The 144,179-nt window shown below is 44.4% G+C and overlaps 1 protein-coding gene across 1 annotated transcript; it reads left to right on the top strand.

Annotated features, from left to right (window-relative positions):
* The first annotated feature begins 74,524 nt into the window (after positions 1-74,524).
* Positions 74,525-135,730, top strand: LOC117362334 (retinal guanylyl cyclase 2-like). Its single transcript, XM_033948565.1, has 18 exons — positions 74,525-75,269; positions 90,195-90,496; positions 92,287-92,641; positions 93,722-93,806; positions 96,198-96,294; positions 98,240-98,362; positions 100,468-100,548; positions 105,055-105,231; positions 109,183-109,339; positions 113,117-113,266; positions 117,573-117,721; positions 120,882-121,045; positions 123,853-124,045; positions 126,741-126,915; positions 129,142-129,240; positions 129,724-129,818; positions 134,188-134,273; positions 135,646-135,730. The coding sequence occupies exons 1-18, from the start codon at positions 74,525-74,527 to the stop codon at positions 135,728-135,730; spliced, it is 3,318 nt and encodes a 1,105-aa protein (XP_033804456.1).
* The last annotated feature ends 8,449 nt before the right edge of the window (positions 135,731-144,179 follow it).

Below are 144,179 nucleotides of genomic sequence, written 5' to 3'. Positions count from 1 at the left end.
AGGAGGTAAAAGTAAGGGAGAAGGGCTGCTAGCACCCGTTAATGTAATGGGCTAAACAACTAGTATATATCTATATATATAAAATTGGAGGTATGTATGTGTGTGTGTGTATGTGCCGCGATCACGCAAAAACGGCTTGACCGATTTGAACGAAACTTGGTATGCAGATCCCTCACTACCTGGGTTGATATGTTCTGGGGGTCTCGTGGCCCACCTGCACACGTGGGCGGAGCTACAAACAGAACATCAGATTTCACCCATTCATGTCAATGGAAAAAATGTAAAAAGCTGCCATTCTCTCAGTAATTCAAAAATGGCTTGACCGGTTTGAACGAAACTTGGTATGCAGATCCCTCACTACCTGGGGTGATATGTTCTGGGGGTCTCGCGGCCCTCCTGCACATGTGGGCGGAGCTACAAACAGAAAATCAGATTTCACCCATTCATGTCAATGGAAAAAATGTAAAAAGCTGCCATTCTCTCAGTAATTCAAAAATGGCTTGACCGGTTTGAACGAAACTTGGTATGCAGATCCCTCACTACCTGGGGTGATATGTTCTGGGGGTCTCGCGGCCCACCTGCACACGTGGGCGGAGCTACAAACAGAAAATCAGATTTCACCCATTCATGTCAATGGAAAAATTGTACACAGCTGCCATTCTCACAGTACTTCAAAAACGGCTTGACCGATTTGATCGAAACTTGGTATGCAGATCCCTCACTACCTGGAGTGATATGTTCTGGGGGTCTCTTCACCCAAGAATTTATATGTTCTTGCTCCTGGAGGTGAAATTAAAAATGTTGTTTATAATCAAGTTTTGTGTTTGTTGTATTATATTCATTTTGTCAAATATTTCGCATTATAATTTGATTATTGTACTTTTTATAAAGCTGTAAAAATATAATTTCATTCACCACTATAAAGTATCTTTATTTGAATCCATTTACTGTGTTATTGCTATAATTAAATACCCGTGCAACGCCGGGTCATCAGCTAGTATATATATATATAAACCGTTATTATCTTTTTCTAAAAATTTTGGAGTTTCACCCCCTCTCCCATTGTTGTCTGTAAGTCTGTCTACTTTTGTTAACATCTGTGTGAAAATGTTCCTGGTACCCCTTTCTAGATTTGTAATTCGCTTTGGAAACTATGAGCACTTTTTACGAAGCCGCAGCAACGGTTTAACGCGCGTAATAGCGCGCGCTAAACCGCCGGCCGCGCTAGCCGCTACCGCCTCCTCTTGAGCAGGCGGTAGTTTTTAGGCCAGCGTGGGGGTTAATGCATGTTGAAAAGTCGCAACGCGTTAACCCTGCTACCGTGGCTTGATAAAAGGAGCCCTATGTTATAAGCATTTGCATCAAATTTTAATAAACATGAAACTATGTCGGACCCATGCACAACTTAGGGCACAGGCATTGGGCTTGTTCATTGGCATAAATGTTAGTTGCGTTAAGGGGCGCTATAGGTGATTTTATAAACATAGAAACATAGAACATGACGGCAGAAAAGGGCCATGGCCCATCTAGTCTGCCCACCCTAATGGCCCACCCCCTAACTACCTCCATGAAGAGATCCCACATGCCAAATAGAAACATAGAACATGATGGCAGAAAAGGGCCACGGCCCATCCAGTCTGCCCACCCTAATGGCCCACCCCCTAGCTACCTCCATGAAGAGATCCCACATGCCAAATAGAAACATAGAACATGACGGCAGAAAAGGGCCACGGCCCATCCAGTATTTTATAGACCTCTATCATATCACCCCTGAGCCATCGCTTCTCCAAGTTTCATGTTCAAATTAGTTTCCAGTCTTGCCCAAGATATTGGTTAGCTGGAATTTCCTCCAGAAGCCATTGCGAAAGTTTAAAATTTGTTTCACATGTTTGGAAGTGACTTTAGTTACTAGATGCAGAAAAATAAAAATAAAAAAAAACCCCAGACCCCTAGACAGCTGAAAGATGCAATCTGGGGTTGAGTGATATCCAGTGGAATAAAAACAAACTTTTACTGCTTCAACTTCAGCTAAAATTTACTCATTCCTGCCGCTATGAAGAGACCCTGGTTGTAGCACAAGGATTTTTATGTCATGTTACCAAAAGCCTTCATTTTACTCAAGAACATATCATCTGTTCTGTAAGGCTGTGTCACAATCCTTGCCTGAACGGCTTTTTAGATTAAAAAAAGGACAAAAGCAACAAGTTAGGACAAGATTTTGTTGGTTTCAATTGATTGCAGATGTTGAACATTACCTCAGTACTCGCGGGAGGTACAAGGAAAGCATATGATACTTCCCAAGAGATCAGCTCTTGTGCCAAACAAAGGGCTGGAAGAGTTAGCTTGACTCAGCTTTGTTTCATTGCAAACATATGGTAAAAACGGTCAAAATACACGTGTCTTCTTTGATTCTGTCATCAGTTAGACTTTATGTGGCAACATTTTGTCGTGTTGGTCCAGGTTATTATATTAGCGCATCTGGATTATGTAAACTCTTTTTATATCAGTTTAAGTAAGTGCAATCTAATATTTGGTAAGAGCAGACATGATCATGTCACTGCATTGGCTTCTGGTCTATTGGAGGGTTCAATTTAAGTGTGCCAGTGTTGTGTTTAAAATTTTATATGGGATTTTTTTCCCCATGGCTTACTTTTTCTTTCAATTCCCAGCAACCCCATTCTTTTAGAGCAGGGGTTCTCAACTCTGTCCTAGGGGACCCCCCAGCCAGTCGGGTTTTCAAGATATCCCTAATGAATATGCATGAGAGAGATTTGCATATAATGGAGGAGACAGGCATGCAAATATGTCTTATGCATATTCATTAGGGATATCTTGAAAACCCGACTGGCTGGGGGGTCCCCTAGGACAGAGTTGAGAACCCCTGCTCTAGAGGAATACATAAATTAATATTCCCTTCCATTAGGGGTGTTAAAACCTTGGGTAGGCTTTCTTATTCTGTGGCATTTGCCTTGGTAAAAATCTGGAACGATCTTCCTTCAGAAATTAGACTTCTTCCGTCCTTGACATTTTTCTGGAAAACTTGGAAGACTTATCTGTTCCAGAAATTCTTAACTGATAAATAAGGGACTGTCAAAAAACAAAAGGAATTGACCCCAAAATATCCACAAAGAAGAAAATCCAGAGAAAACAAAAAAAACTCTGTGGAGTGACGATGTTCCTAAATGGATTTTATTTGAAAATGTCAAAGTTCCAAACGTACACTGAAATCATCCACATAGAATAATTTCATCCTGTATCCCTAGTCCGCTAGGGATACAGGACCCCCACATAAAAGCCTTAAAGGACCTAGTCCGCTAGGGATACAGGACCCCCACATAAAAGCCTTAAAGGACCTAGTCCGCTAGGGTTACAGGATCCCCACATAAAAGCCTTAAAGGACCTAGTCCGCTAGGGATACAGGACCCACCACATAAAAGCCTTAAAGGACCTAGTCCGCTAGGGTTACAGGACCCACCACATAAAAGCCTTAAAGGACCTAGTCCGCTAGGGTTACAGGATCCCCACATAAAAGCCTTAAAGGACCTAGTCCGCTAGGGATACAGGACCCACCACATAAAAGCCTTAAAGGACCTAGTCCGCTAGGGTTACAGGACCCACCACATAAAAGCCTTAAAGGACCTAGTCCGCTAGGGTTACAGGATCCCCACATAAAAGCCTTAAAGGACCTAGTCCGCTAGGGATACAGGACCCGCACATAAAAGCCTTAAAGGACCTAGTCCGCTAGGGATATAGGACCCCCACATAAAAGCCTTAAAGGACCTAGTCCGCTAGGGTTACAGGACCCACCACATAAAAGCCTTAAAGGACCTAGTCCGCTAGGGATACAGGACCCCCACATAAAAGCCTTAAAGGACCTAGTCCGCTAGGGTTACAGGACCTCCACATAAAAGCCTTAAAGGACTTAGTCCGCTAGGGTTACAGGACCCCCACATAAAAGCCTTAAAGGACCTAGTCCGCTAGGGTTACAGGATCCCCATATAAAAGCCTTAAAGGACTTAGTCCGCTAGGGTTACAGGACCCCCACATAAAAGCCTTAAAGGACTTAGTCCGCTAGGGTTACAGGACCCCCACATAAAAGCCTTAAAGGACCTAGTCCGCTAGGGATACAGGACCCCCCACATAAAAGCCTTAAAGGACTTAGTCCGCTAGGGTTACAGGACCCCCACATAAAAGCCTTAAAGGACTTAGTCCGCTAGGGTTACAAGACCCCCACATAAAAGCCTTAAAGGACCTAGTTTAGGGGGAAACACAGTATTTGGGTTTTCTTCCATTATTCATTTTCCAGGGCCCCAGGGGCCAAATAAAATCTGTGTCAATTGACCCCTGTGTGGATTATAACTTGGCATTTGAAAGATCACTGAGCTCCCAGTTGAATGCTCGATTGAATATTATATTCCAGAATAATGGAGCAATTAAAGCAGGTGCTCTACAATTTTGTTTAGCTGATTTAAGGGAAGAAAAGTACCCATATAATGTTACAGAGGATTTACATAGCAAGCTTGCTAGTTAGCTTTAAAGTAATATAGTGGTTATGAGATTACATGTCAGGATTAGTAGCTCATGGAAACAAGCTTTGCATGTAGTTCTCACACATATTGTGTTAGCAACTCAGTTTTAGTAATGCACATGGTGGATTGCTTGCATTCGGCTATTAATGTTTAACTTCAAATACTCGTATAAGCCCACCCTGTGTCTTTCCTAATAAAAGAAGAGGGGACAGGGGCTCGCTGGGGTGCAGGTCTATTGTTGAGTGGGAGTGAGGCTTCTCGGCCTTAACGGTTGGGGTCTTAAAGGCTCCTCTTCGCACAATCAGGCACCATTCTGGCTATTATCTTTGCTTAAATTTCTTTTTAATTTATTTGGTTTCGTTTTTCAGCGGTGATCATCTCACGCAACTCAGCAGCCGCGTGCATTTGCTCTCCGACTAAAGTTTTGTGAAGTTTAAGAATAGAAATCTAATCCGCGTCAAAATCTGCGTGGTCTTGAGCGGAGGTAAACAGTCTGGTGCCATTCATTAATAGAGAAATTCTCTCAGCCGATAGCCCGGACTTTGACTCCCACCCAATCGAAGTCATAATCTGATGCAAGTCTGAGGAGTGGCCTACGGACTACTGCAGTGGGCTTGAAACCAAGTGGCCCAGATTCAAATCTTATTTTATTTTATTGTGAGCCCTCCAGAAATAGAAAAACGCATATTGTGCCTAAATATACCTATATAAGCCACCTGCAAGCTTGAAGGCTATTTAAGTGGTTATTTTTTTTTATTCCTAGAGGCTTACAATTACAAAAGTGTTCAAGAGTGATTTGAATTAGAGAATGACATGGGGACAAATTTTTCCCCGTCCCTGCAGGAACTCCTTTTCCTATCCCGACGAGTTCATTTCCTGTCCCTGCCCCATTCCTGCAAGCTCCGTCCTCATCTGCACAAGCCTCAGACACTTTCAAATCCTAAGTAGCAACATTCCAGAGCTCAGATTGTGATGTCATAATGCCTCATTCCACCAATGCCTCAGCTCCATCCTCACCTGCACAAGCCTCAAACACTTTCAAATCCTAAGTAGCAACATTCTAGAGCTCAGATTGTGATGTCATAATGCCTCATTCCACCAATGCCTAAGCTCCGTCCTCATCTGCACAAGCCTCAGACACTTTCAAATCCTAAGTTAAAGCAGAGCTTACAGGAATGGGTCAGGGACAGTGAGAAAACCCGCGGGGACAGGACAAGGAAATTGAGTTTCTGTGGGGACAGGGAAAAATTTATCCCTGTGTCATTCTCTAATTTGAACTTGGATCCCTTGGTTTAAAGTCCACTAACCACTAGGAACCCTCTCTGTCCTGCAGGATCCTCTGTATGGCCATTTTCTAAGAATGCTGCCGGACAGATGTCTCTGTTCATATATGTTGGATGTTCCAGTTTGCAAAATGACTGTTGATGCTGGACGCCCTCAGCACACGGACATCAATCTCACGTGTTTTCTGAACAAAAAAATCCAGATGTTATTTCCTATAGGAATATACATATGAGATGGGAATCCGTTGTGGATGTCCTTTTGAAAATGCCCCTCTAACTGTAATAGCCCGTGTAGGCCAGAAGAACTAAGAAATTGATTCTGGGGTGTTGGGAGGAGACAAGATGGCGTCTGGAGCAGGATGCTAAGAGGAGCACTCCCATCTCTAAGGTTTAATTTTTCGTTAAAAATCTTTTTTGGAAACTTATCTCCATGCCGAAGAGAAGGGGGAAACAGAGGGGTGTCCCTCCACCTACCTCTGGATCCTCGACGCCGAGACAGACTGTAATCACTGACTTTACAGTCCAACCTTCCATGTCGGGCGTTTCTGCTGTTGCTGTGAGCCGGGAAGCTCACAGCCTGGACAGCGAGATGTCTCTCTCGCTGAGCCCGCGAGGACCGCACACCCCTCCCAAACCTGGGGAAACGTCGGCGGAGCAGAGCATGCAGGAGGGCTCCCCCGGTGCAAGGAGAGAGGCATGTTCGTTTGCCGCGATTAACCCGGAAGTGGTTACAACTACACTGACCTCAGTGTCGGAGGTGCAGCGTTCAGGGAGTGAGGAGCCTCTGGCAGCGAACGGTGGTGAGGTTTTAGGAGCCCAGAGTCTTTCTCTTGGGGCAGAAACTACAGAAAATCTGGCTGCTATCACCTCCCTCAAGCCGTTGGTGAGACCACAGGCAGTAACACTGGATTCCATCTGGACTGCAATAGAGAATCTACACCTGGTATGCACTAAGTTTGTTTCTATTACCTTGAATTCTACCACTAGGATAAGTTCTTTAGAGACTTCTATTCAACAACATCAAGTGGATCTTAAAAATTTAGAAAAAGTAACAACCGAGAGTAAGAATTTGCTTACTAAACAAATGTCAGACAAAATGATGATCTTGAGGAAGATTGAAAACTTAGAAAACCAACAAAAAAATTTGAATTTGAGAATCCTTAACTTTCCGGTTGCTAAGTTTATGCCGCCTCAAGAACTGTTTAAGAATTTCATGTTGACTGTATTAAATATCCCAGAAGCAAGTCTTCCTCCGACACAAAGAATTTATTATTTAAAACAAATGCAAAAGGAAAAAGTAGTGGAAACTGAAAAAACACAATTGGATGTTTCAGCCATTTTGCAATCATCTGATATTGAAATTCAGGGGCGGGCAACATTATTAGTCTCTTTGGTATTTCTACAAGATAAAGAAATGTTGTTGAAATTGTATTTTAATTTGAAACAGGTCACCTATTTAGGTGAAAGGATATATATATTTCCGGATGTCTCTAAATGGACACAATCTAGGAGGAAAGAATTTTTGACTTATCGATCAAAGGTGATTGCTTTGGGGGCAGTGTTCCAGTTAAGATTTCCCTGTAAATGCTTTATCTCCTATCAAGGGAGTAGATATATTTTCTTTGAACCTGCCCAATTAGGTTTTTTCCTGGAGGGTAAAGGAATCTCTAAACAGTCCGAATGAAACAGGTTATTAATGCGGTATTAATTAATGGATAGGATAACATCTTACCTGCTCTATTTCCTAATTTGTGATTTTCTTGGGTATATGTTCCCCTTTCCCGAGGGGCTTTATTTAATTTTGTCTCTTCTCCTCTAATTGTGGACTGTATTTGATGACTGTTTTCATTGTTCATTTTTTGTTTCTTAGTTTTTTAACTAAGTAAGATATATAATTTTTGTATTTCCTTTAACATCTTTGTAAAATGGGATGTAATAATAAAATGATAAATAAATAATAAAAAAAGAAAATAAATTGATTCTGGAAGAGATCAAACTGGCTTTGTCACTCGAAGCCTCAATGATGAAGATACGACTGTGTTATTTTGGTCACACCGTCAGGAGAGAGAGTGATCACTGGAGAAGGACCTCATATTTGGGTAGATCGAAGGAACCAGGCAAAGAAGGTGACCTGCAATCAGATGGCTGGACATGTTGGAAACCATGGACAATGTTTATTAAAAGCTCCCATACCTCTACCAATGACTGGGGAGTCAATCCAGATTGGTTTACATGAGCTTCTGTAATGATGATACAATCCTTGAGCTTCTGTAGTGTTGTTATAAACATTTACATATCTTTTACATTTAGCCTTTTTGGCGTGCACTTCTCCTGAGCTAAGTTGTCTTGTGCGCAATTGTCTTGCCATCGTCTTTTTCACTGTGTACAGAATGTACACACCACATCTATACCCTATATATACACTTGAGTAAACTATATTCACTCTATATACCTCATCTTATGCTGGAGGACCTTACCGGACTAGCACAAATACATTTCTTTTTAGATCTGTAATTCATCAAGTCGCTAGGACTCGAATACAAGTTGATGACATCCAAGAACAGAAATGGGCTACTACTCTCAATTACAGCAAGTAGCCGAGGGTTCTAGGTCTCCCCTCTGTCCAAATGAAATTAGAGAAACAAAAAGTCAGGTTTCCTCCTACCTCTAAAATAAATGATAAAGTGAGAGCTATCTCCTTACAAAGCTCTCCTTCTTCTGTCCACTGCAGAGGACATAGAGGTCTCTTCCTTTTGACTCACAATTTCTACTCTAGCACACAGCAGTTATTCTTTGTTCTCTACCTGGTTTTGGTAGTTTCGTTCAGGGAAGAAACCGAGATGAGAGGGAGAAGTTCTCTACCCCACTAAATTCTCTGTAGAGCTCTCTAGAAAATTCTGCGGAGCTCTCTAGAAAGTTCAAATCATTCCAGGACCAATTCATTTCTCGTTTGTGATTGCTAAACAAATTTAACCCAACAGGAGACCTTTTTACCGGAGGGGAGGGTGGGGAAGTTGTCAAATAGCCCATTTATCCAGATTATTCTGGAGAGAATAGTGTTGGGGTGACCATGATTGAAGGAGGGGAGCAGGGAGGAACCTAAACTTGATTTATGGTGGGGAAGTGCAGGACTGGAGGTTTCCCTAGGGCACAGGTGTCAAACTCATGGCCCACGGGCCTAATCCGGCCCGCCTGCTCGTTTTATGCGGCTCACGGTCCGATGCCCCCAGTGTTATCTTGTGGCCGGCTCCCTCCTCCTCACAGCCGCAGTGTTCGCGAAGAAGGCTTCCGGTTCAGGCACAGGACGCACAAGGAGCCGCTACACGGGGGCGCGGTCTGTGGCAGAGATTGGGTGGGGTCTGGCCCACAACTTAGCCCCTTTATGTGATCGAGTTTGACACCCCTGCCCTAGGGCATCAGCCCTGCTCCTTCCTCTACAAAAACATGTTATTTGTACAAGACATACTTTATTTGGAAAGATCTTTGAATTTTAGATATTATTTAGAGCGGAGAAGGTTAGAAATAGCAGCCTTGAGATACAGATACGATTGATGCATGCTCTCTGTCTCTTAATTTCTTCTATTCTATGTTATCTTACCCCCTCTTTTACTAAGGTGTGCTAATTGAATTAGCGCACGCTAAACGCTAATGCGTGCATGTTAGTCTGTGGAGAGATTGGAGAAGCTGGGCCTCCTCTCCCTTGAAAAGCGGAGACTGCGAGGGGACACGTTAGAAACATTCAAAATACTGAAGGGAATAGACATAGTAGAGAAAGACAGACTGTTCACCATGTCTGAGGTAGGGAGAATGAGAGGGCACTCTCTAAAGTTAAAAGGGGATAGATTCTGTACAAACCTAAGGAAGTTCTTCTTCACCCAGAGAGTGGTAGAAAACTGGAACGCTCTTCCGGAGTCTGTCATAGTGGAAAACACCCTCCACGGACTCAAGACAAAGTAGATAAGACAGGTTGTTCACCCTCTCCAAGGTAGAGAGAACGAGAGGGTACTCTCTAAAATTGAAAGGGGATAGATTCCGTACGAACATAAGAAAGTTCTTCTTCACCCAGAGAGTGGTAGAAAACTGGAACGCTCTTCCAGAGTCTGTCATAGGGGAAAACACCCTCCAGGGACTCAAGACAAAGTAGATAAGACAGGTTGTTCACCCTCTCCAAGGTAGAGAGAACGAGAGGGCACTCTCTAAAATTGAAAGAGGATAGATTCCGTACGAACATAAGAAAGTTCTTCTTCACCCAGAGAGTGGTAGAAAACTGGAACGCTCTTCCGGAGGCTGTCGTAGGGGAAAACACCCTCCAGGGTTTCAAGACAAAGTTGGACAAGTTCATGCTAAACTGGTGAGACTGGACTCATTTGGAGCACTGGTCTTGACCTAGGGGCCGCCGCCTAAGCGGACTGCTGGGCAGGATGGACCACTGGTCTGACCCAGCAGCGGCAATTCATACGTTCATCGGTTAGCGCACCTTAGTAAAAGGATTCCTTTATTTGTATTCCACAGTGTTGTGGAATACCCCACCACCTGAAGTAAAGAAGGCATCAACTGTACAAAATTGTAAGAAATTATTGAAGACAAGAGTTATTTTGACGCTATCTTTCTTCATGAGTTTCGTATCAAGACAAGTGTGAGTAGCATGCAGTTAATTTTTAGATATGCTGTATAGTGTTGTTTGTATTTTAATTATGAGTGTAATTTATGTAACTCGCACAGAACTCGAGTTTGGCGTGAGTAACAAACGTTGAAATAAATTTCTTAATTTTTTGCTGGGTGATGGGAGATTTGTTGCGAGTCTATACGTTCAGACCCTCCAATCATTTTTAAAAGTTGACCCCCTACACTACAATGCCAGGCAAATATCCCCCGTTGTCTTTTTGGTTACCAAGGCCATCTGTACTGTAGTTTGTCTCTGTTACTCAATAATTCATTTTCTATATTTACATGAAACGGAGAAAAAAAAATACTGCATTAAATAATTTAGCACAATGCTATCTAAGCTTCACTTTGTATTCCATTAATATTAAGCACTTGGATTTACACAGAAGGGTGAAACAAAAGACATTTGTCCAAAGACTGGCAATTATTCAGAACTGTGAACAATGTGCTTTGCCATATGGTAATGCCAAATGTTATACAATATCACGCCTTTTACATGAACAGGTCAGACTGTACATGCTGGCCAGTCTATATCTAGTCATTGCTATTTTAAGTTAGATCCCATGGCCTAAGTCACAAGCATTGAATGTCCGGGCATGACCGGACACGTGCTGTACGCATACATACAGTATGTAGGACCCAGCCAATATTCATGATCTCCAATCGTGTCCACTTATGTCGGTAGAAGGAAGGGAATCAAGATGAAACTTTTTCACTAGAGATGGGTTAGCTAGAAAGACAGAGATCGCTGGGAGCAATACTGAATGAGATGTAGTCGGAAAACTATCCCTCTGTTTGACTAAGGTGCGCTAAATCGATTAGCTCATGCTAATTGGTTAGCGCACCTTAGTAAAACAGGGCCTACGGTTATTCTACCTATGTTCTCATAGGCTCCCGTGGCTGGCTTCACAATTGTTGCTGTCGTCCGGGTCTCGCCACGTCTGGGTAGGTAGAACCGATGTTTCAGCCATCATGCTGTGGCTTTCTTCAGGGCTCCCCTGGGAGAACGGTATAGAAAATTTGAATACATAAATAAATAAAACGTTGGTTCTACCTACCAAACGCGGTGAGATCCGGACAACAGCAACAATCATTGCTCTACCTAGTTTCAGTCCATGGAGAGATTGAGCCGTTGTAAAAATTGGTGAGCCTTGGAGAGCAAGGGAAAGCAGAGGACCGTACAGCTGGCTAATTCCGATCATCTTGATAATTCAGAGTGTGAATATAGGCAGCTAATCTTGACTGGCTTTTTTTAAGGAAATAAAATCTGTAGCCTAGGTGGCTTATTCCATAATGATCAATCAGGACTGCTTATTGTCTTCAAAAGAGAAGCTGGAAAATGTTCTAATAGAGTCCCCCCAATGCAGTTTAGTTTGACACATATAGGGAATTCGCACAAGTCTCATCTTGAATCTTTTTTACATAAGAACATAAGAATAGCCGCTGCTGGGTCAGACCAGTGGCCCATCATGCCCAGCAGATCGCTCACTTGGCGGCCCTCTGGTCAAAGACCAGCGCCCTAACTGAGACTAGCCTTACCTGCGTATGCTCTTGTTCACCAGGAACTTGTCTAACTTTGTCTTGAATCCCTGGAGGGTGTTTTCCCCTATAACAGACTCCGGAAGAGCGTTCCAGTTTTCTACCACTCTCTGGATGAAGAAGAACTTCCTTACATTCGTACAGAATCTATCCCCTTTCAACTTTAGAGAGTGCCCTCTCGTTCTCCCTATCTTGGAGAGGGTGAACAACCTGTCCTTATCTACTAAGTCTATTCCCTTCAGTACCTTGAATGTTTCGATCATGTCCCCTCTCAATCTCCTCTGTTCGAGGGAGAAGAGGCCCAGTTTCTCTAATCTTTCGCTGTACGGCAACTCCTCCAGCCCCTTAACCATTTTAGTCGCTCTTCTCTGGACCCTTTCGAGTAGTACCGTGTCCTTCTTCATGTACGGCGACCAGTGCTGGACGCAGTACTCCAGGTGAGGGCGCACCATGGCCCTGTACAGTGGCATGATAACTTTCTCCAATCTGTTCGTGATCCCCTTCTTTATCATTCCTAGCATTCTGTTCGCCCTTTTCGCAGCCACCGCACATTGCGTGGACGGCTTCATCAACTTGTCGATCAGAACTCCCAAGTCTCTTTCCTAGGAGGTCTCTCCAAGTACCGCCCCGGACATCCTGTATTCATGCATGAGATTTTTGTTACCTACATGCATCACTTTGTACTTATCCACGTTGAACTTCATCTGCTATGTCGATGCCCATTCCTTGAGCCTGATTATGTCACGTTGCAGATCTTCGCAATCCCCTTGCGTCTTCACTACTCTGAATAGCTTCGTATCGTCCTCAAATTTAATCACCTCGCTCGTCGCACCCATGACCAGATCATGAGGGAGAGGGTGAGGAACCAGTAGATTTGAAAATTTTTTCAGCTTTCTCCTTGATCTGGTCCAGAATATGAAATCTGTCATTCAGAGTTACGTCAACATTTTTACTGCTTTAGACTTGACTTACTCTACTTCAGTCATGGCAGTGGTGCAGTAGATGTCGGCTAGTGACCTTGCATGAGGACTTCTCCTGAAACCCTCTCTAATTATGAGCCATAACTTTTGTTCAAAGAAGATACCGTTGGTTTGATTGAGATGTTGGTTTTGAACTAGTTTTGAAGCTTGCTTTCCATTTCTTAAAACATGCAACCTTGAAGTTGTTTCTCCAGCTGTTCTGCTGGTTGATGTTTTGTCTCATCAGGAATCAGGATCTCTAAGATTTCATTTCTTGGAGATTTTATATCTCTTTCCCAAAGGATTGGTGTATCAGTTCATCTGGCAATTTCTCCTATATCGTAAAAGTCAAACGGAGTATCTAGAAGATTTATTTTTTCTAAATCTTGCTGGAATGGGGTGTTTTGTTTTGGTTTTTTCTTGCTGGATAAGAGTATTTGAAGTCACAATTCGGGGAGGTGGGGGGGGGTTTCCCTTTTCTGTGAGTTTGATTATTTGTAGGAATACTTTCCATCTTGAATAAATGTAGCCTCTGCATAGGTTCACTTAAATACACAGAACAAAAGGGACAGAAATAGGTTGCGGTTGATACCTAAGTTATTACACGTCGCTAGACATGATCGGGTTGGGCTGGGCCAATGTTTGAGTGGCAGAGCTATAGGTCTTCTACTCCCCAGCGAGGCTTTGTCATCATGCAATGGTGACAAGTCAAAGGTAATTTTATAAAATTGTACATAGATAATGTGTTTTATTAAACTGTGACAGTTTCTGAAAGGACACTAGTTATCATTTAGTTCAAAGTTCATGTCAGATAAGCCACCTTTTGTGGATGAGAAATTTACGATGGCCTGCATCGACTCTGAATACGATTTCTCAGCCCAACCAACCAACTTCCTAAATTCTAAGGCAGGGGTAGGGAACTCCGGTCCTCTCGAGCCGTATTCCAGTCGGGTTTTCAGGATTTCCCCAATGAATATGCACGACATCTATTTGCATGCACTGCTTTCAATGCATATTCATTGGGGAAATCCTGAAAACCCGACTGGCTCGAGCGGACCGGAGTTCCCTACCCCTGTAATCTAAGGGCTCCTTTTACAAAGTTGCGCTAGCGTTTTTAGCAAGCGCACCGGATTAGTGCGCGCTATAGCGCAAGCTAGCTGAAAAATTACTGCCTGCTGCAATTTAGCACGCGCTATTCCGCGCATTAAGGCCCTAACGCACCTTTGTAAAAGGAGCCCCAAGTATTCTTTTGCCACTATACCTGAAAAGAGTGTTATCTTTTTCGTTAAGTGACAATTTGCAGAAACAAAATTCTATGTTTCGACATTGTTTCAGAGAAAACGAAGACTCTGGAGATGGTGATGTTCAAGATGCAAGCTTTATTTAAAAATGTGCAATTTGATAATCCAAATAAAATATATCTAGGCCCTAAACCATTGAAAGTTGTGGACCAACACGGTCCATGTTTCGACACAGCTGTCTTCCTCAGGGGTCCTATAAATGACAATTTAATGAGTGTAATCTCGCAATATTTAATGTACGCATTGCATTCCTATATTTGCAAGTGTAGTGGATATAGTGAATTTATAAAGTGACCAGTGCAAAATGATAAATAATAAAATATAATTATATAAATGTGATATACGTTTATAATACTGACAGAATATGAATAGATATAAGTGTGAGCAGGTGCTATGTGACAAGTGAGAGTGAGTGATTGATATGCCAACCAAAATGCTAAACTGTAACCAAATGAGAAACTTTACAATGCCAAAATGTGACCATTGTTTCAGATCATTGATTGAACCATGTCCACGTCATTCCTTCTTGGCTGGGCTGAGAACTTTTCAGCACCCCCTGGTGGCAACATTCCAGAGCTGAGATTGTGATGTCACAATGCTTCATTCCACCAATAAGAGCCAACCTCATCAGTGATGTCACAATGGCTTGATTGCCCTTTACTTGGCTCACTTGTATTACATACTGTGACCGGGCGCGGCCAAGCTGGGCTCAGCAAGTGGCCTTACCCAGTGCACGTGAACCTCAGCCGAGCAGTTATGTGAGGTTCTAATGGTAGCTTGGTATTGGAATAAAGGAAAAAACCAACCAGTTCAGAGTCAGAGGTGCAATTTCTCAAGAATACTTTATTGAGCAAAAAATCAAAACAAAACCTTCAATAGGCTCCTTCGGGTTTGTATCACCTGGTATCCTGGCAGCATTTAGAACACAAACAATAGTCAGGTCCCATCTTACTGTCTCCAAAAGAGAAAAACAAAAAACCTGGTTCTTAATGTAAAGTTTTCTTCAAACACCAAAACTTTCCAGCCTTGTTTTAAGGTAGTACACATTCCACATTTTCTTCCCAGCTGCCATAACAGGAAAAGATCAGCTTGTTTCCATACTTTCAATAATGGGCTGCTCTGTTTCCTCTAACTCCATATCATCAGCTAACTCCATGTCCTGCCCAAACACAGTTTCGCCACTCTCTGTGACTTCTATATCAACCACCTCTGCCTGGTCTGGTAGACTGTGGCTTCTTAACTCCTTGGGCTGGCAATCTGTGACTTGCACCCAGCTGACAAGCTCTGGCTAGCTGGGTTGAGAGCCAGTGTGTACTCTGACGCTGGTGCTCCCACTGCTTCTGGAGCTGGCTCCCCTGCTTTGAGAAAGTTACTCCCATTTCTTTCACTGCAGGAAGCTGATTAATCCTTCCTGCAGGTGTGTTGGTGTAGCCTGCTCTCCCAGAGCTCCTCACCTGGCCTAATTTGGAACTGATTGGAAGTGGTTTGTATTCCAGCCCTACTCTTTCCTGCCCCTGGCTCTAGGCCTGCTGGGAAATGTAGTCTTTCCCCTTGTTTCTTTATACCTGGCTTAGGTAAAGCTAAACCAGATTTGCCCGCTTTAGGCAGGGCTTTAGGAGGTTTCAGTGTTGGAAGGCTTGGCTTATAAGTGTTCCTAGAGGGCTGCTTTGGGACTCTCCCTAGCCGGTTTAGGAATACTTGCACGGGTTTTAACCCTATTTCTCTTCTCTGGCAAGGCTTCCTCAGTAGGAACAGGGGCAACCCTGTGATAATACGAAGGGGTGCTCAAAAGTTCTCAGCCCAACCGCAACTGAAAGGAATGTTATCTTATTTAGATAAGTGCCAATTTGCAGAAACGAAATTCTATATTTTGACATTGTTTCAAATCATTGATTGAACCAAATCCACCTCATTCTCCTCTTGGCTGGGCTGAAAACTTTTCAACACCCCCTCGTAACCATGATCATATTCTGCTGAACGGACTGTTTAGACTGGTTAAGGGTCAGGCATCTATTGCGGATAGAAACTTCAGTGCGTGGCTTGTACGCAGACTTGATTTTGCCTGCTCTCATGAATCTTACATCGGTCTGTTTTGGCTCACACATAAGGTTCTTGTCAAGTCTCTGAAAAGCAAACTTTTTTGATGTTGTATATTTTAAAATGTAAACTGTTACCATAAGGTTGTCAAAACAAACTTTTTCACGATTTCTTCAGGGGTTCTCTCTCATTCGCGGAGAGAAAGGGTGCAGGTGGGATTTGCTTAAGCCAGGGGTGTCCAATGTCGGTCCTCGAGGGCCGCAGTCCAGTCGGGTTTTCAGGATTTCCCCAATGAATATGCATGAGATCTATTTGCATGCACTGCTTTCAATGCATATTCATTGGGGAAATCCTGAAAACCCGACTGGATTGTGGCCCTCGAGGACCGACATTGGACACTCCTGGCTTAAGCCTATAAGAAGGGGTAGGGAACTCCGGTCCTCAAGAGCCGTATTCCAGTTGGGTTTTCAGGATTTCCCCACTGAATATGCCTGAGATCTATTTGCATGCACTGCTTTCAATGCATATTCATTGGGGCAATCCTGAAAACCCGACTGGAATACGGCTCTCGAGGACCGGAGTTCCCTACCCCTGCTATAAGAGATTGCATTGAGAATTTTTCTGCTGTGGCCCCTAGAACAGGGGTCTCAAAGTCCTTCCTTGAGGGCTGCAATCCAATCAGGTTTTCAGGATTTCCCCACTGAATATACATGATATCTATTTGTATGCACTGCTTTCATGCATATTCATTGGGGAAATCCTGAAAACCCGACTGGAATACAGCTCTCGAGGACCGGATTTCCCTACCCCTGCTATAAGAGATTGCATTGAGAATTTTTCTGCTGTGGCCCCTAGAACTACATAAATGGACACCACCAATTCATTTCACATAGGGCTACTTTATTTGATATATACTTTTTAGATGTTTCAATTTCATTATAGGACACGTGACCATCGGTTGATTTTGACATCTCCATTGCCTCTTTCCGTTGTCTGTTCTTAAATCAACTTGAACAGGATCTGGTCTGATTGCCTAGAGCAGGGGTAGGCAATTCCGGTCCTCGAGAGCCAGAGCCGGAGCTGGGTCAGGTTTTCAGGATATCCACAATAAATATGCATGAGATAGATTTGCATCTCAAGGAGGCAGTGCATGCAAATCCGTCTCATACATATTCATGGTGGAGATTCTGAAAACCCGACCTGGCTCCGGCTCTCGAGGACCGGAATTGCCTACCCCTGGCCTAGGGTTGAAAAATCTCTTTAATGCTGTGGCAAGGCCCCCGAGCTTTTGCTAAAAAATAAAATGATAATAAACTTATTTAGTGACATTAGATTTTTCTCATTCAGAGATCAACATAAAGTAATCCCTCCTTTTGCAAAACCGCGCCAGCCGGTACGCTGAATGCTCTGCGCTGTTCCGGCGCTCATAGGATATGACCATTGTAGCAGCGCAGAGTATTCAGCGTGCTTGGCTGGTGCTAGAAACCTCCTGCGTGGTTTTGTTAAACGGGGGGGTGGAGGGGGAGGGAAATAAGTTTTTCTGCTATCCAAAATTTCAAGAAAAAGTATAGACCTCTTTAAAATAAAGGGCTCCTTTTATTAAGGCATGCTAACCGATTTAGCACATGCATACTGATTGAGCGTATGCTAATTGAATTAGCACGCTAAATGCTGGCGCGCCCATAGACTAACAAGCACGTCAAGGACTTAGCAGCCCCTCCCCCTTTGCTTTTTCATATAGCCTAGTATATATTGACATTCAGAGTTGCTGGGGGCCAGTTATCTGGCAAAGTGTTGGTTGCACCGCCAAACTGATGTGCAGAAGGGATGAGCTTTGGAGTCTTTAAGCCAGTGGTCTCAAACTTGCGGCCCGGGGGCCACATGCGGCCCGCCAGGTACTATTTTGAGGCCCTCGGCATGTTTATCATAATCACAAAAGTAAAATAAAACAGTTTCTTGATCTTATGTCTCTTTAGCTATAAATCACAATATTATTATTAAAACTTAGCCAATAGGAAAGATTTATAAACTATAAAGAGTTTTACCTCATGCAAAATGGTCATTTCTTTAATAAGACATTAACTATTTTTTTTCTGTGGCCCTCCGAGTACCGACAAATCCCAAATGTGGCCCTGCAAAGGGTTTGAGTTTGAGACCACTGCTTTAAACGATACGGACGAGTTGAATTCCCTCGCTCACTACCCATAAAACACATCTGGCTTTCCTCAGCAACCTCGCCCCGTTGCTGTTGTCATGTGTTTCGTTTCTCAGTCTGGGGGGGTTGTGCCAAGAAATCCCTCCTATTCTGAGTCAGGAAAGCAACAGCTGTTTCCAGGAGTTTTGTCTTCGTGTCTAGCTCAGTGAATCTCCCACCGAATCATGACCAAACTATCTGGCAGCCGGAAAGACAAAGAACGGTCAACGTCTGGGCTGGTTTTCTGTCCATCTCCACCCTCCAGCTTCTGTCGCCGACAATAATAATAATCATAACAGTTTATATACCGCAGGACCGTGAAGTTCTATGCGGTTTACAAGGGTTAAAAATGCTAGAAATTAAGTAAAACTAACAAAGTGAAAGCTAGTGATTTACAGCTCTAGAGATCACTTATTGTGGAATAAGATTATTCAAATCAGCTACAAATTGGGTTGGGAACTGGCTTGGAGGTAGGCTTCAGAGGGTAGTGGTGAATGGCACCCCCTCCGAAATGTCAGAGGTGATAAGTGGAGTGCCACAGGGCTCCGTCCTGGGCCCGATCTTGTTCAACATCTACATAAGAGACTTGACAGAAGGGCTCCGAGGAAGAATAACATTATTCGCCGATGATGCCAAACTAAGCAATGTAGTGAACAAAAGCACAACAGACAAAAATTCAATGGCAGACGATATGATGCATGACCTACTTCTACTGGAGCATTGGTCTAGGTCCTGGCAACTCAATTTCAATGCCAAAAAATGCAAAGTCATGCACCTGGGAAGCCGAAATCCAGGCAGGATTTACACCCTAAATGGCGAGATCTTGACAAAAACTGAAGCAGAAAGAGACTTAGGGGTGATTGTCAGGGAAGACATGAAGTCTGCCAATCAAGTGGAGCAAGCTTCATCCAAAGCAAGGCAAATCATAGGTTGCATACGCAGGAGTTTCGTCAGCCGTAAACCTGAAGTCATCATGCCACTGTATAGATCCATGGTGAGACCGCACTTGGAGTACTGTGTGCAATTTTGGAGGCCGCATTACCGCAAGGATGTGCTGAGACTGGAGTCGGTCCAGAGAATGGCCACCAGGATGGTCTCGGGACTCAAGGAGCTCCCATACGAGGAGCGGTTAGGGAAGTTGCAGCTCTACTCACTCGAGGAACGTAGAGAGAGGGGAGATATGATCGAGACATTCAAGTACCTCACGGGTCGCATCGAGGTGGAAGAGGATATCTTCTTTTTCAAGGGTCCCGCGGCAACAAGGGGGCATCAGTGGAGAATAAGGGGCGGGAAACTGCACGGCGACACTAGGAAGTTCTTCTTCACCGAAAGGGTGGTTGATCGCTGGAATAGTCTTCCACTTCAGGTTATTGAGGCCAGCAGAGTGCCAGATTTTAAGGCCAGATGGGACAGACATGTGGGATCTATCCGCAAAGATAGATAGGGAGGGACATTGGAATGGGCAGACTTGATGGGCCGTGGCCCTTATCTGCCGTCTATTTCTATGTTTCTATGTTTCTAAGTACTTCAGGAACAGATGTGCAGCAGCAGCATGCCTTCCCCTGTCTTGTCCCCTCTTCTCGCCCCTGCACCTCCCTTTAAAGCTCCCATACTGCCCAGGGCAGGGCATCTTTCTATTAGTGAGCTGTGGCCTTGAAGACAGCAATAAGAATGGGCCACAGAGTCTTCAGCTCATGCTCTCTTCCAGGGTCTAACGTGTCCCAACATGTCCCGCCCCCCCTGATGTACATTTCCTGTTGCCCAGAGGGCAAGACTCATTAGATCCTCAGAGAGTACGTGGGCTGCAGGTTCTGTGGTAAGAATGACACGTGGACACGGGACACATGGGCTGTGGTAAGAATGACACGGGGACAAATTTGTCATTCTTACCACAGAACCTGCAGCCCATGTACTCTCTGAGGATCTAATGAGTTTTTCCCTCTCGGCAACAGGAAATGTACATCAGAGGGGGCGGGACACGTTAGAGCCTGGAAGAGAGCATGAGCTGAAGACTCTGTGGCCCATTCTTATTGCTGTCTTCAAGGCCACAGTTCACTAATAGAAAGACGCCCTGCACTGGGCAGTATGGGAGCTTTAAAGGGAGGTGCAGGACCACAGTGGGAGGGGGGGAGGGGCGAGAAGAGGGGACAAGACAGGGGTAGGCATGCTGCTGCTGCACTTCTGTTCCTGAAGTACTTAGGTAGCTGATTTGAACAATCTTATTCCACAATAACTGATCTCTAGAGTACAGAGCTGCACGGGAACAGGGACGACGGGAATCCCGCGGGACCCGCGGGCATCCCGCGGGTTCCCCCTTCAGGTCACGGGGATCCCATGGGGACGCACCCTAGGGTCGCGGGAATCCTGTGGGGACGCCCCCTAGGGTCGCGGGGATCCCGTGGGGACGCCTCCGAGGGTCGCGGGGTTCCTGCGGGGCTGGATGTACTCAGTCGCGTGGCTCTTCTCCCTACCTGCTATGCTTGCAGCACAGAGCCGAACGGAAGTCTTCCCGACGTCAGCGCTGATGTCAGGAAGACTTCCGTTCGGCTCTGTGCTGCAGGCAGGGCAGGTAAGGAGAAGGAGAGTAGCCTCGCGGTTCGAGTGGCTACCAACAGAGGGGGGCAGTCCACCCCTGGTGCAGCACAGCCGGCCAGGTCCCCTTACTTTTGTGGCGCTTCCCCGACCGACAACAGCCCCGGTCTGACAATCCTCCCTGCCCTGTAGCCGTGAATCTAAATTACCTTCTTACAGCAGCTGTAAGAAGGTAATTTAGATCCGCGGCTACAGGGCAGGGAGGTTTGTCGGACCGGGGCTGTTGTCGGTCGGTCGGTCGGGGAAGCGCCACAAAAGTAAGGGGACCTGGCCGGCTGTGTTGCACCCGGAGCGGGAGAGAAGGAGGGGGGAGAAGGACACTGAAAGCACTGGAGAAGACAAAGGGGTGGAGAAGGACGCTGAAAGGCCATGGGAAGGGCGGGGGGGGGGGAAGGACTCTGAAAGCACTTGTGGAAGACAGAGGGTGGAGAAGGATGCTGAAAGCACATGGGGAAGACAAAGGGGTGGAGAAGGACGCTGAAAGGACATGGGGAAGATGGGGGGTGGAGAAGGATGCTGAAAGGCCATGGGGAAGACAGAGAGGGAGAAGGACGCTGAAAGGACATGGGGAAGCAGAGGGGGGAGAAGGACACTGAAAGCACATGTGGAAGACAGAGGGGAGAAGGACGCTGACAGGACATGGGGAAGATGGGGGGGAGAAGGACGCTGAAAGGAAATGGGGAAGAGAGAGTAGGGAGAAGACGCTGGCAGGGAAGAAGACAGATGCCTGACTATGGGGGGAGCGGAGGGAAGAAGATGGGTGCCAGACCAATTTGGAAGGGGGAAGAAAGGGAGAGGCACAGTAACAGAGCAAATGGAAGATGCAGAAGGAAGAGAGACAGTGGATGGAAGGAATTGAATGAGAACATGAGGAAAGCAGAAACCAGGCAACAAAGGTAGGAAAAGAATTCTATTTCTTTTTTTTTTGCTTCAGGATAAAGTAGTATATTAGTTGTGTCGATAAAAATTTATAAACATTAGAGGCTCTGGTAGAAACCCTTTTACAAAGTATGTATTCTTCCCAATTAATATTTCCAAATTAATAAAGTCTTTTTGCTTATTTGTAAATGGGTTTCTACCAGAGCCTTTAATTTAGTAGCATAATTAAATGAAATAGCTATTTCTGAAGTTTATAGGGACAGGTGGGGACGGAGGGGATTCCTCGCGGGGACGGGTGGGGACGGAGGGGATTCCTCGCGGGGACGGGTGGGGACGGAGGGGATTCCTCACGGGGACGGGTGGGGACGGAGGGATTCCTCACGGGGACGGGTGGGGACGGGTGGGACTTTGGCGGGGACGGGTGGGATTTCTGTCCCCGCACAACTCTCTACTCTAGAGCTCTTAATCACTAGCTTTTACTTTGTTAGTTTTACTTAATTTCTAGCGTTTTTAACCCTTGTAAACCGCATAGAACTTCACGGTCCTGCGGTATATAAACTGTTATGATTATTATTATTGTCGGCGACAGAAGCTGGAGGGTGGAGATGGACAGAAAACCAGCCCAGACGTTGACCGTTCTTTGTCTTTCCGGCTGCCAGATAGTTTGGTCATGATTCGGTGGGAGATTCACTGAGCTAGACACGAAGACAAAACTCCTGGAAACAGCTGTTGCTTTCCTGACTCAGAATAGGAGGGATTTCTTGGCACAACCCCCCCAGACTGAGAAACGAAACACATGACAACAGCAACGGGGCGAGGTTGCTGAGGAAAGCCAGATGCGTTTTATGGGTAGTGAGCGAGGGAATTCAACTCGTCCGTATCGCTTAAAGCAGTGGTCTCAAACTCAAACCTTTTGCAGGGCCACATTTGGGATTTGTCGGTACTCGGAGGGCCGCAGAAAAAAACAGTTAATGTCTTATTAAAGAAATGACCATTTTGCATGAGGTAAAACTCTTTATAGTTTATAAATCTTTCCTTTTGGCTAAGTTTTAATAATAATATTGTGATTTATAGCTAAAGAGACATAAGATCAAGAAACTGTTTTATTTTACTTTTGTGATTATGATAAACATGCCGAGGGCCTCAAAATAGTACCTGGCGGGCCGCATGTGGCCCCCGGGCCGCAAGTTTGAGACCACTGGCTTAAAGACTCCAAAGCTCATCCCTTCTGCACATCAGTTTGGCGGTGCAACCAACACTTTGCCAGATAACTGGCCTCCAGCAACTCTGACACCCCCCCCCCCTCTTTCACTAAGGTGCGCTATGCTTTTTAACGCGTGATAAATATTAGCGTGTACTAATCACGCGCTAAACACTAACGCATACATGTTATCCTATGGACGCGTTAGCGGTTGGAGCACGCATTGATTTAGCACGCGCTATACGCACGCTAAAACGCTTAGCGCACCTTAGTAAAAGAGCGCATGAATGTCCATAGATACTAGTCTATATGAAGAGGCAAAGGGGGGGGGAGGGGGAGGCTGCTAAGGCCTTGGCTGTGTCAAGCAAACAAGCTACGGGACTGAAAAAATGTATTTATTCTACATATTCACCACTGAGCTCCGCACACTTGTAAACTATAAACAAGGTGTGAAATGCATTTGGATGAGAGGGTGGGGTGCATGTTTATGTGTGATTGCGATGCATAGGGTACGGTTCATATGTTTTTAATGTGTATGCGGGGCACAAGTGTGGAAAGGGGGTGAGCACATGCCTGTATGCGTATGAGGGAGGGAGTAAATGTAGATGACCAGAGAATTGGAGAGAGGATGTGCGCTAGGTGAGGTGTATTTAGATTTTAGCAAAGCCTTTGACAGTGTTCCACACAGACGTCTAATAAATAAACTGAGTGCTCTCAGGATGGGTCCCAAAGTGACGGGCTGGGTCAGGAACTGGTTGGGGGGAAGGCGGCAGAGGGAAGTGATCAATGGAGATCGCTCTGAGGAAAGGGAGGTTACCAGTGGTGTGCCTCAAGCTTCTGTTCTTGGGCCTGTTCTTTTTAACATTTTTATAGAGCTCAGATTGTGATGTCATAATGCCTCATTCCACCAATGCCTAAGCTCCGCCCTCATCTGCACAAGCCTCAAACACTTTAAAATCATAAGTAACAACATTCTAGAGCTCAGATTGTGATGTCATAATGCCTCATTCCACCAATGCCTAAGCTCTGTCCTCATCTGCACAAGCCTCAAACACTTTAAAATCATAAGTAGCGACATTCTAGAGCTCCAGTTGTGATGTCATAATGCCTCATTCCACCAATGCCTAAGCTCCGTCCTCATCTATACAAGCCTCAAACACTTTAAACTCATAAGTAGCAACATTCTAGAGCTGAGATTGTGATGTCATAATGCCTCATTCCACCAATGCCTAAGCTCCGTCCTCATCTACACAAGCCTCAAACACTTTGAAATCATAAGTAACAACATTCTAGAGCTCAGATTGTGATGTCATAATGCCTCATTCCACCAATGCCTAAGCTCTGTCCTCATCTGCACAAGCCTCAAACACTTTAAAATCATAAGTAGCGACATTCTAGAGCTCCAGTTGTGATGTCATAATGCCTCATTCCACCAATGCCTAAGCTCCGTCCTCATCTACACAAGCCTCAAACGCTTTGAAATCTTCAGTGTTTGAGTCTTGTGCAGTTAAGGCAGAGCTTACAGGAATGGGACGGGGACAGGGACAGGGAGAGCGACAAAACTTGTGGGGATGGGAAAGGGAAATTGAGTTCCTGTAGGGATGGGGGGGATGGGGAAGAACCTGCCAGTTTCTTCCATTCAGTAAAGCCACCATTAAAAGTATTCAAAAGCATCATTCAGCCAAACTCTTTGCTACAGGAGGGAGATCTGGAGTCGGTATGGGATGTGGGAGAGCCGAACGTGAAAAATGTGCAAGGCTGTGAAGACTTTTTCAAAGTGCTCTAATTTTCCTTTTGAAAAGCCTTTACGATGTGATTTTTCAACCAGGCATTTAAATTATTCATTTTTACACTGTCTAGATTGTATATTCATGTTACAGATTAATCAGATGGATTCAATTTTAATCATGTTTTACTCTCTGGCTGCTGATGGCTTTTATCTGTCACGTTTTTAATAACTGTTTCTAATTAGTATTTATTTATTTTGCTCTTGCTTGTTGATCGTGCTTTTGTTCTCAATTGTTATAATTCTCCCTGGGTTCTTAATGAGAAAGTTATGTGAGAAATTGTTTACGCATTTTTTAGCGCCCATTGGCAAAACAGGCCAGAAAAGAAAGCCAAGAGCAGAATCGTCTACCCAGGCCCAAAATTGCAGTGTGGAGCAGAGCACGGCAAAGCCTCCAGGGGGAGCACTTTCAAGACCAAATTGGAGAGTTGCGCTGGGACAGAAATCCCACCCATCCCACCCAGTTAAGTTAAGTTTTCTGTATAATGTGGGGGCTACACCCCCCACACCCTCCCAACACGGCAGTGCAAACACCATTAAGTAAAGTGGGGGATTCCCCCCATACCCCCCGTCGGAGCCCTTTAAAATAAGCTTTTACGGCGGCACGCTGGAGTCTTGCGCTCAGTTGTCTGCTCGCAAATGTCAGCGCGCCTACGTCCCACAAGCTTTTGTCTCGTCACCGATAAAAGGGGTCCTTAAATAGTTAAAAAAATGTTTTTTCCCCATATTTGTAAATGTACACTTTCTGCCACAGTTTTACACTTAACGGTTACAATCAGGGGCAGTGAAAGATAACGTGGTCGATAGCAGAGCAACGGCTGGCTCAGTCCCGGTTTGATCGCATCCTTCAGAGCCCTCATTCCAAACCACATGCTCGTGTGACCAACTGTCAACTCCTCCCCCCCCCCCCCCCCCGTTCTACTTTAAAAGCTGCTATGCCTCCTTTTAAAAGCTTAGTTTTATCCCAGTTAAGGTGGGGCCTATCAAATTTCAAGTTTAATAAGGATTTGATTGATCGTTTAATCAGAATTCGAAGCGATGTACATATCAATAAAATTACAAAATTTAGGAGACAACAAAATAAGTGACAAAAAACTAAGTCTTGCAATACATATCATAAACTAACATTACAAACATACTAAAACACAAGGAAATGCAAGTTATTTGATAGTAAATAAGACATTGAAAGGAAAAAAAAACAAAAGGAAGGGGAAGATCAATGTACTTCCGAGAAGCTATAAAATACAGCTGAAATAATGCCATTAGTCGAGCTTACTAATTATCGAATGCGTCCTTAAAAAGAAAGCTTCTTAATTTGCTCTTAAATCTATCCAAGTTGCGTTCTTCCCTTAAGTAAATAGGGAGCGAATTCCGTGTTTGAGGGGCTGTGACAGAAAAAATGAATTGTCACCGAGTATTAATAATAGGATTCCTTCCCCAGATTCGTATCCACTTCCTAACTAATCTACCGTAAGTCTCTCATCCCTGCACCGTCTCCATTGAGACTCCGGAGCAAATTCTGCTTCTTGGATCCTGTGCGCGGAATGGAGCTTCTTTCTGAAAATGCTATTCTGGAGGAAATGGATTTCGGCTTTCTTCCTTAGTAACATAGTAGATGACAGCAGATAAAGACCCGAATGGTCCATCCAGTCTGCCCAACCTGATTCAATTTAAATGTTTTAATTTTTTTTCTTAGCTATTTCTGGGCAAGAATCCAAAGCTCTACCCGGTACTGTGCTTGGGTTCCAATTGCCGAAATCTCCATTAAAACCTACTCCAGCCCTTCTACACCCTCCCAGCCATTGAAGCCCTCCCCAGCCCATCTTCCACCAAATGGCCATATACAGACACAGACCGTGCAAGTCTGCCCAGTACTGGCCTTAGTTCAATATTTAATATTATTTTCTGATTCTAAATCTTCTGTGTTCATCCCACTTTTTGAACTCAGTCACAGTTTTACTCTCCACCACCTCTCTCGGGAGCGCATTCCAGGCATCCACCACCCTCTCCGTAAAGTAGAATTTCCTAACATTGCCCCTGAATCTACCACCCCTCAACCTCAAATTATGTCCTCTGGTTTTACCATTTTTCTTTCTCTGGAAAAGATTTTGTTCTACGTTAATACCCTTTAAGTATTTGAACGTCTGAATCATATCTCCCCTGTCTCTCCTTTCCTCTAGGGTATACATATTCAGGGCTTCCAGTCTCTCCTCATACGTCTTCTGGCGCAAGCCTCCTATCATTTTCGTCGCCCTCCTCTGGACCGCCTCAAGTCTTCTTACGTCTTTCGCCAGATACGGTCTCCAAAACTGAACACAATACTCCAAGTGGGGCCTCACCAATGACCTGTACAGGGGCATCAACACCTTCTTCCTTCTACTGACTATGCCTCTCTTTATACAGCCCAGCATCCTTCTGGCAGCAGCCACTGCCTTGCCACACTGTTTTTTCGCCTTTAGATCTTCGGACACTATCACCCCAAGGTCCCTCTCCCCGTCCGTGCATATCAGCTTCTCTCCTCCCAGCATATACGGTTCCTTCCTATTATTAATCCCCAAATGCATTACTCTGCATTTCTTTGCATTGAATTTTAGTTGCCAGGCATTAGACCATTCCTCTAACTTTTGCAGATCCTTTTTCATCTTTTCCACTCCCTCTTTGGTGTCTACTCTGTTACAAATCTTGGTATCATCTGCAAAAAGGCACACTTTTCCTTCTAACCCTTCAGCAACATCACTCACAAACATATTGAACAGGATCGGCCCTAGCACCGAACCCTGAGGGACTCCACTACTCACCTTTCCTTCCTCCGAGCGACTTCCATTAACCACCACCCTCTGGCGTCTGTCCGACAGACAATTTCTAACCCATTTCACCACTTTGGGTCCTAACTTCAGCCTTCAAGTTTGTTCAACAGCCTCCTATGAGGAACTGTATCAAAGGCTTTGCTGAAATCCAAGTAAATTACATCTAGCATATGTCCTCGATCCAGCTTTCTGGTCACCCAATCAAAAAATTCAATCAGGTTCATTTGGCACGATTTACCTTTTGTAAAGCCATGTTGCCTCGGATCCTGTAACCCATTAGATTCAAGGAAGTACACTATCCTTTCTTTCAGAAACACTTCCATTATTTTTCCAACAACTGAAGTGAGGCTCACCGGCCTGTAGTTTCCTGCTTCATCCCTGTGACCACTTTTATGAATAGGGACCACATCCGCTCTCCTCCAATCCCCAGGAACCACTCCCGTCTCCAGAGATTTGTTGAACAAGTCTTTAATAGGAGTCTCCAGAACCTCTCTGAGCTCCCTTAGTATCCTGGGATGGATCCCGTCTGGTCCCATCGCTTTGTCCACCTAAACTTGGCTTCAAGGACCTCTCACACATTTTCTTATACCATTGGAAAATCTGGACCTCTAGACCTGCCCCCCAGGGCCCGTTCTTAACCCGGGGACTGCCTGTACATAGCTAAGCCAGGTACACCAACTGCCATGATCTGGGCTGTTTAATTGCTGGTAAAGGTACTTGGTCTCCTTACCTAGGTGACTACCTTCTTTGTATGTGACCTTTTGCCCTTGGACTAGTTGAAAAGAAAAATGGTTTTCCACAGAGGAAGTTTAATGGAGTCTGACTGAGCCTGCTGGCTGATGGCTTGGGGAAACTAATTGATTGAGCAATTAAACGGAGAGACAGTGGAAAATTGGCGCAAATAAAGTCATTAATCTGTGCTCCCTCTCTTTTTAGGAGAAGAAAGAGGGAGGTCAGTGAATGGCACCTTTCTCTAATGCCTTTCTTATTGTTCCCCTCAGATGAGGATACCACTGCTGCCCATCTGTGGCCTGAGTGACGATGGTGACCCATGCCAGGCCGCGGCTTTCATCTCTCGCTCTCATGTCCTTCACCACATCTATGGAATAATTTGCCTATTGATCTGAGAAAAGAAGAATCATAGATACATTTTAAAAGACATCTAAAGGCATATTTTTATTCCAATTGGCCTTTCCAAATTGAAGAAACGAGTTTGGGATTACAATCTGTATTCATGTAGTTATTGACTTTTGGTTAAGAATATTTTTAGTTTGCATTAATTGAATTTTTATTACTGATATCTTAATTGGCACAGGATTTTATGAATTATGAATTAGTTAATTTTTATTATTGATATTTTGATTGTCATAGGATTTTATGAATTTTAGAAAAAAATACCCCAAATAAAAACAACACTTTTTTCTTTTAATTCTGTCCTTTTCTATTCTTGATTGGAGTTCTTTTCTTAATTGATGTGAAATATATATTGTAAACCAGTGGTCTCAAACTCGCGGCCCGGGGGCCACATGCGGCCCTCCAGACATTATTTTGAGGCCCTCAGTATGTTTATCCTAATCACAAAAGTAAAATAAAACAGTTTCTTGATCATCTGTCTCTTTAGCTATGAATGACAATATTATTATTAAGACTTAGCCAAAAGGAAAGATTTTACCTCATGCAAAATTGTCATTTCTTTAATAAGACATTAACTATTTTATTCTGCGGCCTTCCAAGGACCTACAAATCCAAAATGTGGCCCTGCAAAGGGTTTGAGCTGGAGACCACTGGCTTAACTGTAACCATGACATCCTGTTTGTCTTTGGGAAGTAGAGCTGAGATTGTGATGTCATAATGTCTCATTCCACCAATAAGAGCCAACCCCATCAGTGATGTCACAATGGCTCGATTGTCCTGTTCTCCCCTCTGCCCTCCAACCCAGCCAGAAGATTAACTGTTCCCCTTAACTCAGTGGTCTCAAACTTGCGGCCCGCCAGGTACTGTTTTGAGGCCCTCGTTATGTTTATCATAATCACAAAAGTAAAATAAAACAGTTTCTCGATCATATGTCTCTTTAGCTATAACTGACAATATTATTATTAAGACTTAGCCAAAAGTAAAGATTTATAAAGTATAAAGAGTTTTACCTCATGCAAAATTGTCATTTCTTTAATAAGACATTAACTATTTTTCCTGAGGCCCTCCAAGTCCCTACAAATCGCAAATGTGGCCCTGCAAAGGGTTGGAGTTGGAGACGACTGGCTTAACTGTAACCATGACATCCTGTTTGTCTTTGGGAAGCAGAGCTGAGATTGTGATGTCATAATGCCTCATTCCACCAATAAGAGCCAGCCTCATCAGTGATGTCACAATGGCTCGATTGTCCTTTTCTCCCCTCTGCCCTCCAACACAGCCAGCAGGTTAACTGTTCTCATTAACTCAGTGGTCTCAAAATGCGGCCCTGAAAAGGGTTTGAGTTTGAGACCACTGTTGTAAACTGTTCGGATCCTTTGTTGGCTGGTATGCGGTATATAAAGTTTTTAATAAACACCCCCCCTCTTTTACAAAGGCACGCTAAGCTTTTTAGTGCACGCTAAACACTAATGCATGCATGTTATCCTATGGATGTGTTAGCGGTTAGCGCATGCATTGATTTAGTGCATGCTAAATCCACGCTAAAACGGTTAGCGTGCCTTTGTAAAGGAGGGCAAGAACCATCTCCACGGGATGGCTCCTTTTTGCACTTTCCGTCTGGTGTCTAACATAAGGCAGTGTGCCAGGTAGCTTCCAGCAAGGCATATCCAAGAGTTTTTTCCCCCTTCCTCGTAACACGAGCATCCACGCTCCCCCTCCCAACAGAGCACAAACTCATTAATAAAACAGGGCGTCAAGCTTTATTAAATGATATGATATATTATATAAATAGGGTTAACAGATTTTCCAAATGGAAAATCTGGACTTCCCTAAACCCGCCCCCCAGGCCCACCCAGTTCCAACCATCCCCGCCCCATTACGCCCTAATCCTGCCCCCAATCCCACCCTAGCCTCGCCCCCTACTGCCTGCTCTCGTTGGGCAGAAGGGCATCTGACGCACTGACATCATGTGTGCGTGATGTCATCAGGTGGCATCCGCACATTTGTGGATGCCTTCTTGCCCGATGGCGATTTATTGGAAGCTTTTCCAAAACCCAGACAAAGTTTTGAAAAGCCGTCCGGACTCCCGAACATGTCCTCAAAAGGGACATCCTGACGTCTGAGTAACCCTAGCCCCACCCCCAGTTCTGCCCTGTTCCGCCTCAGTCCTGTCCCCACACAAGCCTCATCTATCTTTCTTCAAGCTCGGGGCCGTGTCTGGAGGACTTCTGAGCATGTGTGGATGTGACTTGATGATGTCATATGCCTGTGCACAAGTGCGTGATGTCATCCACTCATGCTCTGAGGCATTCCGGATGCGGCCCCGAGCTCAGCGCTCTTCAAAAACCTAGGCAAACAGCTGTTTTTTTAAAAAATCCATCCAGTCACCCGGACAGTCTTCCAAAAAAAAGAACATGTCCGGGTTTTTCCCTGTCGTCTGATAACCCTATTCATGGTTAAATACGAACAGTGAACATTCTATCCAGGTTATATCCTATGGTTCTATTGTGAATATCTTTATGGCAACTGCTTTCAATATCATAAGACGGGTATATAAAGCATACACATGACCCAGAAAACAGACGTGCCTCTGCTAGTCTCAGTCTTTGTATGAATAATTATTTGGCTGTGCTGTTCTTTCAGTGTATTTTTTTAAAAATTATTGTTTAATTGTATGGCAGTGTGCTAGTGCCCTCTGCTGGACAGTAATGTAATATATTGCAATGGGGTACGGAAAAGAGTGAGCATTCAAAAAAAAAAAAAAAATCCATTGACATCCTCATTACACCTAGCTGGGCGCAAAAGACTGATTTCGAATAGACCAGGGGTAGGCAATTCCGGTCCTCGAGAGCCGGAGCCAGGTCAGGTTTTCAGGATATCCACAATAAATATGCATGAGATAGATTTGCATCTCAAGGAGGCAGTGCATGCAAATCCGTCTCATACATATTCATTGTGGAGATCCTGAAAACCTGACCTGGTTCTGGCTCTCGAGGACCGGAATTGCCTACCTCTGGTTCTAGGGTTGTTATGGGAGCATAGGCTTTATACCAGGGGTGGGCAACTCCGGTCTTCAAGGGCTGGAATCCAGTCGGGTTTTCAGGATTTCCCCACTGAATATGCATTGAAAGCAGTGCATGCAAATAGATCTCATGCATATTCAGTGGGGAAATCCTGAAAACCCGACTGGATTCCGGCCCTCGAAGACCTTTCCCCTCACCAGTTCCTTCCCTGATGCTCTCTGTTTTCTTGGAAATCTAATCTGAATGCCTTCAGTTTCCCATATTGTTTTCTGCCATGGCTCTCTTTGTTAACATGGTTTTAGACTAGGAGTTCTCACGCCAGTGCTCAGGACACACCCAGCCAGTAAAGTTTTCAGGATTCACCCCCCCCCCCCCCAATAAATATGCAAGAGATAAATTTGCATCCACTACCTCCATTGCATGCAAATCAGTGGCATAGTAGTGGGGGGAGGGAGGCAGTCTGCTTCGGGCACCTTCTTAGTGAGGGTGCAGGCATACGTCCTCCTCTCCACCCCTCCCCCTGCTCCTTCCCTAGCCCCTCCTGCCACACGCGTGCCGCTTCCCTTCCCCTGTACCCCTGTAACATTCCTGCCACGAGCAGCAACCCCCAACCTGCGTCAGCTGTTCCTCTGATGTCACTTCCTGGACCCACACCAAGGAAGTGACATCAGAAGACGAGCCGACAGCAGGATGGGGGTTTGCTGCTTGCGCCAGACGCGTTACAAAGGTACAGGGGAAGGGGAGCGGCACGCGTGTGGCAGGAGGGGGCTGGGAAGCAGCTTGTGGAAGTAGGGGGAGGGGGGTTGGGGAGGGGTGCCACTGCCCTGGATGCCTCTCCCCCCCTCGCTATGCCACTGATGCAAATCTATCTCATGCTTAGTGGATAACCTGAAAATCTGACAGAGTGGGTGTGTCCTGAGGGCTGGCATGAGGACCCCAGTTTTAGACTGATGGGGGGCAATTTTCAAGGTGTTTTTTTTATTAGCTCCTGGTTTTGCACTGTGTCTGAGAGAGAATTTGCACTTGTATGACTTTTGTAAATTTTCTGACAAGAGAGAGCCAGATGGACATCCTCACTTGTATGGGTTAATTTGTGTGTAGGTGTGGGGATGGGGTGCAATGGCCTGGAACACACTTCTGACACTTCCTTTTGAATTCCAGAGGTAGAACAGCAGAGAAGCAGGACCAGATGAATGTGTACATTTTAGATATACACTTCTCCCTCTGTATTCGCTGTGAGAGGGGATTAACAGACCCGCGAATACAGAAAAACCGTGAATAACTTTTTCATATATTATTCACTGTTTTCTATAAAAACAAAAACCCATTGTGAATATGATGAAACCGCGAATAACGTGGTGGGAGACCTGGCCTGTTCCTGAAGGAGAGGAAAAACACGGTGAAGAACATGCCGGGAATCGGGCGATTTTCTCCGCAAACGCTTGGAATCGGCGATTTCTCTATGTGAGCTGATGTAATTTGGGGGGGAGGAGCCGGCAAGTTAAAAACTGCGAATAATCGAAACCGCGATTGCTGAAACCGCGAATACGGAGGGAGAAGCGTAATAGATGAAAGCTTGGCTCTTCAACTAGGTCTTTAATGGAGGAAGTATCTTAACGTGCTAGACAACACACACACACAAGTGACACCAACACCGGCTGCACACACTACAGCAGCCCATATTGAGAATTCTCAAGCACCATTCCGACCTCCTATGCAATTCTGTAAATTAGTCCTCCGGCTCCTGTGTCTTATCTATCTAGAGTTACCAGATTTTATGATGGTAAAATCCGGACATGTGTCGCAGACCCCTCAGGCCCATCTACTTCCACTCAGCCCCATCCTCTTCTGCCCGAGTCATGCCCCGTCCCGCCCCAGCTCCCTCCCCCACCCAAACCTCTTCTCCCCACGCTCAGAGCCACGTTTGGAGGGCCTCTGAGCATGCGAAGGCATGATGCGCTGACAATGCGCTGATATGCTTCGGTCAAATACGCCCGCCTTGATTGTATCACAATGGCTCCGCCTTGATCCGCACGAGCCCTTGTCAAAGAGGGGCCGGAGTGAAGTTGTTGCAGTGCTGTGCATTCGTGAAAGAATAGATTCAATCTCTTAACAGTCTGTTGAAACATTGTCTCCGCGTGATCCACCCCATGTAGAACTAGATCTTTATATGTGATTCGATTTGGATGGAGGGGACCCAGAGGAAGCCATTGGGATTTGTTAGAAATTATGGAGCAATCCCCTTGATATTGATGATAGAATAAATTATACTTTCTGGTGGGTGAATGTGTGTACTATATACAAATATGAACGAATTAATGCAGAGTGTAGGGGACTTAGTGGAATATTCAACTAAATTTGGTGCCCATTGACTACATTTGTACAAATATAATACTGTATTTTGTCTTACTTTTTTCTTGGTTTATTTATCTTTACACATCCAGGGAGGGTGGGGGGTTGGGAGGAAATATTGATGATGATATTTTAGGTAACTTGGTTTCATTTTATATTATTTACTTGGTTCTTATGTTATTACTATCTGCAAAATAATGTAATTATTGAATGATAGTTCTGTTATCTATATAGATATTAGTGTTATGACTGAATGCAATAATATACTGTTCTTTTATTTATATAACACTGTTCTTGTTTAAAAATCAATAAAGAATTATAAAAAAAAAAAAAAAAGAAATTATGGAGCAATCCCCTTGATATTGAAGGTCCGAGAAGTAGATCTCGAGATGCAATTTACGTAAAAGTCACTGCTAGTCTCGTTTCAAAAGCAACGTATTTTACTGTTGAATGGAGCAGTAATGCTTAGACTCTGTTTTACAAAGGAGCGTTAGCCGTTTTAACGCGCGATTAATGCTAACGCGTCCATAGACTAACGTTCACGCGTTAGCATTTAGCACACACGTAGATTTAGCGCACCCTAAAATGTGTAACGCGCCTTTGTGAAAGGAGCTCTTAGTTTCTCTTTGCAGGGTCTTTTCCATCCCCGACCTTGACGAAAGTTTTGAAACGCGTCAGCGTGGGGGAGGGGGGGGGTTGCTGCACATCAAGCTACGTCTTTAGCGAGATTATAACATTCGAAATATGAGTTGCGTAAATAAAGAAAATAAACAAAAGAATGGCTTAAACAAAAGAGGCATAAAAGTAAAAACAGAAGTAAAATAGGAATAAATTATCGGCATCGATGACGGCTGTGGCCAGATTGAGTTCTGCTACTCTTTCGGCGATCTGATGAGCCTAGGAATGTATAGAGGGCGTATTTCATGCCTGGGTTCTGCTATTATAAAGCATCATCGTAGCATTCTAGATCAGTGTTCAACCACCGGTCCATGGACCAGTGCCGGTCCACAGAAATTTCCTGCCGGTCCACAGGGCCAGCACGTGCATCAGGCCCAAAACAGTGTTCTTCAACCGCCGGTCCACGGTGCGAACGATGCGGCGTTATCTTCGAGCCAGCTCCCTCTTCCTCACTGATTCAGTGCACATAGCCACGGGCAGTGGTTCCAACGCGCGTCCTGCGCCTGAACCGGAAGCCTTCTTTCTGACGTTGCAACGTCAGAGGGAAGGCTTCCAGATGAGGCATGGGACGTGCAAGGTGCAATTAGTACTATTATGGGGGCGGAGTCTGGGATAGAGATTGGGTAGAGATGGGCGGGGTCTGGCCTACGACTTAGCCCCGTGTTCTTCAACCGCCGGTCCACAGTGCGATCGATGCGGCGTTATCTTCGAGCCAGCTCCCTCTTCCTAACTGATTTAGTGCACAAAGCCAAGGGCTGTGGCTCCTACGGGCGTCCTGCACCTGAACCGGAAGCCTTCTCTTTGACGTTGCAACGTCAGCGGGAAGGCTTCCAGATGAGGCACAGGACGTGCAAGGTGCAATTAGTACTTTTATGGGGGCATGGTCTGGGGTGGAGATTGGGTAGAGATGGGTGGGGTCTGGTCCACAACTTAGCCCAGTGTTCTTCAACCGCTGGTCTACGGACCAATGCCGGTCCACAGAATAATTCTTTTATTTCTGCCGGTCCATAGGTGTAAAAAGGTTGAAAAACACTGGTCTAGATAATCTCGTTCTTCATTACACTAGTACTAGTACAGGGTAGCTAAGGCCCTGTTTTACTAAGGCACGCTAATCGATTTAGTCTATGGATGCATTAGCGTTTAGCACGCGCTAATCGGTTAGCGCACCTTAGTAAAAGAGGGTGTCAGTGTGACGAGTTTGACGTTGTAATGTAGCATTCTATGCCATACTTAAATGTTTAGTGCTTTGGGTCCTCCTAAGGTTGTCGCTATACTTACCTTCAACCACTAGGAGGAGCCAGAGCACAACTAACAGAGAAATGAAAACTAGAAGTTTGTTTTGCTCTCTGCATAGCTCAGAGTGGGAAGGGATAGGCCAGTTGACTTGCTGCCCCTCTTTGGCCATGGCACGATAACCAGGAGTGGTTAAGGCTCATGATGTGAATCCGAATGACACGGGGACAAATTTTTCCCCGTCCCTGCAGGAACTCATTTTCCCATCCTGTCTCCATGAGTTCTTTTTCTGCCCCTGCCCCGTACCTGCAAGCTCCAACCTCATCTGCACAGGCCTCAAACACTTTAAAATCCTAAGTAGCAGCATTCTAGAGCTGAGAGTGTGATGTCATAATGCCTCATTCCACCAATGCCTAAACTCCGTCCTCATCTGCACAAGACTCAAACTCTTTAAAATCCTAAGTAGCAACATTCTAGAGCTGAGAGTGTGATGTCATAATGTCTCATTCCACCAATGCCTAAGCTCAGTCCTCATCTGCACAAGCCTCAAACACTTTAAAATCATAAGTGTTCGAGGCTCGTGCAGTTAAGACAGAGCTTACAGGAATGGGGCAGGGGCAGGGACATAACTTGCGGGGACGAGATGGGGGAATTGAGTTTCTGTGGGGACGGGGGAAAATTTTGGCCCTGTGTCATTCTCTAATGTGAACCCTCAAGGCTGACCTTCAGTTCACTCTTCCTCTCTTATGGCAAAAGTTGACACAGCATCAGTGTTCTGGTTTTCGGGGGTTATTGTGTGTGTGTGTATGTTGGGGGAGTCCTTCATCTGAATTGAAACCCTTTTAAAACATAGAATGATCAAGTTTCTGGAATCCTGTGGATTACAGGACCAGAGGCAACATGAATTCACTAGAGGTAGGTCTTGTCAGACAAATCTGATCAATTCTTTGACTGGGTGACCAGAGAATTGGATAGAGGATGTGCACTAGATGTCGTGGATTTGGATTTTAGCAAAGCCTTTGACAGTGTTCCACATAGATGTCTAATAAATAAACTGAGTGCCCTCGGGATGGGTCCCAAAGTGACGGGCTGGGTCAAGAACTGGTTGATGGTAGTGATCAATGGAGATCGCTCTGAGGAAAGGGAGGTTACCAGTGGTGTGCCTCAAGGTTCTGTACTTGGGCCTGTTCTTTTTAACATTTTTATAAACGATATTGTCGGGTAAGATTTGCCTCTTTGCGGATGATACCAAAATCGGCAATAGAGTAGATACGCCGAATGGTGCGAATAACATGAAGAAAGACCTGGCGAAGCTTGAAGAATGGTCTGAAATTTGGCTACTAAAATTTAATGCTAAGAAATGCAAGGTCATGCATTTGGGGTGCAAAAACCCAAGGGAACAGTATAGTTCAGGGGGTGAAGAACTCATGTGCACGACAGAAGAACGGGACTTGGGTGGGATTGTATGTGATGATCTCAAGGTGGCCAAACAGGTTGAAAAGGTGACGGCGAAAGCTAGAAGGATGCTAGGTTGCATAGGGAGAGGTATGGCCAGTAGGAAAAGGGAGGTATTGATGCCCCTGATAAGACTTTGGTGAGACCTCATTTTGAATATTGTGTACAATTCTGGAGCCTGTAAGATATAAAAAGGATGGAGGTTTATGTTACTGCTTGCATTTGGCTTATTCTTGCTGAACGCCACCTTGCGTGAATTTCTTCAAAAAGGCAGTAAATACAATTTCTGATAGGAAAGAAAAACATTTTAGGGGGAGATATGAAAGGAGGGGGGGGGGGTAGAGTCCTGCCTGGAAGGTAATACTTATGGCGTCGTTAACAATCAAAGGCATCCTTGAAAAGAAATGTATTCAGGTTTGATTTAAATTTAGAAAGGGAGGAAGGAGTCTTTGCGGAGATGGGATGGCATATTATTCCAAAACATTGGAGCAGTGACACTGAAAATTGATTTCCTAATCGAATCATACACTATGCGACGGGTTGAAGGGATTTCTTTTCTTTTTTTTTTTTGTTCAAAAAGTTTTATTGAGTTTAATGTACAAAGCACAAAGACAAAATGATAATAAGGCAAAATGAATTTTGGTTACTGGAGCGCAGGGCTCGAGATGGAGTACGATATCTATTGATGAATCCCGGGGGTTTGTGTCATTTTAGGCCTTCTTTTACCAAGGTGCGCTAAGCATTCTGATGCGCGTTTAGCGCACGCTAAATCAACACTAACCGCTAACGCATCCCTAGGATAACATGCACGCGTTAGCATTTTGCGTGCCCTAATATTTACCGCGCACCTTCGTAAAAGAGGGGGTTAGCTTTAAATGTGAGCAGTAGAATTTTGTAAGTCAGGCGATATGAAATGTATTGCCTGGCTTGCGCTCAGCTTTTCCTGCCCATCCGATATCCTTCTGTCTTCCGTCTCTTCAGTGTGATCCGAGGTCCATTGCCCTCAGGCAGCGCTGGCCTTAATCTTACCAACCCTAATGCTGGATTCCATCTGTGTGAATCCCCCCCAGCTCTCCCTCACGTCTCTTTGTGGTGTCCCTAGCCAGAACAAATTCTCCAATGGTGCGCTGTTTTCATTCATTAAAATGTGTATGCTGTGTTTTCTGCATGCTAAAGCATTATTGTGGACAATTACCGCAGATTAGATCTCAGCAGAGCCGGCGTTGTCCCCATTGGCTTTAAAACTGGGAAAACAACCTCCGCCAGAGAGCTGCCGCTTGCTGACGATACGGAATTTCATGCTCGGCAGGTGAGAGAACAAGACAGCGGTGTAATCGTGGTGAGCTGCTTATCTTATCAGCTTAGAGAATGTAGGTCACACCACAGGGACTTTTACTCAAGCTTTAAGGAGAGAGACAGAGGAGAGAGTATTTGCCCTCTTAAATGGGCCACCGGGAGAGTTTGCCTGATAACACATGGCAGAGCAACTCTGGGTTACATCCAGGTGCTCATCTTGAACGTATGTATTATTCATAAAGGCGGTTGATAAATCCCAATAAATAAATAAAATATCCAATGCAAAAATGTGAAGAAGGGGAAATATGCTAGAGGTCTATAAAATACTGAGTGGCGTGGAAAGGGTAGATGTAAACTGCTTGTTTACTCTTTCCAAAATTACTAGGACTAGGGGGGCAAGCGATGACGTTACTAAGTGGTAGATTCAAAACAAACTGGAGTAAATATTTCTCCATTCAACGTGCAATGAATGAAACTCTGGAATTCATTGCTGGAAAAAGTGGTGAAAGCAGTTAGCTTGGCAGGGTTTAAAAAAGGTTTGGACAATTTCCTAAACGTCCATAAGCCATTAGTAAGATGAACTTGGGGAAATCCACTGCTTATTCCTACCATAAGCAGCATAAAATCTGTTTTACTCAGGGTCTTGCCTGGTCCTTGTGACCTGGGTTGGCCAATCCGGACGTCTGCTAACCCTACTCCTGATCCCGTTTTCCACTTCTCAGGCCACCAGAAGTTCTGGATGTTGTAGAGCAGAGGTTTTCAAACCTGACCTGAGGGACCACCAACCAGCTGGATTTTCAGGATATTCTTGATGAACATGCATGAGACAGATTTGCATAACTACTACCTGTATTCCATGCAGGGCTGGTGTTTAAAGGGGCCGAGGGCAGAAATTTGGAATGGACGCCAAAACCTATCTAAAGGACTTCAAGCAGGCATGGGGCCATCTGTGGTGAGGAGGCCCGGGTCAATTTCACTCTTTATACCCCCTTGAGGCTGGCTTTGATTATATGTAAATCTCTTCCATGCATATTCATTAGAGATGTCCCGAAAACTCCACTGGCTGGTGATCTTCCCCAGGACAAATTTCTGAACCACTGCTGCAGCGGAAACACTCAGGCCCGGACAATGGCATAATAAGGGGGAGGGGTGGTCCTCCCAGGGCACGGTCTTGCCCTGGGAGCCAGAACCCCTCCTCCTCTCTGCCCCCTTCCCACTCCTCCCCTCTGCCATGCGCGCACCCCTTCCCTTCCCCTGTATCTGTTTAAATTTGGCACGAGCAGCCACCATCTTGCTGCCTGTGTTGGCTTTGGCGCTCTCTCTGATGTCAGAGAGAGCGCCGAAGCTGATGTGGGCAGCATGTTGCTGGCTGCTTGTGCCAAAGTTAAAAAGGTACGGGGAAGGGATGTGTGAATGTGGCAGGAGGGATGGGGAAGAGGGCGGGAGAGCGGCGCCACCGCCCCTGGCGCTGCTCTCCCTCACTAAGCCACTGGGCCCGGATTTCTGTAAAGAGTATCTAAATCATATTCTCTCAGGATTTCCGCAGCTGGCATTGTGGTGGTTGCAGGTTTCCGGGTCTCGCTGCATCTTGTCAGGTAGAAACCGACGTTTCAGCCAACATACTGTGGCTTTCTTCAGAGTATGCTCTGAAGTCTGCAGTATGACTTTGGAAATAGTGGGTTCACTGACCTAATTGGGAACGGGGCAGTCCACCAATCTGAATTTTGGCGGGAAAGTCAGTTGGTCAGACTTTTGAATTTTGTTGTGAAAGTCAGTTGGTCTCATTTTCCATAGAATGGAAAAGTCGCTGGTGTGTTTAAAGATGTGCTCCCCGTGGAGCTGGGTTAGATGTTCTCTCAGGGTTTCCGCAGTTGGTATTGTGCTCCACAGGGAGAACATCTTTAAACCTACCAGAGACCTTTTCCATTCTATGGACTTTCACAAGAAAACTCGAATTTCTGACCAACTGACTTTCCCGCCAAAATTCAAATCGGTGGACTGGCCTGTTCTCAATCAGGTCAGTGAACCCACTATTTACAAAGACAAACTGCAGACCTCACAGCGTACCCAGAAGAAAGCCACAGCATGGTGGCTGAAATGTTGGTTTCTACCTGAGAAGATGCAGCGAGACTTGGAAACCTGTTACAAGCACAATGCCAGCTGCGGAAACCCTGAGAGAACATCTAACCCAGCTCCACGGGGAGCACATCTTTAAACACACTAATGAATTTCCATTCTATGGAAAATGAGACCAACTGACTTTCACAACAAAATTCAAAAGTCTGACCAACTGACTTTCCCGCCAAAATTCAAATTGGTGGACTGCCCTGTTCCCAATTAGGTCAGTGAACCCACTATTTACAAAGACAAACTGCAAACCTCATAGCATACCCTGAAGAAAGCCACAGCATGGTGGCTGAAACGTCGGTTTCTACCAGACAAAGACACAGCAAGACCCAGAAACCTGTAACAAGCAGTGCCTAAATCAGTTGGCGCCTAGAAAAATGGCGCCAACCGCATGTGAATCAGGCTTAGGTGCCATTTACAGAATCACGCTTAGTGGCGCCCGTGTCACAATTCACCCATAAAAATGCCCACTTAGTTGTTATCCACCGCTAAGCGCCGTATGATAGGTGCTTACCTTTTATAGAATCTTTTTTTCAGTTATGGAGGCTATTAAAGGGATTTTGTCAATTTTAGGCATCGCCTTGAATACATGATTAGGCAATTAATCAAATTTTAAATAAACTTGAAACTTGAAACACCTACAAGGCGACTAACTTTCGGCGCCCTTCAGATCTTGCCCTCTGTGCTCCCTCCCATTGTCCCCAATGACCATCCCAGCCTTTTTACACTGATGTCCAAGTTGTCTATATCTGTTAATCAAAGCTAGTTACTCTGTGGCATGTTAGACTGATCAATTTAAATATGGATCAAGGTATTTTACAACAACAACAAAAAACCCCAGACATAATTGGAAAGTATAATTTTACAAATGAACAATTAAAACATTCTTTTTCCTGACATGGCTAAACGGAGAAGCAGAATGAATAAGGATTAGGCATTGCTTCCCCCTCTCCCCATCCTGGAATAGCTGTGAATGTGGACTCATGACATTATAACTTCTCAGGGCTGATTCTGATATAATTGGAAGCCCAAAAGATCAGGTGTGTTTTATCTGCACAGAAATATGTCAGCCGCCACATCGGTTTCTCGTGCATTCATTCCAAATCAAACACCCATAGCCTGTGCCAATAAAGCTCCATCTGCTCAGTAAAATGTCACTAGTGACAGCTCCAAAAGCCATTTCCACAGACTCAGTGGACAGTACCGCATGTACCGTCGAGCGTGGCCAAAGCCTACAGTTCTGTCACAAAATGAACTGCTGCTCTAGGACTGGGGTGAACAGGCAGGGGAACTCAGGACACAGCTGTCAAGGTCATGCATTTGGGCTGATAAAACACGAGGGAATGGTTCAGTTTAGGGGGGGTCAAGAACTTTTGTGCATGAAGGAGGAGCGGGACATGGGTGTGACTGTATGTGATGAGCTTAAGGTGGCCAAACAGGTTGAAAAAGTGACGGCGAAAGCTAGAAGAATGCATGGATGAGTATGGAGATGAATGACCAATAGGAAAAAAGGAGATATTGATGGCCTTGTATAAACATAGAACATAGAAACATGATGGCAGATAAAGGCCAAATGGCCCATCGGCATCATCCACTATCTCCTCCTCTCCCTATTGGCTAAGGCTCTTAACATTTGCATCTCTTCTTCCTATTGGCTAAGGTTCTTTACACCTGCATTGTGAGGTCATAGAGCTTTATAGCTATAGAAACATAGAAACATGATGGCAGATAAAGGCCAAATGGCCCATCTGCATCATCCACTATCTCCTCCTCTCCCTATTGGCTAAGGCTCTTAACATTTGCATCTCCTCTTCCTATTGGCTAAGGCTCTTTACACCTGCATTGTGAGGTCATAGAGCTTTATAGCTATAGAAACATAGAAACATGATGGCAGATAAAGGCCAAATGGGCCCATCCAGTCTCCCATCTGCAGCATCCACTGTTTCCTTCTCTCCCTATTGGCTACGGCTCTTAACATTTGCATCTCCTCTTCCTATAGGCTAAGGCTCTGTGCACCTGCATTGTGAGGTCATAGAACTGCCCATCCGCAGTAACTACTATCTCTTTCTCTCTCTGAGAGATCCCATGTGCCTATCCCAGGCCCTCTTGAATCCAGACACAGTCTCTGTTTCCACCACCTCTTCCGGGAGACTGTTCCACGCATCTACCACCCTTTCTGTAAAAAAGTATTTCCTTAGATCACTCCTGAGCCTGTCACCTCTTAACTTCATTCTATGCCCTCTCATTCCAGAGCTTCCTTTCACATGAAAGAGACTCGACTCATACGTATTTACGCCACGTAGGTATTTAAAACGTCTCTATCGTAGTGATAATTAAACCAAAAATTCAAAAAATGTCACTCACCAGCAGTGGGGTACCGCACTAAGATCTAACATTAAGATTTAAAACAGGTGGCAAAAAAGCCTCAAAAACTTATATCACGCAGCAATCTTTGATGATTTTCAGCTGGCGTTCTTATTGTCATTGGCAAAAAACTCACACCCATAAGATAATGTTGAAAGATCTAAAGGGGGAAAACACCACTAATTTTTTAAGCTTTCAAATCATTTTAATACTTTGAATCGTTTTTATAAATAGTTTATAAGTTATCAAGCTACAAACTATAAAAAACTATTTTTGGTTTAAATGTCTCTGTCATATCTCCCCTCTCCCGCCTTTCCTCCAAAGTGTCCAGATTGAGATCTTGAAATCTGTCCCCTTACGCCTTAAGACGAAGACCACACACCATTTTAGTAGCCTTCCTCTGGACCGACTTCATCCTTTTTATATCTTTTCGAAGGTGCAGCCTCCAGAATTGTACACAATATTCTAAATGAGGTCTCACCAGAGTCTTATACAGGGGCATCAGTACTTCCTTTTTCCTACTGGCCATACCTCTCCCTATGCAACTTAGCATCCTTCTAGCTTTCGCTGTCACCTTTTCAACCTGTTTGGCCACCTTAAGATCATCACATACAATCCCTCCCAAGTCCCCCTCTTCCTTCGTGCACATAAATTCTTCACCCCCTAAACTGTAGCGTTCCCTCGGGTTTTTTTCAGCCCGAATGCATGACGTTGCATTTCTTAGCATTAAATTTTAGCAACCAAATTTCAGACCGTTCTTCAAGCTTCGCCAGGTCTTTCTTCATGTTATTCACACCATCCTGGGCGTCTGCTCTATTGCAGATTTTGGTATGGTCCGCAAGGAGGCAAAAAGGCAACTAAGTCCTTCTCCACCCCTAAACACACCTACTTTGGAGTTAGGTGACGCTAGGCGCCATGCGATAGAGGCCTGTCTTTTGTAGAATCACACCTATCAATTCTGAGCTTGTTAAAGTCAATTGACTAATTAAGGTACGCCTATTTATTTAAGCAGGGACAGAGGAAGGGGAGGCAGAAGTGCCATCTTGGTGGGGGTGCCAGTTCCCGTCTTCTTCTCTGGTCCCCCACTCCTTCTCGCCCCTGCCCCCTGCTGCGGATGTGCGCCTCTTCCCTCATGCCTCTTTAATTTTCCCGGCGCGAGAAGTATCACGAACTTGCTGCCCGCGTCGGTGCTGGCTCTCTCTGATATCACTTACGGCTTCCGCGCCTAGGAGGGAGAGCCAACGCGACGCATGCACATGAAAAATTAAAGAGGTTCGGGGGAAGGGAAGAATGCGCACGTGTGACATGGGGGGTTGGGAAGAAGCGGTGGGGGAGAGCAGAGAAGAGGGCAGGGGATGGGCACTACCACCCCAGGTGACACGCACCTTTGCTACGCCATGGTTTTTAGGCGCCCTTTATAGAATTTTTTCCCCAAGAGCCCAAGTCTGTCCGCTAGAAAGTCAGGATAGAATAATTTAGGTCAGTGAGATAACAGTCTGGGCATGGATCCCAGAACACAATTTGCAAAATTGACTTGTTTTTTAAAAAAGGTACACAAACTCCCGGGGACCTCGCTGTGCCCCGCTCTGCCGTGCAGAGCTGGCCTCGTGCGGGCACAATTTGCACTCATATCCTGCTTCTAATAATTTCCAGCAGAGTTTGGAACATCGTTGGTTATACTGGTCGTGCTGCCTGACACACTTGTACACGTAGTGCTGCCTCTGGGCGTAGCGGTCCCGTGCTACAAACCGCTGCCAATAAAGCAGTGAGTCTGCAATTCCATTTTGGAGGCAAAAATAACAGGGGATTAAGAAGAATTACTTTTAATCCCCCGTGCGAAGCCTTGGCTGAAACAAACACTCTTTAGAAATCTGACCATGTCTCTGTGCTGGGGTAAAACCCCACGGGAAATTGTTTCTTACATGTAGGGTTACCAGAAAAAGGAGGTATTGATGCCTCTGTAGAAGACTCTGGTGTGACCTCATTTAGAATATTGTGTACAATTCTGGAGGCTGCACCTTCGAAAAGATATAAAAAGGATGGAGTCGGTCCAGAAGAAATGGTGTGTGGTCTTCGTGATAAGGCGTATGGGGGACAGACCTAAAGATCTCAATCTGTATACTTTGGAGGAAATGCGGGAAAAGGGAGATATAATTGAGACGTTTAAATACCTACGTAATGTAAATGCACATGAGTCGAGTCTCTCTCATTTGAAAGGAAACTCTGTAATGAGAGGACATAGGATGAAGTTAAGAGGTGATAGGCTCCGGAGTAATCTGAGGAAATACTTTTTTACAGAAAGGGTGGTAGATGTGTGGAATAATCTCCCAGAAGAGCTGGTGGAGACAGACACTGTTTCTGGATTCAAGAGGGCCTGGGATAGGCATGTGGGATCTCTCGGAGAGAGGAAGATATAATGGTTACTGCAGATGGGTAGCTCTATGACCTCACAATGCAGGTGCACAGAGCCTTAGCCTATAGGAAGAGGAGATGCAAATGTTAAGAACCTTAGCCTATAGGGAGAGGAGGAGATAATGGTTGCTGCGGATGGGCAGCTCTATGACCTCACAATGCAGGTGCACAGAGCCTTAGCCTATAGGAAGAGGAGATGCAAATGTTAAGAACCTTAGTCAATAGGGAGAGGAGGAGATAATGGTTACTGCGGATGGGCAGACTGGATGGGCCTTTTGGCCTTTATCTGCCATCATATTTATATGTTTCTGTATGGCTCCAGAAAAAGAAGGATGGATTGAAACATCCAGGTTTTACTTCCAATGAAAGCATTGGAAGTAAGGAATACAGATAGAGATATCTGGGTTTTACTTCCATCGAAAGCAATGGAAGTAAAACCCATATGGCTCAATCCTTTTCCTGGAGCCATATGGTAACCCTACTTGCATGTGTATTGACTTTGTAAAATGGGTAATAAGGGTAGATTTTTGTCCCACCCAAGATCCCCCCCTCCCAAATGATGAAACATATACTCAGCAAGCCATAAGTTAAGCAATTGACATTGTACCCTTGATGTTGACGGTCAAAGTTTTTTTTTTCTCCATTTAGATTCATTGTATTTGAGCCTAAACTTAGGACCATAATTTTTTTTTTATTAGGTATTTATATACTGCTTATCTAAGTAGTTTATAATCTATACTCATACATTTTCCCTATTTGACCAGTGGGCTCACAATCTATCTAATGTACCTGAGGCAATGGAGAGATTAAGTGACTTGCCCAGGGTCACAAGGAGCAGCGTGGGATTTGAACCCACAACCTCAGGGTGCTGAGGCTGTAACTTTAACCACTGCACCACTCTAGAAATCAAAATGTAGTAAAAGTGAGCCAAGTAAAGGACAATGAAGCCATTGTGACATCACTGATGAGGTTGGCTCTTATTGGTGGAATGAGGCATTATGACATCACAATCCCAGCTCTGGTTATCAGAGGCTGAAATCTTTCACACTATGGTTTACATGAATTTATTTAGGTACTCAAGCATTTTTCCCTGTCTGTCCTGGTGGGCTCAAAATCTATCTAATGTACCTGGAGCAAATGGTGGATTAGGTGACCTGCCCAGGGTCACAGGGGCCATCATGGGATTGAACCCATAACCTCAAGATGCTGAGGCAGTGGCTTTAACCACACTTTAGGCACACCCTCTTTGTACCAGAGTTTTTTACCTAAACAACAGCACCTAAGCCCAAAAGAGGTGCTTACATCTAAAACGCACTCACGGTCTACCCCTTAACCATGCCTACTTTGAGGTAGGCGCCTTGGAATAGGCTCCTACCAAATTAGATATGTCCAATCCAATTAAATGCAATTATGAGGTGTTATATGTCAATTAGTGCCAATTAAGTCTATTAAGCAATTAATTTAGGTGCGCCGATATAGGTACCTAACTTTAGGCAGACTTAGGGTTAGATTCACAAAGCAAAGCGATCGTGTACCGATCGGTTTGCGACCCCTTAGCGACCCCGGCCCGATTCACTTCCTGTCTTCCGACATCCTCCGATCCACGCATGCAAATGAGGGCAAGGCTATGCAAACGTAGGCAGGGACGCGATTCACTAAACTTTTTTCCTATCCGACTGTGCTCGCAAAAAGCGACTGCTCAGGACCAGTCGCTGAAGCCCTTTGCGACTGCCCTTCCTTCTGCAGCCCTGCTCTCTGCCCTGTCAGCCCCGATCTCTTGCTGCCCCGAATGCCTCCTGCAGCCCCGAACGCGCCTGCCTGCCTGCCCCAACTCTCCCACCCTTCCCCGCACTGCAAGCCCGTGGTTTTAACCCGCGGGTTAAAACCACAGGCTCCCAAAAGTTCCTCGATCGCCCCCCCCCTCCAAAAAAAAATCTATTGCCGACCCTGAGGTCCAGCGATAGCATTTTTGTAGGCTTTATTGCGGCCCTGGCTGCGTTACGAAGAAGAAAACCAAAAAGCAACTCCGATGGCACGGAGGTTCCTGCGCATGCTCAGACCATCTACAGATGGTCTGCGCATGCGCGGGGATCGCTATAGCGTGATCCGTGCCTGCAGATGAGGGGCGTTCCTCCGACCGCCCTCATCTGCATGTTACAGTTTACTGAATTAGTCGGACCGGCCTGGATCGGGCCCAATCTGGCAGGTTAGTGAATCCTGCCCTTAGGGTCTTACTGCCTCCTATTTAGGAGGCGATAAGCGGTCCCGTGTTGACTCTGTTATCAGCAAGTGTAAGATAAGTGCAACATGTTAACCGTTAAACACCATCTATATCCCCTCTCCACCCTTGACAGAACAGTGTAAAAAAATTATGCGATGTGTGGTTTAAGGTGCAGTTGCAAGCAAACGATCCGCAAACCCCTTAACATGGTCTCTGTGTTAACAGTGGCATCCCTGGCGTGCCTGGCACCCAGGGGCACACCTTGTGACCCTGGGCAAGTCACTACATTAGACAGATTGTGATCCCACCGGGACAGATAGGGAAAAATGTTTGAGTAGCTGATTGTTGTTGTTTTTTTTCTTTTTTTTAAATCTTTATTGATTTTCAAACTGCGACAGTGCAATACAATTAATTGAACATAAAATACTGCATAAAACGCACTATTAATTACACAAGTAATACATAAAACAATCATTTTCTCCCATCCTTTGAATGTGGTGTGTAACTACAAAAAAGCACTATATACGTCCCTATCCCTTATCCTCTATCCTCTTCTTCTTCCAGGCAGTGGTGGTGGTGGGGGGGGAGGGGAGAGCAAGCAGTTGGCATGGGGCTGCGGTCTGCGCACGTGTGGCTGTTGACTCTGCTTGTCCTCTGCCCTGGAAGAAGAGCTTGATTTAAATCTCTGTACCCTTGAGGAGAGACAGGATGGGGAGATGGCTAGAGATATTGAAACACCTCAAACGTGGTCAGGGACCTCTGTGAATGGTAAGGAGGTTCCACCATGAGTGTCTTTGGGGTGAGCGTGAAAGAAAGAGGCTCGGGAGTAATGACGTGAAATATTTATTTACAGAAAGGGTAATAGGCATGTGAAACATGTCACAGCCCCATCTCTTTGGAACTCATTACCCTCCCCCCCCCCCCGGAGCTACGGGATGAATCCACGCTGGATCGTTTCAAAGGAAAACTAAAAACGTTTCCTTTAAAAGATGCATTCAACCTCTAATGCACTTACCTTATGAAACATTATCTTCATTTCTGCTTTGGTTATCAGATGAGATCCCCCTTCTTTTTGTATTTCCCCTCTATGGCTCTCTTTCCTATTTGAAAATGCACTTCTTTACCTTAATCCTGTCGTTCCAGTAGTTCCTGTAAGTTTTAATGTATGTTACCCTATTTTACTATTTTTATGACGTACAAACCACTTAGAAGACTGATAGGCGGTATATGAAATTTTTATTAAACTTGAAACTTGAAACGACCTGCCAATGGAGGTGCTGAACCCAAGGACAGTATCTGAATTTGAGAAAGCAAGAGACAAGCACAGAGGATCGCAAAGGACGAGGAAAGGATTATAAAGCTGAGCAGTTGGTGTGTGTGGGCAGACTGGTTAGGCCAGTGGTCTCCAACGCAAACCCTTTGTAGGGCCACACTTGGGATTTGTAGGTATTTGGAGGACCTCAGAAAAAATAGTTAATGTCATTAAAGAAACTAGTATTTAAGCCCGTTACATTAACGGGTGCTAGAATAGATGTGTGTGTCTGTTTTTCTTTCTTTCTCTCTGCTTGGCCGCTGTCTGTCTGTCTGTCTTTCTTTCTGTCTCTCTCTTTCCTCGGCTGTCCACCACCACCCCTTGTGTCCAGCAGCACCCATTCCTTGCTCCCCCTGTCCAGTAGCAGACCTTCTCCCTTCCTTTTACTCCCCCCCTGTCTAACAGCACCTCTTCCCTGCTCCCCCTGTCTAGCAATAGGCCTTCTCCCTTCCTTTTACTCCCCCCGTCTAACATCACCTCTTCCCTGCTCCCCCTGTCTAGCAATAGGCCTTCTCCCTTCCTTTTACTCCCCCCCCCTGTCTAACAGCACCTCTTCCTTGCTCCCCCTGTCCAGCAGTAGACCTCCCTTCCTGTTATCTTCCCCCGAGGAACATCTGGGCCTGTTACACTGTGTCACAATGCTCTACAGAGGCTACCACAGCCTGGACTTGGACCCCGCCTCAGTGTCCCCAGCCTGGCTCCCCCCCCTATAGCGCTTCCCGGGAGGAGTGGGGTCACACCAACTATAGCGCGGGAGCGGCCGCTCTCAACCCATCTCCCAGGCCCACCGAGTACCCGGGCCCACCGAGTACCCGACCCTTTACCTGCGCTTCCTGGTCTGCCCCGAATAAAGAGAGAGAGAGAACAATCTGCAATCAAAAAAGCCTACTGAGGATCGCGGCCGGCTGTAGCGAACCTCGCAAGCGCTATGCTCCTCGGTAGCACATTCCCTCTGACACGATCCGGTGCGTCAGAGGGAACATGCTACTGAGGTGCAGAGCGGCCAGCGAGGTTCGCTACAGCCGGCCGCGATCCTCAGTAGACTTTTGCAGACAGAAGAGCCCTTCGGTGGACTGGATGGAGGACTGGCGCTCGATGCCTGGAGGAGCTGGACAGCAGGGAGCTCCGTGCTAGCTGCCAGGAGCACGCATGCTCACTCCTGCGGCCACAGACCTACAGATCATGGAAGTATGCAGTTGAGTGCGCATGCGCGGCTAGGGTTTTATTATATAGATAACAATTTTGCATGAGGTAAAACTCTTTATAGTTTATAAATCTTTCTTTTTGGCTAAGTCTTAATAATAATATTGTCATTTATAGCTAAAGAGACATAAGATCAAGAAACTCTTTTGTTTTACTTTTATGATTATGATAAACATACCGAGGGCCTCAAAATAGTACCTGGTGGACCGCATGTGGCCCCCGGGCTGCAGGTCTGGCCGTATGGTCATTATTTGTCATCATTTTCTCTGCTTTGAGTCCTTCCCCTATGCATCCGGAGAAGCAGGAAAATAAGCCAGGAATTAAATGCAAAAAATTGCAAAGTCTGCTTGGCAGCCACCAGCGTTAATCATGGGATAAGCAGGCTAACATGCTTTGGAAATTAAAAAAAAAAAAAAAATCACACAATTCTGAACAAGGTTTACTGGATCGTTTCCAACTTTGTTGGACTCCAAGCCATAGAAAGCAGCTCTGTGGGGGCCAGTGGGTGCTGAGCCCCTCCAGGACTGAGCAGACCCTTTCATGGTGCCAAAAGAGAGGTAATTATATTATGTTTGGCACCCCGCAATCGTTTTGAAATGTTGATGTCTATGCTTCCCGCCATGTGTTCTTAAAGGTGACGTGTTTTCCTAAAATAGCGTTTGATTAATTTTAAGGGCTCTGGGTTTCACTAATACGGCATCTCGTTATCTTTATTCAGCTACAGCAGTCAATCGTATCTTTCTGACACATGTCCCAGATTTGAAGAATATAGCTTTTAAAAGTCCTGCAATTTCACAAAGAGAGTGAACGGGGGAAAAAATCACAGAAAAAAGTGTAAACTCCAAAGCATGGGCTGAATTTAAGGGTGACAATAGTTCCATAGAAGATTCAAGTTTCAAGTTTATTAAAATTTTTGATTAATCGCTTAATCTTGCTTCAAAGCGATGTACATACATAAAAGAAAATATTTAAATTACAACTTTAAGATAAAATTGCATTTTTAAAATTAACAATAAAACAATAATTAATATATAACCATTAAATAAAAAAATTAATAATTTGTTTTTATTTGCATGATTTAAAAAAACAACAACAACAAACAAACAGATTTCTTGTCGTCCCCAAGTGGACTGACAACCAGAAAAACCAAAATTCAGATCCGTGCAAATCACCCTCTTCCATCCTCTATAATAAAACCCTAAGCGCGCAGCGCACTTAGGAGGCCGTGATCCCTGCTGCCGTGATGTGTGCCTCTGTGCCGTATTTGATTTGAGGTGCATGGGGCGACTTGTGGCGCGTGGGGCAGAGGAAGGAGCATGCGACTGTTTCGTTTGGCGGTTTCCGCATGCGCAGTAGAGCGTGCGGCAGTTTCCCCATCAGTAGGAGCCCGTGGCGGTTTAAACAATGCCTTTCTTCCACGACGCTGCGACCCCGAAATCACTGCAGACCACCACGAAAACAGGGTAAAAGGTAAAATGAAGGGAGAAGGGCTACTGCTGGACAGGGGGAGCAGGGAAGGGGTGCTGCTGGACATGGGGGAGGTAAAAGGAAGGGAGATGGGCTACTGCTGGACAGGGGGAGCAGGGAAGAGGTGCTGCTGAACAGGGGGGAGGTAAAAGGAAGGGAGAAGGGCTGCTGCTGGATAGGGGGAGCAGTGAAGGGGTGCTGCTGGATGGGGAGATAAAAGGAAGGTAGAAGGGCTACTGCTGGGCAAGGGGGAGGTAAAAGGAAGGGAGAAGGGCTACTGCTGGACAGGGGGAGCATGGAAGGGGTGCTGCTGGACACAGGGGAGGAAAAAGGAAGGGAGTAGGGCTATTGCTGGACAGGGGGAGCAGGGAAGGGGTGCTGCTGAACAGGGGGGAGGTAAAAGGAAGGGAGAAGGGCTACTGCTGGACAGGGGGAGCATGGAAGGGGTGCTGCTGGACACAGGGGAGGAAAAAGGAAGGGAGTAGGGCTACTGCTGGACAGGGGGAGCAGGGAAGGGGTGCTGCTGAACAGGGGGGAGGTAAAAGGAAGGGAGAAGGGCTGCTGATGGATAGGGGGGAGCAGTGAAGGGGTGCTGCTGGATAGGGAGGTAAAAGGAAGCTAGAAGGGCTATTGCTGGACAGGGGGGAGGTAAAAGGAAGGGAGAAGGGCTACTGCTTGCCAGGGGAAGCATGGAAGGGATGCTGCTGGACACAGGGGAGGTAAAAGGAAGGGAGAAGGGCTACAGCTGGACAGGGGGAGCAGGCAAGGGGTGGTGGTGGACAGCCGAGGAAAGAGAGAGGCAGAAAGAAAGAAAGACAGACAGACAGCGGCCAAGAAGAGAGAGAGAAAAAAAGAAAGAAAGAAAGACACACACATCTAATCTAGCACCCATTAATGTAACGGGCTTAAAGACTATTCAGGTATAAATTTAGACCACAAGCCTTCTGGAGACGTGGAAATACCTTCTATACTGGAAAGTAACTCACCTTGAGCGACCATAAAAAAAAGGCACATGCTAGACTGAAGTGAACGATAATAATCTGTGACTGGGGGAAGCCCAATCCGCTTCAAAATAGAGCAAGCACGCTGATTAAGCACGTTAGATAGATTGTGAGCCCACCGGGACAGATAGGGAAAATGCTTGAGTACCTGATTGTAAAAAAACCGCTTAGATAACCTTGATAGGCGGTATATAAATTCCTAATAAACTTTAAACTTTAATAAACTTTTTTATTAACAAGCTTCCGGTAAATGGACACCATCTAGGAGGAAAGAATTCTTGCAATTTCGTTCTAAAGTGATTTTTGGGGGGGCAGTTTTTCAGTTAAGGTTTCCTTGCAAATGTTTTGTTTCCTATCAAGGGAAGAAATATATATTTTTTGAACCTGCCCAACTAGGTTTTTTTTTTAGCGAGTAAGGGGATCTCAACGCAGCCAGAATGAATCAAGTTGTCTAGTGTGGTGTTTAGACAAATAGTAGGTTAACATCTAAATAACTGCGCTTTTGCTTTTCTTTTTTTTACTTTTTCTATCGTTCTTATATCCCCTTTCCCCAGGGTTTTTTTTTCTGTTTGTGTCTTGCTTCCCTCCCTTAATAGAGGACTATATAAAATATATATTGCTTTGTACATTTTTTTTTGTTTAGTCAATATTGACTAAGTTATATATATCCAATATTTCTTGTACCATTTATGTATATTAGTTGTATGGAAATGATAAATAAATTTTTTTTTTTAAAAAAACAAGCTTCCGGTAGCTTTTGATTTTTTTACTTCCTTTTCCCCCAAAACTAAGGGCTCCTTTTACTAAGCCGCGTTAGGGCTCTAATTCGCGGAATAGTGCGTGCTACATTGCCGTCCACGCTAGACCTTATCGCCAGCATTGAGCTGGCGTTAGTTCTAGAAGCGTAGTGCGCGGTAATTTCCTGCGTGCGTTAAAAACGCTAGCACACCTTAGTAAAAGGAGCCCTAAAATCTGGATGCCATTCTCTAGATGAGAACTGTCGACATTGGTGTGCTGGCATGGCCAGAGTGTAAGCAAAAGATTCTGGGATATTATATTAAAACAATCTGACCCTGGGAATGTTAGTGAAAATAGACTAAATTTGCTATGAGATGCTCATGTCTCGGTTTGGGAACTTTTCTTTGGGTATTCACCTACTGCTGATCATGTCTATCATTATCTTTCATTATTGTACAACTTTTGCTGTGCATTATTTTGATTTTCCTATGCTACAAAATGAAACACTTGTACATCCCTTTAGTTTCAAACTTTTTATCAATTTTCCAACAACAAATGATAACGGTCAAACAAGATAAGAAATGCAAGTGCAAAAATTCACATCCATTCCCCCACCACCTCCACAACCCCTCACCCCCCCCTTCCCCCCTTCCCCACCCACAATGATAAAGGAAGTCACCCAAGGAGAAATTCCAGAAATACAAAAATAACCAGAGAATATTCAAAATTAGACTGCAGTACATTCAGATAAGGAGTCCATACGTGGAGAAAGAGGCCTCTAAGAATGTCTCAAATCGGATCCCAAAGTCCCAAGAAAGAGAACCCACTGGGAGGGACCCCATATAGTGTTGAAGTTGCTGATAGGCAAAAGATGCCCCCCAAACTGGTCTGCCCCTAGCAAGCAGATCTTCATAAGAAAGTAAAGCACCCTCTTCCTGCAAAACATGGCATAGTTGAAAAATACCCTTACTGCGCCACTATGGTCGCTCAAGGTGAGTTACTTTCCAGTCTAGAAGGTATTTCCACGTCTCCAGAAGGCTTGTGGTCTAAATGTACACATGTACATCTCTTTACAACACACATCCCATAAAATACCATCAACATTTTAAGATAGTTGCACATGATTTTCTAGTATCTTACACTTAACTAGTTTGGCTAATTGGTACACCAGAGTCAGCTATATGGTTTCTTTCCACATCCTCATAACCCTGCTCATAGCATCCTGGTATCTTTAAGCCTTATCCTCCTGAGAAAACTTCCTGAATCCCTTATGTACTATTCATTCTCTCTATGATGGGCACTGAGGTGGTATATTAGGATTTCCCGCCCAATACTTGCTGCCCTACTTGAGACACAAGGTTTGGACTCATAATGGGAATTGCTTATTTTCATAGCCATGGAGACAGACTACAGGACAGGGGATATAGCAGGATATGGTCATAAGAGTTAAAAAACAGGCATCATAGAATGGCAAACTGGCCACTGCTGTGTCTAAAGCAGGGGCAAGAGTGAATGCCATATGGACAGGTACACAAGCGTGCCTCCATTCATTTATAACAAAAAAACATGTGGGAAATTTCAGCATTACATTACTGTGTGCTGGCATGTTCAGAGTGTAAGCAAAGGATTCTGGGATATTATATTACAACAATCTGACCCTGGGAATGTTAGTGAAGATAGTAACATATGGGCAGGGACCCTTCAGTCTAACAAAACATCTTTTGCTTAGAATGCCACTGCAAGCGGTCTAAATGACCCCTAAGAGGCCAGTACTTAAGATTAACAAAAGACCTCTTGCCTAATACTTGGGAGTATCCTGCAAAGCCCTGGACTTTTAAAAGATATGATAAAGTCAGGTGTTCCTTGTCAATTGAGGTCCATTATTTCAAAGAAATACCAAATTGTGACACAGAGAGATACTGGAAAATGTGTTAAGACCAGTACTTAAGGCCAACAAAAGTCTTTTGGGCTTGGAGCTTGGACAAACAAAAGGAATACAGCCGGATACTGGAAGATACTATTTTTAGAACAAACTCAAATCTGTAAAAGTCAGGCTTCATACCCCCCATCTCCACTTCTCTTTTTTCTTGCTCCTTCTTTGCCTCTTCACACCTATACACCCATCATTCAGACAGACACAAACAATTCATTCAGGCAGGACACAAGCTCTTTCTGCTGTGCCCTCTCATACACTCACACACAGTCATATACCCCCTCCTCAGCCATTTTCTGGAGGACAGCCACATTTTCCTTATGCACCTACGGAAGCAGCTCTAAATCCAATTTGTGCTCTATGTTGGTAAAAACCTATTTCTGAATAATATACTTTTTCTGCACCACCTTTCGGCACTTCTCAACCATCTACAGAGATCTACAGCTTGTTAGCTGTATATTAACCCCCCACTTTTACAAAGGTGCGCTATGCTTTTTAGCGCGCGCTAATCACATGCTACACGCTAACGCGTGCATGTTATCCTATGGACGCGTTAGCAGTGAGCGCACACATTGATGTAGTGCATGCTAAAACGCTTAGCGCGCTTTTGTGAAAGAGGGCCTAAGACATCAAGGAAGGTCAAGAATAGTGCACACAATGAAATGTAGCCAGTGCAAAGGACAAACTCCACACGTGCTGATTAATGGCGCCAGTATCTGAAAATGTATGTTAAGGCATGTACTGTTTATTTGTTTATTTCGGATATATTGCCTGTCTCAGACAGGCACAAAGCGGATAACAGTATTAAACCATGTAAGAGATTACGACAGTGTTTTCTAACCCACCCAGCCCTGTAAGCTCACCTGACCAGCTTGATGAGCCTGGTTTGCACTCCTGGGTCTCCAGCGTATGTCGGCATATCCTGTGCATTCTCATTTTGGGTCTTCTGAAAGCCAGACACCAAGACAGGATTGGGCCCCCACGGACTCTAAGCCTTTCCTGCGTTTCATGCTTGACGAGCCAACATCATTTGACTGGAAGAACCTTTAATTAGTTTGCCCTTTTTTTTCCTGTCTGATTTTAATCTCCTCATTTAGCTCACGCCAATTAAGTTTAATCAGTTCAGAATTCTCCAGGGATGGCGTAGACTTAGGCTCTGATTTCATAAGGCAATATCTGACCACAAAGAACTGAAAAGGACTTTTGACCTTAAAGCTGTAGTGTGGATTTTATCTATTTTTGTAAGGAGGTGATGCATTAGTATAAGTGACTGATGCATCGGATTACAAATTAAAAAAAGTCTTGGGAGTAGAATTAAAGATGTCTTTCTGCTACTGATTCGCACGGTGACCTTGTAGAAATCACTTTAAGTCCAAATGAAATTGAGGCACACATCAACGCTGTTGACACTTCTCTTTAGAGAGCTCCATAAAATGTGCTAGAACAAGTCATTGAGTATTGTGAAGACTAGTGAGAGAGATCTCGTACCATCATCTGATTAGCTCTTTGTCCCAGGACTGTTGTTCACCATGAGAAGGAGAATGCTTAAGCCTGGAAGGTCAATCCCAGTGACATCACTTACCAATGCTGGTTGATGTGAATAAAACTCTAGCCATTCTCCATCTCATAGTCAACAACAGTCCTGGGACAAAGAGCTAATCAGTGCATGGTCACAGGCATGTGCCTGAAGGGGATGTCCAAAGGAGGCCCTTTTTCCAAAGTTGAAACAACCTATGCGTGGACACCGTTTTGCATCTCTGGAAGAGCTCTCTTCCACCGGTACCCAAGCCAATCGGCAACTGAACAAAAACGGTGTCTTGGATAGAATAAGGAAGCTTCCCAGACATCGGGACTCGGTCATTGCAAAGCAGGGAGACTATATTGAAGGACTGTAAAGAAATACTTGAAAAACAATAAAACATGTAAATTTTTAAAAAATGGTGTGCATTGATTATGAAATGACCCTCGTAGACTGTGCTTTAAAAACTTTTAGTAATGTTTCTTAAACTAATATGTTTCTTTAACTTGGTCCCTTTGAGGACTCTCCGGCCGTGCCACCGATGTGAATAGTAATGATGAAAGCGTCAGCGGATCGGCACTGGTGGTTGTGTACAAGGGAGCGAAAAACACCGCGGCCATATTGAATTACATTCAATAGTTAGGTATTACGGTGTAAAGCTTAATAAGGTAAGAGTGAGTTGGTTTTTAATATATGCCATAAGGTGGTTTTTTTTTTTAGCACCAAAAGTATGGGGAGTGATTAAAAATATGAACTATAGCAAATTAAATGATTTCAAAATAAATTAGAAACAGTTTGGTTTTTTTTTAATAGGGATGATAAGCCTTGAAAAAACCTTTTCTGGGTGAAGCATGTTGGCTCCTATATCCCTGAAAGGAAGACCACAATTAAAAGCTAAGTACTTTTAAGAATCTAATACGCTAAAAGGGGTGTTATAAAGCATAATAAAGTAAGAACATAAGAATTGAAACATAGAAACATAGAAAATGACGGCAGAAAAGGGCCACGGCCCACCTAGTCTGCCCACTCTGATGACTCACCCCTAACTTCCTCCATGAAGTGATCCCATATGTCTATCCCATTTTTTCTTAAAATCTGGCATGCTGCTGGCCTCAATTACCTGTAGTGGAAGATTATTCCAGCGATCAACCACCCTTTTGGTGAAGAAATATTTTCTGGTGTCACTGTGAAATTCCCCCCCCCCCCCCCCCTGGTTTCAATGGACGCCCTCTTGTTGCCGTGGGCCCTTTAAGAAAAAAGATATCTTCTTCCACCTCGATACGGCCCGTGACATATTTGAACGTCTCGATCATGTCTCCCCTCTCTCTGCGCTCCTCGAGCGAGTACAGCTGCAACTTACCCAGTCGTTCCTCATACGGGAGACCCTTGAATCCTGAGACCATCCTGGTGGCCATTCGCTGGACCGACTCAACTCTCAGCGCATCTTTTTGGGTAATGCGGCTCCAGAATTGTACAGGGGTCCATCGTGCCTAGCAGTCCGCTCACGCGGCGGCCCTCTGGTCAAAGACCAACGCCTTAACTGAGACTAGCCCTACCTGAGCACGTTCTTGTTCAGAATTAAAATTTACTATAAAAGTTAAATATCGGCTCTAGTGCGGAGACAGGTACATAACACCTAGAGGAGTGAAAACGTTTGAGCCCAGGTGGTACTTCTGAGGAGCTGGGGTTTTGCATTGGATTAGGAGGAGTTTGAGATCTGTACTAACTTTTGGTACATATCCTGGTGAAACATAGCGCTCCTTTTACGAAGGTGCGCTAGGAATTTTAGCTCGCGCTTAGCGCGCACTACAATACCACACACGCTAAACGCTAACGCCTCCATAGAGCTTGCGCTAGTATTTTTCGTCTAGCACGTGGTAAGCGCGCGCTAAAAACGTTAGCGCACCTTAGTAAAAGGAGCCCATAGGCCCTCTTTTAGAAAGGTGCGCTAAGCGTTTTAGCACGCGTTTAGCACGTGCTACATCAATGCATGCGTTAGCCGCTAATGCATCCACGTGTTAGCGTTTAGCGCATGATTAGCGCACCTGATTAAAAGTTAAATTTAGAGCGCTCCATAGGGAGGTGTGGGGGGGGGGTAACCTCCCCATTTACTTAGAAGTGTTGGCGCTGCCGTTGGGGTGTTAGGGAAAAATGACACTTTCCTCTGTAATGGGGGGCGAGGGGTTCCCCCCACCCCCAATGGTACTGCCAACACTTCTAAGTAAAATGGGGAGGTTCCCCCACACCCCCTTGGAGCGCTTTAAATTTAACTTTTAATCCGGTGCGCTGATGTCCTGCGCGCACTTGTCTGAGCTCCTATGTCCGCACGCGATTGTCTGGCGCGCCTTAGTCCCATCATCAATTTGTAGGACAGATTGGATGGACCGTTCTGGTCTTTATCTAGTGTCGTTTACTATGTTACTATGTAAGTAGCAGATCCAAAATGTTGTGAATGGCCGATTTTTCAAGTCGTGGGTCCATAAGCCGTCTGCAAAAGTTACATGTTCGAACTTCTGTACCTTTTTTAAAATTATTTTTTTCACATTTTCTGCACCTTTTTATTCCTTGTATTCCAAATTGCTCTAACAGAACTCATTAAACCTAATTTTTTTTTGTTTCTGGTGACTTTAGTCACCTTTTCTCAGAGATGATCACATCTGGTTTTGTGAATCTCTTCACGACCTACGCTCCTCCTTTTGTGCCTTAGGCTAAGTTAAGTATATCCCTCAGTCCCCCATTCGTTTCCTTATAATGATCAGTCGTAACATAGGGGGGAAAAAAGGGAGCTTTTGTCTCTGTTTCTCTCTCTCTCTCCTTTAGGTGTTCTGCAGTATAACAAATAAAGGCAAAATGTGAAATGTGGAAACCAGACACGGTGGCAAAAAGGTTATCAATAGCTGGCTACAGATTTTGGTGAAGACTTTTCTGCCAAAATAAATTGTAGTAGGCGGGTGGCAGAATACCGGCCATTCTGCTCTCAAAGAAAGATTGTAGTCACCGAGCATCGGGTTTGGGGCTCAGAGAATATTCTTCGAAATGGACGAGAATGCGAGGCTTTGCTGGGAAAGCGTCCTAGAGAAAATGACAGGAGGGCTGTACAGGCGATGCTGGCTCCGATCGAATTTATTCAGACAAAGTGCGCTCGTCACTTAATAGCCAGGCTGCTTCAGTCGTGTGGCCACAGAATACATCCTTCCAGCTCGTTGGCGCGGCATACTTAGAAGGCCATGGCGTATTTCCACTGGGGATAATCTATCTGGCCTCCATAGACTGTTCTTTTCTCGCTTTTGAGATGGACCGAGCTTAATTGACATGTTCAGCCAAGCGGCTGACTTTGGCTTAAAGAATATTCGGAGGCTGCTCTAATGCAAGAGACCCTTGCCTGGAGGGAGGTTTTTGTGATATCCTTCACATGGTGGGAACTTTCACATATAATTGGCAAGGGGTTTTTTTGTGGGTTTAACAGTCACTCATTATTCCGGCCCTTTTTTTTTTTTTTTTGCTGTGGTCTCCTTAATGCCTGGCAGATAGTGGAGGCAAAATAATGAATCTTTCATGTCAATCACAAAACCATGCCTAACTAAACCATGCCTAACTAAACCATGCCTAACCTTGCCTAACTAAATCTTAGGTGAGTAGGCAAAGGTTTTAAAAGCCTACATTATAGACACCTAAGTACTTTATAGAATCGTGCCTAGTGGTGCCTAAGTCCTTCCCCGCCCCTAAACACGCCTACTATGGAGTTAGTCGCCATACGCTAGGTGCCTATCTTATGTAGAATCACGCCTAAGAAGAGAGGCGCCTGTCACCTAATTAATATTTATTTTTTTTTCAATTATAAGCTGCTCCTTGTCACCCTGGGCAAGTCGCTTACGGGAAAATTCTATAAGACGCGCCCATAAGTGAGGCGCCGCATTAGGCACTGTTCAGCGCGATTCAAGTAAAATCGGGTGCTGTTTAGCGAATCACGCTGAGCGGCACCTATTTCGAAGGCGCCCCACAAATAGGCCAGCTCTAGGCACAGCTAAAAGTCAGGCGCCTACGTGAGCGCTTAAGCACGCTTAACAGCAGCGATTCTTCACCAAGACGCCTAACACGTAGCCACGCCCACGCCTAACGTGCATAGCGCCTAATTTTTTGAAGGCCGCCTTATTGCAGAATCGCTTTATTTTGATAGGCGCCTAAGCTTCAATTAGCGCTGATTAAAAAGCTTAATTGAGCTTGTTGATCAATGTAGATAGGCGTCTGCCTAGATGGTCACCTCCAAAATAGGTACCTATTATTAGGTCCCGGTTACAGAATTTGGGCCTTAATCTCCCATTGCCCCAGGTGCGTTAGAGTGTGAGCCTGCCGGGACAGACAGGGGAAAATTCTTGAGTACCTGAATGTAAAACCACTTAATAATCTAATATAATAAAACGGTAAGCCGCGCATGCGCACTTCCTATGCCTGCGTCCGTTTTCCGTGAGCTGTAGCTAGGAAGTGCGCATGCGCGGCTTACGGTCTGGCCTCGGAGCGGCAGCTGCCGGCCGCTAGCACCCCCTGCCCTCTCCGTTCGCCTCCCGGCTCCAGCGGCGTGACAGTTTTCAAAGAGGCGCGTCTAAAACTCCTGGCGCTGACTCCCGACTACAGCCTCCAACAGATAGCTGCTTCACATTGGATCCGGCCGCTGGCAGGTCAAGCATTGTCCCTCCCCCCGAGGTGGATGTCAGCCGAAGCTCGCTCTCTCTCTTCCTTCCCCCCCCCCCAGGCGGATGTCGACCGCGGCGGCCCGAGTCATACACAAGTGCTTGCATCATTTAAACATACTGGAATACAGAGTTCTCTTTTTGTCACAGGCTAAAGCTTTGGAACACATTGCCTTACTTTACTTATGAATTAGTGCTGCTTACCTTTCAAAATCGGTATGGGGGGAGGAAAATACTGCACAGGGAAGTGGGGTGGGAGGGAAATGGAGGGGTAGAAAAGGGGACAGGGGAAGAGGTGCTGATGAACAGGGAGGGGGCCAGAAAAATGAAGACAGGCCTACTGCTGGACAGGGGGAGCAGGAAGGAGGTGATGATGGACAGGGGGAGGTAAAACAAAGGGAGAAGGGCTTCTGCTGGATAAGGTGAGCAATGATGGGGTGGTGGAGGACACAGGGGAGGTAAAAGGAAGGGAGAATGGACAGGGGGAGCAGGCAAGGGGTGGTAGTGGACAGCCAAGGAAAAAAACAAAAAAAAAACAGAAATACAGAAAGCGGCTAAGGAGAGAGAAAAAAAAATAAAGACAGACACACACACCCGTTAATGTAACGGGCTATAAGACTAGTAATAATAATAATAATAACTTTTATTTTGTATACCGCCATACCCAGAGAGTTCTAGGCGGTTCACAAACAATTAAATTAAGATTACAAACGATGAAATCATTGGAATTAACATTTTAGGAATGTACAGGTCATTGAAGTTGACAGGAATATACAAGAATGTATACTAGGAAGGTAATATTTTATTTTCAGGAAAATACCGGTCATTGAGGTTAATAGGTTTGGTGGGTACGATAAGAAGGGAAGGTGGAGGTTCACGTGTATTGATGGGAGTTGAAGAGGTGCGAGGGTGTGTTAAGGGTTCTGTCCGTGGAATAAGTGAGTTTTGGGGGGTTTTCTGAAGTCAAGGTAGGTGGGGGCGTCGAGTACAATTTGGGCTAGCCATGAGTTGAGTTTAGCTGCCTGGAAGGAGAAGGTTTTGTCAAGGAACCTTTTGAGGTGACCTAATTTTAGGGAGGGGAAGGCAAACAGATGAATTCTGCGAGAATTCTTATTGTTATGATTTAGTTTGAAGTGGGGGATGAGGTAGCTTGGGGATAGACCAAATACAGTTTTGTAGCTGAGGCATGCGAACTTGAATAGCACTCTGGATTCAAATGGCAGCCAGTGCAGTTTATGGTAGAAAGGGGGGTGTCAGGTCAAAAGCGCGCCGGGACAAAGGCACGCGCAGACAATTGAGTGCAGTGTGGAGGTGCGCGCCGCAGAAAAGTACTGTTTTTACAGCTCTGATGGGGGGGCATGGGGGGGAACCCCCCCACTTTACTTAATAGAGATCGTGCCGCGTTGTGGGGGCGTTGTGGGGGGTTTGGGGGGTTGTAACCCTCCACATTTTACTGAAAACTTCACTTTTTCCCTGTTTTTAGGGAAAAAGTTAAGTTTACAGTAAAATGTGGAGGGTTACAATCCCCCAAACCCCCCACAACGCCGGCACGATCTCTATTAAGTAAACTGGGGGGACTCCCCAACAAAACCCCCCATCGGAGCCCCTAAAAACTGTACTTTTCTTCGGCGCGCGCCTCCGTCTTGCGCTCAGTTGTCGGCGCGCGCCTTTGTCTTTCGCGGAGTTGTCTATGAACCAGAAAGGGGTGATGTGTTCCCATTTGTTTAGGCCAAATATAAGGCGGACGGCGGTTTTTCTGAATCAGTTTTAGTCTCCTGGTGGTTTTCTTCATGGAGCCTAGATAAATGATGTTGCAATAATCCAGGATGCTGAGAATGGAGGATTGTACTAACAGGCTATAAGTGGTATTTAAATGCAACAAATAAGAGCTCATAGTCGAAGCCAACATACTAATTAAGGTAGGCACCTATTTGACACCTATCTTTAGGCGTTTTTGATAGAATTTCCCTCTTGATGCATCAATGTTGGCACTCACTTTATAGAATTATCCCCAAAGTATCTTTTGCTTAATTCTGCATCCAGGGCAAGTTACACGTTTACATACATGTTAGTACATTGGGTTCTTGTGGGTTTTGTGCCTCCAAGAAAGCTTTCCCAAATGTAGTGGAAAGTACACACAAATAAGAAAAAAAACACCCTTTTAAGCAGAGTATGAGAGGACTCTTGAAACATCTTTCGCTTATTTTTCTCTTATCTATCTCTGTCAGGTCAGATAAGGTCTCAATCATGTTACGGTTTATTTTGAAGTTTACTGATGACTCGCCTCTAATATTTGACATTATAATTGTGCTGTTGTGGGTTTTTTTTTAATGCTGACTTAAATTGATGTTATTGTATTCTCCCTCTAGTCTTAATGTAAGCCGCTTTGGAGCATAATATTGGGATCTAGTGGGATATAAGAGGATTGGATTGAACAATGTGCAGACAGTCAGTTCACACAGGCACATCTTTTTACCAACGTATACTGTACTGTAGGACATAGTAACATAGTAGATGACGGCAGATAAAGACCCGAATGGTCCATCCAGACTGCCCAACCTGATTCAATTTAAATTTTTTTTTTATTTTTTCTTCTTAGCTATTTCTGGGCGAGAATCCAAAGCTTTACCCGGTACTGTGCTTGGGTTCCAACTGCCAAAATCTCTGTTAAGACTTACTCCAGCCCATCTACACCCTCCCAGCCATTGAAGCCCTCCCCTGCCCATCCTCCACCAAACGGCCATACACAGACACAGACCGTACAAGACTTTGAAAACTGTTCTAACCAAAAGCAGGTGCAGACATAAGTAGGTACTTTGCATTCAGGGCACGTTTCAGAGCCAAAGTATGTATCTTATTTTCCCTTGAAAATCTGATACCTGCAAATTTTGCACCAATGTGGACAGTTTAAATACTGCCCCTTAAAAATATATGAATTTAGTAACCAAAAATAGGAACTCTAAATGCAAGGTCTTCTAAATGTTCAGCATGAATAATTTCGAGGCTTTATTTTTAATCCACAGGGAGTCATCTTGGTTTGTGATGTTAATCTCCTAGGGATGTGTTACTCTTTCCAAAGGAGGTTTGTCATTCAGTTTGATAAAACCACACATTTTCCACGCACATTAAATTAGTTCAATAAACCTCTTTAAAAGAAAATCAGGCGTAGCATATTTTTGGAGAAAAAAAAAATCAAAAGCAGGTCCAAGAAAATCTACCTCAGATTTTCTGAAATTTTCATTTTTTTTTTTTGGTTTTGGTGGATCTGTCTGAAATCCCCCAGCAATATATGATGGATTTCTTTCATATCCATGGATTTTGTTAAACTGAAAACAGGGCAGAAACTTGTGTACGGTCATAAGAATAATCTTACTGGATCCGATCAATGGTCCATCAAGCCCAGTAGCCCGTTCTCATGGTGGCCAATCCAGGTCCCTAGTACCTGGCCAAAACCCAAAGAGCAGCAACATTCCAGCATCTTAAAGAATAGCAAGATTCCGGAACCCCAATGAGAGCAACATTCCAGAGCTGAGATTTTGATGTCATAATGCCTCAGAGCCAACCTCATCAGTGATGTCACAATGGCTTCATTGTCTTATACTTGGCTCATGTAAGAACATAAGAATAGCCTTACTGGGTCAGACCAATGGTCCATCAAGCCCAGTAGCCTGTTCTCACGGTGGCCAATCCAGGACCCTAGTACCTGGCCAAAACCCAAAGAGCAGCAACATTCCAGCATCTCAAAGAATAGCAAGATTCCGGAACCCCAATGAGAGCAACATTCCAGAGCTGAGATTGTGATGTCATAATGCCTCATTCCACAGTGCCTCAGAGCCAGCCTTAGCAGTGATGTCACAATGGCTTCATTGTCTTATACTTGGCTCATGTAAGAACATAAGAATAGCCTTACTGGGTCCATCAAGCCCAGTAGCCCGTTCTCACGGTGGCCAATCCAGGTCCCTAGTGCCTGGCCAAAACCCAAGGAGTAGCAATATTCCATGCCACCAATCCAGAGCAAGCAGTGGCTTCCCCCATGTCTTTCTCAATAACACACTATGGACTTTTCCTCCAGGAACTTGTCCAAACTTTTCTTAAAACTAGCTACATTAACGCATTCCAGAGCTTAACTATTCTCTGAATGAAAAAATTTTTCCTCCAATTGGTTACCTAGAACAGGCTACCTACATTTCGGGCTCCTTTTACAAAGCCGCGTTAGCGGTTTAACGCGTGTAATAGCGTGCGTTAATTTGCCGGCCACGCTAGCCACTACTGCCTCCTCTTGAGCAGGCGGTAGTTTTTTGGCTAGCACGGGGGTTAGCGCGCGCTAAAAAGTTGCGTGCGATAAAGCCGCTAACGCGGCTTCGTAAAAGGAGCCCTAAGTATATTATCCAGAAATGAGACATGTTAGAAATGATGACTTTTACAGTAAGGAAAACCGACGTAGGACCCCACCCCCACCCCAGAAATTTACCTCAAGACCTTCTTCAACAAGTTGCATATTACAGACAAACAAAGACAATACCTTTGTTCTTGCAAGAGGCGGGACATATGTTTTCACAGGTTACTGCTATTCAAACTACCAACACACAACGCTCCAGAATGGCTTAACTTTACTCAAGTCTTCAAACTGGATCCAAAACTTACACAATTAGCGAGTAAAACAGAAGTAAACTTAAACTTAAAGAATCACTGTCTTAAACTGAGCACAAAACAAGAAGATTAAAACACATATTCAACATTGCTATAGAAGATATTACGGATGCAAAACGGAAGGTCTAAACGAGTCGGCGGGACAAACGCTGAAACTGCATTGCGATGAAGGAGCTAGACCAGGTTTTCCTTCGCCTATATTTTAGATGCTAGTTAGACGCACTACAGAGCATAGGTAGCGTCTAAGTTGCGGCTGTCGGTAACCACGCCCTAGTCACGCCCAGTTACACCCACGTCCATGAGGTTGGACACGTCTAACTTCTACCTCTGCGTCTAGCTTGGTACAGCGAGATCTGGACATCGTACCGACGCCTATGTCCCAATTAATGCTTGTTAATATTAATTGGCCCATTATCTACTTAAATCAGACGTCTAAATCACGCCTATGTTTAGACGCAGTATAGAGAATCATGCATAACTTTCTAATGAGCTTAAGATTTTCCTTTATCCAACCAGGATATAGACAAGAAAGTAGTTGGTTGAAAAGGTTCAAAGGAAACATACTTATTCATTTGGTGATGAACAATACTCTCGCAAGGATGTTGCAAGTAAAAAGTAGTCCCTAAAGCTAACACTCCTGGCTTAAGTAAAAGAAATTCACGCCTACGCTTCTGCGTTTCACATGGTACATCAGGAAACATCTGTATTTTATGTCCAAGAAATTCTTTCTGTTTATTATGAATTTACTTGTTTAACAATCTTATTTTTGGATTGTTGTAGATTGTATTTGGCTTGATTTCTTTTCTGTAAAAGTTTAATGCTTGATATTATTTTGAAATTCATAAATAAATAAAAGATTTTTAAAAAACCCCAAAACAATGCTCCAGAAATATACGACTGCCAGCAACATTATTACACGTTGACTGATTAGATATTCGAAATCCCAGGAACTCACAACCGTGCAAAGAGGCCACCAATAAAGGAAAAAAAACGAAACACTCGTAACCTTAAGATACTTGACCATATCAAGGAGGGCAGGTTAACATATTTCTCCAAGTACTGCCGCTGAGACCAGCTTCTACTCTTCTGCTCGCTTACATGTCCCTACTCACCGAGAGAGAGAGAGAGAATCTTAATTTATAACATTTTATTGAAGGAATCAAATAAATATACAATAATATAATACAAAGAGATATTCATTACAATTAGATTCACAATAATAATCATATTTTCATCATTTCTCCAAAATATATTTCCATATGACCTAATCCATTTCTTTCTACACCCCCCCCCCCCTTGATCCCTTCCCCTTTCTCCCTACCCTTATTTCAATTTATAACATTGTATTGAAGGAATTAAGCAAATAAACAATCTAAATTTCCATTCATATTACTATCATCCCTCCCCCCCTCCCCCAGAATGGAAGTTGACACAAATTATCAGGTATTGGAATGCAATGAAAGTTTCCAAAGCTTCAGTGTAAAACATTAAGAATCATACTGCGTGCTCTAGAGCAGGGGTAGGGAACTCCGGTCCTCGAGAGCCGTATTCCAGTCAGGTTTTCAGGATTTCCTCAATGAATATGCATGAGATCTATTTGCATGCACTGCTTTCAATGCATATTCATTGGAAAAATCCTGAAAACCCAACTGGAATATGGCTCTCGAGGACCGGAGTTCCCTACCCCTGCTCTAGAGGAAAGATTTTGAATATAGGGTTCCCAGATTTTTAAAAAGAGACGAGTTCGTCTAGGAAATCTATGAACCTCCCACACCTCAAATAAAAGTAACCGATGGAGTTGGTTGAGGTTCCTCCAATGCCAATAACTAGGCGGATCTTTCCGTAACCAATATTGCAAAATATATTTGTGACCAATCATGCATGCCTTTTGAAATAAAACCAAAAATAACTCCGAAAAGCCTGCCAAAGAAACTTAACAAGATACCAACAAGGAGGCAGTAAAGATCATATGGTTCTCAGAGAGACTGGTTGCTGACCAAACTTTTGTAAACACATAAGTAATAAGAAATCAAGCTGTAATTAATATAATTTAATAATGGAGTACCCTCAGTGTGATAAAGCAGCGAAGGGAGCAATACTCCTACGCTTCACATATGAGACAAGGACCAACCAGTCCCTGCCCCCACACCATCATGAGGTACTACCGTGGTGTGTGAAATAAATCAAAACGTGAAAAGTGCAAAATAAAGCACAAAGCAATAACACAAGTGAGGTCAATCAAGCAGTCTCTCAGAGAACCTCCCCCAGAGAACTCCCAATAGAAACAAAAAGCCGACTTAGCTGAAGCTAAAAACAGATGATAAAGCGGTCTCCCGAAGACATCAGTAAATATACAATATTATAATACAATAATACAACTTTCATTGGGTTTGGGGGGGTTTATTATTATTATTATTCTTTATTCTTATATACCGCCATACCCAGTGAGTTCTAGGCGGTTTACATCAATTAGCAAATGATCTGCATTGAGTAGCAGATTTACAACAAAATTAGAGGTAGGTTTACAAAATTAGAAGCAGATTTACAGCATTGAATAGCAGATTTACAACAAAATTGGAAGTAGGTTTACAAAATTAGAAGAAGATTTACAGCATAATTTGAATTGAGTAGCAGATTTACAACAAAATTAGAGGTAGGTTTACAAAATTAGAAGCAGATTTACAACATTGAATAGCAGATTTACAACAAAATTGGAAGTAGGTTTACAAAATTAGAAGAAGATTTACAGCATAATTTGAAGAATTTTTGACTGAAAATTGCAGGCTGAATTACGATAAATTACAGTGATTTGCCGCAGTCAGCCGTGAAGTTACAGCGATTCTTAACTGTCTGCAAAGCGGGCAGGTTTACATCAATATTACAGAAATTGCAGGTTTGACCGAGCTAGGTAGGGGAGTTAGAGAGTGGGGGAGGGAGGGACTGGTGAAGGAGGAAGGGGGCAGCGGTGGGGTAAGTGTCATGTGCGGTGAATGGGTTATTAAGGGTCGTGTTTGCTGAAAAGGTATGTTTTTAGTAGTTTTCTGAATGCTAGGTAAGTGGGGGCCTCGAGTATCATCTGAGCTAGCCATGGGTTCGACTTGGCTGCTTGGAAGGCAAAAGTTCTATCCAGGAATCTTTTGAGAGGGCAGTGTTTAGGCGAAGGGAAGGCGAACAATTGAGTTCTCCGTGATGTCCTGTTGCTGCAGTAGAGGTTAAAGTGTGTGTTTATGTAACTTGGGGAGGAGCCGTTAACCGATTTGTAGCAGAAGCATGCAAATTTAAAAAGAATTCTAGATTCAAATGGTAGCCAGTGTAGTTGGTGATAGAAAGGGGTGACATGTTCCCATTTCTTTAGGCCAAAGATGAGGCACACCGCGGTATTTTGGACTGTTTTTAGTCTCCTGGTAGTTTTCTTAGTGGCGTTAAGGTAGATGATATTGCAATAGTCGAGGATGCTGAGGATGGAGGATTGTACAAGTAGGCGGAATGCATTGTCATAGAAGTGTTTTTTTATGGTGCGAAGTTTCCAAAGTACCGAGAAGCTTTTCCTAATTATGAGGTCGGTATGGTTATCTAGAGATAAGTTTTTGTCCAGCGTGACTCCCAGAATTTTTATGGTCGGATCAAGGGGGAAGGTCTTTCCTTTTAGTTGAATTGTGGTTTCCTTAATTTTATCTTTGGGGGAGGCTAGAAAAAATTTTGTTTTGTCTGGGTTTAATTTCAGTCTGAATGCAAGCATCCAGAGTTCTATCTGGTTGAGAGTGTTTGAGATGTGGTCGAGTAGTTCTTGTGAAAAGTTGGTTAATGGAATGGTTATTGTGATGTCGTCTGCATAAATGAAGAATTTGAGATTTAGGTTGTGTAGGAGTTTACCTAGTGAGGCAAGGTAAATGTTGAATAGGATGGGGGATAGGGGGGAGCCCTGTGGGACCCCGCAGGTGTTGTCCCAGCAGTATGAGAAAGAGTTATTCTTGAGTACCTTGTATGATCTGTTTTGTAGGAACCCCTGAAACCAATTGAGGACCTGGTCTGAGATGCCTATGTGCGCTAGGCATTCCAGGAGAATGGTGTGGTCGACCAGGTCAAAAGCACTGCTCAGGTCGAGTTGTATGATTAGGGCACTTGAGCCTTGACTGAAGAGTGTGAGGAGGTGGTCGAGAAGGGAGGCTATGATGGTTTCAGTGCTGTGGTCCGCCCGAAATCCTGATTGGTTGTCACTTAGAATGTTAAATTTTTCAAGGTATGCGGAGAGTTCCGCTTTTACCAGCCCTTCCGCTATTTTGGTAAATAGGGGGATACTTGCAATCGGCCTATAATTAGAAGGGGAGTTTGGTGGTTCTTTCTCATTTTTTAAAATTGGGGTGATCATTATTTGACCCTGCTCCGATGGGAAGTTACCTTTGGATAATAGGTAATTAACCCATGTCATCATTTTTGCTTTAAAATGGGGGGGGGCCGTTCTCATGATTTTTGGTGGGCATGTGTCCAGATGGCAGTAGGAGTGAGTATACTTGTTGTAGTAAGTATTGAAGGTTTGCCAATCGGTTATTGCGAACTGTTTCCAACTAAGGTCGACTTTGGCTCCCGGGTCTGGGTTTGGTGGATTCATGTCTGTGAGGATGGGGAAGAGCTCGAGGGGGTTGGGGCTGGCTGGTAGAGTTGTTCTTATTTTTTGGATCTTGGTATTGAAGAAGTCAGCCAGGGTGTTGGCGGTTAAGGTGGCTTCTTCGTGTAGGTTAGTGTAGGTTTCTATGTTGTAAAGATCATTGACCAATCTGAAGAGGTTATTGCTATTGGTTTTAGGATTACCGATTTTGTTGGAGTAGAATTTTTTTCTTTTTTCACTAGTGAGGGTTTTGTATTGTTTTAATTTTTTTCTCCATGCCAGTCTGTGTTCTAGCGTTCCGGTTTTTTGCCATGATCTTTCGGCTTTTCTGAGGTCCTTCTTGCATTGCAGCAGTTCAGAATCGAACCAGCCTTCTTGGTTGGGGGTTCTTATTCTGCGGGTTTTTTTGGGGGCAATCTCGTTTAGTATATTGGTACTATCTTGTATCCAGGAGGTCATGATTTGTTCCGTATCTTCTATTGGGTTGGTGTTGATTTCGAAGTGGGACCAGAATTCCATTGGGTCAATCTTTCCTCTGGTATTGTGGGTTTTGACTGTTCTTGTTTTTTCGCTTTTAGGGGGTTTAAGTTGGCATCCAATGGTGAAGCTGCATAGGCGGTGATCGGACCAAAGGGAGTCTGACCAGTTGCCTTGTTTAGTATGATTCTTCCAATAAAAAAGTTATAAACTAAATTTTGGGGGAGGATAGGGGGAGGGAGAGGTCAATAGGAAAAGGGAAGGGAGGTAGGAATTAGGGGGAGGGTATTGAGAGATGTAAGGGGTATTTTGGAAATCTATTTTGAAGAAATGAAATATATTTTTGATGGAAATTAATATGATTAATTTTAATTTAATGACTATTTTATTGAACCCTAATTTTAAAAGGTCACTGTTTGACCGTCGCTGGAGAAAGATATCTTTTACCAGTGCAAATAGAATAAACACATGCCGCAGTAAAAAAACAACAAAAAAAAACCAAGAAAGAAACCTTTTAAAAATTGATCTGTTCAATGGTTTATCCTACTACCTAATTCAAAAGTTGTCAGAAGTAGGCTTCATTGCTGCTTGCGCCTTGGGACAAGTTTCCAGCATGTGCAGACGTTGTTGGACTTGGTCATTAAACGGGTCACAGCTGCACCGTTGGCAAAATAGCAATGGAAAATATTGACGGCGTAGACAAAGCCAGAAGCTGGCTAACGAGTGAAGCAGGAGGAACTGGAATCCTTGGAGAGCGACGCGGTTGACCACCCTTTGCCGAAACCTGGCTAGGAGAACCGTGTAGCTAGCGGAAACCAGTGAACAAGAAACAATTATACGCCTCAAGGGTCTAATTTTCAAGAGCCACCAGCTGCTCCTTGGGGAAACGAGCGCCAACGTGGAGTTGCTGGAAGGGACCTGTCCGTGGTGCTGAAGGTGCGAAAAGAATGGGGACAGGGCGGCGATGCTTTTATAAACGCGACGATTGAATTATCTCTGGAAGAGAACTTTGGAAACCCAGAGGAGGAGGTAACGGAGCTCTCTTGAAACTTTTGCATGCTTCTTCTTTCTCGGGCACAGAAACGGAATCGAATTTGTTACTAAACGGTAAGTGAATTTCTACAGGAGCATACACAATGTTACAATTTCGTCTAAACTTTAGAATTTGTAGATTGATTCTAACAAAAGAAGGATAGAGAACAATGGTGGTGTGATTCTCATTATTGAATGTCAATAGTAAATGTGACAACTGGGGAGGGGTGTTTTTGTTCATTATTCATCGGACTTCCTGTAAAGTTTTGTGGAAGATTGTCCTCAGATGACCTGAAGAAGCAGAATAAAAGTTTGCCTAGACCAGGGGTGGGCAACTCCGGTCTTTGAAGGCCGGAATCCAGTCGGGTTTTCAGGATTTCCCCAATGAATATGCATGAGATCTATTTGCATTCATTGGGGAAATCCTGAAAACCCGACTGGATTCCGGCCCTCGAGGACCGGAGTTGCCCACCCCTGGCCTAGACTATTTTTTTTTTGTTATCATATGTCCTATTTCATAGGATAAATTGCAGTGTCAAAAGTTGCTCATGATCTGGATTTCATCATGTTATCATTATTGCCTGTAGTATGATTTGTAGTATATGCTCACCAGTATTTTACAGATATTCTTATTACAAATTATGGACAGGCAGGTAGCAGAGAAGGATCACATAAAAATCCATGGCAAATTTAATAATCATGTTCAATTTTATAAATGACATCAGTACTATCATTGAAATCATTTTCACAGTGTGACAAATTCATTATGAACATTTAATCCAGTATATTATAATGGGTGGATGCCAAAACATTGTGGGACTCATTTTCAAAACATAGGTTACTATGCAGCTTTGTAAATCTAATTGCTTTGAAAATACACCTCTAAATATAATTATTCAAACCTGATAAACAAGTGAGTCAAATAATTCAAATTAACAGGTCAAGACTCAAATAGCTTGTATTGGTTTGGTCAACTGGAAGCCTACCAGAGGCTGATAAACCAAATTCCTCTGGTTTAGATGATTTTAGATTTAATTAAAAAAAAAAAATGGTTTCAAAATCTTATTTAATGTTCATTGAAATGTTGTAAATATAGCAAAAACATGATTGAAACATTCCAGATAATGAAGGGAATAGCGGTTTAACGTGTATAGTAGCGCGTGCTAATTTGCTGTCCGCTACCACCTCCTCTTGAGCAGGCAGTAGTTTTTTGGCTAGCGTGGCTTCATAAAAAGAGCCCTTAGTAGATAAAGAAAGGTTGTTCACCCTCTCCAAGGTAGAGAAAACGAGAGGGCACTCTCTAAAGTTAAAAGGGGAAAGATTCCGTACAAACGTAAGGAAGTTCTTCTTTATCCAGAGTGGTAGAAAACTGGAACGCTCTTCCGAAGGCTGTTATAGGGGAAAACACCCTCCAGGGATTCAAGACAAAGTAGATAAAGACAGGTTGTTCAACCTCTCCAAGGTAGAGAGAACGAAAGGGGATAGATTCCGTATTAACGTAAGGAAGTTCTTCTTCACCCAGAGAGTGGTAGAAATCTGGAACGCTCTTCTGGAGGCTGTTATAGGGAAAAACACCCTCCAGAGATTCAAGACAAAGTTAGACAAGTTCCTTTGACCTAAGGGCCGCCACGTGAGCGGACTGCTGAGCACGATGGACCACTGGTCTGACCCAGCAGCGGCAATTCTTATGTTCTTATGTTCATACAATATTCCAATTAGAAAGTATAATAATGAAGGTGACCAAAATGATATTTTTTTTCCACAGATGCAAATACGGCTAGAAACTTATGGGCACCTCAAGACTTCAGGTTGATTCTAACAAGCTATAGGGACAATGATTTATCTTCCTTCAAACTTTCAACTCTTTTTGTTGGTGATATCAAGGCACCTAGGGTCATACAAGTCAAGTGTTCAGAGATCAGACAGAACACTTTTATTCTCTATCTTCCTATGGTGGTTGCTTCTGGGAATATTAATGATTCCCTTACAAGTGCGCTGTGTGAATTTTACAGTGGGACTGCTGGGACCATGGAAATGTGACTCGTTATTTTCGAAAGCCTTGCCAGAAATGGCCGCCAAGTTAGCCATTGAGAGAATAAACAGTGATCCTTCTTTAGATCTGGGATATAGGCTCACATACGTGGTGCTTCAAGAAAATTGTGAAACCTCCAAAGCACTAGTTGAATTTACAGGGTATGAAAAAATGTCATCAGCATTCTTAGGGCCAGTGAACCCTGGCTATTGTGACGCTGCTTCACGTTTGGGTAAGAATTGGAATAAAGCAGTGTTTTCATGGGCATGTGTGAACTACGAGCTGGATAACAAGTACAGCTTTCCAACTTTTGCCAGGACCTTACCCGATCCAGCCAAGGTTTTATTCACTTTCATGAAGTACTTTAGATGGGCTCATGTGGGCATTATTTCTTCCAATGAAGATCTCTGGGTAGATACTTCATGGAAATTTGCCAGTGCTCTGCAAAGCCAAGGTCTACCAGTAGGTATGGTAACAGTTATAGGTGATGGGGACAAAGGCATTGAAATCACTCTCACACAAGTTAAAGAAATCCAAGACCTTAGAGGTAAGTTTTCTAAATACCGAACTTCATTCACTTGTGTTTCCTGTCACGTTTGAATACATAATTAAAATATTGGTGCACACATCAAAATGTGAAAAAATATTATCATAGGATCGTAAGACTATTGAGAAATCCAAACAAAGTCATAGGTCGGCATAGATCCTTAAATATAGTAATTAAACAATCAATTTTAAGAGTGCTTCATATTCCTCCCCCTATTTCAGTCGAGCCGCTGACAAGAAGGTTGTCAGCTGGCTAGGATCAAAGAAAACATATTTGTGGTGGTTTGACTTCCTGTCCCAGCCAATATAATTCTTAACTTTTTATTTTTATTTCTTTGTTATTTTCGCTGATTCTACATTTTGGACCCATTTTGAGGACTTGAGTTAAAGTTATGATAATTTGGGTTATTAGATTATAATCTGATTTTTAAATTTATTTCCTGTCTAACTTTATCTTTCTGTACAAGTGGATACTTGATATATTATTGAAAAATGATAAAAATGATTTTAAAAAAATATATAGTAATTAGGAATGCACATTCACTTGAAATATATGAAATGTCAAAATTCTGAGTCATTTCATGTTGGAAAATAAAATAAACAGAACACCCCCCACATCCTCCCCCCATACACACAAAACACCATTTTTGGTTTTCATGTGCTGTTAGTATTTCATACTCTTCAGAAAGAGTGTACACTCTCTTGAAAAAGTACACACTACTTGCAAAGACTGCCCACTCTTTCAGAGGAGGGTCCACTCTTTCCCGGCAGTGCATACATGTGCAAACCATTGCACCTTTGCGAACAGTGTGCAAATTCATGCACTTTCAGGAAAAAACACACACATTATTCCTAAAGAACTTGCAGTCTTTGGGGCTGATTCTAAAAACGGCACCTAATTCGGCCAGATAAGTCTAATGTTTTGGATATTCTATGTTTTCACGTGTTGGACATTTACACAAACATTTTCTCATTGCGCTCATGGGTAGAGGAAACAGTATGTGCAGCTAACTGAAAATTGAAGACTTTTCCCATGAGGGGGGGGGGGGTGAATAAGAATATAAAAATAGCCTTACTGGGTCAGACCAATGGTCCAGTAGCCTGTTCTCATGGTGGCCAAACCAGGTCACAAGTACCTAGCCAAAACCCAAGGCAGAGGTCCCCAAAGTCCCTCCTTGAGGGCCGAATCCAGTCGGGTTTTCAGGATTTCCCCAATGAATATGCATGAGATCTATGTGCATGCACTGCTTTCCATGCATATTCATTGGGGAAATCCTGAAAACTCGACTGGATTCGGCCCTCAAGGAGGGACTTTGGGGACCCCTGACCCAAGGTGTAGCAATATTCCTTGCAGTGGCTTCCCCCATGTCTTTCTCAAGAACAGACTATGGACTTTTCCTCCAGGAACTTGTCCAAACCTGTCTGATTTTTAGGACACCCACAGTGAATATGCATGAGATAAAATTGCATGCCTGATCTCCATTATATGCACATTTATCTCATACATATTCAATATGGATACAAGTGCATCTCCTAAGGATCAGATGTATGATAAAATTTTCCCTACAGGAAAAAAATGCAATAATGGCATTTTGAATGAAGAATGTGTAAAATCCACAGACTGCACCATATGCAGGGTACTATGTGTTCCGGTAATACTAGAAATCCAGATGAAGATGCAGGTGTTCGTACAGCTAAGCAGGTGAATTAGGAGGCCAAAATGTTCAAGCAATGGCTACCTTAAATCAAGAGCTATTTAGGTTAGGCTACAATGAGAATTACATTACATTACATTAGTGATTTCTATTCCGCTTGTGCCTTGCGGTTCTAAGCGGATTACAAATTAGAAGACTGGACATTTCCAGTAGCATTGCAGTACATAGAATCAAGAATGTGTCAAGTTACAATTGTTAGTCTGGACATTTCCAGGAGAAATTGAAAGCAAATAGTAGATAGTGATAGATTGTTTTGATGAATAGAAATAATACAGTCAGGATTCAGAAGTGTTGCTATGGTGGTGGTGGTGGTGGTGGTGGTCATGAGAGTATTTTCTAATACTATTGTGAGGTTATGATGATGGGAAATGTTTTTTGAAGAGATGAGTTTTGATTTCTTTTCGGAATACTTTAATGTCTATTGATTTGATCAGTAGATTGGAGATGGTAGTATCGATCTTTGCTGCCTGTGTCGATAAAAGGCTGTCGTATAGTTTATTTCGTCGTGTTCCATTGAGAGGGGGGTAAATGAATAGAATTAAACTAGCAACTGGTCTGCCTGACAATAGCTAGAAGTCCACATGGGAAACCGAATACAGGACTTGGACAGTGGTCATTCTAATATTGATATTAGGTGACATTCTTGAACAACCAAAGCTGTTTACATATTATGGACGAAAGATGTTTGCTAATGCAGTTTGAGATAAGTCTTTTTTTTATATCTGACCATTTTTCTTGTTCCACGATATCAAGAACTCTTTTGAAACTAAGCTGTTGCCTTTACAATTGTTTTAGATAGATTGGATTTCGATTCACACATCACGATGCACGAGACGAAGTGAATTTTTTGAAATGAATGAAATGAAAGTAAATTTATATATTTGTACGGAGTTTTTTTTCAAACCAGTGATGATACAGGTGGCTTAGGGCACGTGTGTAGTCCCGGCTGCCTGTGTATGAGGTTTGCTTTTCTCCGTTTTTGTATTTATTTTTTGAACATAAGAACATAAGAATCGCCGCTGCTGGGTCAGACCGGCGGTCCATCGCGTCCGGCAGTCCGCTCACGTGGCGGCCCCCAGATCAAAGACCTGTGCCCTATCCGAGACCAGCCCTACCTGCGTTCGTTCTGGTTCAGCAAGAACTTGTCCAACCTTGTCTTGAATCCCTGGAGGGTGTCCGTGACCTTTCTGATGTGGTATGAATGAGGCCCTTCTACTAAAATGATCATACAATACGTTTTAGTTTTATTTGTTTTGGACATATACGATTGCATCCCTTCAAATATTAGGCATGTGCTTTCTTTGTCACCAGTGGACTCACAATCTAAATTTTGAGCCTGTGGCAAGGTTAAGTGACTTGCCCAGGGTCACAAGAAGCCGCAGGTCCCCCAGTTCTTAGTCACTTACAAGAGACTTACAAGATCTTGAAGGGCATAGAGAAAGTGGAGAAGAACAGATTCTTCAAACTTTCGAAAACTACAAGAACGAGAGGGCATTCGGAAAAATTAAGAGGGGACAGATTCAGAACCAATTCTAGGAAGTTCTTCTTCATCCAAAGGATGGTGGACACCTGGAATGCGCTTCCAGAGGGTGTGATAGGACAGAGAACGGTATTGGGGTTCAAGAAGGGATTGGATGATTTTATGAAGGAAAAGGGGATTGAAGGGTATATAGATAGAGAACTACTATACAGGTCCTGGACCTGATGGGCCGCTGCATGAGCGGACTGCTGGGCGCGATGGACCTCTGGTCTGACCCAGCGGAGGCATTGCTTATGTTCTTATGTTATGTTAACTGCACCAACCATTAGGGTACTGAGCTTTATAGATCGAAATGGAAAGGAAAGGGTGCTGGGTGTGAATAGGACCATCCCAAGCCAGAAACATGCCCTATGGGACATGCTCTTGGACTCCCCCTGCTGCCCACTGCATCAAGGTTATTGTCAGGGTGCAATTTTGGTATCCCCATCTCCCATGTGCCTGCACGTGGCTTGCTTTGACCCTGTCTCTAAATGAAGTGGGTGTGAATCTTGTATCCTCGCCAGCCTAAGAGGGTAAGATGCATGAATGAATAAGAACATAAGAATGGTTCATAGACAACGGCGCGAAAGACAAAAGCGCGCGCCGACAATTGAGCGCAGCGCGCGCTGCCGCGCCGCTCTAAATTACAGTTTTTAGGGGCTCCGATGGGGGTTTTTGTTGGGGAACCCCCCCCCAGTTTACTTAATAGACATCGCACCGGCGTTGTGGGGGGGTTTGGGGGGTTGTAACCCTCCACATTTTACTATAAACTGAACTTTTTCCTAAAAACAGGGAAAAAGTGAAGTTTTCAGTAAAATGTGGGGGGTTACAACCCCCCAAACCCCCCCACAACGCGGCGCGATGTCTATTAAGTAAAGTGGGGGGATTCCCCCCACACCCCCCCCCCCGTCGGAGCGCTAAAAACAGTAATTTAGAGCGGCGCGGCGGCACGCACTGCGCTCAATTGTCTGGGCGTGCCTTTGTCCCGGCGCGCTTTTGACCTGACACCCATAAGAATAGCCTTACTGGGTCAGACCAATGGTCCATCTGGCCCAGTCTCCCGTCTGCGTGGAGGCTAAACCAAGTCACAAGTACCTGGCAAAAACCCAAAGAGAAGCAGCATTCCATGCTACATCCCATGTCTGTCTCAACAGCAGACCATGGACTTTTCCTCCAGGAACTCGTCCAAACCTTTTTTAAAACCAGCTACATTAACCGCTCTTAACCACATCCTCTGGCAACGCGTTCCAAAGCTCAACTATTCTCTGAGTGAAAAAATATTTCCTCCTATTAGTTTTAAAAGTATTACTCTGTAACTTCAAGTGTCCCCTCAGCTGTCTCTTTTCCAAGCTGAAGAGCCCTAACCTCTCTAGTCTTTCCTCAAACGAGAGGAGTTCCATCCCCTTTATCACCTCGGTTGCTCTTCTTTGAATTTTTTTCTAGAGCCGCTAGAACTTTTTTGAGATAAGGAGACCAGAACTGAATGCAACGCTCAAGGTGAAGTCACGCCATTGAGCGATATGGAGGTGTTCTAGCATTCTTAGTCTTGTTAGCCATCCTTTTCTAATTCTTAGCATCCTATATGACTTCTTGGCCACTGCCGCACATTGAGTGGAAGGCTTCGGCGTATTGTCTATAATGACGCCCAGGTCCTTTTCTTGAGCGGTGTTCCCTAGCATCTGATAACTATAATTTGGAATACTCTTCCCAATGCGCATCACTTTGCATTTGTCCACATTAAATTTCATCTGCCATTTGGACGCCAAGTCTTCCAATTTAGAGAATGACACGGTGACAAAATTCATCACCGTTCCCGTCCCCACGGATAACCGCGGGAAATAATCCCATGTCATTTTCTAGTGTCTATTTCAACCTCAGTCCTTCTACACCAGCATTCTTCAAAGCAAAGCTTGCGGGTCAGTGGTTGTGGCCATTCATACTCTGATTCTTATGGGAGCCAAGGATAATGAAGCCATTGTGACATCACTGATGTGATTGGCTCTTAGGCACTGGTGGAATGAGGCATTATGACATCACAATATCTGCTCTGGATACCAGAGACTGTCACTCTGTAGTGTCTGTTTCAACCTCAGTCCTTCTACACCAGCATTCTTCAAAGCAAAGCTTGCGGGTCAGTGGTTGTGGCCATTCATACTCTGATTCTTATGGGAGCCAAGGATAATGAAGCCATTGTGACATCAGCGATGTGATTGGCTCTTAGGCACTGGTGGAATGAGGCATTATGACATCACAATATCTGCTCTGGATACCAGAGACTGTCATTCTGTAGTGTCTGTTTCAACCTCAGTCCTTCTACACCAGCATTCTTCAAAGCAAAGCTTGCGGGTCAGTGGTTGTGGCCATTCATACTCTGATTCTTATGGGAGCCAAGGATAATGAAGCCATTGTGACATCACTGATGTGATTGGCTCTTAGGCATTGGTGGAATGAGGCATTATGACATCACAATATCTGCTCTGGATACCAGAGACTGTCATTATGTAGTGTCTGTCTCAACCTCAGTCCTTCTACACCAGCATTCTTCAAAGCAAAGCTTTCGGGTCAGTGGTTGTGGCCATTCATACTCTGATTCTTATGGGAGCCAAGGATAATGAAGCCATTGTGACATCACTGATGTGATTGGCTCTTAGGCACTGGTGGAATGAGGCATTATGACATCACAATATCTGCTCTGGATACCAGAGACTGTCATTCTGTAGTGTCTGTTTCAACCTCGGTCCTTCTACACCAGCTTTATTCAAAGCAAAGCTTGAGGGTCAGTGGTTGTGGCCATTCATACTTTGATTCTTCCCTCTCACCTTAAAGAATGACATGAAGATGGTTTCCCGCGGTTATCCGCGGGGACGGGGACGGTGATGAATTTTGTCACCGTGTCATTCTCTATTCCAATTTCCTAAGGTCTTCCTGTAGTTTTAACAGCAAGCTCTTAACGAATGCGTTTTAACAACTTTGAACTGGTCCTTGCCTGATTTCACCTAAGCTTCAGAGTCCAAAAATGCTACAGTAATGCACGATGGGAAGGTTTCCAACTCTCCGTTCAACTGTGCCCTAACAATAATTTCATTTTCTCAGGAAAGCCATAAATCCCTTAATGGTGTGACCTGCTTTTAGTAGCGAACATAAATTAGCCCTAAAAGTTTACACTGCCACCCCCGCTGACATATGACACAGCCTGCCACCCGTAGCACTGAGATAAAGTTAATGTTCTTATCAATGATTAACAAATAAATCAGGTCTGTAGACCAGTGACCGCTAATTATTTACTGTTATCGTCATTTAATGTTAAGCTGACTTATATGACTTCTTTATATGTTAGAAAACAGAATTCCCGATAGCCAATCTAACTGCAAATGTTTACTTTGCAATAGATGTTACACCCATAAAAATGTGTTCCAACTTTCGGTGCCTTGTCCACATGACTTTATTTGATCTAGAATTACATATGTTTTCTTTCTGATACTGTGTAAACCAGGAGTAGGCAATTCCGGTCCTCGAGAGCCGGAGCCAGGTCATGTTTTCAGGATCTCCGCCCTGAATATGTGTGAGATGGGTTTGCATGCGCTGCCTCCTCGAGATGCAAATCAATCTCATGCATATTTATTGTGGAGATCCTGAAAACCTGACCTGGCTCCGGCTCTCGAGGACCGGAATGGCCTACCCCTGGTGGAAACCGTGATGTACATTGTGAGCATTCCAGCTTCACACTCCTTCTCAGGCTCTCATTTGTTGTTTGCAGGACTGGCTACTGCCTCCTATAGGGAGGATGTGTCCGTCCCCCCGCCCTCCCCCGGATTCTATATATGGCACTCAAAATTCTTTTCAGAAATTCGGGTGTAGACCCAATTTCAGCATACAATTGAATTGATTTATTTACAAAATGTGTATTCTGTACGATCTTTTTCATTCCAGCTCAGGGGTGTCAAAGTCCCTCCTCGAGGACCACAATCCAGTCGGGTTTTCAGGATTCCCCCAATGAATAGGCATGAGATCTATTTCAGTGGTTCCCAACCCTGTCCTGGAGGAACACCAGGCCAATTGGGTTTTCAGGCTAGCCCTAATGAATATGCATGAAGCAAATTTGCATGCCTATCACTTCCATCATATGCAAATCTCTCTCATGCATATTCATTAGGGCTAGCCTGAAAACCCGATTGGCCTGGTGGTCCTCCAGGACAGGGTTGGGAATCACTGATCTATTTGCATGCATTGCTTTCATTATTTGCTAATAGATCTCATGCCTATTCATTGGGGAAATCCTGAAAGCCCGACTGGATTGCGGCCCTCGAGGAGGGACTTTGACACCCCTGTATCTAGTTCTAGGCAGATCCCTAGTATTTACACATGTCTGTAGTACACAACAAGAATTTTATTAAATAACTAGTATTTTAGCCCGTTATATTAACGGGTGCTAGAATATATGTCTGTCTGTATTTATTTCCCTCTCTCTCTCTCTCTGTCCAGCTGTCTTTCTTTCTGTCTGTCTCTCTCCCTGGCCCCCTTTGTCTGTCTGTCTTTCTGTGTCTCTCCCTGTCCCTGTATCTTTCTTCTTTTCTTTCTGTCTCCCTTCCTCCCGCTGGTGGTAGAATATATGTCTGTCTTTCTTTCTGTCTCTCTCCCTCCCTGGCCCCCTTTGTCTGTCTGTCTTTCTGTCTCTCCCCCTCCCTGGCCCCCTTTGTCTGTCTTTCTTTCTGTCTCTCTCCCTCCCTGGCCCCCTTTGTCTGTCTGTCTTTCTGTCTCTCTCCCTGCCCCTGTCCCTGTGTCTTTCTTCCTATCTCCTTCCCTACTTCCCTGTCCAGCCGCAGCATTCCCTCTCCCTCCATTTACCGCGAGAGGAGCCTGCATGGACCTAACAGCCCGAGCCCCCAGCAGTGTAACTTCCTGGCGGCTCTTCTCACAATTGCCGCCTTCTCCGACGCAGGAGCGGCTCGTGAGAGGAGCCGCTGCAGCGTCTTTGAAGTTAAAAAAAAGAAACTTTGGCCCGGCTCCATGCTCGTCCGCCGCAGCCAGCAGCCACCACGGCCTACAGCTGCCGCGGCCGACATCGCCTTCTTCCGCCTGGATATCCGAATGGGACTGCTCTACCTCATCCTCTATCTTGGTAAGGGATTCGGTAACTCTTTCCCTTTGTCTTGTAACCAACAGCAATACCTTACCTAGCATCTCGGCTAAAGGCCCCGCTAACCCATTCTATCTCACCTTGTGTAAAGCCTTGAGCAAGATGGATTCCGCCTTCATTTTGGAGGTTAAGTTCTCTGTAGTTTTTATGAAAGACTTATCGTGCCTTTTCTTATTTTCTCTCTCGCCTTAACCGCAGCTGGCAGTGCTGGTGAGGGTGGAGGGTTTTCAAAGGTTCAGCGACGGCAGTGCTGGGGGGGGGGGGTTTGAAAAGCCGTCGGTCGTGAAGTATGCCGCCTACATGCTTCATGGCCGACGGCTTTTCACGACTTTAAAAACTTAGCTGCTCCTACTGTTCGCCTTGGCAGGAGAGAGAGATTCGCGCGCATGCGCACTCCTACCTGAGGTGCCCTACATCTCACGGAAAACGGACGCACGCAGGTGGGAGTGCGCATGGGCGGCTTAGTCTTTTATTATATTAGATAGGTTAGAAGACCTTTCAGAGCCATATTCTATAAATTGCGCCATAAGTTAGACGGCCTACCACTGCCTAACCTGTTTTAATTGGCTTTAACTGTTGTGGTAATAGACCACGTTGTTTAAAAACAAAAAAGCCCCCCCAGGACACCCACCCACACATACACACTCTGGAAGAAACAGAGCAAAACAGTGTAACACGTACCGAAAAAGGCTTACCATAAGACACGCTAACGCATCTTGCAGTAGTTTTCCTGCTTGTTGTGCTAATTACGCACTACATATTGTTTTGATTTATTTTGGGGAGGGGACGCGGAATGGGTGGGGGACGTGTTATCCAGCTAACATTCTCAAATTGCTGCAAGCTGACTGGCTATTGTGGGGTTAACATCAGAGCTCTTAGCGCCTCTTAAATAGGAGGCCGTAAGGTCCTGATTCTATTTTTAAAAACCCTCCTCAAGTTAACATAGTAACATAGTAGATGACGGCAGATAAAGACCCGAATGGTCCATCCAGTCTGCCCAACCTGATTCAATTTAAATTTTTTTTAAAAAAAATTTTTTTCTTCTTAGCTATTTCTGGACAAGAATCCAAAGCTTTACCCGGTACTGTGCTTGGGTTCCAACTGCCGAAATCTCTGTTAAGACTACACCCTTAACTTATAAACCCCCTCTTTTACTAAGGCTGACGTGTCCATTATATTATATGGATGAACCCTGCTTCCAAAGCCTTCCATCCCCGTGGGAGTCCCGTGGACCAGAGGAGTGTCCCCGTGGAAGTCCCATGGGTTAGGGGGGATTCCCGTGATCCCCGTTCCTGTGCAGACCTCTAGTTCAAGCCAGCCCAACACAATCACAGTTTATAAGTTAGGTATATAGCTCAGTGCATCAAACCAATCTAGGTGCCTAACTTAATTTTCTTAATTGGCTTAATTGGAGCTGATAATTGAAACACCATTAAAAAAAAAACAATTAAAAAAATTAGAGCTCCGACACTCACAGGAATTTGGAGTATTTAACTTGCCGGCCTGAAGTAGTAACCTCTACCACTGTTTAGTAAAACCCAGCGATAATTAGCCGGTAGGCGCCTACCACTTCAAGGTAGTTGTCTACATCAGCGGTTCCCAACCCTGTCCTGGGGGACCACCAGCCAGTCAGGTTTTCAGGATATCCCTAATGAATATGCATGAGAGAAATTTTGCATACCTGCCACTTCCACTATATGCAAATCTCTCTCATGCAAATTCATTACATAACATACATTTAGAAGAAGAGAACTAATACATATATGCGCGTACCATTAATAATTTATTAATCAACCTTACTTTTTTCATGAATATTATAAATATATTGACTCTACCACCCTCTGACTTATAACAAACACCTATTTCAACAGACAACCCAGGCAAATGCCCTGGTTGCTCCGAAAACTTGGATAATCAGTTCCACATTGTCCAGTGTTTTATTTGCCAAACTGGTGCTTCATGAATTAAACTCCCGCTTTCATGATAAGATCTTGTTCTCTCTGGAATAACAACTGACAAAATGTTCAAGCCAGCCCAACACAATCTTGCGTTTCGCCACACAGGTGTCCTCAGGAGCTGAAGCCACTTCAGGTTTTCACTGTATTTTTCTCTCTCTCTAATCACATTTATTAATCATGCAGCTTAGGCTCCAGAGGGGAGACTGGTTTTTGAGCCTAAGTTGCAGTTGCTGCAAGATTAACAAATGTGATTACAGAGAGAAAAATACAGTGAAAACCTTGAGTGGCTTCAGCTCCTGAGGACACCTGTGTGGCGAAACGCAAGATTGTGCTGGGCTGGCTTGAACTAGAGGTCTGCACAGGAACGGGGATCAAGGGAATCCCGTGGGGGTCCCGCGGGAATCCCCCCTAATCCATGGGACTTCCATGGGGACACTCCTCTGGCCCACGGAACTCCCACGGGGATCCCCCTCTAGCCAACGGGACTCCCACGGGGATGGAAGGCTTTGGAAGCAGGGTTCGTCCATATAATATAATGGACACGTCAGCCTTAGTAAAAGAGGGGGTTTATAAGTTAATTACCTGAACAGAAAACAAAAAAAGGGTTCCACCAAAGAGATTCCACAAGGAAAACAGCAGCGCAAACACAAAAGAAACTGTGGAACTGATGATTCTGTCAGAAGTAATTGCTGCTTTTTATAGGGACGGGCGGGGATGGAGGCAATTCCTTGTAGGGCTGGGTGGGGACGGAAAGGATCCTGGCGGGGACGGAAAGGATCCTGGCGGGGACGGAAAGGATCCTGGCGGGGACGGTGGGGATGGAGAGGATCCTGACGGGGACGGGTGAGGACGGAGAGGATCCTGACGGGGACGGGTGGGGATGGAGAGGATCCTGGCAGGGACGGGTGGGGACGGAGAGGATCCTGGCAGGGACGGGTGGGGACGGAGAGGATCCTGGCGGGGACGGGTGAGGACGGAGAGGATCCTGACGGGGACGGGTGAGGATGGAGAGGATCCTGACGGGGACGGGTGGGGATGGAGAGGATCCTGGCAGGGACGGGTGGGGATGGAGAGGATCCTGGCAGGGACGGGTGGGGACGGAGAGGATCCTGGCGGGGACGGGTGAGGACGGAGAGGATCCTGACGGGGACGGGTGAGGACGGAGAGGATCCTGACGGGGACGGGTGGGGACGGAGAGGATCCTGGCGGGGACGGGTGAGGACGGAGAGGATCCTGGTGGGGACGGGCGGGGATGGGTGGGATTTCTGTCCCCGCGCAACTCTCTAGCTTGAACATTCTGTCAGTTGTTATTCCAGAGAGAACAAGATCTTATCATGAAAGCAGGGGTTTAATCCATGAAGCACCAGTTTGGCAAATAAAACACTGGACAATGTTCGGGGCAACCAGGGCATTTGCCTGGGTTGTCTGTTGAAATAGGTGTTTTTATAAGACAGAGGGTGGTACATTCAATCTATACAATAAAACCCTAATCGGCACATGCGCACTCCTATCTGCGTGTTCCGTATGTCCGTGGCAGGCAGGAGTGCGCATGCGCACTTAGCTGTGGCAGTGGCCCATTGACGGAGGCAGGAAACACACAGCTACTCCCCCATCACCAGAGAAACGTCGCTATGGCTGGCTGGCAATGAGGAGGTTGTTGGGAAGCGGGCAGGTGCTGACAGCGTGCAACGAATTGGCGCTCGGGGGCAAGGAAAATGGGAGATGGGCCTTAATGGCTGCAAATACCGAATTCTACTGTATGGGAGAATGGGGGGGGGGGGTAGAAATGAAAGGTTCTACTGCACAGGGGGATGGGAGGCAGGCAGGCTGGCTTCGGGGGGAGGGTGTGGGTGGAACAAAGTCTAAAAGGCATTGAGGGGGGCATTGGAAAGAGGCACTGGGGGCACTAAGGACATAGGAAGGGGCACTAAGGACACAGGAAGGAGGCACTGGGGGCACTTAGGACATAGGAAGGGGCACTGAGGGCACTAAGGACACAGGACAGAGGCACTGGGGGCACTAAGGACACGGGAAGGAGGCACTGGGGGCACTAAGGACATAGGAAGGAGCACTGAGGGCACTAAGGACACAGGACAGAGGCACTGGGGGCACTAAGGACATAGGAAGGGGTACTGAGGGCACTAAGGACACAGGACAGAAGCATTGGGGGCACTAAGGACACGGGAAGGAGGCACTGGGGGCACTAAGGACACAGGAAGGAGCACTGAGGGCACTAAGGACACAGGACAGAGGCAATGGGGGCACTAAGGACATGGGAAGGAGGCACTGGGGGCACTAAGAACATAGAATGGGACACTAAGGACATGGAAGGAGGCACTGGGGGTATTAAGGACATACTAAGGACATAGGATGGGACAAAGAAAAAAAAACCCCAGACAGACAGACATCTACTCTAGCACCCGTTAATGTAACGGGCTTAAACACTAGTATATTTATAATATTTATGAAAAAAGTAAGGTTGATTAATAAATTATTAATGGTATGTGCATTAGTTCTTCTAGATGTATGTTATAAGGTTAAACAAAAAATAGAGGACGATTTGTATTTGAATTCGTCCGTCAGCAGTATTGATTGGGATTCCGACTGGCTGGTGGTCTCCCAGGAGTTACATCAAGGCACCCACCAGTAAGTCGGTGTAGTTAGGGGCAGATTCAGGGCAGAGTTTGAGCGTGGTTTTGACTTAGACGCCCTCATTTAGGCCAAGAAAACCCTGGCCTAAACGGCACCTAGGAACGCTCACGCACCGCTATGCGCAGATCTGTAAACGGCACCTAGTGGATGATTGACAACCGTGCTGAATAGCACCTAGGAGTTAAACGCCAGAGTGCTCCCGCGTTATTTTCAGCTGCCGCATGCTAGCGACATTAGCACACGACCTGAAAATATATATCTATTTTTTTAAACTGAAAAACCCTTTTTTAGGGGCACGTTAGAAAATAGGTTTATCACACAGGAAAGTCCTGTGTTAGAATGTTCTAAGCCCATTTTGTAGCGCTGCCGCTTCTACTCCGTGCTGTACATTCAACATGTAATAGATGGTTCCTGCTCAGAAGAGCTTACACTCTAATTAGGACAGACAGAACAAATGGGGCAGGTAGGGTTTGGGGAGTTTCTGGCAGAGAGAATAATAGGTATCATTCGGTGATCCTCGCTTTGCTTGCGTAGCTGTGTGGGTGATGAGAATAAATACCAGGATTTGGCGCAGTAGTAGATTTAAAATACACTGGAGAAAATATTTCTTCACACAGTGTGTAATTAAACTCTGAAATTCATTGCCGGAGAATGTGATGAAATCAGTTAGTTTAGCGGGGTTTTAAAAAGGTTTGGATAATTTGTTAAAAGAGAAGTCCATAAGCCATTATTGTACTGACTTGTGGAAATCCACTTCCTAGGATAAGCAGCATAAAATCTGGGATCTAGCGAGGTGCTTGGGACCCGGCTTGGCCACGGTTGGAAACAGGATACTTGACTTGATGGACCGTCAGTCTGTCCCAGTAGGGCAATTCTTATGTTCTTATGCGAGCCAAGTATAGGACAATCAAGCCATTGTGACATCACTGCTGAGGTTGACTCTTAGGCATTGGTGGAATGAGGCATTATGACATCACAATCTCAGCTCTGGAATGTTGCTACTCTTTGAGTGTCTGGCAGGCACTTGGGACCTGCGTAGGCCACTGTTAGAAACAGGATGCCAGGCTTGATGGACCTTCGGTCTGTCCCAGTATGGCAGTTCTTATGTGAACCAAGCATAGGTCAGTGAAGCCATTGTGACATCACTGCTGAGGTTGACTCTTAGGCATTGGTGGAATGAGGCATTATGACATCACAATCTCAGCTCTGGAATGTTGCTCTCATTGATGTTCCGGAATCTTGCTATTCTTTGAGATGCTGGAATGTTGCTACTCTTTGGGTTTCTACCAGGTACTTGAGACCTGGGTTAGCCACTGTTGGAAACAGGATTCTGGGCTCGATGGACCTTCGGTTTGTCCCAGTATGGCAATTCTTATGTTCTTATGCATTTTCATTTCCATGCCTGACAGGGATTAGACATGAGTATTTTCACCTACATCTAAAGTTAGAGGCAAAAATGACAAGCTAGTATTAAGAACATAAGAGCAGCCTTACTGGGTCAGACCAATGGTCCATCAAGCCCAGTAGCCCATTCTCACGGTGGCCAATCCACCAAGGTGTAGCCACATTCCATGCTACCGATCCAGGGCAAACAGTGGCTTCCCCCATGTCTCTCTCAATAACAGACTATGGACTTTTCCTCCAGGAACTTGTCCAAATCGTTCTTAAAACCAGCTACACTAAAGTTAGAGGCAAAAAATGACAATCTAGTATTCTATAAAGACAATTCCGCACGAGACTGCCATTATAGAATTTGCACTTAGGTCTAGATTCCATAAACAGGGCTGTCGGCGGCGGCTGTCTTAACAACTGCCACCGATCGTGTGTCAATCATGCCATGGCTCGAGGACCCCACTAATAGTGGAGGACTTTTCTTTTCCCACGATGCGTCTCTCTCCTTTCTGTGTGAAAAGTAAACTATAACTCTATCCTTTGTCTGCTTTAGTTATAGTTTTGTGCATGCATTCTGCGCTGATTGGAGGGGAAGAACAGGCCGCCCTTCTTACCAAAGCCCATGAGATGGGGCTGACGGACGGAAGGTATGTCTTTGTGCCGTACGACGCTCTGCTGTACAGTCTCCCTTACAAAAACAATTCGTTGTACGCTCTTCACAACAACAGCAAGCTCCGCCAGGCATATGATGCTGTGCTGACAATCACAATGGAGTCGGGGGAAAAGTCCTTTGACGAGGCATTCATGGAGGGCAAAGAAGAAGGGAGAATAAAAACCATCTTGGAACCTCATCAGGTGAGTGCCGTCACCTTTCTTTAGGATTATTGCTTGGCTTACTAGGGGCACCTAAAACTGACACACAGTCTGCATGTAGGCGTTTCAGGAGTTCCGGTGATGGAGAATACACATTTACACCCTTTTTGGGAAGGGTGGACATTTATGCATGGACATTTGAGCATGGACATATAATGTTGGGCCGGTGACGGGACAAAAGCACGCGAGACTTTGCAGCGCAGCCAATTCGGCGCAAGACCCCAGCGCACCGCATAAAAAGTTACTTATAAAGAGCTCCGACCGAGGGGGGGGAACCCCCCATTTTACTTCATACTCTTCGCGCTGCCGTTGGGGGAGGGGGTGTGGGGGGTGCAACCCCCCACGTTATAGAGAAAACTTAACTTTTTCCTATAAAATCGGGAAAAAGTTGTTTACTCTATAATGGAGGGTTCCAACCCCCCCAACCCCCCCCCAACGGCAGCGCAAAGAGTATGAAGTAAACTTTTTCCTAAAAAAATTGGGAAAAAGTTAAGTTTACTCTATAATAGAGGGTTCCAACCCCCCCAACCCCCCCAATGGCAGCGCAAAGAGTATGAAGTAAAGTAGGGGGTTCCCCCCCATACACCCCGCGTCGGAGCTCTTTAAAAGTAACTTTTTAGGCGGCGCGCTGGGGTCTTGCGTCGAATTGTCTGCGCTGCAATATTGGCGCGCTGAAGTCCCACGCGCGAATGACTATGAACCGTTGGGCCCCTATGTTGTCTTTACAGAGCATGCTTAAAATATGCACTTTTTGGGACTTCTCACATAGGCATCCTATCATTAAACAATTTCCCCCCTCCCCTGTGGCTTTAAAAGTTGTTCTCCCCATGTTTAGATTTAGAAAGTGCATAAGAATAGCCTTACTGGGTCAGACCGATGGTCCATCCAGCCCAGTATCCCGTCTTCACGGAGGCCAATCCAAATCACAAGAGCCTGGCAAAAACCCCAAATAGTAGCAGATTCTGGAACCCCAAAAAGTATCAAGATTCCGTGCAGAATCTCAAAGAGTAGCAAGATTCCTGAATCCCACATAGTAGCAAGATTCCATGCGGAATCCCCAAATAGTAGCAGCATTCCATGCCACGGATCCAGGGCAAGCAGTAGCTTCTCTCATGTCTGTCTCAACGGCAGACTATGGACTTTTCCTCCAGGAACTTGTCCAAACTTTTTTTCTAAAACCATCTACATTAACCACTCTTGCCACATTCCCTGGCAACGCGTTCCAGAACTTAACTATTTTCTGAGTGAAAAAATTATTTCCTCCTATTGGTTTTAATAGTATTTTTCTGTAACTCCGTCCAGTGTCCCCTAGTCTTTGTAAATCTTGATGCAGTAAAAAATCGATTCACTTGTATCCGTTCTACTCCACTCAGGATTTTGTAGGCTTCAATCATATCTCCCTTTAGCCGTCTCTTTTCCAAGCTGAAGAGCCCTAACCCTTTTTAGTCTTTCCTCAAACGAGAGGCGTTCCATCCCCTTTATCATCTTGGTTGCTCTTCTTTGAACCTTTTATAGGGCCGTTATATCTTTGTTTTGAGATAAGGAGAGCAGAACTGAATGTGATACTCAAGGTGAAGTTGCATCATTGAGCGATACAGAGGCGTTATAACATTTTTTTGTCTTGCTTACCGTCCCTTTTCTAATAATTCCTAGCATAAAATCAGTCTGCATTTTTCCCATTTGGAGAAGCAATTGGAATGGACCAGCTGAAAGATGGATTAATAAAAGAGTGATAACACAACGGTGTTAAACCATATTTCTTCTCTTCACAGGTCTCTCCACTCTTTGGAACAATCTATAATTCAATTTACCTTTTAGCTAACGCTATAAATAATGCCAGGGCACATGGTGCCTGGGTTACAGGAACAAATTTGGCAAAATATACCAAAAACCTTGATTTTGCTGGATTCAACCAAAGAATGTGTACGGATGAAATGGGCAACGGGCTGAGCAACTTCGTGGTGCTGGACACCGATGGCCAAGTGAACCAGCTTTTCCGAACCTACTTGGTGGACCTGTCCTCTAATTTGGTGCTTTTTTTAGGAAAGACTATACATTTCCCCGGAGGCGTTCCCCCTCCTGCGGATTCCGGCTGTTGGTTTGATCCAGCCACGCTCTGCATAGGAGGTAACCCCCCCCCCCTCTGTGGATTTCTGTTGATATTGGTTATGGGAAGAAAGCAGGGGAAGGAGGACCAACAAAGTGCAAGTTGGCATTTTGCTTAGCAAAAGAATTTCAAGGGTCGTTCTGAAGCTGAACGGTTCTTGAAATAAAGTGTAGGAAAATGTGCACTAACTGCTAGGAACATTTCCAGCATCTTTCCATACGCCACATTGACTAATCTGTGCACGACAATTGTGCCCCGACAATTGTGCACACGGACAAGTGCACGCATGACAAAGCTGTCCCGTCAACTGCGCCCCCCTGAAATCTGCCATAAGTGGATATCTGGAAGGCCCTGATTTGCTCAGACTCCTCAGGCCCCTCCCATGGGAGGGGCCTGAGGAGTCTGAGCAAATCAGGGCCTTCCAGATAGGGGGTCCCATGATCATCATGTAAACCTTACCCTAATACTAGATACCAAGTGAATCTTTTAAGTGTAGTGGGGGGATTCCCCCCTCAAAAAAGAGGGTTACTCTGTAACCCTCGAAAAGACAAAATAGTATTCAATTGTCGGAGTGCATTTGACGGGTCATCTCCCATACAGTGACTGGACAGAAAATTATTTCATCATTTAGAAAGCGCAGGTGCGGATGCAGCAGCATGGATGCACCTGCTGGTTCCTGTTTCAAAGGCAGTAAGTGGACTTGTGCTATATATGCGGTGATAGCTCATGATCAGTAGCGTGGGAACGGGGGTGGGTGGGGCTGTCCACCCCGGGCACTGTCTTAGCCTCCTCTGTGCCCCCTGCACCTTCCCTGCCCCCCCACTGCGGTGCGTGTATGCCGCTTCCCTTCCCTGCCTCCAGCTCTACTGCCGCCAGCAGGGGGTGCTGCATCAATTTGTTCTTTCAGTCACTGGGGACAGGCAGGCTCCCCTGGAGCCCTGCAGAGCTTGCCTATCCCTTGCAATTGAACGAGCGATACTGAAGCAGCAGTGCACCGGAAGGAACATAGTGGAGGACTCCTGCTCAGCTTGTAGGGAACACTACTATTAACCCTTTCACACGCTAAGTTCCACTTACGGTCTGTTCCTTTCATTGCGCAGGTATTAAGCCTTCCACTGTGATCCTGGTTTTTAGCCTGGTATTTGGTGTGGTACTGTTCGCTGTAGGGGTATCCTATCTAATCAGGTAAAAAATCTTGTTGAATGTTTTTCTTAATTGATATGTTCAAAAACAGACTGAAATAAATAATAATTTAAAAAAAAAAGTCTACCAGAGATAGAGGATAGAAACCTAAATGTTGAATGGTAGAGGGATATTTTATATCAGACATACTTATAAAGTTATATTTTCCCTCTGCCAATCTCTGTAACATGCTGTCCCCTCACTTTCTGCATTTTGCAATTCGCTGATTGTCCAACATTATTCCTTGGGCTGCATACATGAGACTTAAATTGCATACTTAAGATTCATATTTTCCTTATAACTATTTCTTGTTAATAAGTTGTACCCTCACTACTTGCATTCTGTAATTTGCTTCATTCTGCAATTCGCCTTATTGTCCAGCTCTATTCCTTGGGTTGCATACATGAAACCTATACTACCTACTTAAGATTCATATTTTCCTTTTATCTATTTCTTATGTAATAAGTTGTACCCCCACTTCCTGCATTCTGTAATTCGATGATTGTCCAGCCTTCTTTGATGTGAACCGCCTAGAAGTCATTCGACTGCGGCGGTATAGAAGAATAAAGTTATTATCATTATTATTATTATTATTGCAAAATGCAGGATAAATAAAACAATCAGAAAACAAACAAAGAAGAAATGTTAGTCCGCATCCTGATACTAATAGTTACTGTTAGTACTTTTGACTCCTAACTCCTCTCACCTTGGGTTCTGCATCCCCAACCCTATATGCCATGTCTGTCTGTCCAAGTTAGATTGTAAGCTCTTCCGAGCAGGGACCATCTATAAATGTCAGCGAAACTCTTGGAGAGTTCTTTCAACTCCTAACTTCTCTCTCCTTGGGTTCTGTAACCCCAACTCTTTATGCCATGTCTGTCTGTCCAAGTTAGATTGTAAGCTCTTCTGAGCAGGGACCGTCTATAAATGTCAGCCCACCTCTTGGAGAGTTCTTTCAACTCCTAACTTCTCTCTCCTTGGGTTCTATAACCCCAACTCTATATGCCATGTCTGTCTGTCCAAGTTAGATTGTAAGCTCTTCTGAGCAGGGACCGTCTATAAATGTCAGCCCACCTCTTGGAGAGTTCTTTCAACTCCTAACTTCTCTCTCCTTGGGTTCTGTAACCCCAACTCTATATGCCATGTCTGTCTGTCCAAGTTAGATTGTAAGCTCTTCTGAGCAGGGACCGTCTATAAATGTCAGCCCACCTCTTGGAGAGTTCTTTCAACTCCTAACTTCTCTCTCCTTGGGTTCTGTAACCCCAACTTTATATGCCATGTCTGTCTGTCCAAGTTAGATTGTAAGCTCTTCTGAGCAGGGACCGTCTATAAATATCAGCCCACCCTAAGTAGTAGTATTTCATTAGTATAGCCAGAAGATCTGAAGGAAAGGAAACCAACACTGATCCTCAAAGAAAATGAGGGGAGCTGTGGTGATCTTTCACCTTTCACGGCTCATTTTCAAAAAAAGACAAATGTCTAAGGGGTCCTTTTATCAAGCTGCGGTAGGGGGGTTTAACACGCGTAATACCACACGTTAAACCGCCTGCCGTGTTAGCCGCTAACGCCTGCATTGAGCAGGCGTTAGTTTTTTAAGCCGGCCGTGGGGGTTCACGCGTGATGAAATGTCCGACGCGCTAACCCCACTAGTGCGGCTTGATAAAAGGAGCCCTCTAAGACGGCATAAGCCGGCACTTGGGCGTCTTACTAGTCAAAATGTCCAAGTGGGCATTTTCGAAACTGAATTTCTAGACATCATTCTGGTTGGTTTTTTTCTCCATCGCATCTAAATCTTAGGGAGGCGTGTTCTAAATTGCCTCGACTACTGCAATTCTGTCTTGGCTGGGGAATTATATGCGCATCGGAGGGTAAGTTAGGTGAGCTGTACATTCTTAGGGTAGGCGTCAGTACTGGAAGAGTGAGGTATACAAGAGAGACGATGCATTTAAAATTCATAAAACCCATAAGTATGATACTTTGCTCTTAAACCCACACAGCCCCCCCCCCCAATCCCTTACTCCCTCCCCATCCCCATCCCTCTCTGACTACGAGACGTGTGTTATCTTTATATGCTTGGTCTTGGAATGTATAGTCATTAATTTTAATTTATGGAGTTCATTTCTATTTCTATTTCATATTTTATTGTACATTGCTTAGATGTGGTCGTACCATGATTTTAGTGATAAATAAAATTTTTAATAATTTTAATAATTTTTAATGGAGGGGAGGTGGAATTGGACAGTTGGGTGGGTGTCCCTATTCCAAACAATTAAAATGATTAAGGATAATATATGATTTGCCGGAGCAGGGATCTTGAACTGGTTATTCTTGTTCCATTTACATATCGGTTTCAATCAATAAAAAAATGTGATTTGTGGTTTCCGGTTCTTTCAGACATAGTCTTCTGAAAATCCAGTTGGTCAAGGGACCCAACAAAATATTGTTAACTCTGGAAGATCTCACTTTCATAAACCCTAAACTGAGTATCAAGGTAAGTTCTTGGGTCCAAATCTCGTTGGAAGAAAAAGAAATAAAGAACTTCAGTTTACTGTTGTTAACATTTACAAATATGGAAGAAAAATTTATGAAGGAAAGATAGACAAATATGATACTATTTGGTGGTTATTTTGGCCCTACATATTATTCAAGACAGTAGCGAAGATTTGTTGGGAAATTTGGGGGAGGGGATAAAAAAACGCTAACATTTCAATGCCAAATATGTATGTAAATGTAACATTTACTTGGAGGCTAGGTGGATCGTAAGCAGTGCTCACACTTATGCGCATAACTTAGAGAATATTATTCATGTAAATCTTATGCATATTTCATCTGTTGTCTATTATGCTCGTATTTCATAAAGGAAACTTAGCACCTACTTTCCTATATAGAAAAGACGATTAATTGTCGTCAAGTTGATGCTAGCTCTTGGCGACCATACTGTATACTGTAGATTGAGTTTCTCCAGAACTTCCTGTTTTCTGTTTGTGTGTGGAGGTTTTTTAATAGACCGTTTATTGTTCCCCTTGATTGTGTCAATGTCCTATATAGAATAAGCGCCTACCTACACATTAATCTCCCTTTATGCTACAAAAGTCCATTTTGGTCCACCATAAGCACTCATTGTGTAATAAATGGACAATAGAGGTGTGAAATCTACTGTCAACTTTACATTTTTTACTGTTGTCATTGGCCTGGAGAGTAAATAAATAGCTTTTAAAATGGAAGCAGACAGTTGTTTCCTTCACCCATAGGGAAGGTATTATGTGGGTAATTCTATAAATGAAGTGCTAATGTCTATACTTGGGTTACACCCGTAAATGTTTATAATATTGCCATAAGACATGTATGTATGTACTTATACGAGAAGCTCAGGCAGAGGACCATGTTGAAATGTGAATCAATTAGGGAATTAGTATAGGTGTAGGGAGGGGGGATGCAAAAGACCACCCACAGATTTTCATTACCTCGAAAGACATTACAAATCTATGTAGATCAACTATGCCTATACACTTTGAAAGTCTAATTTGCATGCATGATTTTTCTTCCTTGACCTTCTCATCCCCCAAACATCCACTTTTTCTTAGGTCTAACACAGGGGTAGGCAATTCCGGTCCTCGAGAGCCAGAGCCAGGTCAGGTTTTCAGGATGTCCACCATGAATATGTATGAGACGGATTTGCATGCACTGCCTCCCTGAGATGCAAATCTATCTCATGCATATCTATTGTGGATATCCTGAAAACCTGACTTGGCTCCGGCTCTCGAGAACCGGAATTGCCTACCCCTGGTCTAACATAACCACCTAGGCAGCTATTGCACGATTATTGGTGGTATAGAAGAATAAAGTTATTATTATTATTATTATTATATTTGCCGACTTAAGTGTAGCAAGTAATTTGCAGTCCAAGTCTTGTAGCCAAATAACTCCCTCGTTACCCAGGTCAATCACTTTGGAAAATTGTTCTCCCTGTATTCAAGGGGACAGTCCCTAGGTGGTCCGTCTTAACGTTATGGTTGAAACTATAATGCTGTCAGTTCTTAAATATTTATCCAAGCAAGATGTTCAGCAGTAACAACACAAAAGACAGTTACGTTACATAAGAGAAAAAAAAAAAGGGAGACCATGAAGGGTTGCCAGATTTTTCCAGTCGGAAAATCCAAACTTCTAGGCCCGCCCCCTAGTCCCACCCAGTTCCGCTTATCCCCGCCCTGTATTGCCTAATCCCGCCCCCATTCCCACCCTAGCCCCTCCCCCCTGCAATTTGAGGAGGCTTTTCAAAACCCGGACAAAGTACCGGGTTTTGAAAAGCCGTCCGGACCCTCAAAAGGAGGACCTGTCTGGGGAAATCCGGACTTCTGGTAACCCTACATGGGTGGGCTCTTGTGAACCTCTCCAGAAACGTTACTAATGGTGTCTTCATCAATTGTTTCCCCCAGAAACTGAACCGGGATAGCCTAAGTGACTCAAAAAGTATCTGTGACGTAAAAAGTCTGGCCCGTTCACTGTCAATGAAAAGTGAGACCGTCACACATGAGAACTCTCGTGTGGCTGTGTATGAGGTAAGCCACCCTAACGTCTCATGAAGTCATTGATGACAAACCGGGCTGTGTCGGTTGCGTCAAGCCCAGCTGGACTAGATCCACCAAGGGTAAGGGTGGACTCTTCTCCCGGGAAGAGACTCCTTATGCCTGTCTTAACATATGACGAAGTAAACCATAGAGGGAAAAAGAGTTACAAAGGCTGAAAAGAATATTTCCAATATTAAAGGTTTTATTGGATGGAAAGAGAGTAACAGAAAGTTTGTACCTGGAGGAATCCATACATCCTTGGGCAGTCTCTTACAGAAGCTGAGTTTTATAACATTCTTGTGAGGCATGTCTGCTCCATTAGCATATTCATTTTTTCCACAGTTACAAGGCTAATCTTTATTTATTTATTCATTCAATTTTCTATACCGTTCTCCCAGGGGAGCTCAGAATGGTTTACATTCAGGCACTCAAGCATTTTTCCCTGTCTGTCCTGGTGGGCTCACAATCTATCTAATGCACCTGGGGCAATGGGGGGATTAAGTGACTTGCCCAGGGTCACAAGGAGCAGGGTGGGTTTTTGAATCCACAACCTCAGGGAGCTGAGGCTGTAGCTTTAACCACTGCGCCACTCTAGAGATCAAAGTATAGTAAAAATGAGCCAAGTATAGGAAAAATCAAGCCATTGTGACATCACTGAGGAAGCTGGCTCTTATTGGTAGAATGAGGCATTATGATGTCACAATACCAGCTCTGGTTATCAGAGGCTGAAACTTTTCACACTATTTATTTACTCAATTTTCTATATTCTCCCAAGGGAGCTCAGAACAGTTTACATGAATTTATTCAGGTACTCAAGCATTTTTCCCTGTCTGTCCCGGTGGGCTCACAATCTACCTAATGTACCTGGGGCAAAGGGGGGATTAAGTGACTTGCCCAGGGTCTCAAGGAGCAGCTAGGGGTAGGCAGACTTGGTCCTCAAGAGCCACATATTAGATCTATTTGCAGATTGTAAGTGCATGGAGAACATGGAGTTTACAAACAGTAGACAGCCTTAATTTATCACGGTCGCAGTCTTCAGTGGCGTAGTAAGGGAGTGTTGTGGGGCAGGGGGTGGCGTAACACCCCAGGTACCATCTTGGTGGGCGCACTGAAACCTCTCCATCCCCCCCCATGTCGCGCTCACGCCATCCCTTCCCCGCCCCCCATACGTCTTTAAAATCTTCTCTAGCTTGCTGCTCACGCCGGCCTGGCTCCCTCTGAAATCACTTCCGGGTCGTGGGGCCAGGAAGTGACATCAGAAGGAAAGCCAGCACGAGCAGCAGGCCGGAAAACCTACTCACACTGGTGACATTTTAAACAGGTAGAGGGGGTGGGAAGTGAAGACGAAGTGTTGAGCAGAAGGAGCGGGGAAGGGGGGGGGCAGACAAAGTGCTGGGTTTTGAAAAACCGTCTGGACCCCCGGACATGTCCGGGAAAATCCGGACATCTGCTAATCCTAAGAGTACCCCCACTTTATAGCTATAGTACTTGATATCTAAGGAATGACGTAGGAGCCAGGTATGCCAAGGCGCAGGCATCTTGGGCCTGATTCTATGCATGGCGCCTAAATTCCAGCTGCCACTCAGTGCGGCTGTCAATCAACCGCTAGGCGCCCTTTACAGAATCACATCTAGTGGCGCCTGACTTGTCTTAGGGTCAAGGTTTTCCTGGCCTAATTTACTGATGCCTACCACAGATGTGTAGCGATGCCTCAAGTCATACCACGCCTACTCTCTACCCCTAATCAGGCCTACTTTTCAGGTAGGTGTCGTTAGGTGCCTCAACTTAGGCCTTATTTCCCGCGGAACTCTTGATTGTTTAAAAAAAAAAAAAAAAAAATGTAAATTAGTTTTCAATGCCTTTGTCAATTCCCATGCCAATTAAAGTAATTATGAAAAATTAAGTTTCATGCGGATTTCGGATAGGCATCCCAGATTAGACCTAACCTAGGCACCGTTTCATAGAATTCACCCCGTATCTGCAAAGAAGAAAAAATGGGGGTCATGATTGGGGTCCAGATGTGTTGGCCTAACCCAGTAGAAGAGAGACCTTATAAAGGCCTTCTTGAACTCATCCTCTGTACGTTCTGTTAATAGAGCGACTGGGTCTGGCTGAAGAAATTTGAGCCTGGCGTGTATCGAGAGCTGAAACAGAGTACCACCAGCGTACTGCGAAAGGTAAAGATAAGACATTTGATGAATGACAGACTCCTAGCTACCAGTTAGGGCCAGCGCAAAGGGTTATGGTACCCTGAGTTGGCTTTGATGGTAGTGTCCCACTCTCAAAGCTTAAGCTTTCTCTTTCCCTCCCCTCCCCCCATCAAACAATTCTCCCCTTCTCTTTCCAGCTCCTAGTCTGGCATTGCTCTCTCTCCTCTTTCCCTCCCTCCTGCTTTCCTTGAGGCCCTCGAAACATCACCTTGCATGCCAATAGCAAAAGCATGCAAAGCAGGCTGCTTTCGGCTAGCCCTGGGTCTTCCCTTTGCCGTGTCCGATACGGAAATATAATCATAGAAAAAGAAAACAATATCAAAAAAATTAGAAATCCTTCTTAGACTCCCCCTCTTCCCCCCCCCAAAAAAAAGGAGAGGGAGGGGACAAGAAGGCTTTACAAAAGAAATATTTTCAAGAAAAATGATATTTTTAAATAAATATTACTCAATAACCCCCCTTTTACAAAACCGCAATGGCGGTTTTTAGCGCAGGTCGGTGAGCTGAATGCTCTGTGCTGCTCCTGACACTCATAGGGTTCCTTTGAGTGTCGGGAGCAGCGCTGAAAACCGCTATTGTGGTTTTGTTAAGGGGGGTGGGGTGCAAATCTGTATCTGTCCGGAGAAAACGGAAAACTCTGCTCTTTGATAATTAACTTTGTAAGATCACCTTACGCTCCTATTCTTTTACTTAATATCATTAGGTCTTCCCTCCTTTCCCCCCTCTCCCCTTCCTCTTTGCTTCCCCTTGCCCTTTTCCTTTCCAAGTCACCTAGAGCCTGTACCCCTCGCACTTTAAGATCAACCAATCAAAATCTTTTAACAGTTCCTTCACTAAAAATAATTGGAACTCGTCGTACTGATATATTTTCTGTCATAGCCCCGCAACTATGGAATAATTTGCCCCTGTATCTTAGAACTGAAAAGGATCTAAAGCAGTTTAAAAATAGCTTTCAAAGTTTTCTTTTTAAGGATGCATATAATGTATGAAAACAATTTCCCTAATCTTTTTTAATTCCATCTTTTTCCTTACTTCTTTTCCCTACCTCATGTTCTTTTACCTCTCACCTTTTATTTTATTTTACATATGTAATTTTACCCTTCTTTCCTTATGTGTCTGTTAGTCTGTATAATTTTAACTTAATTTTAACCCAATTTTTATTTTTATTTCTATTTTTTTTTCTTTTTTTAACATTGTATTAAAGTTGAACTAACCTTGTATTTGTATTATTTTTCTTGTTTCTGTAAATCGCTTAGTAAATTTAAATAAGCGATTCAACAAATTTTGAATAAACTTGAAACTTGAAACTTAGGTTTGTGCAATAAATTCATATATGGCAGAAATACAAACTATTGACTTCATCTTCTTAAAACAGGGGTGTCAAAGTCCCTCCTCGAGGGCCGCAATCCAGTCGGGCTTTCAGGACTTCCCCAATGAATATCCATGAGCTCTATTAGCATACAATGAAAGCAGTGCATGCAAATAGATCTCATGCATATTCATTGGGGAAATCCTGAAAACCCGACTGGATTGCAGCGCTCGAGGAGGGACTTTGACACCCCTGTCTTAAAAGAAGTTTTGCCAGCTGATTTGAAAAGTCTATAAAGCTGATGCTTCACTTGAAACCATATCCTCAGGGGTGGGATGGAAAATCAACAGTAAATTTCAGCAAAAGCCACCCAGACTTACAAAAAGAGCTGGTTTCGGGTTATCTGCCTACAATCACTCAGTCAAATGCCCGTGCTAGGTAAAGGATCTGCATCCCACCCCTCTCGCCAAAATCCTATATGTTTATGCTTATTACAAGCCTTTTGTAAGAGGCTTCATACAGGATTACAAAATATGAAATCCCTTATAGAAGAATCAGAAAATTTACAGAAGAACTTAGAAAAAGACCTGACTGCAACTGCCACCACGTCTGCTGCTAAGCTTAGTTAGTCAGACCCCAAATGAGGAGATAAAGTACACTTTAAGACCAGGCTTAAATCTAGACTTAAGAACATAAGAACATAAGCAGTGCCTCTGCCGGGTCAGACCAGAGGTCCATCCTGCCCAGCAGTCCGCCCCCGCGGCAGCCCAACAGGTCATGACCTGCCTTAATCACCAGAAGGGGCCCCCTTGCCCCCTAGGTTTCTCATCGAAGTCCTATCTTCCCATCAATGTCCTAACCCTCCGGCCTTGCACCTGCACGACCTGGTGAGCTGTCTATACTTATGCAACACCCCAGCACCTCCCTCAGTACCCCACGATCCCCTTTTCCCTCAGGAATCTGTCCAATCCCTGTTTGAATCCCTGTACTGTACTCTGCCGGATCACTTCCTCCGGGAGCGCATTCCATTTGTCCACGACCCTTTGGGTGAAGAAAAACTTCCTTGCATTTGATTTGAACCTATCTCCCTTCAGTTTCTCTGAGTGCCCCCTCGTACCTGTCGTCCCTTTTAGTCTGAAGAACCTGTCCCTGTCCACCCTCTCTATGCCCCTAAGTATTTTGAAGGTCTCTATCATATCCCCCCTGAGCCTCCTCTTCTCCAGAGAGAAGAGCCCCAGTTTATCCAGCCTCTCGGCGTATGGGCAGTTTTCCAGCCCTCTTACCAGTTTCGTTGCCCTCCTTTGGACTCTCTCAAGAACTGCCATGTCCTTCTTGAGGTGCGGCAACCAATATTGAACGCAGTATTCCAGATGTGGGCGCACCATCGCTCGATACAGCGGCATGATGACTTCCCGCGTCCTGGTTGATATGCCCCTCTTAAAGGTTTCAGTACCAGGGCTGGTGTTAGTCTCAGGACAGAAATTTAAGAGACACTCCCCCTCCTGCAATTCCTCTCCTCCCTACCCACTCTCCCAATTTCCCCACCCACTAAATGCCTTCCTATCCAGCATTTCTCCCTTCTTCCTCCTTCCCTCCCCACCAACCCCGGGACCACAAAATGCCTCCCTCCCCCCATCCAGCATCCTTCCCTTCATTTTAATATCAGCTGTTCCAAGGGCCCCTGTGGGCTGGGATGTTCCCCCCTTCCTCCCCCCAAAACCAAAGGGGTGCAAACCACAAAAGTCAAATCGAAAATGCAAGGGATGGAAAAGCCACAAATAACCAGGATGAAAGCAGGAGTCTAATGCACTATTGTGCATATGGCTCTGGATTTAATCCATATTTTTACGATTTTATATGATGCAGCACGGACTCCTGATGAAGGGATAGGCTGCCGAAACACGGTCCGTGTTGGGACCTTAGTACATCTGGATTTTGCTGCTTCATTTTTGTTAGATACTGTTTTTTAATGAAGTGACTTCATTTTGGACTCCTGCTCTCATCCGGTTATTTGTGGCTTTTCCTTCCCTTCCCCCCACCTGGTTCCGAAGTCCTCCCCACCTGTAAAAATGCGAGGAAGTTGCCTGCGTGGCAGAGATGCTCTAGGCGCTGATCCTCTGCTACAATCTACCCCTCTCTGACGCAACTTCCTGTGTCTGCTTGGGTGGACAGTGGCAAAGAAACAGCGCTGAGGAGGCCATGGAAAGTGCTAGAGAATTGCTGTTGAATCGGTGACATAAGAACATAAGAAGTTGCCTCCACTGGGTCAGACCAGAGGTCCAATGCGCCCAGTGGCCCGCTCCCGCGGCGGCCCCTGACCATTTCTCTAACCTACCTCTACTTCTATCTGTACCCCTCAATCCCCTTATCCTTTAGGAACCTATCTAAACCTTCCTTGAACCCCTATAATGTGCTCTGGCCTATCACAACCTCCTTTCATTTTTACAGGTGAGGGGTTTTTTAGAACCAGGTGGGGAGAATTGAAGGACATCCCAGGCCAAGGGGGCCCCCTGGAACTGTGGAACCCAGGGTGGGGTTACCAGACGTCCGGACATGTCCGGGGGTCCGGATAGCTTTTCAAAACCCGGCACTTTGTCTGGCTTTTGAAAAGCTTCCTCAAATCGCGTCGCGCAGGGAGGAAGTTCGCGCACGCGTGGATGACATCGAGCACATGCGCACGTGACGTCGTCGGGTGACCTCCATGCACATGCAGACTTCTTGCCTGCCCGACAAGAGCAGGCAGCGGGGGCGTGGCTAGGGCGGGACTGGGGGCAGGATTAGTTCAGGGATGGGTGGGCCTGGGGGCGGGTCTAGGGGGTTTGTCACCCCCTAACGCCGTCCCTGTTAAGTATGAAGAACGCATGCATTAGGATTTCATAGGAGAAGAATCACAGCATAGAAGGTAGACTAGGGGCAGTGATTCCCAACCCTGTCCTGGAGGAACACCAGGCCAATCGGGTTTTCAGGCTAGCCCTAATGAATATGCATGAGAGAGATTTGCATATGATGGAAGTGATAGGCATGCAAATTTGCTTCATGCATATTCATTAGGGCTAGCCTGAAAACCCGATTGGCTTGGTGTTCCTCCAGGACAGGGTTGGGAACCACTGGACTAGGGGATGTCCGTCTGCGGATTTTTTACTGCAGTTTCATTTTTCTCTCAGCTGAAAAACTTGCGGAATGAAAATGTGAACCCCTTCCTGGGCTTTTTCTCCGACTGCAGCATTTTTGCCATCGTGACTGAACACTGCTCGCGAGGTAGCCTGGAGGACCTGCTGAGAAACGACGACGTTAAGCTGGACTGGATGTTTAAATCGTCTCTCTTATTGGATTTAATTAAGGTAACTCACCTTTCTCAAACCACCGTTGCCTATTTATGTGATTCCGGATGAAAGTCCAATTTGTTTAGTGCTTTTATTGGGGGGGACGTAGGTGGTGTGATGATCGGGCAATAGACAAATTAGTTTGGGGAGCTGTTGAGACTAAAGGGGGTGGGGGGGAGACTGGCCTGGCCGATCACAAACAAGCGACTGCTGGGGACCAGTCGTACACTACTTTCTGACTGCCATCTCCTGCCCTCCGCATGCTGTCTACCCCGACTTTCCAACTCTCTTCCCCTGACTCTCCTGCTCTCTGCCCCAAGCGCTGCCCTGGCCTTCCCCCGCAGTGCAAGCCCATGTTTTTTGAAGTGGGTTCAAACCATGGGCTCGCTGGGCTAGGTAAAAGTTTGAAAAAAAAAAAAAGGCACTGCTCTTTGACGCATGCGCAGACCATCTACAGATGGTCTGCGCGTGCGTCGGGATCACTACAGAGCGATCCCGGCGGTCGGTTGGGGGCATGATTCCGATCGCCCTCATTTCTGATCGCTCTCAATTGATCCGATCCGTGCCCTTAGTGAATCTAGGCCTTAGTGCTCATGAAGGGTATTAGAGGGGGCTGAAGAGGTGGTAGGGGACAACCGAGGGGATGACAGACAGATCTGTGGGTAGGGTTATGATTTAAACGCAGCTTCAAATAAGTGGGTTTTCAGTCTGAATTGGAATACCTCCAGAGACGGAGCCTGACATAATGAGCCAGGCAGGTTGTTCAAGGCGTGCTATAAATTTATTGCCAACTCGGCCAACAAAAACCAAAATATGTACCAATACACAAAATATGAGCACTCAACACTGGTACTGTAAAAATTCAATCCCCGCCAAATAAATCTGAACCGACAATGGTATGAGAGAATGCACCACCAGCAGCGTGATTGTGCCGCGGCCCGTGGGCGTCCTGAACCTTTGATTAGGTTCTGGTTTCTTGGACATCCATTTATTCACTGTTTTTGGTGATTATTTCTCCCTCCTGATGAGGGCACTGAAACTGTCGAGTGGAGAGAGTGAATAAGACAGCGGATTAGTGACTGCAGTCGAACCTTCCTGGACATACAGTACGGATTAGTTTCCAAGTTTCCAAGTTTAATATGTATTTGATTGATCGCTTTATCAATTTCAAAGCGATTAACACATGTTTAAAATTACAATATATAAAAATTACAAAAAAAAATAAAAAAAACACGACAAAACAAATTAATTACAAGACAAATTGGAAACATTAGGATAAGTAGGGGGAGAAATTACAATATGTTTGAGCAGAGTAGGAAACAAATTAAGGAAAACACATATGGGTGGGATAAGAGGGGAGAAGATGAAAAAATTATTCTAGCAATAAAAAATGAATTGATTCCGAAACTTGTAAAAATATAGAAGAAGAAGCCGAATAAAATTAAATAATAAAAGCGTCGTTAAATAAAAAAGTTTTAAGATTACTTTTGAATTTGTCCAAATTAGATTCTTCACGTAAGTGGATGGGGAGAGAATTCCAGGTTTGGGGCGCTGTAACTGAAAAGATATATTGTCGACGCGTATTAATTATTTTTAATGAGGGAATTGTTAATAAGCGCTGTTTCTCTGATCTTAAAGTTCTGTTAGAAGAATAAGGAATTAGTAATTTATAAATGAAAGCCGGAGATTTAAATAGGAGGGATTTAAATGTAAGCAAGCAAAGCTTATAGATTATTCTGTGGGCCACAGGGAGCCAATGGGCCTCCTTAAGGTATCCGCCATTGACTGACTACCTCAGCTGTTTGAGCTAAGTACTCATTTCACTTTTTGATGTGTAGGGGGTAGTTTTTCTGCCCTTTTTCTGAGTGAGTTACAAATTAGTCCCTTGATTGAACTTTAGGGTCGCTCCAGCTGGCGTGCCAGTAATCTTTTCTGTTTGATTTTTTTAGTTTTAGTCCTTTTATTTTCTCACGGACTTCCTATATTTGATTGTGGACGCTTTTACGCTTTCTGTCTTCTATCGGGGGACGCGGTGTATTTTATTTTTCACATTTTTTTTAACATTTTTTTCATTTTCCATTTTGATTTTCACATTGCTTGTTTTGTGGAGTTTTCGGACTTCTGGGGGACTTTGTGGTTTGATTTTAAACCCCGGTTTTCAGTTCACTGCTACTTAGGATTGATATATTTTTATAAGTGTTCTCTCGTAAGGGCTCTTTCTATTATCCCTTCATACTTTACATTTTCCCCTTCTGGTACCTCTTTGGTAGCGTTTTTGCACTTGATTTGCACCAGCTTGTTTGTTATATTATACAAACGGCATGATGATGTACGGGGCAGGATTTATTTAGATCTCAATCTAAAGTGCTTGTCACTTCAATAAATACCTGCCCGGAGCCATTGGTCAACACAAGGGTTCATACAGGCTCGTACCGAATAGTGCCTTCAGTTTGATTGATTTTCTTGATTTTTTTTTAATTTCCTTACATATTTTGTTTGTAGGATTTAGCTGGTGGTGCATTCTCTCATACCATTGTTGGTTCAGATTTATTTGACGGGGATTGTATTTTTACAGTAGCAGTTTTGAATGCTCATAAATTTATTGCCACATCTCTGGTGGGCAATACATTTTATAATAGTTCTGAAAAATGCACCTATTTGCACTATACTTTAAAAAAAAAAAACACCTTAAAGCTGAAATATGTTTATGAGCTTAAATGAAGCTCATTAATATTGCAAATGGTTTGCTGCAAATCGCATTAAGCCTCTGTGATTTTCAGTAAACTGAAACAAATGAATTATCTTTCAGGCTAATACCTGAAGCTCGCTTTTCTGTCCTCATCTGTAGAAGGGAGTCTAAGAGGGGGGTGCTGAAAACTTCTCAGCCCAACCTACCAACTTCCTAAATTCTGAGCGTTATTTAGCCACTGTAGCTGAAAAGAGGGTTACAGTGCTCCCCCGCAAATTTGCGGTCGGCGGTTGGCGGTCCCGGTCATTCGCGGTATTTTCCAACCGCAAACCGCCGACCAGGAGAGGACAGCTGGAGAGGCAGGAGATGGCAGCCGGAGCGCTGGCGAGTGAAGGAAATCACTCGCTGTATGCTCCGACCGCCTCTTCCTATACTTAAGTCAGGCCTCACCAATCAGGAGCTGCTTTGACACGTATCTCCTGATTGGTAAGGCCCGACTTTAGTACAGGAAGAGGCGGTCGGAGCATACCGCGAGTGATTTCCTTCACTCGCTGGCGCTCCGGCTGCCCTCTCCTGCTGTCCTCTCCTGTTTCCCCCTGCTAAAAACCGTATTCACGGTTTTTCAACATTCGTGGAGTTCCTGGAACGGAACCCCCAAGACTATCAGGGGAGTACTGTATATCAATTTAGAAAAAGTCTAATAACCTGGTTATTTTCACAATAGTTAATTTGATTTTAGCTGTCCAATAGTAATTTTAAGCAATTCAACATACTTTTTTTTCTAACTTTTTCCATCCATCTAATCTAACCAATTTCTGTTTTTATCCCACAGTTTTGGCTTGTTATGTTTAATTTTTTTTAACAAACTGTAAACCGAGTCGAGCTCCTTAGGGAGCAGATTCGGTATATAAAATGAAGATTCGATTAGATTCTATTAAAAACCATCGTGAATATGGTGAAAGCGCGAATAACATGGTGGGAGACCTGGCCTGTTCCTGAAGGAGAGGCAAAACACGGTGAAGAAAGTGCCGGGAATCGGCGACCGCTTGGAATCGGTGTTTTCTCTATGCAAGCTGACGTAATTTGGGGGGAGGAGCCGGCAAGCTAAAAACCGCGAATAATCAAAACCGCAATTGCTGAAATCGCACATACGGAGGGAGAAGTGTATTTTCTTTATGTAGTTTAATAACTGCTGTATTAACTAACGCCATGAAAGCCACACCTTAGCGGGCGGTTCGTCAGTATTTGAAATGCATTCTCTTGGGGTTTTTTTTTTACAGGGTATGAGATATTTGCATCATCACGATTTCCCCCATGGACGTCTCAAGTCTCGGAATTGTGTCGTAGATGGGCATTTTGTGTTAAAGATCACCGATTGTGGATATAATGAGGTTGTCGAGGCACAGAAGTGTCCGTGTGTTGAGCCTCAACCAGAAGGTCAGTGATCTGAGCAAGGGGAACCTCTGTATGGACTATTTTAATTCCTATCAGCAGTACTTAAACATCATATATAGGTTTCAGGTTTATTTAAAAATTTGATATACCGTATTTGCCGGCGTATAAGACGACTGGGCGTATAAGACGACCCCCCAACTTTTACAGTTAAAATATAGAGTTTGTTATATACTCGCCGTATAAGACTACCCCTTCTTCCGCACACCTTCTGCACAACACAACACCTTCTGTACTGTGGTTGGCTGTATACAAACCTGATTTGATTGGTGCCCTCCCTGTCCCATCCCTTTCCCTCCTCCCCTACCAACAGCATCTCTCCTTCTAACTCCCTTCAAGTCCAGTAACAGATCTCCCTTTTCCAGCACCTTCCCTGCCTCCTACAGTGGCTTCCTCCCCTTCCAGCAGCTCTCCGTACTTGCCTGCAGGAAGTTGCCGGTAAATCACTGCCCTGGCAAATTGGAGAGCTGGTGGGAGGGGAGACAGCCACTGTGAAGGCTCCCCAGGATCTTGTTCGCACACGCTGACCATCTCCCTCCACCTGCACCTGAATCTGCAGCTCTCTCCGGTCTAATCGCAACTTCCCCCGCGGCCCTCTTCAGCAACTCGGTTGGGGTGGTGATCAAGACACGCTGCCGACGTCGGGACCTTCACTCTCTGAGTCCCGCCTATTTTGTTTCAACTTCCTGTTTCCGAACAGGCGAGACTCACAGAGGGAAGGCCCCGACGTTGGCAGCCTATCTTGATCGCCTGAGGCTGGGAGGAACATTAATCAGTAGGAACCGCAGTCGGCAGGAAATTTAACTGCCGACTTGATCTCGCCGGTCCTGCACGGACCGGCAGAAATTTTCTGCGGACCGGCGGTTGAAGAACTGTGTGTTAGGGCATGTAAAGTAAGGGCATGTAAACAGTACCCGGCGTATAAGACGACCCCCGACTTTGGGGAGGATTTTAAGGTACTGAAAAGTCGTCTTATACGCCGGCAAATACGGTACCTTATTAAAATTCAAAGTGGTTTTACAAAATATAAAAACAAAGTATAAAAAGAACGTACGTTAAAAACAAATGACAAATAATGCTACAAACAATTACATTACATTACATTAGTGATTTCTATTCCGCCATTACCTTGCGGTTCAAGGCGGATTACATCCAAACTAAAAACAAGAATTACATTTCAACTTTGAAGTAATAGAATAAACGATGAGATAAAATTGTAAGTGATAATTATGGGTTTTGGTAATTTGAAAAAATTAGAAAGTACTAAGGGTTTATAGAGTGTTGGATGTTGGTTGGGATTGTTGTGCTGGATAGGTTTAACGTGTTTTTTGAAGAATATGGTTTTAATTTCTTTCTTGAAGGTTTTGTAATCAAACAATCAAACGCACTGACAAACATTAATTTACCGATGCAGGATGGAGAAGGACAGAAATACAATTTGTATAAAGAGAAAGAGGGGGGAGAAGGACCAAAACAAAAGGAGGAGGAACATAAAAAAATAAATAGTCTAGTATAATGTAAAATAAGCTAAAATGATTAAAAGATGGCAAGGAACAGATTTCCATTACCGTCCTTAGAAGGACTATTATACACCGAAAGTGTCTTTAAAAAGAAAGGCCTTCAAGTTACTTTTAAATTTATCAAGGGATGTAATTTCTCTTATATAATTTGGTGCCGAATTCCAGATGGTGGGGGCCGTCACAGAAAAGTGCGCATAGTGTTAATGTATGTTAAAGAAGGTATGGATGGCAAGTTTTGATTAGATGAGCGTAATGTACGATGGGGGGGGGGGGGGAGTATGGGAGATAAGTAGCCTGTTAATAAAATCAGGTTGGCCGGAAGTTATGGTCATGTTTGGTAGGATAAGCAGCTACTAATTTACAAAGCAAATAAAGATAAATATATTCAATCCCATTGAAATGTTTTAATGATAAATCATGATTATGTTTGTTAGAGCGCAAGTCCAGCATATCTTTGTTTAGACTGCTGTAAACCCTCAGGATGTGCAATCGAGGTCAGCTTCGTCCAGTTTTAGCCTATTATGAGTTTGCCAGAACTTTTGCATTTCCCTAGATCTCCTAGGTCAACCGTCTTATCAGTAAATCTGATCATCTTACCAGCAAATCTGTGTCAAATTAAAGAACTAAGGCCGGTATTGGACAGACTTGTACGGTTTGTGTCCCTTAGATGGTATAGGATGGGATGGGGAGGGCATCAATGGGAACTCCACTAACTTGGAACCTGAGGACGTTACTGGCCAGACTTTATGGTAGATATCCTGCAAACAGGATGGTTGGATAGGCTGGAGTGAGCTGGGACGGCAAAGTCAGCATTTGGAACCTAGGACAATACCAGGTGGACTTTAGTCTGTGGCCCAGAAATATCAAAGAAGAGCCAAGTTAATTTAATCATGTATTTTTAATGGCTATAACTAATGGGCAGACTGGATGGACTGTTCAGCTCTTTATCTGCCGTCATTTACTATGTTACCTGGCAGAAACCCAAAGAGTAGCAACATTCCAGAGCTGTGATTGTGATGTCATAATGCCTCATTCCATCAATGCCTAAGAGCCAACCTCAGCAGTGATGTCACAATGGCTTGATTAGATGGCAACTTCAGCAGTTGGAACCTAGGACAATACCAGGTGGACTTTACAGTCTATGACCCAGATATAGCAAAGAAGAGACATGTTAATTTAATCATGTCTTTTTTAATGAAAACAACTATTTATTATGTTACTGTGAATCTGGAAAAGTTCAAAAGAGTTTGAGGAACTGACCTTAGATCTTTGAAAATTCGGACAAAATCTAAAGTAAATTTTTGACCAAAAATCCAAACCAAGCTTCAGGTTTCTTAGAATGGTTTGATGAACCAATTTGACAAACCATTGAAAGCTTTTACTGAATTCATTACATGGCTCAATGAGGTTCAGAGGTGCTTGCCCCTCTCTAAAAGAAAGACACTGGAGCTCCTAAGTCCAATCAGTGGTCTTGCTGAAACAAATGAAACATAATTATCAGTTCTTTAAGCAGAAGGTTCGTTTCTAGAATCTCCAAAATAATCTTGAAGACATACCCCACCCCCCTGTTTTACAAAGCCGTGTTAGGGTTTTTTAAATCTCAGCCCAAGTGGTATTTGACGGAGTGGATTTGTCAGGGCGCAACTGACCTGCACGCTATTGACGGTGTACCTATTTCTCAATGTGCCTGGGGTATTAATCAAAATACTTTAATTAACCACGTGGGGTGAGTTATTCATAACGTCAGATTCATTAATGGTCACAAACGGCCTGGAAACAAGTTGGTTATCGGAAGACTTTACAGATTGACGATTGGCGTTACAGCAGAGGGAGCAAGCAGGACAATAGAGGTAAAGGCTGAAAAATCCACACTGAGAGCAATTCTCTAACTGTGTGCCTATAAATAGGCACACAGGAGGCACCTGATAGGTGCCTATTCTCAGTGACGTAGTAAGGCGGTACGGGGGGGAGGGCCGTCCGCCCCGGGCTCTGTCTTGGTGGGGGTGCTGGCACAACTCCGCCTCCCCATGCCATGCCCCCTTCCCCACCCTCGTACTGCTTTAAAAATCTACTCTAGCCTGTTGCTTTCACCGGCCTGGCTTCCTCTGAAATTACTTCCGGGTGGCTGGGCCGGGAAATGACATCAGAGGGAACACCAGCGCAAGCCTTGACACACTGTTTGAGAAGCACTGGTTTTCTCCATCAGTGGGTTTTTATATAATAGAATACTTTTGTCTTTTAGAATTGTTTTGGATGGCTCCGGAACTACTAAGAGATCCAACGCTAGCTAGAAGAGGCACATTCAAAGGAGATGTCTACAGTTTTGCCATTATCCTGCAAGAAGTGGTTGTACGAGGTCCACCATTCTGTATGTCAGGTCTGTCGCCTGAAGGTATGAAAAAGAAACCGGTAGTATGATTCTTCAAAACATAACAAATCGAGAAAAAGAGCAGGAGGACAGATGACTCAGGACAGGAGGACAGATGACTCAGGAGTCCACCAAGACACAAGGATTTATCAAAAGGGCCAATATAACACCAAATGGTTTCCTGGCATTGGCAGCGATCCGGCACAGCTATATTCCAGCATGGGGTGCCCACAGAGTCCATACGTAGAGAATGGCATGGGGATAAATTTTCCCCGTCCCCGGGAAAACTCAGACATGTCCTCTTTCTAGAGTGGGTGCCTGGAAGGATTATCAGAACCGGGCAATTTGTCCAGGTTATGGAAGACCCCCGAGCTCGGGGGCCACGTCTGGCAGGCTTCTGCGCCAGTGCAAACGTCAACTGGATAATGTAATGTAATGTAATGTAATTTATTTCTTATATACCGCTACATCCGTTAGGTTCTAAGCGGTTTACAGAAAATATACATTAAGATTAGAAATAAGAAAGGTACTTGAAAAATTCCCTTACTGTCCCGAAGGCTCACAATCTAACTAAAGTACCTGGAGCGTAATAGAGAAGTGAAAAGTAGAGTTAGAGGAAAAATAAAATAAACATTTTAACAAGACAGCAATGATCTAAATACTTTGGAAGGTAGAAAAGAGGAGAGAAAGGAATAGAAGCAGAAGGGGGAGCCGTTGAACTTCGGATGTGGCCCTGAGCACGGGGAAGGAGGCATGAGGTCCACGTGGAGACAGGGCTGAGGGTGGAATGGGGCAGGACCAGGTGTACTCTTTTTTGGGGGGGGGGGAAATCTGATAACCCTAGACGAGCATATAGATCAGTGATTTACATGCTCGAATGAGCTCTTTAAAAAAATTGATTGATAAATGTATAGAAAGCAGGTGCACAGACTTAGGCAGCAGCTCTGTAACTGGGTGCCCTAATTTATGTGCTCAAGTGGTATGTAAATGAGGCTAATGGAATAATTTAGCAAGCTGAATGTCAAAATATCAAAAATTCACCCAAAAAACACTCATTCATTCTACGTGAGAGACAGGAACAGTCCAACTGTTATTCCCTCAGTTAGAGAACGACACGGGGAAAAAATCTGTCCCCGTCACTGTCCCCTTCACCGCCCCGTCCCCGTCCCCTCAGCATCCACCCTTCCCTCGCACGGTCCGTGCATCTCCCTCCCTTCCCCTTACCTTCTCGGTGCGTTTTAAGGTTTCAGACTTGTTAAAAGCCGCCAGAGTGTTCGTGCAGTCACGTGCATGCGTGGGCGGAACCTTCTCCTCTGGAAGTTGCGTCAGAGGAGAAGCTTCTGCTCACACACGCATGCAACTGCACGTACGCTCCGGTGGCTTTCAACAAGTCTGAAACCTTAAAACACGCCGGGAAGGTAAAAGGGGGGGAGGGAGATAGATAGATTCGGGTGGGTAGGTAGGAAGGAGGGAGGGGACCACGCACGATCAGTGACCCCGCGCGTTTCCTCCCTTAACTGGGGAGACAAGGCCATTCACCGCTCCACGGGGTGGTGGATGGCCTTGACTCCGTACCTGTGGTGAGCACCTTTCCCCCTCCACTGTTTTGGCGGGTTACCCGCGGCTAGCCGCGGGTAACATCCATCGTGTCATTTTCTACCCTCAGTAAATCATTCAAGTAAATGGAGGAAAAGGCCTCAGTATCTCCAGGGTCTTTTTTCTCCATTTACCTGAATGATTTACTGAGGGAATAAGTTTCAAGTTTATTAAAATTTGATGAAATGCTAATCATAAATTCCAAGTTGTTTAACCATTAAAAAATTAAAATGGGGAACAATTAACATACTTATTAAAAGTTGAATGGGATCAATACAGAATTCAGCAAGGGTGGACCTGGAGATCATTTAAAACCAATGTTGTTACCATCTGTCTTTTGTGTTGTTGTACAAGCAATGATCTTGTCGCGTCTGGACGACTGCAACGTCCTGTACCTGGGAATAACTAAGACCAAGTGCAGGGCTTTGCAGGTGGGACAGAACGCTGCGGCCAGAATGATAACTGGAACATCAAGATATGAGCATATTACTCCATATCTCCGACAATTGCATTGGCTGCCAGTTGCATTCAGAATCCAATACAAAGCAATTATGATAAGTCTTTAAACTGTCTCAACTCTGGAATGATCTCCCCTTTTTTTAAGGAGGAAGGAGTTCCAGTTTGTTTCAATTTTTCTGTAAATCTTTAAAAACTACTCTATTTGCCACACATTTTGAAAATTAATTCTTTTGAAATTTTGCTATTATCTTCTATTTATCATTTGTAAATCATTCCCTGTTTGTTTAATTGCTGTAAACCGAGTCGAGCCTTCTCAGAATGATGACTCGGTATACAAAGTTAAGCTTTAGTTTAGTTCAGTTTAAGGTACGATCCCTGAATTTTTTAAAGGTTTGATGTCTGAGTATCAGCCGCTAAGATCATTGCGCTCTGAAAGTTCAGCATTGCTGAAAACGAAGGCTAACCCCAAATATGTGGAAACGGACGCCATGACCTTTACATGTGCAGGGGTTAAGTTGTGGTTGGTCAAATCCGAAAATGTAGAGATAAGAGCTCATTTAGGAAAACGCTGAAAACACAATTATTTGTAGATGCATTTCTTTGAGAAATTGATTTTATGTAAGGATTGAATCTGTTTGTCTTGTTTTAACCTTGTTCTGAATTTTATAATATTTTATGTATGTAAATCGTTTTGAGAATAAAACGGTATATAAATTTTTAAAATAAATAAATAAAATTTAGCATTCATATGCCTCTTTAAAGAGGAAGCTTTTAAGGTTACCCCTAAATTTATCTAAATTTTGCTCAGAACTTAAATGTGAAGGTAACGAGTTCCAAATTGTAGGGGTTATACAGTACAGTGGTACCTCGGTTTACGAGTGCACCGGTTTGCGAGTGTTTTGCAAGACGAGCAAAACATTCGCAAAATCGGAGCCTCGGAAACCGAGCGTGCCTCGATTTGTGAGCTGCGCCCCCCGCGATCCGGCACCCTCCCCCTGCGATCTGGCACCCTCCCCCCGCGATTCGACACCCTTCCCCCATGATCCAGCACCCCCCTCGCCGCAATCGGGCACCCCCCACCGCGATTGGGCACCCTCCCTGCCGCTTCTTACTTTCATCTGGGCCTGGGCACTGGCACTGGCATGTCCTATGCATTGGTTTCGGTGCCCGAAGATCGGACTCCTCTTCTTGCTGGGCCTTGAGCATCTGCGCATGCTCAAGGCCTGCGAGTTCACGTTCTCTCCGAGGCTTCCGAGAATCTCGGAGAGAACGTGAACTCGCAGGCCTTGAGCATGCGCAGATCTCCGAGAATCTCGGAGAGAACGTGAACTCGCAGGCCTTGAGCATGTGCAGATCTCCGAGAATCTCGGAGAGAACGTGAACTCGCAGGCCTTGAGCATGTGCAGATCTCCGAGAATCTCGGAGAGAACGTGAACTCGCAGGCCTTGAGCATGCGTAGATCTCCGAGAATCTCGGAGAGAACGTGAACTCGCAGGCCTTGAGCATGTGCAGATCTCCGAGAATCTCGGAGAGAACGTGAACTCGCAGGCCTTGAGCATGCGCAGATGCTCAAGGCCCAGCAAGAAGAGGAGTCCGATCTTCGGGCACCGGCAGCAAAGCACAGGACATGCCGGTGCCGGTGCCCAGGCCCAGATGAGAGTAAGAAGCGGTGGGGGGTGCCCGATCGCGGGGAGTAGGGTGCCGAATCGCAGGGAGGCCTTCGGGGGGAGCAATGCCGGTTCTCTTGGGGGGGGGGGATAGAGCAGCGCCGCTGGCCTCGGGGGGTGGGAACGTATCAAAGCGAGTTTCCATTATTTCCTATGGGGAAACTCGCTTTTATAAACGAGCATTTTGGATTACGAGCATGCTCCTGGAATGGATTATACTCGTAATCCAAGGTACCACTGTAATTGCAAATGAAGAAGCCCTACGAGTACTAATGATTTTTAAAGATGAATCGCGAAGAAGATGCTGAGATGCTGATCTTAAGGTTCTCGAAGGATCATGAGGGATGAGGAGCTTATGAACGAAGGCAGGTTCTTTGGTGTTCATGGATTTAAAGGAAATTAACGATAACAGTCGGACGGTTCCTGTCTCTGACATACAATGAACGAATGTTTGTTGCTGAATATTTAATGTTAATGAGTCTGCCGTATTAAAGGATTGCCCTTCAAGGGCCTTCGTTTTCTTCTCTATAAAAGACATGCTTTTCAGAATGTCAAGTGGAGAAAACTTACACTTTTGGAGGGTTAATGTCGCTTTCTCTTTGTTCCAGAAATTATAAGAAAGGTGATGAAACCCCCACCGTTATGTCGGCCAAATGTGGCCCCCGACCAGGCCCCCATTGAATGCATCCAGCTGATGAAACAGTGCTGGAGTGAACTGCCTGAAAGGAGACCCACCATTGATGAGATTTTTGATGAGGTCAGTACTTGAGCCTTTCCATTGTACCACAACTGCAAAGGCCTCTTCTCTGAGGCCCAGCATTGACAATTTGCATAGTAGAGTGATTTCTACATTAATAAATTAATGCTCGTAGGCAATTGTTTATAGCAGGGGTGCCCAACGCGTCGATCGCGATCGACTAGTAGCTCAGGAAGGCAACTCGAGTCGATCGCACTCGTGTTGCTGTCCTGATCTACGGGCCGATCAGCCTTCCTCTCCAGTGTTCTCCCTAGGGCCTTTTAGCTGGGCGGTCCGCCCAGCTGTCATCTGCCGCTGCTGAACATTAAAAAAAAAAAACAAAAAAAAACCGGCTTGGAGATTTCAGCCCCTAGCGAACTTATGCTCCGGGCTCTAACGTGTGTGTGCCGGCTTCTCTTCTCTTCCCTCCGAAACCGGAAGTTATGTCCGGGGGGGGGGGGGGGTAGAAGGGAAGCCGGCATGCACATGTTGAGAGCCCTGAAGCAAGCGTTCGCTACGGGCTAATGCGGGAGACAGGTTAGTGAAGCATTTGTTCTTGTTCCTGCCGGGTCCTGCCTACTTTCTGTTTCCACGAAGGCAGGACCCGGCAGCATTTCCCCCAATAGGTTGATCACGATCTTGGGCTGATCAGCCTTCCTCTTCCCGACGGCAGAATTGACGTCGGGGAGAGGAATGCTGGTTGGCCGAAGCAGGGAGAGCTTGGGGCCTGTTATTGGTGGTGTTTGGGTCCTGGTCCCCGATGGTAATGGCAGTGGCAGTGGCTTGGGGAAGGGCAGGGAGAAAGAAAGAAAAAGGGCAGGCAGGGATACAGAAGGAAAGAAGAGAAACAGAAAAAAATGAAAGGGAGGCAGAGAGAAAGAAAGGGCAGGGAAGAGGAAGGAAAAGTTGGGGGGAAGGAATGAGGTCTGGAGGAGAAGAAGCATACAGGCTAAAAGAAGGGAAGAAAGATTGTATGCACAGTCAGAAGAAGAAAGTGCAACCAGAGACTCATGAAATCACCAGACAAGGTAGGGAAAATGATTTTATTTTAAATTTAGTGATCAAAATGTGTCTGAATTTATATCTGCTGTCTATATTTTACACTAAGGTCCCCTTTTACTAAACCGCAATAGAGGTTTTTAGCGCAGGGAGCCTATGAGTGTCGAGAGCAGCGCTGGGCATTCAGTGCAGCTCCCTGCGCTAAAAACTGCTATCGTGGTTTAGTAAAAAGGGAGGGGGTATATTTGTCTATTTTTGTATGGTTGTTACTGAGGTGATAGTGCTTAGAGTCATCTGCTTTGACCTCTTTGAAAAACCCTGGCATAGGAATGATGATTAACATTTTCTATGCGTACAGTGTGCTTTGTGTTTTTAAAAATTTTTTATTGTTGGTAGATCATTTTGACTTGGTCATTTAAAAAGTAGCTCACAAGCCCAAAAAGTGTGGGCACCCCTGGTTTATAGGATTTAACTGTAGCACTGGAAGTGTTTTTTCGAATGCATCATGCATGAGATCCAGACATGGTACATGGGCTTGTTGTGCCACTGGGGCTTGCACGCATCTGAGAAACTGAAAGCTGTGCCATCGGTAGTTTCGCTACCATCAGGATCTCCCAAGGCAGACGGGTTTCAGTGGAGATGTCAGACTAGCGATGTACCACCCATCTGGGCAGCAGCAGAGGGTCAGTGTTGGAGGCGAAGGATCGCGTTTGATATGACAACGGTTACAACGTTGAATTTATACTGTGCAGAAGAAAGACCCGGCAATCTACAGTACTTTTGTAATCTGAACATAAGAATAGCCTTACTGGGTCAAACCAATGGTCCATCAAGCCCAGTAGCCCATTCTCACTGTGGCCAATCCAGGTCCTTAGTACCTGGCCAAACCCCAAAGAGTAGCAACATTCCAGAATCCTAAAGAGCAACAAAAGATTCTAGAACCCCAAAGAGTATCAAAGATTCCGGAACCCCAAACAGTAGCAACATTCCATGCTACCGATCCAGGGCTTCCCCCATTTCTGTCTCAATAACAGGCTATGGACTTTTCCTCCAGGAAATTGTCCAAACCTTTCTTAAAACCAGCTACGCTATCTGCTCTTACCACAACCTCTGGCAATACATTCCAGAGCTTAACTATTCTCCAAGAGAAGAAATATTTCCTTGATGTTCATCAAGTCGCTAAGACTCGAACATGAGTTGATGACACCTATCATACATGAGAAGAGGTCCTTTCCTGTATAGTGCCTGTCAAGTAATGTTCACAGGTATGAATACAGTCATTGCGAATTTTCCTTGCTGGCAGGAATTTCAGGTTCTTCCTGCCACCTCACACCTCTGTGTCAACAGGCCCTGCTACAGTATCCCTGCATCATGCAATAAGTGTTTTTGGCAGAAGTATAATAAATGTTTTCTTCTCTTTATTGTAGTGGTAATGAAGGTTAATTAATTACATTTCATTAGAGATTTCTATTCCGCCATTGCCTTGCGGTTCAAGGCGGATTACAAAAGAATTACAAAGTTTCAAGTTTATTAAAATTTTGATTTGTACGCAATATCAAATATTTCAATGCGTTTAACAATAGTAATTTGGGGGGACAAATAACAACCATTAGAACAATAAACATACAATCTTATCTATAGTTATTTGAAGATACATAAGGAATACAGGGATAAACTACATTTGTTTAAAATAAAATAACCAAAAAGAAAAAAACATTTAGGGAAGAACAGGAGGGGTATTAAAAAGTTTTTAAAGAAACTTGGTCTAAAAGTAACAGGTTTTTTTTTTGGGGGGGGAGGGGGGTTTAAAGACTTGATCTAAATGATAATGGAAAATCAAAAAGATTATCTGATCTAGGCTTCATATGCATCTTTATAAAGCTGTTTTAGTTTGCTTTTAAATTTTTCAAAGGAAGTTTCAGCGCGCAAAAAAATTGGAAGTTTGTTCCAAAGCTGGGGTCCCAAGATAGAAAAAGATAGAAGAAGATATCTGGTAATTTCTAGAGGAGATAAAGAGTGGATGAGGTTGCTTTGGGAATTGGGAAGGTATTAGGAAGTGGTATTGGGAGTGAGAAGGAGCTAGCGGTAAGTCGTTTACAGAAATTTCTTGAAAAGTAGGGTCTTTATTTCTTTTCTGAATGTTTTGTAGTCTGGGGTCATAATACCCAGGTTTTACTTTCAGTTTAAAACCATCAACAAAGGCAAGAAAACCAACATAATTGACTCCATGCTGAGAATGCTGGAGCAGTACTCAAGCAACCTGGAAGATTTAATCCGAGAGCGGACAGAAGAACTGGAAATCGAAAAACAGAAAACGGACAAACTTCTCTCACAAATGCTTCCTCCGTAAGTCATGGCTGGGAATTTGTCCAATGTTTTGAAATATGTGGCTTTAGCATACAACACGGTGTTATTTGGTACAATGTTAAGAGCTAAAAGTCAAAGTTCCTCTCACAACAATAAATTTCTTTTGATAATGACGGGGGTTGCTATGCAACTGATTTTGAGAAATTGGAAAAACTGGGACAGGTTGAGCTACACTTTTTGATGGGAATCGTTGTGTCATATTTTTAAAAGGGAGCAGGTGTTGGCTGTACAACATGGAAATTATAAAAAAAAAATTGAGGATTTGGGAACCATTGATAAGTTATTGTAAGGATTGATTTTATTTTTGGTCATTTCATTATACACATCCAGGGGTGTGTGTGTATGTGGGGGGGGGGGGATTCACAGGACATTTCTAACCTGATTAAATGGATTATTAATTTGGGGGTGGGGGGGTTAAAGTGATTGTTAGGTACATATATTAGTTAAAACTGCTTTTACTGTAACATTATTTGTAACTTAATAAAGATTTATTTAAAAAAAAAAAAAAAAGAAACAGCGTCCTGAGCCAGTTACGCTTGATTAGGGTTACCAGACGTCCGAATTTCCTCGGACTTGTGCCCGTGTCCCAAACAGATACAATTTTTTGGTATGCCCCATCTTAGGGTTACCAGATTTTCCCAAAGGAAAATCTGGGCCCGTGGTCATGCTCACAGGCCCACCCAGTTCTGCCCCGTTCTGTCTGTGTCACACTCCATTCCACACACCCCCCCCCCCCCCCACCCAGCCCTGCCCCCCAGAAGGCATCGGGAGGCGAAAAGATCCATTTTTTCAACTGCTTTTGAAAATCGCCTATCTTGATGTTTTGGCCCTTGGGACGTTGAATACTTTGGGCTATTTTCAAAAAGAAAAACATTTGAGTTGAAAATATCCAAAACTGAGCCACTTGGGCGTAGGCGGGCCACCATTTATACTACACTGGCTACGCAGACATGCCAGCAGAGCAGTAGGGGCACCTTAGGGAATACTGCTGTGAACTTCAGATAAAGGGTGCCAGGTGTACATCTCACCATAACTTCCTTATAATGTATGGTAAGCCCTCTAAAACCTACTGTACCTACCTATCTACCACCCCAATTTCCACAAGATGGTTAAGGGGCCGGAGGAGTTGCCGTACTGCGAGAGATTAGAGAAACTGGGCCTCTTCTCCCTCGAACAGAGGAGATTGAGAGGGGACATGACCGAAACATTCAAGGTACTGAAGGAAATAGACTTAGTAGACAAGGACAGGTTGTTCACCCTCTCCAAAGTAGGGAGAACAAGAGGGCACTCGCTAAAGTTAAAAGGGGAAAGATTCCGTACAAACGTAAAGAAGCTCTTCTTCACCCAGAGAGTGGTAGAAAGCTGGAACGCTCTTCCAGAGGCTGTTATAGGGGAAAACACCCTCCAGGGATTCAAGACAAAGTTAGACAAGTTCCTGCTGAACCAGAACGTACGCAGGTAGGACTAGTCTCAGTTAGGGCATTGGTCTCTGACCATAGGGCAGCCGCGTGAGCGGACTGCTGGGCATGATGGACCACCTGTCTGACCCAGCAGTGGCAATTCTTATGTTCTTATGTTCATATAGCTACAGGTGTCATCTTTATGGCAGTACGGTAGGATTTTGGTGAGGCGTGGTGGGATCACTCTTTCCACCATCAATGTAGTGGGTAGAGTGGGATATGGGCCTGGGTCCCCCCTCTGTTCACTCCACTGCCCACCAGGATACTCCAGACACCTGCTTGCTGTTCTATTAGGATTTCCCATACCAGGTGCTGCTGTTAAAGAGACAGGTATGCCCTGTTTCATTCAGATCTTTGGGAGTGGGAAGGGGTCAGTGACCACTGGGGGAGCGTGGGGATGGCCATGACTTAATCCCTCCAGTGGTCATCTGATCAGTTTGGGTACATTTTTGGCACGTGGACGCTTTTAAAACAAGTCTAGCTCAGGACGTTTAAATGGCATCCCAGACTAGAATTACCAGATTTTCCATTTGGAAAATCTGGACCCGTAGACCCGTCCCCAGTTCCACCTATCCCTGCCCCATTACGTCCCATTCCCTTCCCCAATCCTTCCCTAGCCTCACCCCAGTCCCCCCCACCCCGCTGCCTTCTCTCGTCGGGCAGGAGGGCATCCACACATGCACGGATGTGACGCGATGACATCACCGCGTGGCCTCCGTGCATGCATGGATGCCCTCCTTCCCGACAGTGAATTGTTTCAAGCTTTTCAAAACCCAGACAAAGTGCCAGGTTTTGAAAAGCCATCCGGAGAAATCCAGACTTCTGGTAACCCTATCCCAGACATCTTGGAAAATGTTTATTGGCACAAAAATGTCCAAGTCCCATCCATAACACGCCTCCAACATGTCCCCTTGAACTTTGTTCACACTGTGGACAAAAGGTGTAGCAGGATGTCTAGGGAGTCAGTTTTGAAAATCGGGCCTTGGATATTGTGGCAATTAAAATGTCCAAGTACCAGTGTATGCTATTTTTAGGCACCTCTTTCTTTTTTGAAAATGAGCCCCTTAGCCTATAGATTTTTGATGCCCTTTTTAGAATTGCCTTCAAAATGTCCAAACCCCGCCCCCCCCCTCACCCCCCCCCCCCCCCACACACACACTTCCATTGTTTCAAACTTTCCCAGGACTGTGCAGGAGCAGAAGTTGGCCCCTTAGCCTACACAGGAAGGACCCTGGGACAGAGGGACATTTTGGATCATCGTCCATTTTATACCGTATCATGCATCTGGCGTATTTCTTTCCTTGTTACTGCCTTCTGTGATTTCAGATCTGTGGCAGACGCTCTTAAAACTGGCGGCACTGTTGAACCAGAATATTTCGATGAAGTCACTCTCTATTTCAGTGACATCGTTGGATTCACTACAATCTCAGCATTCAGTGAGCCAATTCAGGTGGTCGATCTCTTAAATGACCTTTACAGTCTATTCGATGCTGTTATCTACAACCACGGTGTTTACAAGGTATGGAGTTAGTCATCTTTATCCACATGTTATTTGCGCTTTCAAATATTGTAGCAAATTGTTGAGGCAAGACTTCCCTTGGCTGAATCCATGTAGACCCCCATGGACCACCAAGGTCTTCAGGTAGGCTTGGAGGGGCTTACCTAGAACTTGAGGGGGTTGGGGGGGAGGGGCTGGGTAGGAGGGGGTTAGAGGGTACGGAGGCTCTTTGTGAGGTCTGGAAGGAGGGAAGGGGATCATGGTGGGCTTTGAGAGCCTACAATAGTTATGTGGGTCCCGCTTAGCTAAGTAGATAAAATTAGGACAGTTTTTGAGCTGTCTGTGGGGCTAGTCATCTGCACTGTCGAGTTAAGTGTTCTTGAATATCCCCACTTAGATGGTGGTAAGTGATTTAAGCAGGCAGAACAGGCTTTGAATATCAGCCAAGAAATATCTATTTTTACTGAAATTTTGGTGCGTTGCTTTTGAGTGTCATGCAGGAAAATAGAATTGTATCATTGGTCTGACATAGGCTTTGAAGACCAATAGAGTAGAACCCTTCGGTTTCTTGACACCCCCCCAACTCCAACTTTTGTAGAAAATAGGGACCTATTTACTAAAGTGCAGTAACGTTTTGCACTTCTGTATTGTAATTGCAAAAATTAATGTGCAATAATTGCAAAGGGCTGTGTGTGGGGGCCATATCTATAGTGTCTTGGGATTTTTCCTTGTGAATTTGATTGGTTCTTTCCATCAGAATCAACTGATTAGCAGAGTAATGTACCAAGGGGAGGTGGGGGTTAATCCTCCCCAGGAGGGGCCTTAGGCGTCTGAGCCAATCAGGGTCTTAAGAACCCTCCCCGTGCATCACAGGATGCACCGGAAAAGGGACGTTCCACCCATTTTGCTGTGGCGGACCTGAGGAACAGGAGGAAGTGGGCATCCCTCCTGCTGTCAACTAATTTCAAGTCCCGGTATGGGGACTTGAGGGGGCTGGTATGGGGTATGGGGGGAGGTATGGGGGGAGGGGGCTGGAGGGCATCCAGTGACAGGAGGGAATGGGCATACCTCTTGTGTGTGGGAAGGGGAGTGGGGAAGTGAAGGGAAGGGGAGAGGTTGGTTGGGGAGGTCTGGTGGAGGTTCGCCATGGTAGGCATCCCTCTTGCCTCTTGTAGTACAGGGGTTGGTGGGTAAGTTCAGTGTGTATGGGTTCTCCGCAGCATCCCCTCTGCTTCTTTTGGTACCAGGGTTGTCGGGGGGGGGGGGGGGGGGGGGAGCGTGGCATGGCTTATGTGCCCATAGGGATAAAAAAGTGAAAGAAACAGGCAGACCTGTTGGCTTTTCAGGGCTGCTTTTCCAATCTGATTCTGGCATCAGTCGATGGCTGGTTATAATACTGATGCCCTAATTTGCATGCCAGAATCGGAGAATGAGCGATCATACGGAAAACCACCCGGTGAGCTGATATGTGCAGTCAAACTGGTCTAGCGATGATCGTTAGACAATCGGAGACTTTAGTGCATCTAGCCCTCAGCCCCAGGTCCACCCTCGTCTACCCAGTCTTACAGAAAATACTCTTGTGCTTTCTTACCCAATCTCCAAGTCCATGGGAACTAATGGAATGCCTGCTCTCATCCCATCACCAGACATCTAATACCCAGGTCACTTCTTCTTGTGCCCAGCTACCCACTTAATCCCAAAAGAACATAAAAGTAACCCTACTCGGTCAGACAAATGATCCATGTAGCCCGATATCCTGTTTCCAACAGTAGCCAGTATCTGGTAGAGTCCCCAAAACTAGCAAGATTTCATGCAAAGGCTTTCCCCAGGTCTATCTTAACGGTTTATGGGCTTTTCCTTCGGCTGATAGGCAAACAATCGCAAGAACTTCTTATAAATGCAACATTGAACAGAAGGAAACACGAATAAAGAAGTAACTTGTAATGGGCGATCTTCCAGCTTCATCGAGATTTGTTTCAATTCCTCTGTGTCATCAAACCTTAAAAAGGCTACCCAAAGTCAAAGCTGTCACTGATACCCCTTCAGGTCAAAGCCCTCCCTCAGTAAAAAAAAAATCCCCATCTGGAAAATTCCTCCCCCATGTCATGCTCCCCCAAGCCCCTCTTCCAAGTAGTAAAGGCCCTAACAGCCTTCCATAGGTCCTCTTGACCTACTCTTAAACATTCCTGGTGTCTAGTGAGGTTGGGCAGGAGTGTTTCCCATTCCTTCCTGCTCTTGCCAGTTCTGGGTTTAAAATGATGCCAGTTCTAGGTTCAAAATGGCACTGGCGACCTCTAGTGGTAGTTTTGCGGTAGTACTTCTGGAACAACAGGAATTAGCAACCTGATTGGTGACTCCCTCAGTGATTTAAATGGTAAAAAATTCTGGCTTTTACTGCACCTTGATAACTTCTCTACTTAAAATTTGTATTTTCAATGCATTTTTAAATCACCGATATTTAGACAGCCTGTGTGGTTTTTCGATGTGCCTCGTTATACTAAGGTGCTTTTTTTATCCAGTCCTTCCAATAATAGGAGTTCCCTTATATTGTTAGATATTGAGAGTGCTCCCCCCACCCCTCCCCAAATAATGAAAACAGAATGTAAAGAGAAGTTCTAGTGTTTTCTAGGTAGGCAGAATTTTGGATAAAGGACAATCAAATAATCAGCATCCTACCTCAGATTCCCCCCCCCTAAAAATCATATGTGTGTTCCAGGTAGAAACAATTGGTGATGCCTATATGGTTGCATCAGGGCTTCCAAAACGAAATGGACACAAGCATGCTGCTGAAATAGCCAATATGTCTCTGGATATTCTCAGCTCCGTGGGCTCCTTTAAGATGAGACACATGCCTGATGTACCTGTCAGAATACGAATAGGCTTGCATTCAGGTAAGTGACCGGTACTTTTGGCAGTAAAGTGCTTCTGCCTTTAGATCACTAAGGCTATTAAAGGTAGGCCCAGGGAGTCTACAAGGTTTGGGGAATGGGTAGGGTTACCAAATTTTCCCAAAGGCCCGCCTCACCCCCCCCTAAACTGTTCGCTCATCGGGATAGCATCAACACATGCGCGGAAGCCGTCCTGACGACGGAAGCTTTTCAAAACCCAGACAAAGTGCCAGAGCCCCGGACATGTCTTCAAAAGGAGGACACGTACGGTAAAATCCAAACATCTGGTAACTAGGAATTTGGTGGGTTCTTGTCGAGCCTATTTAATCTCTTCAGGGGTTAGGGAGGGAGGGAAGTGGAAGGAGGGAGGACTGGAATCAAGAGGAGAGGGAAGGGAGAAGGATTTGAAACAGGGGAAGAGAGGGAGAGAAGGGGAGAAGTGAGTTGGGGGTGTAAGCTTTTGCTCAGGGGGGTTTCAAGAGGGATGGGTGACCAGACGATCCTTCAGGCCACCATATAAGAACATGAGAATGGCTTTACTGAGTCATACGAAAAGTCCTTCTAGATCAGTATCCTGCTTCCAACAGAGTAAAAAAATTAGTTCACTTGCATCTGTTCTATACAACTCAGGATTATGTAGACCTCAATCATTTCCCCCCCATCAACCATCTGTTTTCCAAGCTGAAGAGCCCTCTTTAGTCTTTTCTTAAATGAGAGGAGTTCCATTCCTTTATCATTTTGGTCGCTCTTCTTTTGCATTGAACCTTTTCTAATTCTGCTATATCTTTTTTGAGATAGGGCGCCCAGAATTGAACACAATATTCAAGGTGAGGTCGCACCATGGACCTATACAGAGGCATTATAAGAACATAAGAATTGCCGCTGCTGGATCAGACCAGTGGTCCACCATGCCCAGCAGTCCGTTCCCGCGGTGGCCACTTAGATCAAAGACCAGAGCCCTAACTGAGACCAGCCTTGTCTGCGTACGTTCTGGTTCAGCAGGAACTTGTCTAACTTTGTCTTGAATCCCTGGAGGGTGTTTTCCCCTATTACAGCCTCCGGAAGAGCGTTCCAGTTTTCCACCACTCTCTGGGTGAAGAAGAACTTCTTTACGTTTGTACGGAATCTATCCCCTTTCAACTTTAGAGAGTGCCCTCTCGTTCTCCCTACCTTGGAGAGGGTGAACAACCTGTCTTTATCTACTTTGTCTTGAGTCCCTGGAGGGTGTTTTCCCCTATAACAGCCTCCGGAAGAGCGTTCCAGCTTTCCACCACTCTCTGGGTGAAGAAGAACTTCATCACGTTTGTACGGAATCTGTCCCCTTTTAACTTTCGAGAGTGCCCCCTCGTTCTTGGTGTTATTTACCATCCTTTTTGTAATAATTCCTAACATCTTGTTTGCTTTTCTGGCTGCCACCACTGGGCAGAAGATTTCAGTGTACTTTTATCCGAGTGCCACACATTGGTTAGCTTTTTCCCAACTAGCTAACCAGAAAAAGACAGGACTGCTTTTTATGTGGCCCTTTCTGCCCAGACACTAGTGCTGAATATCATCAGTGCCCAGATAAGTACTAGAAAAGCCAGGATTCTGCCCTCAGAACACCCCTCCATTACCCAGATTCAGTTCTGTTAGTGCTGTCATGACCTCTGTCAGCAGCCTCGAGCAAAAGGAAAGGGGGAACTCATATACTGCCTTTCTGTTGCTTTGGTATTCAAAGCGGTGGGCACTGGAGGATTAAGTGACTTGCCCAAGGTCACAAGGAGCAGCACTGGGATTTGATCTCATGACCTCTGGGTGCAAAGGCAGCAGCTCTACCAGTGAGCCACACCTTCAGTCTGTCCCAATAAGGCAATTCTTATGTGAGCTGAGAATAGGACAATCAAGCCATTGTGACATCACTGCTGAGGTTGGCTCTTAGGCATTGGTGGAATGAGGCATTATGACATCACAATCTCAGTTCTGGAATGTTGCTACTCTTTGGGTTGGCCACTGTTGAAAACAGGATACTGGGCTTGATGAAAGGGAAAGGGAATGGGGACTTGCATACGGTGGTCACTGGAGAATTAATTGACTTGCCCAGGGTCACAAGGAGCAGCACCAGGATTTGATCTTACAAGCTCTGGGTGCAGCAGCAGCTCAGCCAGTGAGCCACAGCCCTTGCTTCTGTCATGTACATAATAGAATTCCATAACCTCCGAGTCACAGACGTATGCTCTTGCTCTTCTTTAGGGTCATGCGTGGCAGGTGTTGTGGGACTCACTATGCCACGTTACTGTCTGTTTGGAGACACGGTGAATACAGCATCTCGTATGGAATCCACGGGGCTGCGTAAGTAGTGAGAACGATGGCCAGAACTGCAGAGGCACAAGCGCACCTACGCCCTCTCCTCCTTGCTTGTATGGCTTCCACGCTAGCAGAATGCGCAATGTCCAATGTCACTGTAAGAATAAGTCAGGAAGTTTGTATGACTAATTAAAAAAAATTCATAATAATGAACGGTGGGGGGAACAGGGAAGGTGTATGAATCGCTCACCACAGTTAGCGCGTGCTATCATGATATGTACTTTCCGACTCAGAATTAAAACCTTAACGGTTTGTTCCACATTTTAAAATCACAGCTGATTTCTCCAAAATGCCAACCACTCCTCCCAAGGTGCTGCCTGTGTTGGTGTCAGCTCTCTCTGACATCACTTCCGGGTCAGAGGGAGAGCTGACACGACGCGGGCAGCAAGTTCGTGCCAGGATTTTACAGGGAATCACAGCTGGATAATTTTAAGCCATGTAAACAATAATAATATTTTACTTGCTCAGCTTACAGAATTCACGTCAACCAAAGTACAGTGAAAATACTTCTTACTCTGGATGAAGGTTATAAATTAGAACTTCGAGGGAAAACAGAACTGAAGGTAAGAAAATCAACTTCCGCTCATAAATTACTCTTTTCTATTATCAGAAGCTACCCGGAAACCATCGGCAGAGGTCTGCTTGCACTGTACACTTTTACCCAGATTCTTTGCAGGTTGTGAGACCTTCTACGGAACTGACACAAGACTTATCCAAAGCTCATGTGTACCCAGGGCTGTTCCCCAGACTGCGGCCACAAGACAGGAACAATGTCGTTTTGAAAGATTGTTAATCACTTGATTTACCCCAAGTGTATAAGAAATTCAATAAATTATACTTTCATACTTTTTCAAAACCTCAGCAATACCACCTACACTCAAATCATCTCATAGTGGTAAGCTGTATGTGTCCATTTGTCACTGGTCCTTTTTTAAACCATGTTTTATGTATATCTAATATTTAATCAACAGTTAGAAATTTTACAATTTTTTTTTACTTAGCTTTGAGTATTAAAAACTCAATAGTACGATCTGGGAGGTTGTTTTTTGTTTTTTTTTAAAAATAACTTTATTCATTTTTAAGTCATACATAAGTGCAACATATTATACAATCATATTACACTACAAAAGTACTTAAAATCAATCAAATTGTAATCTATGACAAATAGATATATCCCCCCCCCATACTCATATTCAAAAATTGCTCTCAATTAAAGAATTAAAAAATATTTTCCAACCCACCCTGGATGTGCATGACCAAAGGGCAAAATCAACAATCACTCTTTGCAAAATTTTGTCAATGGCTCCCAAATCTTCAGAAACTTTTTCTAATGTCCCTGTTGTATAGCCATAATACGTTCCATTTTAAAGACGTGACATAGAGACTCCCACCAAAAGGTATAGTTCAATCTGCCCAGTTTTTCCAATCCCTTAAAATAAGCTGTATGGCAACCCCTGTCATAATAAAGAGAAGTTTATTATTATGAGATGATATTTGGCTTTTAGCTCTCATCAAAGTGCCAAATAGCACAGTGTCATATGTTAGTGCCACTGGATTTTCCATTACTTTGTTCACCTGATCCCAAATGGATCTCCAAAACTGAAGTATCAAGGGACAATAAAATAATAAATGATCCAATGTCCCAGGTTCAAGATGGCAGTGCCAGCATCTATTAGACTTGGAACTATCTAGTTTCTGTAAGATCTGGGAGGTTAAAATCCAACATGTTTCGCTTACAGCTTTTTCAAGGATTCTCCCCAGAGCCGTCCTTTGTCTTCCGACTCCATTTTATCTAATCGATAAGGAAAACTGAGTCGGATGACAAAGGACAGCTCTCAGGAGGATCCTTGAAAAAGCTGTAAGTGAAACATGTTGGATTTTAACCTCCCAGATCTTACAGACCATGCTATTGAGAGTTTTTAACACTCATAGTTAGTAAAAAAAAAAAATCTAACTCCTGATTAAATATTGGATATATTAAATATATAAAAGATGGTTTAAGAAAGGACCAGTGACGAATGGCCGCATGCAGCTTATCAGTATGAGATGATTTGAGTGGTAGGTGATTTTGCTGAGGTCTTGAAAATGTTTGAAGGTATATTTATTGAATAACTTATATACTTGAGGTAAATCGAGTGATTAACTGTATATTAGACCCTATGGGGCTCATAATCAAAACAAAAATATGTCTATAAACCCGACCAAGTTGGCACTTGGACGACCTAAAAGACAGGTCGCCCAAGTGCTGATAATCAAAACGGGTTTTTTGACGTATCCAGAGACTTTTTAGGCTTCTGAATCTCACTATGCGCCCAAGGCTGAAAGGGGTGTTTTTGAAGGAGTGGTTAGGGTGGGATGTGGGTCCCTATAAATCAAACACGGCCAAAAATGTAAGCAGAAAAACTAAATGAGTGCAAAAGCCTGAACAGATCTAGGAGCAATCCAAATTTGCTCATGGAAATCAAACCAGGCTAAAACTCGCCTGAACTTAGCTGGAAGATTTACACGGATTTGCTTCACTATAACCTTCAGTTGGGTGCTTTAAAGCTAACTAACTTGGTTGACATGACACCCTTAAACAAGGTTTTAATTTTATTAAGAAAAACATTAAAGAAACAGTTGTAATGGTACTTTACCTTTGCTGAAGTTAGGCTTATCGTTCTGTAAGAAAGCGACTGAGGGCCTGGATTCTATAAAGGACGCTGCCATCATCAGCTGCCAATGAAACGGCCACCAATCGCGCATCGGTCAAGCAATTTATAGAATCACGGCTTCGGGAAAGGTAGGAGCCAGATATGTAGGCCAGTGTTTTCAAGGCCTGCATTTTTGGCGCCCATCTTTCATTTGAATCGCGGCTTACGGAGGCGCTTTATAATGCCAAATGCCACTTTGGGCATTAGATATGTCTACAGTTGCGTTAGGCATTATAAAGTGCCTCTGTAGCTGCGATGCAGGTGCCATTTTTTTAGGTACCAGTAGGCACCTACATTTTTTTTTTTAAAATGCTTTTAATAATTTTTAGCATAGAAATATCTCCACAAGTTTGTTTCAATAAATATATACATAAATAAAAATAAAAATGTTGTTAAAAAAGCAGTTAGTACTTTAAAGTGCTCAGTCTCCAACCAAAAAGTGCAGTAGTACCATCAAATGTACCAGCGCTGGTTGTAATGACCATCATCGCACTACAAAGACCCTCTTGCTGCCGTCCAAAGAACAATAAATATGCTTTTATGCTGTAAAATATCACTGAAAACTTTTGCTTTCTTTACTTATCTGATTAAAGCAGAAAAAAAACTCAGGATTGGAGGCGGATCAGCAGCGGTGGTGCAAACGTTGAAATCATTTCATTTCATTCAAAGCGATGGTGGTGGTTCAGAGCGTTTACATCGCTTTGAATTAAATGAAATGATTTCAACGTTTGCACCACCGCTACTGATCCGCCTCCAATCCTGAGTTTTTTTTCTGCTTTAATCAGATAAGTAAAGAAAGCAAAAGTTTTCAGTGATATTTTACAGCATAAAAGCATATTTATTGTTCTTTGGACGGCAGCAAGAGGGTCTTTGTAGTGCGATGATGGTCATTACAACCAGCGCTGGTCCATTTGATGGTACTACTGCACTTTTTGGTTGGAGACTGAGCACTTTAAAGTACTAACTGCTTTTTTAACAACATTTTTATTTTTATTTATGTATATATTTATTGAAACAAACTTGTGGAGATATTTCTATGACTACAGATTCAACACAAGTAATTCTAGCAATTACTCTTTAGTTCCCTTAGTAGTTTAATCATTTTTAAACAAGTTTAATTTTATGAGGTGTCTACATACCGCCTATCAAGGTTATCTAAGCCAGTGTTTTTCAACCTTTTTACACCTATGGACCGGCAGAAATAAAAGAATTATTCTGTGGACCGGCATCGGTCCGTGGACCAGCGGTTGAAGAACACTGGGCTAAGTCGTGGGCCAGATCCCGCCCATCTCCACCCCAGACCCTGCCCCCGTAATAGTACTAATTGCACCTTGCACGTCCCGTGCCTCATCTGGAAGCCTTCCCTCTGATGTTGCAATGTCAGAGAGAAGGCTTCTGGTTCAGGCACAGGATGCCCGTAGGAGCCACTGCCCGTGGCTTTGTGCACTGAATCAGTTAGGAAGAGGGAGCTGGCTCGAAGATAACGCCGCATCGATCGCACCGTGGACTGGTAGTTGAAGAACACTGGGCTAAGTCGTGGGCCAGACCCCGCCCATCTCTACCCAATGTCCACCCCAGACCCCGCCCCCATAATAGTACTAATTGCACCTTGCACGTCCCGTGCCTCATCTGGAAACATTCCCTCTGACATTGCAACGTCAGAGAGAAGGCTTCTGGTTCAGGCACAGGATGCCCGTAGGAGCCACTGCCCGTGGCTTTGTGCACTGAATCAGTTAGGAAGAGGGAGCTGGCTCGAAGATAACGCTGCATCGATCGCACCGTGGACCGGCGGTTGAAGAACACTGTTTTGGGCCTGATGCACGTGCTGGCCCTGTGGACCGGCAGGAAATTTCTGTGGACCGGCAATGGACCATGGACCGGTGGTTGAAGAACAGTGATCTAAGCAGTTTTACAATCAGGTACTGAAGTATTTTCCCTATCTCCCAATCTATCTAATGCACCTGGGGCTATGGAGGACGGAGTGACTTGCCCAGGGTCACAAGGAGCAGCGTGGGATTTGAACCCACAACCCCAGGATGCTGAGGCTGAAGCTCCAATCACTGTGCCACACACTCCTCCTCCATTTTCCCCTTAAGTTAGGCACTGGTAGGGCGCCTATTGGCGCTTAACTTAAGCCGCCATTTATAGAATATGGGCCTTAGTTTTTTGTTTGGAATTGTAACCAATTCTTCTTAGCATATGGAAGCCTTTTAAAACGGATATTTGTTTTTTATTATAGGGCAAAGGAGTAGAAGATACATTTTGGTTAGTAGGAAAAGAAGGCTTTACCAAACCATTACCAAATCCTCCAGATCTAAAACCTGGGTAAGTATAGTTTCAGGATTTTCTTGCAGTGGGGGTTAAAAAAGGTTTGAATAATTTTCTAAAAGAGAAGTCCATAGGCCATTATTGAGATGGCCTAGGGAAATCCACTGCTTATTCCTAGGATAAGCAGCATAAAATCTGTTTTACTACTTGGGATCTAGCTAGGTACTTGGGACCTGGGTTGGCCACTGTTGGAAACAGGATACTAGGCTTGATGGACCTTCAGTCTGTACTAGTATGAAAAGTTCTTATGTGAGCCAAGTACAGGACAGTCAAGTCTTTGTGACATCACTGATGAGGCTGGCTCTTGGGCACTGGTGGAATGAAGCATTATGACATCACAATCATAGCTCTGGAATGTTGCTACTGTTTGGATTTCTGCCAGGTACTTGGAACCTTGGTTGGCCAATGTTGGAAACAGGATACTAGGCTTGATGGACCTTCAGTCTGTCCTAGTATGACAGCTCTTATGTTCTTATGTGAGCCAAGTACAGGACAGTCAAGCCTTTGTGACATCACTGATGAGGCTGGCTCTTGGGCACTGGTGGAATGAAGCATTATGACATCACAACTTCAGCTCTGGAATGTGGCTACTATTTGGATTTCTGCCAGGTACTTAGGACCTGGGTTGGCCACTGATGGAAGTAGGATACTGGGCGTGATGGATCTTCGGTCTGTCCCGTTTTGGCATTTCTTATGTTCTTAAAATAAGTGTCGCTCAGTTTTTGCCTTTTTTCACAAGGTCTCTAAGGTCTTGCGTCCTCTTGTGCCATATGTCCGATGCATTCATCCTGTCAGAACCCCACCGCGTCATCTGTTGGTCACTGTCCCAAACTTTAGGTCTTGTTGTAGAAGCCATATATGCACTGTTTCGTCTAAACTAAACCGGAGTCCTCCAATGCATTGCTCCCAGTAGGAGGCAGTGCTTCAATTACTAGGAGACATACAACATAGGCCATTTTCATACATCTACTCCTCCCTTTTACTAAGCAGCGGAAGAAGTTTCTTCTGAAGCCCGGCGCACTAACCCCTTCTTCTACAAAGCCGCGTGGTAACAGCCCCGAAGCCCAGAGAGATGTAAAGGGTTTTCGGGCTGTTGTCGCGTGGCAGCCACTAGCACGGCTTTGTAGAAGAGGGCATAAATGCTCCAGTGAGGCTCTGATGCTCATAGAATTCCTATGAGAGACGGCGCATTTAGCGCTCCGGGCCGCAGTAGAAGCCATTTTCATGGGTTTAAATTTGTATTCTTAATTTCTCGACTTGGAAGAATGCGTATCTTCTCGGGTCAAACCGAACACTTTATTGATGTTAAAATGTAAGAAAAAAAAAAAATAATGTCTTTACTAACAATAACTTTGTACCTGATCTGCAGGTGTTGTGCGCATGGTCTGACAACAGCCGAAATTTCAGACTTCAAAAGGAAAAACGCAGAAAAAGTTCTTGGGAAAAAAATTTAGAAGGAGGTACTGATATGTTTGCAAATATGGAAAGTATATTTTCTGTGTAATCGTTTGGTTTCTTCCTTGTAATAGAACTGATCTCTTAAAATTCACCTTTTCCCTACAATCCTGTATAAAGCTTTGGTTATGTTGAATATAAAAGGAAAGAAAATTGGAGGATAAATACTTGGGAAGAAGCCATTTTCACTCGCGAATGTTTGTGGCCAGGTGCTTCCTGGGACTCTTTTATGTGTGCGTGCGTGAGGCCTATTCAAAGTTTGCTTTGTACGCCGGGTCCACTGAACTAGGGTTACCAGAGGTTAGAGAATGACACGGGGAAAATTTCTGTCCCCGTCACCATCCCATCCCCAGACCACCATCCTCTGCACCGCCCCGTCCCCGCTGGTCCTTTCACCGCCCCGTCCCTGTCTCTGCCGTCCCCTTCACCGCCCCAACACCGTCCCCTCTTTCTCTTTCACCGCCCCATCACCGTCCCCTCTGTCTCTTTCATCGCCCCGTCACCGTCCCCGTCTTCAGCGTCTTCTCCTCTCCATCCCCCCGTCCCCAGCACCCTTCATGCGGTCCAGAAGCTCCCTCCCGCCGTCCAGCCGAGCTTTTCCCTCTCTCCCTCCTTTTCCCTTACCTTTTCTTCTTGAAACTGGCGATTTCTATAAGGCTTCGAGCTGTATTACAGCCAGAGCCTTGAAGTTGCGTCGGGTTGCCTGCTAGAAAAGTCTCCTCCGATGCAACCGGAAACAGGAAGTTGTGTCGGAGGAAACTTTTTCCAGCAGGCAACGCAACACGACTTCAAGACTCTGGCTGTAATACAGCTCATAGCCTTATAGAAATCGCCAGTTTCAAGAAGAAAAGGTAAGGGAAAAGGAGGGAGGGAGATGCATGGACGGCCGGCGGGAGAGAATGGGCTGCCGGATCGAACGCTCGTTCACCGCGTGTTCACCGCCCCGTGCTACCATTCACCGCTCCACAGGGCGGTGAATGGCCTTGTCCCCAAACTCGCGGTGACCTTCTTTTTTGGTCACCGTTTTGGCGGGTTACCCGCGGCTAGCTATAGAGAATCGCACCTGTGCGAAAGACAGGCCCCGGAAATGTAGGCCAGGGTTTTCTGAACCTACATTTCCAGCACCTATGCTGTGAATCGCTCCTACATAGGCGCTTTAGGCTACCTAATGCCACTTCCAGCATTAGCCACGCCCATAGCGGCGTTCAGCGGCCTAAAGCACCTATGAAGGCGTGATTCTGGCACATATTATTTAGGTACCGGTAGATGCTTTAATGCTGCCATTTTAACGAGTATTTGTTACATAGGCGCCAGACGGGCTCCTACTGGCACTTAAATATAGGCATAAGTCAATCAACGGGAAAAGACACGTTACTTTAAAGTATATTTTCTTCACACTACGGGCTCCTTTTTCAAAGGCGCGCTAACGGTTTAACGCGCATAATAGCGCACGCTAAACCGCCAGACATGCTAGCCTCTACGCCTCCTCTTGAGCAGGCGGTAGTTTTTGGCCAGCGTGGGGGCTAGCGCGTGATGAAAAGGAGCCCTATGTGTTGAATTTATTGTTTGTGCTCAGTAGGCAGTCGAGTAGATGCCAAACTTACCAAATGAGCCTCAAAAATCCAACGGATATACACTCTAAAGGAGCCACCATGCCCCATGTATAGAGTTATGTTCTAATTATAGGCTCTCTCCCGGAAAAACACCAGAGAGAAAAAACTCCTACTTACAGGAGAAAAGTTCTCTGGTCCAAAAACCGAGGTAAAAAACAAAAGGAATTGACCCCAAAATATCCACAAAGAAGAAAATCCAGGGAAAACCAAAAAAACTCTGTGGAGTGACGATGTTCCTAAATGGACTTTATTTGAAAGTGTCAAAGTTCCAAAGGTCCACTGAAATCATCCATATAAAATAATTTCATCCACTAGGGATACAGGACCCAACACGGTCCGCGTTTCGACAAAAATGCTAGCAGTGTCTCACTTCCAGCTCACCACACAATTGTTTCCTATGTACTCACCTTTATAGGACCCCCAGGGACCCCTGAAGAAGACTTTTTGTCGAAACGCGGACCGTGTTGGGTCCTGTATCCCTAGCGGACTAGGTCCTTTAAGGCTCTTATGTGGATGATTTACTTTTATGTGGATGGAATTATTTTATGTGGATGATTTTAGTGTACCTTTGGAACTTTGACACTTTCAAATAAAGTCCATTTAGGAACATCGTCACTCCACAGAGTTTTTTTGGTTTTCCCCAAAAACCAAGGTTACATTTACTACTCATACTGGTCTCTCAGACAAACAAATTTAAGGGCAAAAGATTTCTAGTAGTAAAGGCAAGTACTTAACTCGAGAGAAGTCTTCTGTTATACATTTGTACTGTCATTCATAGATCCCTGCTTCCAAGTTGGCGATATCATGTAATCCATAACTCGCCCAACTTTCCAACAATTGTCAGGGGAAACCACATTGTTAAATCCAAGTTCTCAATCCAAATTCTCGACAAGGACTTGCAATTTAACCATCCAGGTGCCATTTTTGACCAGTTAAATTGCTTTGAATATTGATCCCATCGTAAATGATGGCAGATACAGGCCCTCACAGTCCATCCAGTCTGCCCAACAAGGCATCAGAGCGGCACCTGCCACTCCACACAGGTTACTCCACTTCTTGATCAAATATTGGCATCACAAACAGGGCAGTCAGCAATTTCCCACAATACCAGCCACAAACAGGCAATTATATGTATTTCGTACAACCATGGAAGAATTAGGGCTACCAGATTTCTTCTTCATGAAAAGAGGACACATGGTCCTGCCCTGTTCTGACCCAGCTCTGCCCCATTTCACTTCCAGCTCCACCCCCTCATCTTCTTTCTCAAGCTCAGGAGAGCCTCCGAGCATGTGCGGATTCAACACAATTGTGCTAACTAAATCTTACTATACAGCTACAGCTTACTGTTCAGTCTTTACTATGGATTTTCTCAGGTTTTTGTACTGAAAGCAAGGACTCCTCTGAATTACATTGGCAATTGTAAGAGGCTCTTATTCAGTTAACCCTTACTTCTTTCATCTTAGTGTTACTAGCCAGACTACATTCGTTGAACAACTTTCTTTAATAACATGAAATATCGAGTAAACACTCACAATTCATTGCTTCAAGGCAGTTCACCTTTCGCAGAATCTTCTCACTCTACCAGCCCATCCTATTCAAACTGGGAGTGTGTCCACACCTTGTAGAAATATCACTGTTATCCGGACTTAGAGAATCCAAGCTGTGTTATATCATTAGAAATAAAGGGTGAAAAACCTGGTGGGAGAATAATGCTAACTCAGGTTCTCATACAGGCATGCAGTCTGAACAAGAAAGGGGCTTAAGCTCTGTGGATGCAGCCTAGCTCTCTGGGAGAAGCAAAGCCCTCTGGGAATTTAAGTCCACAGAGCACATCTTAACATAAGCACTTAAACTTGTTCTTATATAAAAAACTGAGTACCCTAAATGCCCACATAAAGTGGGGGCAGAACAGAGATGATGTCGCACGTCATCACATCACATCCGCGTATGCACAGAGGTCCCAGATGCGGCCCCGAGCTACCACACTTTGAAAATCCGTCTAGGCACGTCCGGGTTTTCCCAAACATCTGGTAACCCTAGGAAGAATGGTTATATAATTAGGGCTGCAGCACTTCATTGCTTGTACAACAGGATTTACGCATGGAAAAAGCTTTTCAAAAATACTCCTCTTCCCATATACTTTATAAACATGTTCCCAGCTCCTCCCCCCACCCCAGAAATCTTTTAAAATAGTTAAAAGTGTTTACTTTTAAACCAAAGAAAATCCACTGAAGCAGATTCAGCAAATCTGTCAATTGTACCCAAGTAAACATCACTGAATTCTTTGAAAATTTACCCCAGTGTATGTACAAATTTCCTGGTATTGACTAGACATTTCTTGTTCTGTTCAAAGTAGGGTTTTAGGGGTGAAAATCCAAACTCATTTGGAACTATGCATCTCTCATATGACACTATATTATTTGGTACAGCAATTAGAACTCAGAGTCCGATTTCTGCAAAAAATAACAAGTTATTATTAATATTGACAGGGGTCGCCATGCAACAAATTACTCAAAATTGGAAAGATTATACTAAATTAAATTATACATTTTGGTGGAATTCAGTTTGCCACATATATAAGATGGAAAAGATGATAGCGTTACAAGAGAATATTCATAATTTTAAGAAAATATGGGGGCCATTGACTAATTACTCTAATGATCAGATATCTTAGCACATGGGGAAAATATATGGGGTGGGGTTGGAGTTGGGTTAGGGTAGGTGTATTTATCAAATGGAATAAGAGTATTGGAAAATAAGGGGATATTTATTTTATCAATAGGAATATTTGAATGTAAATACAAGTGATATATGAAATTTGTTTTATTATGTATAATTCACTTGTTGTAAGATTTTAAAAATGAATAAAGAATTATTAAAAAAAAAAAAAGGAACTATGCATCTTTTTTTTCCCTTCTTATTTTGCAGGCAAGATGGGTAAGGAAAAATGAAGAGAGATGCCAAATCAATCTTATGGGAAACAAGAAAGGACAGTAACTTAAGAATTTAAAATAAGGAGAAAGTAACGACAAGGACAAGATACGATTTTGTTCCAAGAATGGAGAATAAAACCACTATCAACCATCTTGATTTCTTTCTTTCCTTTTTGAAACTATAGGATTATTTGTCCTTCTTAAACTTTTGTAACAGAGTAGAGGGATTATTAAGTAACAGGAAAAAAAATGATCTGCCGGAACATATAGGAGGACCTTGCAGTGGACCTCTCCTGCTGATATCTGTGGACTTATTGAGGGGCATTTTCGATTAGGGTTATCAGACGTCCGGATTTACCCAGACACGTTCCTCTTTTCAAAGGACAGTTCGGGCGTCCGGACGGCTTTTCAAAACCCAGTATTATTTAACTTATCTACTGTAGATAAAATAAATAGCGCCGGTCCCAGTACAGACCCTTGTGGCACTCCACTGTTTACTCTCCTCCACTGAGAAAAATGACCATTTAACCCTACCCTCTGTTTTCTATCCAATAACCAAGTCCTAATCCACAACTGAACTTTGCCACTTTAATTTTCTCAGGAGCCTCTCATGAGGAACCTGAAATGTAGGCCAGGGTTTTAAAAGCCTACATTTCAGGCACCTACATTTTTGGAGAAGTGTGGTTATCGGTGCCTAAGTCACACTCGGCTCATAGAAACACCCACTTAGGCATTAGGCACTGCTAAGCGCCATGCGATAGGTGCCTATTTTTTTTTTTTGAATCGGCTAGGTGCCTAAATTATTATTATTATTTTTTTTTTACTAATTATTTAGGCTATTGAGATTTTGCCAATTTGAAAGGTCACTTGGACACACAAAGTCAGAGGCGTGAAGAAGTACAAGTTTTATTCACAGCATGCATGCTGGACCCCTGAGCTCCAAGCTGGCTCAGAAGTGCCGAAACCAGGAAGTTACAGAGATATTTATTCATTTTTCTGGCTATACAACTGAATTCTAGAAAAAGCTTTTCACGTGTTACTTTTCTTAACACTCATTGGTTCTAAGCTCACACTAGCAGGTCACTAGCAGGACACCTATCTAACTCTAACAGTTAAATGTACAGAAGGGCAGGGTACATCATGGCTCAAACTCTTATCTATTCAGCTTACAATGTGGTAAGGTAGGGACATACATTTTAGGCAGATGCAGTCAATAGATTATACACTGTTTTCAGCTATGTAGGCCAGAGCAATATTTTAAACAACAGTTAACCATTTCATGACCCTACATTCTGACCCTACATTCCCCCCTTTCAGGCTGGCGTACCTAAGGAGCCAAGCCTGACAAAATAAAGTTAGGGGTCAGGAAAGTCGGGGTTCCCAGTGGGTAAGGGACGATACTGGGAGAGGGCCAATGCAGCAGTGGAACGTTTGACAACAGAGTCCATAGTTCAGTGGAGCAGCTTTATGGCTATGGGGACCATACAGGGCAGGCAGCAAAGGAGCAGAGAAGACAGGGCAGCAACCAGCAAGATGATCTTCAATGCTGAACCAGAGGGCAACCAGGAGCTGAAGGTACCAGAGATCCAGTCTGCAGTAAGGTCACGCCAGGTCTGGTCAGGAACATGAGCCAGTTTGGTGATACGATCCACATCGTTCTCAATCACTTTACTCAAGTTCAAGGCAGCAGTTGGAGAGGTTGAATTTATCACAGGCACAGCAGCTAGTAAATAGTCCAAAGCTAGACGATTCTGATAAATAGCAGTGCGCATTTTAGCATTCGCTCTGCCAATGGTACACAAAGCTCGGGAGGTCTCATTGGTTATCAGTTCAAGTACAGCTTATAGACAAATAATGCAGTTCAGCATATAGATTGGGGTCCGATAGCCCCAGGTGTCATCCTCGGTCCATGTGGCAGGTCCATAAGCAGCAATAATCCGTTCTGCAGGCCAGTCATCACCCCATTCACCTATTTTAAGGGAATTGGTGGAAGTAGACTGCTTTTGGCGACCTCTGGTGTTGAATACAGGGGCTCCCAGGTGTTCACCATCAGCCAGCGGTAACAGGAAGAAGCTGGGACGGATCATGCAAAGCACACATGTACCAGTCTAGTTAGCAGGCAATCAAGAGTAGGCAGACAGATCACAGAGCCAGTATCAACTATCAGGAGCTGACCATCATTCATAGGAAGTTCCATTAAGCAGTGTCTGAAGGGCGCTGAAGACAGTGGGAAGCAACAATGGAGGTTCACAAGGCCCATCGTGAAGGTCGTGGACCTGACGTAAAAGTGAGGGTCTGTGAAGTCAGGTTTAACATGTCCAGCTGCATTGCCTCCCATAGCCACTGTTCTCCCATACCAGTCCCTCCTCATACAAAATAATTGCTAACATTAAGAGTCTGACCTATAGTTTCAGCAAACTATATAAACAGATTACAGGATATTAGTATCTACTTTCATAATTTCATAAAACTGGGGAAACACCACAGAGTGATAGACAGGAGCACATGAGCGGGATACAATTCGGACATATACATCAGTACCTGGGTCTCACCTTTTACCATCAATATACAATGCCATGCAGTCTCTGGCCTTCTGGACTTGGACATTGGCATTCCAGTTATATGGGTCAGTGATAGTGAAAACCATGGGATTACAGTAGCCTGTAGTACACAAGGGGCCGGAGCTAGGACCTATAGTAAGGGAGGCAGACGGGGTATTCTTTCTCATAAAGGACAGGCTCCACCATTAGTGAAGGTTTCCTCATAGGGGCAGTTCTTAAAGGCATCAGGTTATACAGACATATATACTTAGCACATTTGGTATAATAACGCTGTCAATCTAGGGAGCCACACAAAACTGAATTAGGGGTAGTACCATGACCTTGAGAAACATCAAATAGCACACATGTATCACAATACAAAGACACCGGGCGAGTGGGGTCTACAATAAGAGTCTAGTTGATAAGTGGACCCTCAACATCATCAATGCAGATTTCCGCCCACTTTTAAACTTCATCACCAGTAGGTTGGAAACAGAAAATACCCTCAAATGTTTGACACTTTCTGTACTTAACTCCTTCATGCAAACAAACATCAGGCAAAGGGGCTGCACTTGTTAAGTACAAAATACAGAAGAAAGAAACATAAGTGAGGGCAACACAAATATCATATCTATATATACTAACATAGGAAGCTCATTTTTCTTTCAGGCACAACTTAGAAAACTTCAAACAGTTATACTCAAGACACTTGCTAAAGGCAGTGTGAACCACAGGCAGTCAATTAAACTCAAACACTTATAAAGAATTATATTCAGAACACCTGCTAAGTACAGTGGTAAATATTCAGAACTTTTGAGGTCTTAGAAAGCTTCAGCTGAAGATCCGTGTTGTAGTGGAACCAAGTTTCATGTCCGGACACCTTTGACAACTGTAAGAGAAGAAATTATTACAGTAAAAGGACCTATCCACCTAAGTTTCAGGGGGTCTGACTTCCAAGTTTTAGCCATACTGTATTTACAGGGACATACCCATGGACTTGTGTAGCTATCGATAGTGGGGCCCTTTCCAGGACCCATTTGTGGAGCTCTTAAAGGGCTTTAGCTAAAGACTGGACCTGACTCTGGAGGATATCTGATCCCAGAGTAGCAAAGGAACCAGGATCTGGGTTCACAATGGGTGGTGGCCGGCCGGACATGAGCTCAAATGGGGCTTAGATGGGATGCATCTAATCTGAAAAAGAACAGAAGGCAGCAGGACAGGCCAGGACAGATTAGTTTCTTCAATTCATTTTGTGAGAAGGGTCTTAAGAGTTCTGTTTATTCTTTCGACCTGACCAGAGCTCTCAGGATGGTAAGCAGCATATAATTTCTATTCAATTTGGAGGGCCTGAGCAATTTGTTG

This window comes from Geotrypetes seraphini, chromosome 6 (genome assembly GCF_902459505.1).
Source record: "Geotrypetes seraphini chromosome 6, aGeoSer1.1, whole genome shotgun sequence".
Classification (NCBI taxonomy): Eukaryota; Metazoa; Chordata; class Amphibia; order Gymnophiona; family Dermophiidae; genus Geotrypetes; species Geotrypetes seraphini.
This window is presented reverse-complemented; position numbering and strand designations above follow the sequence as displayed.

Coding starts and splice junctions, on each gene's coding strand:
- LOC117362334 (XM_033948565.1), top strand. CDS start 74,525: ATGATTTATCTTCCTTCAAACTTTCAACTCTTTTTGTTGGTGATATCA. Junction 117,722..120,881: donor TTGATGAGATTTTTGATGAG/GTCAGTACTTGA, acceptor TTTTACTTTCAG/TTTAAAACCATCAACAAAGG. Junction 129,819..134,187: donor GAGGGAAAACAGAACTGAAG/GTAAGAAAATCA, acceptor TTTTTATTATAG/GGCAAAGGAGTAGAAGATAC.